Here is a 144179-nt window from a genome sequence, read left to right on the forward strand (position 1 = left end):
AATGTCCCTCTTTTATTTTTTATTTTTTATCTTTTATGGCAAAATTGCCTTACAGCGAATTAGTTATAAGGTGAAAATGCTTGCAGCAAAGTTGACTATGGCAAAGATGGTTCTAGCAAAAGTACCTAGAACCAATTTTTCATTCCCTGGGAGTATATTTTCAAAGCTTTCTCTGTCACAAAAAGCAGAATTTGAGGTACAGCAGAGTGGAAATATGGATAAAAAAGAAAATGTTAAGGCTATTTTATTTTTATTCATCAAAATTTGCCCCAATCATTATATGATAAAATCTAATTAATCCTGATGCCTAAATGAATCAAACATTCCAACCCTGGTTATTCAACTACAAATGCCGAAGTCTTTCTTTTCTCTTCCCAGAATTTTCTAGAGTCCTAAATTAAGTCTTCAGCCCTGAGTACCCCTTTTATATCCTGTATTTGTAATTCCTGAGGCCTGACCGGGAAACAGAGATCTCTTCACTATATGATAATTGGGGATGACCAGCAAGAAGCCCTCACAACTAATTCTCTAGGAAACCACTATACATGGAATGGATAGATAATACCAAACCTTTCTTCTCTTAGAAAGTGTATTCATTTGGGGATGATCATTTTTAGAGCAGAATCCATTCTCTGCCATTATTTCTTCTGAAGGAAATAAAAGTCCATTTATAAGCCAGCAGGAATTTAAATAAAGCATCCTAAATTTGACAAGTCTAACCAAAAATTGTACAAATTCAATGATTTGTTATTCTATATAACAGAAGCTGATAGCAACTGATAATTTTAAAAGATTCACAACTATAAAACTGGGCAACGGATTTTCCCATATGGAAGGTAATATAAATGGAATGAACCTATCCTTCTAGCACAAATTTGTGCCAGAGGTGGTATGGTGGCAGTAAAGATGTGTAGGATATGTAGGCAAAACTTGCAATCATCTCAAGAATATAATCCATCTAGCCACTCAATAGAAACTCCTGTTGAAACAGATATAGCAGCCATATAAACTTTCCATACCACAGGAGTTCTTGCCTATTTGTAAATTAAATACAGCTGACATCTCTAATAAATCTAGGTCTGTAACAGCAAGCTTTTTATTCCCTCTAGAGTATTTCTGGTTTAGCATAGACAGTTACTGTGGCTTCACAGGAAAAAAAAAACAAAAAACGGCAAATGCTCATAATTTGGAACTTGGAACAAAAGAAAAAATGGAAATTTTGCTATAACATAAATGAAACTCAGGGGGTGGGAAGCTAAAGAAATCTGTTCCAGGTATTTGTCTCATTCTCCTTCTAGCTCCTTTACTGACCCATGGTAGATATAAGAAATGGTTTCTATGGCACAAACAACTGACCTAAATGAACACACAAGAGTTAAGACAAATCAAAAAAACCTAATGCTACCTATAACAGATTAAAGTTGGCCCCAAATCCTTGACACATCTTCCATCAAGTGGTAAGGTATTTCCTCTCCCCTTGAATCTGGGCTGACCAGTGACTTCTTTGACCAATAGTGTATGGTGATGACTCTATGATAGCTCTGGGCCTGGCCTTGAAGAGGACTGGCATCCTCTGCCCAGCCTCTTGGAGGCCTGAGCTGCCATTTCATAACTCTGACTACTATGATGGAGAGATCAGATGGAGAGTCCCTGAGACTCCAGAGAGGGAGAGGAGGCCTGCTGGGCCTATTCTTCTAGCCCTCCCTACCAAGGTGTCAGGAATGTGAGATCATCTTGGACACTCCTGACCGGTCCAACCACCTGCTGAATACTACCAGGTGACCTGAGCTGTCACCACAGGGAGCAAGAAATTGCCTAGACAAGCCTTTCCTGAATTTCTGATTCACAACATCATGCGATATATAAAGTAGTTGCTGTTTTAAGTCACTAAGGTTTAGGATAGTTCATTACACAGCAATAGATAACTGGAATGCTATCTATCTTTTAATTTTTGCCTTGGTAGTAACTCAATCACTCATTCACAATTAGAACTACCAAATGGGTGACTCCTCTAAATTGGTGGGCAATATCCCCAGAAAAAATTCATCATTCAACATCTGCTCAGAGGTCAACGGCTTTATCTCATGAAGAAATCTTCCAATCACTTATTCCTGAATTAAAAGTTCACTAAAAGCAGTGCTGTTACTGGCTATTGTATATTCTAGTTCACTCCAACTTTATAAGTAAACAGAGTTAACACGATGTACTGGAGATAGCCTGGGCTTTGGAATCAGATAGGTAAATATTGGCTCTGCAGTTTATCCATTGTGTAATCTTGGGCTCAACAGTTTCCTCATCTATAAAATGTAGTATAATTACACCTATTAAAGGCAACATACTCTACTAAGAATGTCAAGTGTAGTGAAAGACTGCCTAGGTCAACCTCTCTGTGTCTCCATTTCTTTCTCTCTAAAGTGAGGATAATAACAGTATCTACCCTAATGGGATTGTCATAAGGATTAGATGAGTTAACGGTGAGGCACATAGAACTGTGCCTAACTCATAGTAAACACTTAAAGTCCGCTATTCTTAGTTACTACCATTACTACCTCATAGGATTATCTTGAGAATTTACTGCAATTATGTCCCTAAAGCACTTAGTATGGTTAATTCTGTCCCCTTCTTTTTGATCTTTTATCTCTGTAGTGAAAAGTGCAGGCTTTTAAAAGTATACACCAGCCTCTAACCAAGTGGGTTTAGGACTCTCAAGTATAGGAAGCCACATCTAAACTATGTCTAAGATCAATTTTGTTATACAAATTCCAAGCAGATTATCTGGTACCAAAAATTACTTAATGGAACAAAAATTTACTTAATGGAACAGATTCTCCTGTATGCTACCTACCATTTAAGATAAGTGATTTCATAGAACAGGGAACATTTTCCTATGAGATACATAGTTTGACTTCCCGCATTATGGATTGAGATTCTAAAATTCACAGTATATTAAATTGTGTTGTTGGTCATATGAGATACTGAACAAATCTCTCTCTTAACTGGGTGGTGAATTCTAGCTTCCTTAACAGGACTTACTGAGTAGACATGAAAAAAGCAAGCATTAGAAAAGTGTTTTCTTGTTTTTTTTTCCCTCAACTGCTCTGCCTTTGTAACTAAGCTTTGTTTTTAAAACTTCCACTGTTTGAGCTAATGGACCTTTCTTAATTATGTTACTATGGGAGGTATTTATTATACAGATAATGGAGAAGATGTAAGATATTTATTTATCTTATATATGCACACTGTGAATATACTGTATATTTCAGGTAATATTTGCCTTCTAAGTTATTGCTGTTCCTTACAATTGAGGGAAAAGATAGTCTGCCTACACAACAAAACTGGCTAGTCTGTACAGATATCTTGCAGGTTTTGATATCACTGTTCCTATCAACAATTACATCCTTTGGAATGTAATTAAGTCGGGTTTGAAAGTACTCAAAATATCCAACTTTGGCTTGTCCTGAGCAAGAAAACATACTTAATGCAAAGTAAAAAGACTGGCCCTGGGAAAAGCACCACTTAAGAATAAGAGTGAAAACAGACACTAAAAAGCAAAGGAGGCAAAGCAACATAAGACTGATTGATAATTATCAAAGAAGTCATAATGCTTGGCAAACGCCATTGTTTTCAACAGATTCGTATTTAAATGACATCTATTACCAAGACCTCAAATGGTGGTGGATGCAGATGATTCACTGGGCTACCTAAATACGATTTCTTTCACAAGTCCTCTACCCCAGATTCATCAGAATCCCAAATTAACCAGAAAAGCAGCACTCCAAAATCTCAAGAACTCACTATTACTATAAGTGCTCTAAGACAAAGCAGATGTCACCTAAGCAAATATTCTGGAACCTTCTAGATGAAGATTATCTATTACTTGGAGGGTGTAACATATAAAACCTACTAATATCCAACTTAGAAAAAAGGCAACTTTAAGAATAAAATGCCTACTGAAGAGGTGCCATATATGCAGCTAGGTCACTCATCCAAACTTCGTATGTCTTGGTAGAGCTCACAACAAAGTAAGAATCAAATCCACTGTATTGTATCAGCATGGCCTAGAACACTTTGCCCAGATAAATTTACCTCAGAAGTCCATGTATTGTTTCCAAATGGGGAGCAATTATATTCTCCTCTTGCAAGGAATTCTGTTTATTATCATCCTAACATTTTCCATTTTTTCCACATCTGGCATAAATAAGCTATTTGAACAGTAAGAATGAACATTCACAAATCAAATACATAATGGCCCATTACAGATTTAGAAGCATTACAAACTATAACAGAAATTGGAAGGTAGGTCTAAAAAGAACTTTAAATCTTCAGATGTTTCATTATGTTTTAAAACACTGACTTAAAAAAAAAAGGAAGATTTTGGCTTTTTACTATTCCACATGGAACAGAGTGAGTTTACTTGAGGAAATGAAGATTTATAGTAAAGGAAATGGGTAGAGGTTTCTAATCTAGAGAAACAGTACTTTAGATAAGAATCAAACCACTTATTCATAACAGAAATTAAATTTTAATACTAGTGGGAATAACTTCATTCTTGCCATCATCATCATTATGTTAACTTAGAGAAATGGCAAAACACTTATAAAAACATTACTTTTCTTACAGCACTTTAGGTAAACATGGTATTCATTTAACCCTACATTATTATGCATGGGAATTATTTTAAAAAATTACTTTCTTAAATCTGTAATTACCATCCTAAACTTTAATGCAGCTTTAAGGCAAGGACAAATCATAAGGCCTACTCTAAATGCTTTAAAGCAATGGGATTCAAGAAGGAGCACAAATGAGACAAGGATCTAGAAAAAGATGGCAACCTCTTTCAAGAAACTGATGCATATACGGCAGTATGAATTTAAAACCTCAACCAAACTATTATTATAAAGGCAAAATGGCAAGAGTGACAAATTGAGAGGCAGTGGTGTAATTGTTTCAAATCTAATTCTGGACTTGGCAAACTTTTGTTTTCAAGCTTTGCAGGCCATGTGGTCTCTGTCAAAGTACTCAACTTTGCCACTATTGCAGAAAGTAGCCATTAACAATACCAAAACGAATTGGTGTGGATTTATTCCACTATCACTTTCTTTACAGTACAGGTGACCTCAGGATTTGGCCTGGGGGCTATGGTTTGCTGAACCTTGATCTAATTACTAAATCCTAGAGATATACTTTGCTAAGGGGCATCCTCTCAAATTAAGGGATTTACCTGGTTTAATTGCTAGTTGTCCCTTCTCTAAATCTCAGCAACCAAAATACTGAATGAGTAAGTATACAGATAAGGAGAACATTTGAGGAAGAGAAAAAAAACCCACATCTGTTGCAGCTGAAAAAATAAAAACTTCTAAGATTCCAACTCCTTCCTGATTAAATGCCTTTCCACTATGACTTAGAAGACTTTTATCTTTGTTCAATTTAATTTCCTTTCCATTACCCATTGCTTTCATTTCTTTAAATTAGATCTTCCAGTCAAATAAAATATCATTTTTACCAGTTAAAACAAAATTAGTGTTAAGTAACAGCTAAAACTTTTCAAAAGTTATTTCTTGACTAAAGACTATTCAGCTATTAAGGATGATGTTCACTATTTCACTCTTCCATAAAACCACTTCCAACCAAGGCCTGATTGAACTATGAAGTTGGTAGGAAAATGGTTTATTTCTATTGTCATGCCATCTTTGGAAAACCCTGTTTCAATGATGTAGAGGGAACTGGAAACATTGAAAAAAAAAACCCAAAAAGTAACAACAAGAAAACTTCCCTTAACTACTATCTCCCTTCTTTTCCAATTTTTATCCTTCAGGAACGAATTTATTTTTACACATTCAAGATTAGATTTGACCCTCTAGTATAACGGATAGCTTGGGGGTAGTTTGCAACTCACATAAAGTAAAATTCAACTCAGTTCAGAGGTAAATATGGTTCTGAGTAAAGAGAGAACAAGTCATTAGAAAGAGCCTTCTGCCTAAGTACAGTATTACTGTTCATGCCAATGCCATATTTTAAACTGGTATCAGAGTTCTGAGAGAGAATAAAAGGTACCTCTTAGAATGAAAGCAGATTAATATATTGTCATCTCTCTTCTTTTGCTGAGAATATTGGGTAGCTCCTTTGCTATTAAGTGCTACTCAATAAATGAAAACAGTCCCAGTGTTTGCTATTTCATGGCATTAAAGTACTTAATGATGATTTAGCTCTCACTGCTAATGCTGTTCCCTTCACAAGGTGACACGTGCAAGTTAAAATTTGGTAATGAGTTTTCAGCATTAGCTAAAGTCCATTTAGTACATCCTTAAGAGAGGTATCCTCTGTGCACACACCTATATAGCTATTCATTAAGGTAGATAGAACACTACTAACTCCTATGACCCTACAGTGATGTTAGCTAAGAACTAGGACAATGTCACAGTGAACCTGGATAAGAATCTTGGATAGTTATTTAGAGTAATATCTCTTCTAACTAAAATGGGGAAACTGCTTTCAGAAACGTAAATTTGTTTAAAAGTTAGGCTGGCTTGAATTTTCATGAATTTCATGGCTCTGCCCTAGGCCAGTTAAGAGGAGAGAACCAGCAAACACGATTGTGCTGATGTGGTCCTAGATGACCGAGAAGCACTCTATTCACAGTACAGATACAGCAAAAACCTATTAGCAGTGAATAAAAAGGGAGGGGGAACCCATCAAACACTCATAGCATTTCCACATCTATCAGACAGTCCCTACTTCATTTAAAATGTTTGTTGCTAACCCTGGATGGAGTACTGACAAATGCTGCAAAGTTTCTCTTTACAGAAATTACTGCACCTCACTTTTACAATTTGGTAATAGTTTAAATAGCTCTATTTTCTCAAATAACATCTAAGAAACTAACAAAGCAATATAGAACTTTCCAGCATAATACTTCTGAAAAGTAGGATGGACTTAACAATTTTTGGTAGGCTTAAAAGCTCCATCTAAAGCAGCATATTCTGTACCTCTCACCTCCCTATTTAGTAATGGCAAAATCTGTCCACTGAAAGCATTGATTACCAGCTGAAATGTTTCCTTAAAGATTTCAGTCTAATTTCAACTCTACTTTTTCTATGCCACAGAGCATAGTTGGTCCCTAAGACGGCCCTAGGCGACAGTTTTCACCCTATCATGCTGTTGCCCATCTAAAGAGGAGAATGCCATAGTCTATGTCTTCTGAAGACAAAATACGGCTTCAAAATAATGTTTAAGGGTAGGCTCTAATCAAATGGTAGCATTATTGCATTCCTATTAAAAGATGCATTGTTTTTCCAGAAGAAAAAATAACCGTTCATTAGTGATACGGTGCAGCTGTATATGTATGTACAGGTCTCAGATTGCTTAAGAATTACCCTTTGCATTCTAACTTCCTATCATCAAAGCAACGCCATTCTTTCCTACCCACTTTTTCACATACCCAAGCAGTCTCAGGAAGGGAGCACACTACTAATGTTCTCACAAATGGCTCACCACCAGTTCAGGCATGATCAGCCCCTCTCCCAAATCTCTTTTACAATCATCTATGCCCCTGCACCAAAACAATTTCTTAAACCACTACATATTTAAATACTCTGTAAAAAATTAATGATCAATTAAGAGAAGCTACAGATTTTTCTCTTTTCTATTTGCACTGTAACTTGTAAGCATCTACTTGCCTGCATCCCTTAATAATCCTCCTTCATTCTCTGCACGCAAGACAGGGCATCTAAAGCTCTACATGTTCGGTAAATTCTTTCTGACTCTCAGTGCTGGATTAAGAATCTCAGAAATACCCAGAATTACCAAAAAGGTCCCTTGAAGTCTTAAAAATCTTAGGAATGATTAAGTAACCAAACCTGATCAAAATCAATCCCTTGATCAATTTATTGCAACATGATTGTGCATGATGTTTTCTGGTAAATGCCCTGTAGTGTATTATTAAAAAGCAAAGCTCTTGGAGTCACCAGCAATTTGCTGATGGTTGGTTTACGAATTACTAAGTTTGCAGACGCAAGACACGGATTTAGTGAGGTTCTTCTATTGGACTGAAAATATAAACTATCACATATGTAGAAGGAAATGGAACTGTAGTTGCAGTAAGAAGCATAATATTGAATTTCTACAACCACAATATTGCGAAAAAAGTGTGTTTAAAATGTCATATAAAAGTTATCAAATATGGAGACCTGTGGATTTAAAAATACAATCCAGGCTCATTTCACTGTAAAGTGACATTTTTGATGCATAATATTGCTGTTATGTGAAGCTAGGAGCCGAAGAGGCTGGATGAAACTTTGGTAGTCAGCCTTACGCGTTCACTCATCTGGACTAGAGCCATTTCCTAACACCTTAAGATATATAAGCACTATGGCTTACAAATACCAATCAGGAAGTTGCAGTACAGCTGCCTCTGTGCTGTTCGATAATTGCAGAGCAAAAACACTTCCTTCCCTGCTCCCCCCTTCCTCAACACAACACCCAGGCCCCAAATGCAGAACTACATATTGCAAACACTTTGCTGCTCATTTCACTTCCAGGTGCCTAAAGTGCTTCAGGTGATGCTGCCCATTAGAATACTGCTCCAAGATGGCTGCATACATGAAACAATCAGGCAAAGTATCAGACGCCTTGTCAGGGCAAAGATTAATCTAATCTTTCAAAACAAAAAGAACCACTGGGATTCTTTTTTTTTTTTTTTCCCCCTTCTTGAGATAAGAAACTGCATGTTCTGGCAGGGAAGGAAGAAGAGAAATTCCCCCTCATCATCACCATCATGATTACTTCCTTCTCTCTTGTGGCTGGCTGGTTCAGATGACCAAGGCTCCTGCTTCATTTTTCAGATCTGGGCAATTACAGCCACCAGGGTGATATGGACCAAAGTACAGTGTTCAAACATGACTGGTAGATAAATGATCACTTATCATTGTTTTGTTAAAAAAATTTTTTTTTTTATAAAGTTAACAAACCAAGGCTGTTGATCCCTGAATTAGAAAGTTGATTTGCTTGATTATTTTCCAAAGTGTGAGGTGGGAAGAAAGAGGGGAAGAGCCTCTAGTGCTTTTGTGTATGTTGCTGATACAACATCTTGCTAACATCTTCTGATCTGGTGTTGTGGCATTTTGTGAATCTAAGTACCAGCCCATGGCCGTGATGCTGGTTACTTACGGCCCAAAGGGGAAGAGAGTCTGCCCCACCTCCTCGCTGTTTCAATCTGGCCCAGTAGTGGACACAGAGCCCTGGGCAGTTTCCCCAGAAGCAACTGTCTCTTCTTGTGAAGGTGACTCTTCCTCGGCTTGTCCCCGAGATGTGACAGTTGTTTCAGGGGAGATGCTATGAGGCCCCTCCAGGGGTATACAGCCAGGGTGGTTTTTGCGAAAGTGCTGATTCAAGATGGCCTGGAAGGGGAAACTTTTGCCACAAACATGACAGTGAAAGGGCTTGTTGCCTGTGTGCTTGCGGATGTGATACTCCAGCTGATCTTTCCGGGTATATTTCTTGCCACACATGCGGCAGACGAATGGTGTAATCCCCATGTGCAGGCGCATGTGGCGGTCCAGGCTCCCCTTCTGGTTGAAAGATTTGGCGCAGTAGATACAGGTGAGACGGGGGTTATACCGGAACCACCGCTCAGATACTTCCTGCTCTCGGAGATACTCCACATAGCCACTTACTCCCATCATTGCTGACTCTTCTACCTGTACCAGGTGAGGACAATAAGAAAGAATATGTATTATTACGTATATAGAGTAAAAGACATCAAATCTATTTTTACCTCTGTTACTTAGCTATATGCCTATTTTTTGTAGCGATCCAAATAGGAAATTAATTACTATGAAAAAGTAAAGATGTTAAGATAGAAATTAAAAAAAAAAATCGAGGCCACTCTATTCCATTACCATAAAAGAACAGGACAGCTGAGTTACTTTCTTGCTGAAAAACTGCATGCTTATTAAACCCCTGCTGAATGTTTAATTTGTGGTGGTACGAGAATCTAAGCCCACTAATACCATCCATTTGGACTCTAATTTGCAATTATAGTCTAGACAATCAGGTAGGTACTTAGGCAATGTTGGCAACTTAGGCAACTTTCTGTGATGATGGAAATACTTGATAATCCACACCACCTAATACAGTTGCCACCAGGCACATGTGGCTATTAAGCATGTGTAATTTGCTAGTGTGACTGAGGAACTGAATTTTTCATTTTAATTGCTTTCAGTTAACTAAAATTTAAATTTAAATAGCCACATGTGACATGGCTAATGGCTACTATATCGGATAGTACAGAATACATTATGGCAAGCACATTATAAATCATATTTATGGCATTATCATTAATACTAAAATTTAACCCAACAGTAACTAGCTTTATAAAAATGTATATAATTTGTAGGTGACAGTATTCCTTTTTACCCCAAAATATTTTAGTACCACACCAACACATTTTCTTCATTCTAAAGACTAATAAAAGTTTAACTGACCTCAGAGAAAACTGGCAAAAGAGCTGGGAAAGGAAACTAGGCTGAGATATGAATTTACTAACTTGGTTATTCCCTCCTATAACCTCTTCACAATTTGATACTCAGTAAGTATTTACTGAGTGACTATTGTCCACCAAATACAATGACAGGTGCCACAGAGAAAGAAGTACAAGACTTGGTTTCTGGGACCTCCCTGCTGGTGCCGTGGATAAGACTCCGTGCTCCCAATGCAGGGGGCCCGGGTTCAATCCCTGGTCAGGGAACTAGATCCAACACACATGCTGCAACTAAGAGTTTGCATGCCACAACTAAGGAGCCAGACTGCTGCAACTAAGGAGCCGCCAAGCCACAGTTAAGGAGCTCTGGAGCCGAAACTAAGACCTGGCACAACCAAAATAAATAAATAAGTAAATAAGTTAAAAAAAAAAGTCACCAAAAAAAAAAAAAAAAGACTTGGTTTCTGATTTTGCCCTCTGAACAAAAAGATGAAACTTCTGAACAAAAAGCAGACAAAATCAAAGTAGGAGAAATACATATTCCTAATGATGTTGCTAATTCACTTTTCAAACTGATTATAGTAAAGGTAAGTGTCCTTAAAATACACTGCACAGAAGTATTATCATCTAATTTTACATACCTATTATTTGTAGTGGTTTGATTTAAACAGATTATTAAAAGTAAAGAGAGGGCTTCCCTGGTGGCACAGTGGTTAAGAATCCGCCTGCCAATGCAGGGGACACAGGTTCGAGCCTTGGTCCAGGAAGATCCCACATGCCACAGAGCAACTAAGCCTGTGCGCAACTACTGTGCTCTACTACTGTGCTCTAGAGCCCGCGAGCCACAACTACTGAGCCTGCGCTATAGAGCCCACACACCGCAACTATTGAAGCCTGCGCGCCTAGAGCCCGTGCTCACAACAAGAGAAGCCACCGCAATGAGAAGCCCGCGCACCGCAACGAAGAGTAGCCCCCACTTGACGCAATTAAAGAAAGCCCGCGTGCAGCAACGAAGACCCAATGCAGCCAAAAATAAATAAAGAGAATAATCTGTGAGTTATATTCCTCCAATTTCTCTTAGTTTATAAAGTATCTCCCCACTAAGTTAAATTTCTTGCATTGAAATAAAATTCCTCAAGACATAAAAAAAGCAATTATTATAAAAGTAGCATTAAAACTCTGCTATTGTTACTTAGATTACTAACCCTTTACATCATTGCAAAATAAATGCTTTCGTTTTCTGATTTAATTTCTTTTTTAATGAAGGGAAAATGATACAGTTTAAAACTTTTTATTACGTTTTAGACACAACAGTGTGTTGACTCCTCATCACCCAACAATTATCAACACATGAACAATTTTGTTTTTTCTTTACCCTCACCTACTTCTCTCCTTTTTCATATTATTTTTGAAGAAAATCCCAGACATAATTTCATACATATTCTAGTATGCATTTCTAAGAGACGAGGATTCTTTTTTCTTAATGTAATCGAAATACCACTATCGCACCTAAAAAAACCACAATAATTCCTTAATATCAATTAGCTAAGACCTTAATTTTGTTTTACTTAATCTGAACATGAACAATCTAAATAGTCAAAATATTTAACATATGAAATAAACATGGTTTCCTCCTATCTGAAAGCTGGGAGGGAGAGGGAACAATATATTCCTTTGAATGAATAATTTAAAAATCTTGAATTTATAAATCCTTTGCATTCAAAATTCTATATTAAAATGTCACCATTCATAAATTTCTGATTTATTTAGCCTGCTGACTTCTAAAGTTCTTGTGTGCATGGGTGTATATAGCACATATGTTTTTTATGTATAATGTTTTGAGTAAAAAGCTTATATACACATACACACACACACAAAATACATATATAGGGGCTTCCCTGGTGGTCCAGTGGTTAAGATTCTGCGCTTCCACTGCAGGAGGCATGGGTTCAAGCCCTGGTAAGGGAACTAAGATCCTACGTGATGTGCGGCATGGCCAAAAAAAGAAAAAAACAAAAACAAAAATACACACACACACACACACAAATATATATGAGCATTTTATTTATTTATTTATTTTTTGGCCGCACAGCATGTGGGATCTTAGTTCCCTGACCAGGGATGGAACCTGTGCCCCCTGCATTGGAAGCACAAAGCCTTAACCACTGGACCTCTAGGGAAGTCCCTATATAAGCATTTTAAATATATAGGAGAAAATTCCATACGTGTAGCAGAGATAAAGTACAATGCAAAGAGGAGAATATGTAAAAGTTGACTGGATTAAATGGAGAAAAATGAATCTAATTAGCAAATAATCTTATACCCTTTCTTGAATATCTAAAAATGTGTGTTGTCTCCTTTCACACGTTAGCTAACAATGCTCTTCAGTATTTCCAACAGAATAGAGGTGGTTCTCAGCAGGTTTGGGAAGCAGTATGAGGTCAAGCATTGAATGGTAAGGCTTTAGATGATTTCTGATTTATTTCATATAACATTTCTTTCTGCTCCAATTCCCTGGATAATCAAAACTGAACTCACATAAAGAATGAGGGATTGGGACCTCCCTGGTGGCGCAGTGGTTAAGAATCCACCAGCTAATACAGGGGACATGGGTTCGATTCCTGGTCCGGAAAGATCCTACATGCTGTGGAGCAACTAAGCCCTTGCACCACAACTATTGAGCCTGCGCTCTAGAGCCCGCAAACCACAACTACTGAAGCCCCCACACCACAACTACTGAAGCTCGTGCGCCTAGAGCCTGTGCTCCGCAACGAGAAGCCACCGAAATAAGACGCCTGTACACCACAAGAAGAGTAGCCCCCACTCGCCACAGCTAGAGAGAGCCTGCGCGCAGCAACGATGACCCAACACAGCCAAAAATAATAATAATAATAATGAGGGATTATCCCACTAAAAGGTCCTGGGTGACCATGGGCAGAGCATAGAATAACTTCTCTGAGGTTTAGTTTCCCCATCCATAAAATAAAAATGTTAGAATATGTTTTGCCAATTCCACTGGATTCTCATGGGAATCAAATATGATAATAATTCCTTGAGATATCCCTGAATGCCTGATGTTATACTTTACAGAAATTAAGGGTGCTGGAACCTGGGTTCAAACCTGCATCCTACTTACTGTTCGACTTTGAGCAAGTTATTTAACTACTCTGTGCATCAGTTTCTTCATCTGTAAAACAAATATAATTAGCATCTGCCTTATAGGTTGCTATGAGCGTTGAATGAAAGTGCTTAATGTAGCTCAATAAATGTTAGCTATTATTAAACATTACAAAAATTCACAATATTATTCATAATCTTGAGGATACCTATTCCCTAAAAAAAACTGCCTAACTTTAAGGAAAACAATGTCATAGCAGTATTATCCACAAACAGAAAGTGAATGTATTTTATTTATCTGTCATGAACCATAATCAGAAAACTCACACATTATGATCAATTTCACCTAAAAATTATTGCAATAAAATTGCAATAGGGCTTCCCTGGTGGCGCAGTGGTTGAGAGTCCGCCTGCCGAAGCAGGGGACACGGATTCGTGCCCCGGTCCGGGAAGATCCCACATGCTGCAGAGCGGCTGGGCCCGTGAGCCATAGCCGCTGAGCCTGCGCGTCTGGAGCCTGTGCTCCGCAACGGGAGCGGCCACAACAGTGAGAGGCGTGCATAGCACAACAAAAAATAAAATAAAATAAATTGCAATAAAAGAGCAAATAAATGAGCATAAAATGTAGATTAGGTCCTTGTCAAAGGTAACAATGTATCTTTGGCAGTTTTATTCCTTTATACTCTAAAAGAAGCAAGGACAAAAATGGCTGCCTCCTGGTTCTCTTCGTCAGGAAGAAGTGGATCATTTCACTTCTCCCAGTTGGCAATTCCCTACTAGATTGTAAACTCTGTAAGCACAGGGATAATTCTATATTGCCTAATATGCCAGGACTTGACAGTGCCTGATATGTAGCTGGTGTTCAAAAACTATTTTTTAAATGAATTATTCCATACAATGAGTAAATTCCATATAAATGAATGCTTCCCGTATTTTCTAAAACAAATACCAGTCTAGATTCTTGACATGGCCTTCACTGCTGTCCACAATCCTAATCTTCAGTTACTAATCAGAGACTAAAAGAACTGAAGGGACTTATCTGATTGGTGCATTAATTTTATTTAAATATCTCCCAAACTGAGGACTTCACAGGGAACTAAATAACTCCTTATTTAGTAGTTGTCTCTTTATTGGGCACCTATTCAGTAATCTTAGCTACTCAAAACTACTTAGAGCTAAAACAACTCCCATTTAGTGGGCACCTGATAAGACAATGTCAGATACTAAGATTAGAAAATGTGGGCTCTGCTCTCAAGGAGATTTCAATCTAGAAGGAGACAAATTAATGTAAATAAGAAAAGAATAATTTATATGAGTCAGTAGAGAATTAGGAAAAAATTATATGGTACCATGTATAAATGCTACAGTGGTTTAAGAAGGGGAGATCAAAGAGGACTAGGCTAGTTAGGACAGAAGGAACTAGGAGTTAGGCCTTGCGTGGACTCAGACACCTGGGAAGAACAGAGTATTCCAGACTCAAGGTGCAGAGACAGAAGTCTGATGGAGTTCCGAGGTACAAAGTCTGCCTGTTTGGGACAGTTAATGCTGATGAATGGTGAGAAAAGCTGGGTTAGAAAGATTATAAATTACTTGGAAAATTAGACCAAGTATTTTAACCTTCATGTGGTAGAAAAAGGAAAAAGCCAAGAATATTTCGAATAAAGGAGTGACCTTAAGTATTCTGTTCCAGTTAAATCACCCTTATAATCAAGAAGCTCTTCAAGCCTACCAAAATTTGTTTTTACTACAATGTAAGTCCATGTCCTGTTTTGGTTCTATGTGGTGGGAAAAAAATAACTGGTGAGTAGACTCGTCATAATAAACTTTCCATGTTAAGACAGCGGTCCCCAACCTTTTTGGCACCAGGGACCGTTTCATGGAAGACAATTTTTCCACTGACAATGGGGAGCCGCTACTGGTCCGAGGCCTGGGGGTTGGGGACCCCTGTGTTAAGGCATATATTAACTCATCTCTTAATAGCAATTGCAGACAATACCACTTATCTCCTATTTCTTTACAGCCTGTACCTTCTGCTTCAGTCAGGTAAACAACCTTGTAGAATTCCAATTTTTGTCCCTATCCTAACTATATGTGGAATAAGTCATCTCTTTCTAACTACTTTAAAAACCACACTTAAACTCCCCTGAGTAACACTTTCCTTAAGTGGATATTGATTCCTGTAACTGCCTTTTAAGCACTCCTACTCCCACAACACAGTTACTTAAGTCTATATAGCCTTATCTATATGTGCTTTGTGTATTTGTTAGTCTGTCTTATGCCCACATTAAGTTGTAAGGTCTGTCTCATTGCTGTATTTATTTTCACAATAGTTACCGTCACATAGGTCACAGAGTCATCACATTTTATTTGAGAGATGAAGAGAAGAAGGGCCCTAATAATATGAGTAAACTTACTTTTCCTCCAAGCTCCTAACACTTTCTCTCACACCTTATTAAAACTAAAAAATTCTCCTATAATGGTTGCAGTTCCTTTTCTGATACCAAACAGCATGATAATATACAAGTAAATACAGTTTATAACAATGTCTTAACTGCTGTTACTATACTATATACACAATAAACATCTAGTGGTTTAGATAAAAATTAAACAAGATACTATCAGTATAGTGCAGAAGATAAAAAATTAGCTACGCAATCTTAATCCACCAGTGTTTCCTTTTAAAGGGCCACAGTGTTTACAATTTATTGTGTTCTACTTGGTGAGTTCACCAACTTTTTAAAAATCAATCTTCAATGATAAACACCTGTGAGAAAAAACCAAAAATATCAACCAACTACATACTTATACTACTTGCTAAAAAGAGTTGCAAATAAAATAGAAGACATCATTCCTATCCTTTCTAGAACATTTTAGTCTAACAGGACATTTAGGAAGAAAATAAATGAAAGGATACAAGCATACTAAAAAGCAAACAGGACACAAAAATGCATAAGCAATTCATTTACAAATCTACAATACTATATAAACTAATAATTATGTAGTCTTATATCCACACATGTACAAAATCAAACTCTCTCCATCCCAGGTCCTACATTAGCTGCATGTAGTTTTCAGAGGTTATTTTTATTACTCTTAGGACTATAGACTGGCTCCTATAATCAGGAAAGAGTTTCACAATCTTATCCTTTTCTACTTCCCCAAATCTGCTGACACCAAAAGTGTATTTCCTGCATGCTCACAAGCAAGAATAAAGAGAAAAGTAATCATATACAGTATTTATTAAACAAGACCAATGTTACCTCTCCTACATCTTTCCTTTCTTATTCATTATACTATGTTCACACACAGTGGCAATTTCTTCAACCACTGCAGCAGTTCTAAATCCACAACTACATACCTGGGAGCTGGGTTGCTTAGGCTCATCCATTCTCCCAGGAGACTCACTTCTGGCTCTGTGTCTCTCCGTCAAGGGAACAACACTGCCGGAGGGGCTAAATCTGTTGGAAGAAGAGCACAAAGGGGACTAATACAAAAGTAGTGTCAAAAGTAGTGTCAAAATGGTGATGTCTGCCTCCTTTATCCCATAGTCTAGGAAGGCGGAACAAACTGAACAACAGATTTCTAAGAAGTCCTTTCATGGAGCCAATACAGAATCATACATGAAATAAGAAAAGCTTGCCCTAGTAAATTTAAGAAATACAAAATGATGCAGCCAATATGACCTGGTGAATCTAAGGCTAAATATAAACTTCTATCCTTATATAAGTACCAGAAGACCAAAAAAGAAAAAATTAAAACTGGGTCTGTAATTTTGTTTCTTCTATATAACTTTTAGGTTCTTGGTTGATCCTTTCCCCAAGCCCCATGATAATTTTTTATATATTTCAGACTGTTGACGTAGATCATGAAGATCAAAAATCTTTGCATTTAAGCTATTATTTCTGATACAGTTCTAAGATGGGGGGGACAACAGTGCTAACATAGGGTGACAATAAGTATTATGCTCAAGAATATTTTAACTATTAAGGACACAAGAAGGAAAATACCCTAATCAAGACCAACTTAAATGGATACAGTATATACTCTCTGAATTTCTGTGACACACTTGTCTCTCAAGACCAGATGCGAACCAAAATCATAGCTTATTTAGTTATCACTGTTCATACAATTTTAAATTTTTAAGAAAGGAAAAGAATATTACCCATCTTAGTTGGTAATATTTCTTTCAATTGAGACTTTCTTCCAATTTACTTAGATTAAAATTATTGTTATTTCCCCCCAAAGAAATGTTCTAACGACTGCAATGCATTAGAAAGCGAAAAATGGGGCATGGGGCATAGGGCATAGTAGCACTGGTGAAAAAAAGAAACTGTCAGGTTTGTGGTAGCAGCTGTCCTCAATGACAAAACAGAAAAAATGTCATCAAATGACAAGTGAAAAAAAAGGAATGAAAAACACCCAAAAAGCTTTTCTTTAGAATTACTGTGATTACACTAAAAAGAACAATCACTGCTGGTACCATATTTCGTCTAATTTGGTAGATGGGGGCAAAGAAAAGTAAACAGTGCTACAAAGGAATGCGAAACTTCCAGAGGCCACCTACCTGTGTGAGAACATACCAAGGAAGGGCAATGCTGTCAGATTCCCAGCTGATGACCAGCTCTCTTCCTGGAATTCCGAAGAAACCCTGGCAATTACTGATCCTAGTGTGACTGCAGATGCTATTCTGATTCATGAAGTGTCTAATTTTACCATAATTCTTACAACACTGTGAATACTTCAGGACTAGGAGCTTCCTGCTTTAAAAAAATTAGACTGCAAGTCTTTTGGCACACTTCCAGTTTCCCCAACACAAACTCTAAGAACATCAAGTAAGGAAGATACTCTTTGTATCACACAGAGGACCTGCTTTAATTATGTCTGCACAACAGCCATTAGATGGGCAAACAAAACTTACCTGTCAATTTCACTGCTTGTTGGCCTAGCCACCTTGGCTCCTGAAGATCCTAACATGTAATTTTCCTGTCCTACAGAACCATGGCCTGTGGTGTCAATCACCATGGCTGTGACTTCCTCTGCACTACTCCCATCTTCTCCGGAAGGCTGATTCTCAGGCCCAAGCCACTCTTCTAGATTTTCAGTTTTGATGTGTACTGCTCCAAGAACTCTAACTTCATCATCACTCCGGGCCCCTCGGTCTGCTACTCCTGTCTCCACGTACCACTGTCCTGCTCGGTTGATCCGAAGAATGGGCTCCCGGCTCTCTACATCAGAACTCTGTTCAATTATCTGAGGGCTGGTGGACTCCTCAGGAGGACTGAGCTCCCTGATATCCAGCACAGCACTAACCTGACCTCGCCGGTTTCCCTTTGGGGTATTATGTCGGGGGCTAAGGGAGCGGTTCAGATTTGGTGTAACTCTGTGAGACTCTGGAGGTCCCTCTGGGTGCTTTGTCCTTGTTTGACTTAATTCAGCTTCAACCTCAGCCACATTGATTTTGAAATGAATGCCCTCCAGGATCTGTGTACATTTGTCTATAATATGCTGCATCTGCAGAAAACTGGCAGCTGTCAGGTAGCTGATGATATCTGCCAGTTGCAGGCATATCCGCCCCGTATAACAGAAAGAAAGGAGCTGTTCAAAAACAGTAGGGTTCTTTATGACTGAAATGGAGACAGTACTCATCTCATTCAAGGACATGTGATCTCGGAAATAGGGGGAGCTGGCAGCCAGTACCACTTTGTGAGCCCGAAAAGCTTGTCCTTGCACGTTGACCACGATGTCACAGAGACGGCCCTGCATGCGCAGCTGGTTTAGATGGCTCAGGACAGAGTTGCTGAAGTCAGGGATCTCCAGTTGTATGTTCCCACTCTTCTCCATGGTCGTGCCTGAGGGTGTAGGCAGGCATTCAACCCTGCTGAAAGAGGAAAGGAACTGTCCTTAGTAATTATAACCAGTCCCTTCAGGCTTTCCAATTCACACCTATTTAAAAATATTATCTGGTAAAATTTCAAAATCTCCAAATAAATAGAGATACTTTCCTTATGTTTAAACATGGAAAAGAAATACCAACAGGTTTAGTAGTTTAGGTTTCACAGCAAGGCACCATTAAAACCAAAAAGTGATTGTTAGACTTCTAAAAATTCAAGGTATGCCCACATTTTCCTTATTAACAAGCTATATAACATCAAAACTGAAGTTCAACAGAATAGAGGGGGTAAAAAAAAGCAGTGTGACAATTTTTATTTACTAAGTGTTAATCATAAGGTATTTGCACACAATATAAAATGCGGTGACAAGTTTTCTTTGGAGAAGGAAAGAAACTTTTAGAATAAATGTAATTATACACATGTGGGCTGATTAGATACCCTTAATATTTTACTACTTGATGCATGAGTTATGTTCATTATTTTATAAAGTGACTAATATCCCTCCTGAATATGTCATTATTTCTAAGCTGAAGGGTCAGAGCTCCCCACAGAAAGGCTTTGGGTTTAGGACTTGGAGGTAAACTCTAGGTTATGAAAAACTCCAAGTTGTGTCAGGACTCAAATGCAGAGAACTTGAAGAAGTTCACTCGCAGGATTAGGTAAAGGTAGATAAGTCTGCCTCTATCTAAATTCAAAGTTGGAAATTTCAGGGTGGTAATGATACTTTGATTCTGAAATTTAGTTCCCCAAAGCTGGTGAAAAACAGAGCATTTACCAAGTATGGCCAGTATTTTTACATTAAAAGATTTTTGAAAAGTTGCTGAAACACTAAGCCTGTAACTGCATCCAACAGTCTTCATTGGTTGAGAGTAGTCTGTATAAATCCCATTAGAAAGACACTGACTTGAGCATACACAGTTACCTAAGACCTGAAACTTCAGGAACTTATCTGGACAAGCTCACAGTTGCCCTGCATTTACCACACACTTATCAGTAAATAGGGAAGTGTATACACTGCTTTCAAGAACCAACTTTAGCCAATCTGACCTTTTTCCAAAGCGTTTTTGTTTGTTTTGAAACTTTTAATCCAATAAGAGCCTCTGTCGATGCCATCATGAATTCAGATGTTTATTTTGGAGCCTACACCAGCGCCTTTTTTGTTTGCTCTTCCCGTCAATTCCCCAGTGAGGAGGAAGCCCCTGGAGTAAGGTCTTTCTCTACCGTCGGCACTGGAGGGGTGAGAGCTGTAAGAGGGAGAATCGGGAACTGCATGGGGTTGGCCACTCCGGTACTTGAGTGGCTTTCGTCCGCGTTAGGAAGCATGGGGAACGGGGAAAAAGCAGAGGGGCGAAATGTCACCGAGGAGCGGGGGCGGAGAGGGCAGCAAGGCGTGCGGCCGGGAAGCGAGCAATCAGGTGAGGGTAGAGGACCGGGAAGGGGGCGGCGCCCCGGGACCCTGTCCAGGCGGTAGGCGTAAGCGGGCGGGGAGCTGCCTAGAGGTGGGTGTGTGTATCTGGGTGTGTCCGGGCTGCCGTTGGGGAGGGGGCTGCCCATCCCGGGGTCCTGAGGGAGGGGCCCACGAGGGGGCGGGTCCGGCAGCTCAGCCCGGCCCGGGGCCAAGCGGGTGGAAGGTCTCCGGGTGCCTTGAGGCGGGGTGGAGGGAGATGGCTGAGCGCCCCAGGAGCAGGCTGCGGCGGAGACCGGGCGAGGCGGCCCCAGTGCAGGGCAGCGGGACTGCTGTGCGGGGCCCGAGCCCAGTCAAGGAGCAGCACCTACCTCCGGGGGTGGAAATGGGCCGGAATGGGCCGGAACACCGTCCCGGAAGTGAAACCCCCCACCCCCTCCCCCGGAGCGGGCGACGTGCCGGAAGGAAATCGCTCACCCTTACACCGCCCCCCTTCCCCCTCCCCAGCGCTTTCCGTCCCTCGCGCCCCCTCCCCTCTCTTCCCCTCCTCCTCAGTCCGTAGGAGGGTGGGGAGCCCTGCATCACGTGGGCGGTCGTGTCCCCGCCCCGGGGTGCGGCCAGGGGGCGGGGCCTAGGGGCGGGCTTAGAGGACTGGACGGAGGTGCTGCTGAAGGAGGAAGAGAATGAGAGGGGGAGGAGTTGAAGCCGACGCTGGCGGAGAGTCTGCGTCATGACGTCATGGAATAGAATCCTTATATACAGGCGCCTGGACGCCATCTCGGTCTTTAGAAGGTACGAGATGGCTTTTGGTATGTGTGTCTTTTGTGTGCTGTTAAGTAAGTTCTTAACCTGAGAGGCCTCCAGCTCTTGGCAGTTACGATCTTTTTAAGACGGCTGGCATTTCTAGGCCAGTCGCAGGCCTTCGCACGGTTCACAAGATGAAGATGGTGGAGGATTGCGAGTTGGGTGCGGGCGCGACCTAATACTCCTCGGGTTGTTGGGCCGAACTGCGGAAAAACGCGGGCTCGCGGGCTCTGCCTCTGATGAAGCCTGTGTTGGTAGGGACATCTGAGACTGTTGATGAATGCCAACGGCTCTGATGGCGGCGCGTGCCGAGTCACCGAGTGGGTCTTTGTTAAAGACTTCGGCCCGAGTCTCCTTCAGCCACTTGCTCTCAGGAAGGCCACGTGGTTCTCTAAAGGCTGCATTCCGCACTGCACCATTATTTCCGTCAGTGGTTCTTAATCTTAATTATGTGGAATGCTCTCGCGCAATTATGGGTGGTGGAAACGACTTGCTTACATGGTATGGAAACGACGTAAGGTTTAAACTTAGGTTTAAAACAAAATTAGTTTTTTAAATACCTAATCTTTCCTAGGAACGGTGCCAGGCATGAATGCAATGTGGCTTTTGATGGCTTCTGGTGGACGGGTAAGTAACGGCTAACTACAGTGGGAAGAATGAAATCTGCTTAGATGTGGTCTTTATGCTAAGCCTGTGATGTTTTAAGAGTAGTGGGCAGAAGGGATTTCTGAAAAATTCTATTCTGAGGCTTAACTGCTTAACGACATTAGCGATTAACTTAGCAGCACAGCATGTTTTATTGGATTATTCTTTGTCTATTTTCTAGTTGTGTACCAAAGGGATGAGAACCGCTGCTGGGGTGAGTTACTGAGATTCCCTGAAAAAGGGAAGTTAGATTGAAAGTCCAGTGAATGTGCCACAATGATGACAGTTTATTTGCTACTCTTGACTGTGAGGGTGACGAGAATTATTACCACCATTATGCTAACTGAGGCACACAAAATGGTGGTTTAGAGAACATAGAGATTGCACCCAAGTTTATATGAAACTGTTTTCTTCCCAGGTCTTACAGCACAAGCTTAATGCTGTATCCATGGGCAAACAGGTGAGAAACCTTTTTTATAGTCCATGTTTATCTAGTACTTTGAATTCTTTTCTTTTTATAAGGGGTTACAAATTGCCAAGTCAATGTTGGTGCTTATATTAGGGTTTTCCTCACCTTTTTTTCAAACTTAAATTGCTGCACTCTAGTTTTATATTTAGTATGAGGGGGAATCTGAAGAAACAGACACTATGATGGTTGCATAGTTCAACAGACTGAATCATGAAAAAGATAATACCATTTGTTTGTTGTATCTGAGTTAGTAAAACTTTTGCTGATAGTGTAAGTAAAATACCACTACTAACTAGTTTTTCTTTTTGTAGGCACTATGCAGGAAGTTAAGCACTATGTAGGCACTAAGCTGAAAGTTCAAGGGGTAAGTAAAATTGTAACTGAACTAAACATTGGTGACAGGGCAAGCATGACAAAGAATGCCACTAACGGCTTTTTAGGGTTGCCTTCTAATGCACAGGAAGCAGTCTTCCCATAAAGTGCTTGAACAGTGTGCTGAATACATTAAATAAAAGCCAGATCCTTGTACTGTCTTAATTTGTGAGAGCAGCCTGTGTGATGATAAGCAAATACTGACTGAACATGAAGGTCTTAATTAGCTCTATCTGATTTCAGGCACTTTTTAGATTTGTGGGGAGAAAATTGATTTGGCTGTTATAAAACCACTCTCATTTCTTAGGTGGACTTGAATCCTTGACCTGTCCGGGCCAACTTTTTGGTAAGCATTAATGTTAAAAACAATTTAGTAACCTCAACTGTTAACTGAGAATGCTGATAAAGTGGAATGCTTAACTACCAAGCTAATTTCCTGTCTGGTTTGCAAGTGCATGTTGAGCATGCTCTGAACAGGGTTTTTGTAATGATGTTGAGCAAATGTCTGACCTGAAATGAGCATGTAGACAAATCTAACACTGAAGAACCCTGTGACAAATGTGAGAAGAATTTAACAATAAGATTGACATTTTAATGAAAGGTGTATCATTTCTCTCATAGATCCTGGGTACACGTTTTTATCTATGGATGGCTTGCTTGGGGTAAGACATGAAAACAGTTCTTTGGCTCCTGGCATTTGGGTTTATATTCCGAAAATGTGCTGGTCTTAGTAGTTGTTGACCTATGTTAGTGTTTTCTGGTGTTGGACCGTTGAGAAATAAACAGGCTTTAGTGTTAAGCTGTTGTGAAGTGTGTTTAAAGAAATACTTCTTTGCAGGTGCAAATTTTGGAGATCTTCTATATAAAGGTATGTATGTTTTATTAGTCTTATCTAGTTACTGAGCAAGATGCTGTTAGTGATGATTTTTTAAAAATTCAACAGATGGGAATCTCTCTGACAAAGAATGAAGATTTTTAAATACTGAAACGGTATCTGGAAAATTTTTGAAATCTACCTATTAACTACCTATTCAGTTTGATTAAATTTCATTAAATTTTTGCAGGTGACAAGAGAGGTACTGGCTACAACGCAGGGAGCAAGACCTTTTAAGCAAAGGTATAGAAGTCTCAAGTTTGGTTTCTGTGTTTTGTGGTATAAAGCCGATACAATGATGATAACATAGTTCAGCAGACTAACAGTGATGAGCAAATACTGTCTTTCGCTCCTATCTGATGTATCTGGCTGCAACAATTCTGTTTATATACCCATGAAAGTGGAAACCAGCCACTGTCTCACAGAAATATTCAGGGATTTGGATAAGTGTAACGGCGCATGCAGATGTTCTGTACTGTTAATTTCAGGATTAGGAATTCACATTCTGGATAAGAACAGGCTAACGTGAGGAAATTTTTATGGCGTATACTATAGATTACACCAGAATGAATAATTTAGCGGATTATTTTTGATAGTCATTTCTCAGAGCAGTTTTAGATTCATAGCAAAATTGAACAGTAGGTTCCCATATAGCATCCTCCCCATCATCATCTACCACCAGAGTGGGACTTAAAATTTTGAACCTATGTTGACACATTTTTTCACCCAGAGTCCAGTAGTACGTTGGGGTTCACTCATGGTGTTGTACATTCTCTGGGTTTGGACAAATGTATTGTGACAAAGATCTACCTTGCACAGAATAGGTTCACTGCCCTAGAATTCTTTGAAAAATTTAAAAATCGGCTACAAAAAATGGGAGAAAGGGCAAATTTTAAACAAGGCTTTTATTTTTCATTTTCAAACAGGCACATGTGTTACCCTGAAGATTTCAAGGTCAGTCAGTCTATGGTATATATGGTGAGTTAGAATGTAACCAGTGATGTGATGATTCTGCCAAATGAATAGAATGATATCACTGTAAAACCGTTCCATTGTGATTCTGAGGTTACTTTATCAACAAGTATCACAAGTTTTTTCCCTTCTACTGTGATTTGACATATATGGTCTTTATTTTTCAGGGCATTTATGACAGCAGTCATGCATCTTAACGGTTGACAGGTGAGGCTTGAAAATATCAGTACTGTTTGGTTCCAGAATACATGATGATCTCACCCCAACTTGAACTCTCTCACTGATTGCTTGATGATGTTCAAAGATCTGATAATTCTGTGTATCCCAAATGCAATTAGAATTGGCATGGAAATGGGACTTAAAATGGTTTCTCTGTTCTTGCAGGCAGCTGGATGGATGCTCATGGGATAGGAGAGGAAACAACTTTCAGTTTTTTTTAAAGCCTATTGTATTTATTGGCCATGCTGTACACCATGTGGCTTGTAGGATCTTAGTTCCCCCACCAGGGATTGTACCTGTGCCCCCTGCAGTGGAAGCACAGAGCCCTAACCACTGGACCACCAGGGAATTCTCCAACTTTGAATTTTAATAAATATTTATGAACCATCTGAAGTGTGCTCATTTCAATTTAATGAGATGAACGAAGGGAAATAGGACATTTTTGTAATTGACCCAACGGCATATTTTTTGCAGAAATTTTCTGTGATTTAATGTGAAGTGCCTGGGTCAGTTAGTCACAGTTGAAAACCAACCATTGGAATTGTAGCCTGAGGCTGGAAAAGTGAAAGATGAGCTTGAACCACCTTTGTGCTGTGCAAGAAAGTTCCGTAGGAATGAAAATGTTGAAAGAACACAGGAACTTTAATGATCCTTAATTTCCAAAATGGGCAATTAAGTCATTAAAATACATTGTTGAAAATTGCAGAGGAAAGTAGAAGCTCTTTATGTTAAGTGGTAGGAGTGCAGAAACTGGGAAAAATCTCCATTTGCTGTAGTAAGCACCAGGGTGATTGGGTCTGGCAAGTGTTGATGCGGAAACTGGTGTAGGAATTGGTTTCAGTGCTATTTAGAAGATGCATATTGAAAAACCTAGAACAGTGAGATTTTTAAGAATGAGATCAGTAATACTGTGGTTATAATGTCCTTCAGAAAATGGGTACTTGTTCTGCAAATTTCTGGGAGGGGGGGAATGTTTGTTCAAGTTAACGAGAAAATTAGTGAACTAGTGAGTTGCTGGTTAGTTCCTAAATACCAAGGAAACCATTAGCTCTGGGAACACCTAAAAAGTAAATAACCTGCCAGTTAAATTTCAGCTTGCTTTCTAATTTGGCATTTGAGTGTGTAGGAACATTAAATTGGGGTTTTAAGTCTTAGTTGCATGCCAAAACGTTTACTTCAAACTCCCACTGACTGAAACACTATTCTAAAAACTAGTCAAAACACCAGTTTATATATAAAAGCAAGTTGACAAGATTTTTTTTGGCTGCGCTGTGAAACGTGGGATCTCTGTTGCCCCTGAGATTGAATCCGGGCCACAGCAGTGAATGCACCTAATCCTAACCACCAGACCACCAGGAAACTCCCTGCAAGTTGACCAAATATTAAAGTGTTAGTTACCCCTTGGTATCTGGGGGGTTGGTTCCAGGTCCCCCTGTGGATACCAAAATCCATGGATGCTCGGGTCTCTTAGAGGTATAGTACTATAGTGGGTCTACTGATCTCCCATGCCTGCTTGGATTATTTCATATTAGAAAATTTCTGTCAACATTGTATGTGCTATTACTCATCAAAATTCTGAATGAAATCTAAAAGAAGAGTAGCCATTTCTTGAATATTCTAAAACATGACAGTTTGGATTAGCCTGCAGCTTTTCAAGGCATAAAAGATATATAAAAAGTATCCAAAAATATGTTTTAAAACAAGGGTAAGGTAGTGTAACAAAAATACCTTCAACTTTAAGATACTGGGAAAAAACCCTAAGCAAACAAAGGGTATGTTGGGCCAAGTTACTTAGTAAAAATACAGCATGTTGATCAGTTTTAAACCAAATCCTTAAAAGTATTAAGTAGTGTAAGAAGATAAAACTTACAAAAAAACCCTCAAACTATTCCAACTTCTAAGCAATAAGATTTCAAATTAAATTATCTTCATTGCTTGGAAAATACGCTTTTATCTCAAGTTCACTTTAAATGCCTGACATATAATTAAATACCCAGGAAGACTCTTGCTAAATTTGATAATATATGGTGATAATTCTCTGGGATGACATTTCACACAATGGTTTTCAATTAATGCTGAAAAAAAAATCACTTGATAACTTTTATCACGACTGGCTGATTAGTGGATTTACACTTAATAGGCACACCTTAGAAATAATTGTGAGTTCAGTTCCAGACCATCACAATAAAGCAAGTCACAGAATTGCTTTCCCAGTACATGTAAAAGTTATGTGTACACTATAGTCTAAGTGTGCAATAGCATTATATCTTTAAAAAAGATGTACATTAAAAAAAGTATAGTAGATTTTAATATTGTGTTAAACATACTTTAAAAATATTTGACTGCTGGGAATTCCCTGGCAGTCCAGTGGTTAGGACTTGACACTTTCACTGCCGTGGCCCCGGTTCAATCCCTGAACTAAGATCCTGTGAGCCACGAGGCGCAGCCGAAATGAAACAAAACTTGACTGCTAAAAGATGTTAACCATCTCAGCCTTCAGTGAGTCATAGTAGTAACATCAAAGATCACTGATCACAGATACCCAATGCAAATATAATAATGAAAAAGCTTTAAATATTGCAAGAATTACCAAAATGTGACACTGAGACAAGTGAGCAAATGCTATTGGAAAAATGGAGTGGATAGACTTGCTAGACTCGGGGTTGCCATAAAACAAAAAATGCATTATCTGTAAAGCACAATAAAAAAAAAAGCTAAGTGCAATAAAAGATGTGCCTGTACTCAGTAACTTACATGGCATAAGGCCCAACAAAGGGAAGAATGTGATAATTGCTCAATGTGTAATTCTGCCTATTTGTACTACTAAGCCAAGACTTTGATAGGTAATCCACTCATTTGGATTACATGTTTCTATGTATGTGATTTGATCAACCAAAAAATTAGGTACAAAATGTCAAGCTTTTTCCTTTTTTTCTTTAAAGGGCAGCTCAATGGTTTGGGGTTGGTTAGTACAATACAGAGAATACAGAGGATACCTGTAAAATGTCTCTAACACCAATGCCAGTACTCATAAGTAAGGATATTATTAATTTTTGTGTTATTCACTTTTCTTAAGAACATAAAGTCATTAACTTGAACTTGCTGTATACACACAATACATATACAACCTTATGCAAAATACTTTTCATAAGTAACATTACATTTTAAAATATTGGAAACCGAATATCTGTGATCTGCATTTTGACTTAGTGGGAAAATAAGAGAACATTCAACTAGGGAGGATTATACTGATAATAAGACTCAAAGTTAAAAGTGTCTTCCTCTCCCCCTCTCCCTTTGTACTTAACACAGCTTATACAATGTCCTGAGAGATTCATTATGAGAAAAATGTCCATCACAGCTTTAAAACCTTGCTTTGGAAGGAACTAATGAGAAAGCAGATTGGAAGGTGAGAGTTCATCTTTGTTTTCAAAGAAGTGGTCTTAATTTTTCTTCTTATAGAAAAAGTTTAAATCGGTTCATTGTAAATATATCTAAACTATTAATTTTTGCAGTTTTCAATTATACAAAAGCTACAAGAAGAGGGCAGTAGAGATCATCTAATCTTAAATCATGATGTCATCCATTCAAGTCCTTGGCATAATCCCTGGTCAGTAAGAGCACAGAATACCTGCATATGCCACAAATGATCTTTAATATATATCAGAAATATTTTCAAAAACTGGGAGATTTCTACTATAGCCATGCATTCTTTAACATCTTGTTCATTAGCAAAAATCAGCAATACAGCTTTCCTTAGGTCTTCGTGGGCTAACATTTTATAGAGTTTCTCAGTTACAGCAATCCTTTCTCTGTCTGTACTGTCCACAACAGTTATTACAAACTCTGTTAGTGTAAGAAGTGTTCCAGGAAGAACGAAGAGACTCTTGGCCACCAGTATCCCACATTATGAAATGTGTATTATTAATCACTATTTCTTCTACATTGCTTCCTATTGTAAGGGATGCATGTACAACTTCATTCACAGAAAACTGGTAAAGGATGGTAGTTCTCTCTGCATTATGCAGTCCAACAATGATAAGTATGTGCTCCTGGTGGTTGAACAGTCTCCCTATCTTGGTGAAGAGAATACACGTTCTTAGGCAGCAGGCCCCCTCCAGCCACCAGGGCCACCTGGCCTCTCCCACTCAGGCAGAAGGGAAGGCAGAGATGCGCCAGAGTCTCAGCCTCTTCCTTGGAACTGGAGAGAGACCAAAGCCCAGGCCACAGATACTGGCAGATATTTTCTCAAAAAACAAATGAGTTTGGGAAAAAATCTGATGGTATTAGTTGTCAAAGATAAAATTCAAGCTTTCAAATGAAAATTACAATTTTGGAAAGCTTGTATCTGTCACTGTGCACTTACACCTCCATACTTAAAGACTTAGGATGAGATCAGTCATGATGTTAATCAATGTGATTTTTTAGATATTGTTTAATGAAATTTGTCAACACCTGGACGATCTGCATAATTCAGTGATCCAGTATTTTTCAAACGATCAATGTGCAGTGTTACAAAACCATGCATAACACAGTTGTATTCAAAATATAAGACCAATGGATTTTAGAAAAATTTACCAATATGATTGCAGATTACACATTGCAACTAACCTTTAAGAAACCTGTCAAGTTTTGGTGTAGTATCAAAGAAGAATATCCATAATTTTCAGAGAAGGCTATTAAAATACTCCTCGCTCTTCTAACTTCATATTTATGTGAGACCAAATTTTCTTCAGCTATTTCAACCAAAACAACATATCACAACAGATGGAATGCAGAATCAGATATGAGAATCCAGTATCTTTTGTTAAACCAGAAATCAAAAAGATCTGCAGAAACAATGTCACTCTTCTCACTAATTTTTGTTTGGGAAAATAATTTAAAAATAAAAATGTACTATTTTTGCTAGCATGTAATGGGTTAAATCTTAATCTTAAATCTTAATTCCTGCTACAATAAAAGAGCTATATAGAACTCTTTGGGATCCTCAATAATTTTTAGAGTGTAAGTAGTCCTGAGACCAAAATGTTTGAGAACTGCTATTCTAGGTAAAGATACAGGAGCCTAAAGAGGTTAAATGACTGGGCCAAGGTTGCATAACTAGAGAGTGTTAAAGCCAGGAATTAAATCCAGTTATGTCCAACTCAAGTTGTTTCTACTAAGTCCATCGTCTTAAACACAGAAGACTGACTTAGAAGTGCACTTAATGTATGCCTTACATATGCAATTATTATACAGGTATCCCATCTAATATTTTTATTGTGTACTGGTTATTTCTCATGTCATGAAATAACTCACTTTCCATGAAACAAGAAAAAAGTATCCTTAAGGCAGCATCTTTAGGATGAGTTAGGCTTAACAAAAAATCAGCAGCAAGGAATGTGATCAGTGTCACAGTTCTGGTTCTTCAGAGAGGGGAACTCTGGGAAAAGACAGTGCAGCTGTATAGATGCATTGTTTTATTCCGCCAAAGCCCATGAGCATAAAATGACATAAAAGCCAAAGCCCACGAGCATAAAACGTCACACTCATCATCTAACACATCTCTTCCCAACAAGGAGAAATTGCTCATAAGACAAAGCTCTCTTGAAGCCAGTAATAACTATCGATATTGTAGCTGGCAGTTGCTTACTTTGTTTTTAAAACTTGCAACATAGAATAAATCTAAATTCCCTAGGAGGCTGGGGAGATTGGACTTGGAACTGAAACCTGGCTTACAGTTTACAATCAGTTTGTGTGTTCCAAAACTCTGGTTGTGTTGTTTCCAACTTTATCAGTAACTAGGTTCTTTATTTTTGAGAAAATATTTAATTAATGGGAATTCCCTGGCAGTCCAGTGGTTAGGACTCCACGCTTTTACTTCTGAGGGCCTGGGTTCAATCCCTGGTCAGGGAACTAAGATCCCGCAAGCTGCGTGGTGTGGCCAAAAAAAAAAAAAAAAAAAAAAAAAAAAAGTGACATTTCCCTGGATTTCAGAAAAAGCTTTTCTTTTTCCTGACAGGCAGGACTGAAGAAAAGCTGAGTGATGCCCAAAGTGACTAGGTCTCTGTGATGCCAACACGAGATTGTATGACATCTGGGGACTTGGGGCCTTTGGTGTCTGTAGCCTAGAAAATAGTCTCTGGATTTTGGGTATCTTCTGTAACTCTCATTTCCAGGATAGAAAGACAATATTTTGGTCAGAATTAGGTTCTAAACAGTTAATAGTAAATTTATTATATTTAGAAACTAGGTAATGCAGATGTGGGGTAAATGAATGTAAAGTTGCATTTTCTTTCCTAATAAAGGGCATCTCTAGAAATTCCCTCCACTGAGAAAGGGTAGGCAGAGTTGGATGCCTTTCTCACCATAAGAACTCTGCCAGCAAGAATTTTCTGGCTCCAGAGTACATCCACAAATGGGGAGAGACTGGGTTAAAGGACAAACTTTTGGGAAAAGCTCCACTTAATGGCATCAGTGAAGGGCACACTCTTCACAGCCTATTGAGCATAACAAATTAGACCTGGAAGCAAAGCTGATTTTATTTTCAAACAGAAAGATTGTAGTATCAAACTGCTTACAGCACTGAGAAAAATAGGCTGGAATATAAGACTGATATTTGGTGTAAATTGTAAATCAAAAGAATGTCAAGGCAAAAGTGAAGATAAAGTAGAAAAGAACAATGTCATTAATCAAGGCCTTATTCCCATTTTATAACTGCTAATTAATTATAAGCCTTTATTTGTGTCAACAGAACGTGTAAGAAAATCACGATGAGTTTCAGTGTTCACTTTTCTACATTTGAGGTTGGTTTAAGGTCAATTAATATTTTCAGTTACTTATAATTGAGGGAAAGTGTTATTCAGGGATTAATGATTATTTTAAAAAATAGAAATATAAGCAGAATACTGATTAATGAAATTACTGTTTTCCTTTTACCACAGATGTCATTTTGTTTAACCTTAAACTATAAAATACATAGATATATCTGTATACTGTTTACAGATGGATAATAATATCACCATCTTACATTTAAGTAATGCTTTAAAGTTTTTCAAAGCATTTTTACTCACACTATCTTCCACATATATTATCTCCTAGGATTCTGGCAAGAAGAGGCCAGTGAGGGAGCCAGGGCAAGTACTGCTTACATTTCACACATGCAGGAAGGGACGCTAAGAGAGGTTTATACAACTTGCAAGGTAAAGCACTGATTAAGATCTTGTGACTTTTATTTCAGTGATTTTTTACGTTATATCATGTTGCTTCTCACTATATTATGTTGATAGCTGAAGTGTCATTATCCAGCTTCCTTTATAGGATTCTCTTGATGAGGCTGGTTGAACTGACCCCTCCATCAATGGACCAGTCTAAAGGGGCAAGAATCTTCCCACATTTCACATATGGTTTGATTACCTCTGTCCTAAGAGAACAATCTACTATCGGGGTATGAAAAACATGATTAGAAAACACTATGCCATTATGTTACTCTGTCAAAAAGCCATGTTTCACACCTCTCCAAGTAAAAAGAAACTTCAAAAAAGTCCCAAATAAAATAATCCTAATAATGCATGCTCTCGTTAAAATTGGATACCTTTTGTCTGTTTCTTCATTGAGGTGAAGAATGTTGCCTGGATTCCTTCCATTTAAAAACTTGAAGTCAGATCTGTGGCTGAACTCCAGATCTGATTTTAGCCTTGGGGAAGCAAAGAGGACAAAACTCAAAAGCTCAACTTTCTGGATGGCATGGATGATTCAATGAACTCTTTTTTGTTTCTGAGTCTGTTGGCCAGGAGACCTGGATATGATAGGGCTTCAGTTCCTCAGGCGGGATAGAATCTGGGGCATTGCTCATAAGGTCATGCCCCTGGAAAGATTTGGGGAAGGCTATGACATCTCTGATGCTTGGCGCTCCAGTGACAAGGCACATCAGTCTGTCTAACCCTGTAAAATACAAAGTTAATAGATGAGAATGTAACCTAAGGTTGGGGGTGACTTAATTTTTCTATAAAGGTTGTAGAAAACTTTTAAGTAAGAACCTTTAATAAGTTGCAGCTAAGCATAGTTCCCTGCCTTTTTAGAGAACTTTTGTTTGTATGAGAGGTTTCTTTTATCTCATTCCAGAAAAGTGCTCAGGACTAATATTCACATGCTACTGGGATTAATAGTCACAGCAATTAATGAGTCCTGAGCAAGGGCTTACTGAAGGTTGAACAAAATTAAGTGCTGTGCAGGGGACTCCAAAAACACAGAAGGAAGTCCCTATTGTTGAGAGCCTACAATCTAGGTAAGCTACCTAGAACTTCTCACATTCTTCCTTGTTTGATAAAACAAGCAGTGTGAGCAACCAAGGCCATCAGAAAGGCACTGGCTCTCATTAGTTATCTATTTTATACATAGTAGTGTATATATGTCAATCCCAGTCTCCCAATTCATCCCACCCTCCCCTTCCCCCTTGGTATCCATACGTTTGTTCTCTACGTCTGTGTCTGTATTTCTGCCTTGCAAATAAGTTCATCTGTATCATTTTTCTAGTTTCCACATAAGAACCTACTGTACAGCACAGGGAACTCTACTCAATGCTCTGTGGTAATCTAAATAGAAAGGAAATCTAAAAAAGAGGAGATATATGTATATACATAGCTGATTCACTTTGCTGTATAGCAGAAACAAACACAACATTGTAAAGCAACTATACTCCAATAAAAGTTAATTAAAAAAAAAAGGCACTGGCATATTCCTACTTTCGCACAAGCTGAATACTGTGGAGCAGTACTTTTCACACTCTTATGAATTTGTCTGTGAGCCTCCAGGGATTTGAGCAATGTTGACTTAAGACTGTAGTTTCATTCTATTAAAAATCTTTCAAATGCAAATTATCAGTTAAGTTTTATCTTTATTAATGGTTAAATATATTTTTAAAGTATATCATCAGGGAATTCCCTGGTGGTCCAGTGGTTAGGACTCGGTGCTTTCACTGCTGAGGGCCCGGGTTCAATCCCTGGTTGGGGAACTAAGATCCTACAAGCCACATGGTGTGGCCAAAAAAAAAAAAAAAGTCATCAAAATGAAAAACACCAAATTAAATTCTTTAGAACCCTTGGGCTCACCCCCTACCCTCTTTACTCCTCCACTCCCCCTAACCTCACCCTTTCCCCATAAGCTGAGCGTCCAAATTTGACACTTAGAGCTACAGAATTAAATACAGAATTAAATTTAGCTTGTAAAAGGACAGATTGTTTACCTATGGCAATTCCTCCATGAGGGGGCGCCCCATAATCTAAAGCCTGGAGCAGATGGGAGAGCAATTTCACGTCTTCCTGAAATTCAAAAGATAATTCAATTTAAATACACACTGAGGGTCCACTAGGTGCCACACAATACAATTAGTTGCTAAAGGGAAAATAAAAGTTGAGTTAAAAAAGTACCTTAAGAGGTTTACAGTTTAGCAAGAGAATATGACAAGTCACTGATACTACAACATGCAGGGAAATGTCTGGGGCTCAGTAAATGCAGCTATTATTATGCTGGTAATGCAGACAGGGTAAGACCAATTAAGGACATGGAGATGTGGCCTCAGAAAGGTAGGATGAAAGAAGGAACAGGATCTGTCAGAGGGACCAAGAGGAGAGAACGTTATTAGAAGGGCAACAATGCTGATGCTGCCAGAAGGTGGGATGGCGTGTGGGCCAACAACAGACCGCTGGATTTGGTGACTGTGCAAGTTACTTTTGTGAGGCAATGCCTGTAGAAATGTTGAAAATGTGTCTGAAATGGTTCCCTAACCAGTCTACAGATCACAATCAAGTGGCAAGCTTTTAAGAAACAAATGCCCAAGCTTCACATCTAGAGCTTTTTATTTAATTGGTCTGGTAAGGAGCAGTGAGTGTATTTTTTGTTTGTTTTTAATGCTTTCCAGGTGATTCTGTTCTAATGTGCAGAAGGGCTGAGAAACACTGGTGGGTAGGGAAGAAGTGGAAGCAATGTATTCTCACTGACATTTTGAGAAGCTTGAAAGGAATGAAAAAAATAGGCTGGGAAACACTAGGGGCTTTGGCTTAAGAGGAGAAAAGTCAAGGGAGTTTGCAATGTTTTTAAAGCTAAAGGGGGAATTTGGTGTAGAGTTCTCCAATCCTATTCTTAGAAATAAAGTTCCTGGGACTTACCTGGTGGCGCAGTGGTTAAGAATCCACCTGCCAATGCAGGGGACATGGGTTTGAGCCCTGGTCCGGGAAGATCCCACATGCCACGGAGCAACTAAGCCCATGTGCCACAACTACTGAGCCTGCGTCTAGAGCTCGCGAGTCACAAATACTGAGCCCATGAGCCACAACTACTGAGCCCGTAAGCCACAACTACTGAAGCCTGCGTGCCTAGAGTCGTGCTCCACAACAAGAGAAGCCATGGCAATGAGAAGCCCGTGCACAGCAACAAAGACCCAACGCAGCCAAAATAAATAAATAAAATAAATAAATTTATATAAAAAAAAAGAAATAAAGTTCCTCTATCCCACCTCACCCCTGTTAGTTAATCCCACAAAATGATCTTTTAGGATCAGACTCTTGGACATTTGCCTTCCTAAAATCTATCCTAGCCTCCTAAAGAGTCATCAACAAACTGCAGATTCTTAGGCTTGCATCTATAGAGACTCTTCTTTTGAAAATTCTGACTAACCCACTCTCTGTCATTAAAATCTACCCCCACCTCAAATACTAAGTGACATAAAATCCTTTCAAACCTTTCTCTCTTTCTCTAGCATTATCAACATTTTCAGTCATTTCAGACTGCATCCTTTTTTGAGCAGTGCAGTGGTTAGGAGTTTAGGAGCTTGGGTTCAAGAACCAACCTGCCTGGATTCGAATCCTGGCTCAGCTTCTGTGCTGTGTGACTTTGGGCAAATTAATTCATCTGCCTCAGTTTCTTACCTTTAAAATGAGTAGAATAAAGGTCTTAATTTAAAAAGTAACTGTGAGGGACTTCCCTGGTGGCGCAGTAGTTAAGAATCCACCTGCCAATGCAGGGGACATGGGTTTGAGCCCTGGTCTGGGAAGATCCCACATGCCACGGAGCAACTAAGCCCATGTGCCACAACTACTGAGCCTGCGTCTAGAGCTCGCGAACCACAACTACTGAGCCTGTGCTCTAGAGCCCACGAGCCACAACTACTGAAGCCCACGTGCCTAGAGCCCGTGCTCTGCAACAAGAGAAACCACCGCAACGAGAAAACCGTGCACCGCAGCGAAAAGTAGCCCCCGCTCACCACAACTAGAGAAAGCCCATGCGCAGCAACAAAGACCCAGTGCAGCCAAAAATAAATTAAAAAAAAAAAAAGTAACTGTGAGGATTAAATGTGTCCATGTGTATAAGGTACCTAGTGCCTGGCATATAGTAGTCACTAAAAAATACATATTATTATTTATTTTTCAAAGTCTAACACTAAAGGTAGAGAAATAAGCAGATACTATTCTATATCTAGTGAATCCTCCATTCATAACAAATTTTAACAAAACAGACAAATATTACAGTTTTTTACAAAGGCCAAGTTAGAAGATGATGTTACCTTTAGTACTGTTGCCAGGATGTAATGCTGCAGCTCTGCATCATGAATTCGGATAGAACCACCTCCTATCTCACTGCCATTTAAAACCAAGTCATAGTGTTGGCTACGGACCTAGAAGATTCAAAGAGCCTCTATGTTAGAGAAAATCTCTGGTTTTCTGTTCTGTACGTTGAAGACCCTGTAGCTACTTAGATACAATGGCTTAAACCCAGCAATTTCTACTGGGGCTTCTAGAACTGAGTCAGACTATGAAACCTGAAGTTCTTTGCCTTGTTTCCATATTTCCTTTTAACTTGGAAGTATAGATATGTTACCTTTTGGGGCTCAGTGTAAAGATGGTGGATGTCACTGGGGTGGGGAGCAGTAAACGGGTGATGGGCTGTCTCCAGCTCTTCGGGATTTTCCTCCTTGGGAAAGAAGAGGGGGAAATCCACAACCCAAAGGAAAGAGAACAGAGCTGGGTCACGAAGCGCCACTCCTCTTGCTTCTAGAAGGTCAGCACACTCCAGTCGTAATTTTCCCAACAAAGAGCACTGCAAACAGAAGATACGAACGTTGAGCTAACTGCTGTGACAGAGTAGGCAGAAAATGACACAACATGGATTCTAAAGCCAGGCCTTTCTCTGAGAAAGGATTAGCCAATTTACAGATGAGATGCTCTTAGCCTCTCAGGAGAGAAAGATCTGAGGATGATCTGACTGCGACATGGTTGAGAATCGTCAGACTCAGCCGACTTGGTGAGTATCTGCCAACACAGTGACTGAGAACACAGGTATCAGAGCTTGATTAACCTGGGTCTGTATCTCACTTTGGCGACTAACTTCTCTGCACCTTTTTCCATAGTAAAATGGAGATAGAAATATCTACTCCAAAGACTGTTGTGAAGATCAAGTCAGATAAGGTCTCTAATACGAACCAGCTATTATGATTATTATTTCCTTACTGTTCCTGAAGGGTTGTGGTGAGGAACTGATGAGAGCCTGGAACACACTTAATGTTCAATAATGTTGGCTGTTATTAGACAGACAGTATGGATTAGAGGTTACATTAAGAAGGTGACTTCTGGACCTGGACTTTGTGGGTTAGAAACCTGGCTCCTCTCCTCTACCTCCTAGCTGTGTGAGTGTGAACAAATTCTCAACCTCTGTGCCTCAGTTTTCTTATCTTTTAAAATGGTAACAGTATCAATACTTCTCTCAATAGGGTTGGCATGAGGATTAAGTTAGTTAATATACACCAAGTACTTGCAATAGTTGTGGCCAAACAGAGAGTGCTGTGATAAGTGCTAATGGTGACAGGCAGGGCATCCCTGAGAAAGGGCAATTAGTCAGAACAGGAGACATGCCTGCAGACATGCACAGGGTGTCACTCTGTAGCCTATTCTATCTGACACTTAGATATCCACAAAGGGCACCTTCACTGTGACATCTTCAGAATGCTAATGTTATTCCTCGTAAATCTGCTTTCTAGCATTCTCTCAAGGAAGTCCCAATAGAAATTAGAGTGATGCCTTTCTGGGAAGAGAACAGGAGCAGTTTTAGTTCATGCCAGGGGAAAGTTTAATAGCCAAATGAATTTGCAGCAGGATTTTTAATACAAAATCCCAAATTCTTTTTTAAGAAATGCATTGACAATAAAATTTGTAATTAACTGGTGCATCCCCCAGCAAATTTAACAGTACTGGCTTATGGCTGGTATTAAAAACTAATGTTGATAAATGAATTAATTAAAAAAAAAAAGACTGTAGGGAATTCCCTGGTAGTCCAGTGGTTAGGACTCCATGCTTCACTTCCGAGGGCCCAGGTTCAATCCCTGGTCGGGGAACTAAAATCCCACAAGCTGCGTGGTGTGGCCAAAAAAAAAAAAGAAGGGTGTAATATCAAGAAAAGTTGTAATTACATAGCTTTCCTCACTCTACTATTGCAGGGAAAGGTAAGGACAGTGGATTATATTTAGCTTTGTAGCCGAACTCTGAAACTTTTCCTTTGGAAGATATAATGATAAATAGGCACAGTGCAAATATAAATTAGAAGAATGAACTTGATAAAGTACTAATCAGACACTATAAGGATATCATATTATACTGTAGTGTAAGGATGAATATTTATTTATTTATTTATTTTTGGCTGCGCCCCATGGCTTGCAGGATCTTAGTTCCCCAACCAGGAACTGAACCTGGGCCCCGGCAGTGAAAGTGCTGAGTCCTAACCACTGGACTGCCAGGGAATTCCCAAGGATGAATTTTTATCATGTTTGATCTTTACAGTATATTTTCAATATTCATGTTTGAGTTTTATACCACACTTTGTATATTTTATAATGATCTCTAAAGTTAAATCCATTGTTCCATAAGTCTCCTGAAGAATGGTGATTTAGCCAGTGCATGGCAGCCTGCACCACCTCCCAGCTGCTGCTCCTGAGGAAAAAGGGTACTGCCTCAACCAAGTAGGGCCAGGGGTGTCTGCCAGCCCAGTAGCCCTCCAGCAGTCTGATCTGTCCCTCCACATTTTCAGGAATGCATTATGTACAAAAGTTTGGGACAACCAACTTTTCTTAATCTGTAAAACTTCAAAAATGAAAATATTTTTTCACAGTTGTACAACAAATACCAATAGCTCTTTACCTAAGTGGCTTTCCTAGAGCCAGATCTAATCGCTGTGAGCAATGCCAATGTAGGCTGTTAGCTGATGAAAAAAACTCTAGTTTTTATACAGTGCATTTTATTACAGTGCCAAAAGACATAAAAACTCACGCAGAGCAGCTCCAATTTATGAAATTAACAGTCAATTTCAAATATGTACTGTACACACAGGAGAAGAGAGGCATCATTCAGCATCAACAGCACAGATGCCAGGAGGTAATGTTGCTTACTGCTTTCTTATGCTCTCCGGCAGTTAGCAGGACCACATCCTCCTCTTGGGTCTCCAACAGTCTGATTAGTCCCAAGCCTTGCTCCTCCATTATGAACTTAGCAACTGGAGAATTCCAGTTGTTATTGGTTTTCAAGAATATAGGTAAGACTTCCTGTGACAAAGAAAAAGACTTATACATTTTTCAAAAAGCAGGGTTGATTTATTTTTCCTGGAGTACAAAGATTTCTGGTTTCCAAAAGAAAATGAACGTACATGAGATTATCTCTATTCCCTCCCTAAAGCCCTTCAAAACGATACTAAAGGAATCTAAAAATTAATCTCACCAAAATGAAAAAAAAAAAAAAGGAATGAAGGGTGAGAAGGGATATCAGAGCGAAGAGATTTCTGAAAATTTTTGGCAGGTTGCAGGCGAGTGGAATAGGAATGACCAAAGCAGCAAGATGCAGGAAGCTCTGGCCTAGAGAACAATGGAGCAGCTTCAGCACAGGAAGGAAATGAAAATATGACTATTTTTAAAGTTAGTGACTCCAAAATGGCTGAGGTAATTTATACTTCCAGTGACAGTGTAAGAATGCCCATTCCCTGCTCCTCCTCCATATTTTGGTGCTACTGTTCACCAAGCCAAGAACACAAAGTGTATCTGTCAAAGGAAAGGTATACTCATAATTCTAAAAAGGGTATGGGAAGAACAATGAATACTGTCTTTCTTTCATACCTGCCATGCTTTCATTTAAACCTTGGGCACATGGGGCTCTATTTAATTTTCCCAACTGCATTAAAGTACCAGTGTTTATTTTAAAAGGCTATGGTTGGACTTTCACATTCTGATTAATGGTGAATTCAACTAAGTTTAAGTTTTGGAGTTATACCCAGGGGAAAGATTAACTTTAAAAATAAAAAGAAGAAAAGTAGAATGATCTGAAATAACAAGCCCATCAAAACTAATGATAGCATAAGAGCTCAAGCAATTAACAGTTAAAAATATAGAATCCCTAAAAGAAAGGAAAAAACCTGCTCCTTACCTGATTAAAATGGTCAGCTGCAAATTTTCTAATGGACTCAATGTCTTTCCTTTTTAAGTATTTCTGATGAAAGAAAAAGTAAACTCATCAGTATGACACTTAGCTTCACAAACATGTTTATGAAATGAAATGGGAAACAAGTATTTTGTGTTTTTCCATCACAATAATAAGATTCAATAAAGATTTAATTTCTGTTGTCAAATGACAAATTTTTTTTTTTTTTTTTTTTGCGGTACGCGGGCCTTTCACTGTTGTGACCTCTCCCATTGCAGAGCACAGGCTCCAGCCCATGCAGGCTCAGCGGCCATGGCTCACGGGTCTGGCCGCTCCGCGGCATGTGGGATCTTCCCGGACCGGGGCACGAACCCGTGTCCCCTGCATCGGCAGGCAGACTCTCAACCACTGCGCCACCAGGGAAGCCCTCAAATGACAAAATTTTAAGGCTTGTTACAGGGTGTATTTTTTTTTTTCTAATTATGCAGGTCTTATTGGAAATAGCTGTGAATGTATTCCACAGAAGACTGTGTATCTATAATATGTTCAAAATGAATCTTTGCAACTGAATTGTGAAGGATCAGTAAAATCAATAAGAGGATTCAGAATTTGATTATTTCAAGTCTCTTAAAATTCTTTATATCTTACTTTTCTAAATTATCTCAATGTGTTTCTAAGTGAGACATTATGGCTATCATCATCACTAATATTCATGGAGCACTTAATTAGCTATGGGAGATATAAAAAAGGTGAAAACATGGTTCATGACCCTGCAGTCCTTATAATCTACTTGGGAAAGAACTGGACATACTCCAATTGGGGTAAATAATAATAACAAGCAATATATGTTATACCGAGCTTACCCAAACACATTCAATATTTCTGGACTAGAATACAGACACCAAATTACTTTCCACTGAACATATGAAGTGAAAAAAAAAGTAATGAGACTGAATTCTTCTCCCCATTTTAAATATACTAATATGCTATGTATCCAACTGAATCGCCTTTCAAAACAGTAATCTTATTCAAAATACTTTTAGAACTCTTCTTAAATTATTTTCAAAGCAGGTTTACTAACTACAGAAAATAGACATGCCCCATTACTTAAGAGTCCATGCTTACCCAACCCAACCCAACCATTCTTTCTGTCTCCTACCCTCATTTCCCTTCCTTTTGATTTTCATAGCTCCACCTCCTTTCTCTTCCCATTATTAATGCAATAGACCCCAGAGCGTCAGAAGACCAAGAACCAACACGCAAGGGCTATGCTGGAGCTGATATGGGGCTGGGAGCTGTTGGACAAACTGAGGCTGGAGACAGAATAGGAATACTATTTTATACTCATCACTGGTGGAAATAAACCCAAATGAAGTACAGGAGAACTTTACAGCATTATTTAAAAGGAAAAATAGAAGCTCTAGATCTCGAAAGTGTAAACTCATATTCATAAAGTTTTATCATTTTCTACTTATAGTTTTAGAGACACTATTAGACTTTATATGAAAAATACATTTTTATTTAAAGAGAATTTTTCTTTCTAAAGTTTAAATGTACCAATTTTGAACATATTTACTTCCCAAATATACATTTTAAAGAAAATATAGAATTGTGCTCCACTTACTTCTCCTTCAGGGATACATATGGCTTTGATGGTTCCTTGGGGTTTACTAAGCGCATCTTGAAGAAATCCAACCTCTGTGTTTCTGAACATATCACTGATATCTACAATCTGGAAAGTGGATAACAGAAAAAGGTAATTAAACGTGAAGTAATGTTTATCTCAAAACCTTTTTTATTTTTATTTTTTTTTCAAAACCTTTTTTAAAAAACTAAATTTATTTATTTATTTTTAGCCGCATTTGGCTCTTCGTCGCTGCACGCGGGCTTTCTCTAGTTGCGGCGAGCAGGGGCTACTCTTCATTGTGGTGCATGGGCTTCTCATTGCGGTGGCTTCTCTTGTGGCTCGCGGGCTCTAGAGCGCTGGTTCAGTAGTTGTGGCTTGCGGGCTCTTGAGTGCAGGCTCAGCTGTGGTGCACAGGCTTAGTTGCTCCGCGTCATGTGGGATCTTCCCAGACCAGGGATCGAACCCGTGTCCCCTGCATTGGCAGGTGGATTCCCAACCACCGCGCCACCAGGGAAGTCCCTCAAAACCTTTTACAAACAATATTTTAAAGAGGAAAGTAGATCTTGTTAATGTTTATAGAGCGCATTCATAGAGTGTTTACCATGGGCTGGGCACCATGACAAGTGTTAATGTACTAATTATTCATTAGTAATAATTCATTTCATCTGCACAACAAGAGTATGAGGCAGGCCCTCTTATTATCCCCATTTAATAGATGAGAAAACCAAGGCACAGAGAAAGAAATGACTTGCCCAAGATAACACAGCTAGTAAGTGGCAGAGCCAGAATTTAACTTAAGTAGTCTGACTTAAGAACCACCATTTCATATTACAAGAGAAGAAACATGGAGTAGTCAAGCTGGCTGCTGTAAATAGGCTTTTTTGTGTGCTATGTTTTTTTCATTCTGAGAATTGAGCACTGCCTATTCGTGGACCAAGCAGAACTCGGTTTCTAAGGAATCTGCACTGAGAACTGAGATATAGAAATGTCACCAGCTTACAGTGATGAAGGGCTGTTGCTGTCTAAGAGCAAATAATAAGAGGCCTGCTAAGGAAAGCTGCTCTGTGTAAGTTCTACTGTACCCTTAGTTAAATATGTGTAGATCTTAACAATGTGAATAAACGTTTCCATATGTTTGAGCTCTTTATAGACCAGGGAAAAAGGATAAATGACTCTTAATCATTTGCCTTCCAAGTGCCATTTTAGCTTAAGAAAAATTCAAGAGGAAAGAACAGGTTTTTTGTTTTTTTCCTTTCAAGTTACCATTCATATCCATGTAACTAATAACTTGTCAGTAATAAAAACGTTATAGCAAGAACGTTGCTCTTGGAAATGAATCTTGGAACACAGTAGATAGAGAAAAGGTACTGTAATGCTAACATGCTATTATTCTCTCCTGCTATAGCTGGGTAACAACAAAAGTAACAAGCTAAGGTAACAACAAAAAATATGATATAACAGTGTGTGTGACTGGTTGTAAACATCAAAATAGTTCAAAAGACTATAGGACTATTCGAGGGCAGAGTCTTGGAAAAGTGAAGAAAAGTACCTTCATCCCAAAGCGAGTGTCAGGTTTATCAGTTCCATAGGTGGCCAACGCCTCAGCAAAAGTCATAGAAGGAAAAGGAACCACCACAGGATCTCTGTCACTGGGCCATGAATACTGGAGCAAACCCTCAATTAGACTCTGGATGCCAGTCTGTTCTACAAAGGACATCTCTATGTCAATCTGAAACCAAAACAACATATGGAAACTAATTTGAAGAGCCACAATATTAGTATATACATACATATTTATATATTTCTCTTGTTTCAAATTACCATTGGATTCTGTTCTTAATACATGGGGAAGCAGGTTAAATATTACTGTACATCTAATGCTTTACATACATCAAACTGTTAGTTCCCACAACTATCTCATGGCTTAAGGCTCAGAGAGGCTAAGTGACTTGCCTGATGATGTACAGTTACATTACATTTGATCTTAGGTTTGTCCAACTCCAAATCTTATGGTTTTTGTGCTGATTACTGATTTCTGTACCATACTAATTAATATGATATCATACAGAAACTAAATCATAATAGTTTTGATGACGCTGACCAGATAAATAGATTAAATATCAACATACAGAATTGTCTGTTTTAGTGCACAAGAGATTTTTTTTTTTTTTGCGGTACGCGGGCCTCTCACTGCTGTGGCCTCTCCCGTTGCGGAGCACAGGCTCCGGACGCACAGGTTCAGCGGCCATGGCTCACGGGCCCAGCCGCTCCGCGGCATGTGGGATCTTCCCGGACCGGGGCACAAACCCGTGTCCCCTGCATCAGCAGGCGGACTCTCAACCACTGCGCCACCAGGGAAGCCCACAAGAGATTTTTTTAAAGAACTTTGTCATATCATGACCATTAAAACACTGTAGGAATCTGTCATTCCTTAGTTTATGACCATATTCTTTATAAATGGATCAAAAATTAAATAACTAATGCCTCAACTGTAGGTTAGTTTAATTAAATATCTGATAGATAAAATGTAATGAGAAATATATATAATTTCTATCCTGGTTTTGACATTCTTGGCTGTAGCAAGGCTGAATCAGTAAGACATGAGTGAATATAACTTAGTACCTGAGTAAATTCGGGCTGTCTGTCTGGTCTTGATCCTTCATCTCGATAACATCGGGCAACCTGAAAATATCTACAAATGGAAAATAGTGTTAATTGAGTCAGGATTCTAGAAACACACACACACTTTCCCCCAAAAGTTCCTGGCAATGCAGGGTACAAAATAATAATGATACTAAAAGGGCATAAGAGATTTTAAAATTCTTTATGATGCTCTAATCTAGTCAGATACATAGTTGACCCATGAGAAGTTAACTGCTCAATATATTGTCTTACAAATATACAATGGCACCTTTGGATATTCATATATTAGACTGACATGCAAGGCAGTCCATGCTTCTTTATACACACTTTTTTGCTTCAGCCAAACTGAAATACTCACTGCTCCATGAATACACTTGAGCTTTCCTGTGCTATGCCATTCCAACTCTCATCTTCATCTGCTGAAATGCAGCTCTGTCCCAGAAGGCCTAGTTCCCAAAGTTTTTAATGATATTTCCCAAAACAATATAATTTCAAACTTCTTAATACAACTAATTTGCAACGCTCAACATACTTATTTTTGGTTTACATCACAGTTGATTTTAATATCCTATTTTGTCTTACTAGATTCATTAGCTCCTTGAGAGCAAAACCTATTCTTTTTTGTTTTTAACCCCCTACCCCATCTACTAGCATAGAGCTTTGTACACGATGGTCACCCAATAAATCTTTACATAATGACTACACATTTTTAGGGTATTTTACAAGTATTTTCCAAACTCTCATACATTTTCAAACCTTCTTTTAAGAGATTAGACAATTTTGTGTTTCCTTTTCCCCTTTCTTCCCCCTCTTTTCCTTTTCTGACCAGTACTATCATAAAGAAAGCTCACCTGTCTAAACCACCAACCATCAGAAGCTGCTTAAACTGCTGAGGACTCTGAGGGAGAGAATAAAACTTTCCAGGTTCCCTGGATGGTATTACAAACTCTTTTGCACCCTTTGAATGAGAGAGAGGGAGAGCAGAGATATTATTAAAAAGCAAATTCAAGAACTGGCAGAAGTCAATACTTCAGTTCATCAATGAAATCAACTAAAGAGCAAGGTTCCCACAATGACAGATCATTTCTTGCTCATCCTTTAGTCCCCAAAAGGCTTGCACATAGTAGGCTTTAAATATTTGTATACAGCAAGTATTAAATGTATGCTTGTTGAAATGAATGCCCAATCCTGTTACTAGCTAAAAAGGATTTTGTGCGTCAATTCCTATTCAAGTAATTCCTAACTGCTTTTCTAAATTTAAACTATAATTTTATAAGTCCAGAGACTGTATAAATATCAGTGTTTGAAAATGTCAGTTCTTAATGAACAACGGATTTATTTTTATTTATTTATTTTTCAATGGATTTATTTTTAATGAACCAATTCATTATTGATTTGTAGCTATAAACCTCAATAGAAAGAAAATGATGTAGGATTAAAGGATTCTGACTAAAAGTACTGACCCATATAATTTGCTCAACTCTTAAAATACCTAGTTAGTGTGAACATCCTAAGGCAGTAAAATAAATAAAAGAAATAGAACTAAGGGAATATAAAAGCAAGTGGTCCAGTTTCATAACTAACAGGACATTATTAGTAGGCTGATTTAAGGAATATACATACCCCTGGAGTCCTTTTAAATAATGTTGGTGTTTCTATATCCACAAACCCTAAAAAGAGAGAAATATCGGAATTTAATAGATGGGAATTTACCAAATATGATGTCTACAATACAGTCCAACAAATCTGAGGCTACCCTTTAATTAGGAATTTTGACTGAAATAAGCTATGAAGCATATTGATTCTGGTTTCTACAAACTCAAGAGGGAAGCTGAAGATTTTCATAAAATCCTATTCTGTTCATAAAGCTGGTAATTTTGTAATGAAATAATTCTGTTTGATAGATTCTGTGTACTGAACTGTTATGGTTTTCCTTGTGTTCTGCTAGTGTAGCAAAAATAACACAAATATAGTAGAAAAAAACCCAGGACTGACTGAAGAGTCTAGTTTCATTCACATGACATTTTTGAGCTCCCAACAAATGATGTACAAGCATGATAAAGAATTAAGAAAACTTACAGATAACAACCAAAGGGCTGGTCCACCTTCAACAGTGATGGTAAATACTTAGACAACATTAACAGGCACTATCACCTTTAAAAGGCTGTATTTATGACCCAGTAGGGAACTAAATTATGTTTTATGTTACTAAATTATGTTCTAGGATAAAACACATGGAAATTACTGTTTCTTCCCTTACCATGTAGATTACAGAGATATTCCCGCATTTTCATGACCATCTGGGACCTCAGTCGCAGGTTATACTGCATTTGGACACCACGCAAATCTAAGTAGCGATACCGCAAACGAAGAGCCTCTGTTTTCTAAACAAATTTAAAGCTTTTTATGTTTAAATATTTTTCAAATATTAAAAAGATATTAACTTTAGATACAGATTGTGAATTTTTAAGAACTTTAGCTCTATCTTTAGCTTCCACCATTTGTGCACACACACCACCATCCTTAATTCCTATGACTTCTAGGCTTGTTACTAGCATAGATTTTACATTTTTCAGTGAACCACACTTCATTGACTGAAATTTGCCTACCTTACTAAACATTTATTCATTCTTTTTTTTCCACCTTTTTTCTTTTTGACCACGTGGCTTGCGGGGTCTCAGTTCCCCGGCCAGGGATTGAACCCGGGCCATGGCCATGAAAGCCTGGAATCCTAACCACTAGGCCACTAGGCCACCAGGGAACTCCCTACCCATTCATTTTTAAGCCTGGAGTTTAATCCTGAAAAAAAAAATGTAAAGATTTCAAAGATCATTAGAAAATATATACCAGGGCCAAAAACAGCCACGACTTTATGACCTGGATGGGACGACAAGTTTAAGAAATGCAAGCGAACAGCAGACGAATCTCTACAGCTGTACTAGTAGGAACACAGTGATAAGGTCTGCTTATTTTCAAGGCTGGAATTCTCTGCATCCCTCCTGTGCTGACAACCTTTTCCCCTGGAATAGTTTATTTCTTTGATACTAGAAATAGAAATAGAAGAACTACCTGTCATTTCTCTTTCTAAAAGCTTAGAGCTGGTGGAAAACTGCATATTTCCTTTTTTTCCCCACAACAAGGTCAACTCTGTAATTATACTGCTTTTTCTAATTAAAATATTAAGTACTGGGAACTCAATTGTAAGACTAAGTGGCCATGCAATTAAAAAAATCCTTTATAGATTAGTTTATAAATTAGGTATATATAAGTCTACAACTGTAGACAGTTGTGACAAAGCTGAAAATTAGCTGGGCTTACATATCCAGTGTTGTCTAGCTTCCTCAAAGAACATCCTAAATTACAGTAATCATTTATATGCCTTATAAACATTTTATCACTGTTAGAGGCTTAAACTTAATATATGCAGGATCTCCTATGCCATGTGGCCATTTCTAAGGTAAACATAAATTTCCTCTCAAAATGTAAAACCATAGCAACAAAATGGAACAAATAACACCTAAGTCTCAAAGACAACCTTGTTTCCAGCTGTCTGAAAAAACATTCTAGGTGTTCAGGAGCTGCAACAGCTTAAAGAACTGTTGATATTTAAGAACAGTTCACCAGGAAATTGTAAAACTAACAGAATAATTCATGATATAGCTATAACACGCTTAATTTTGTAGAAGTTAAACTTTTTCTTTAAAAAACTCTGAAAACACTTTACTGGTTATCAACATTTTCTAGATACTCTATTTTATTAGTAACAGAGGACGGCACCTTCACGAAGTCCTTAATTTCAAAGGGCAGCTTCTTGCAGGAATTCAGAAGTTTAGCTGTTTTAACTTTGATTTCAATCTCACCTGTTGGCATTTTCTTAAAGAGAGAAAGAGAGAAAAGACCTATTTTAAAAATCACTCATCAGGACATGTACACAGTGAATATTTATAAAACACAAGCATTTATTTACATATGTAAAACACGGGGTGCTTATAGTGTATAGTCTAAAACATAAATGTCTGTGTACGACTTTGACATTCTTATGTATATCTGTGGTTGATGAGCTCATTACCAAATGTCTTAACATGCATATTTACATAGGTGTTTACGTTTGCAGTGAAGATTTTAAAATCTGTAGGTTCATTTGTAGAACCTGCAGAGCTTTAGTGCTGGATATCTAATAGATACTCAGTCGCTGTTGCCTGAATGTGTTGACAGACAGTGCCCATGTACACAGGTAAAATTTAAATAGACAGTTTCTAAATTACTAACTGGATTCTCTTGTCCTGGAGGTCGAGAAATTACTGTGCCAGACACTTGCACCACAGATTCCATGGGGGCTTCACATAAAATCTTCTTCACAGAAGCAGCCGACTACAGAATAAGAGGGGAAAATAGTTCCAACAAATAAATGAACTTAAAGGACTCTGCAGCAACTGTAGATTATGGCTTAGAAAAATGTTAATACTCATAGCTTAATTGCAATAAATACTGGGGCTTCTCTTAATGACTTTATTAAAGAATTTGGTAAACTGCATCCCCATTTTGACTCCGTATAATACAGCAAGTAAAACTATTAGTTAAGAATTAAAATTTTTTTTCCTTAAAGGAAAATAAGGAGAAGAATGATTAATGCAAACAATTCCCACATACTTTAAAGGCAACTGTCTCCAGGATTAGCCTTAGGGGCAGTTAAATCCAAGAGCAATAATGGAGTCCAAAGTGAAGGAGTTCTCCTGGGTTAGCTATGCTCATCTCTGCATCCTGATCCCTGAAAGATAACCCATGGCTCTTTACTTACTTCAAACATTAAAAGCAGAGTAAATCTTATTTTTCTCAGGTGTACAAACATTTGTAAATATTACCAAAATAGAAACCAGTGACGTTCAGCAACATGATGAGAGTACTTTATTTTATCTGAATTTAATGGTAATTATTTTTTGAGCAGGTAGTACCTTCACATGGCTCAAATTCAAAGAGTATAAACAGATCTACAGTGAAAAGTCTCTCTCCAGCTCCTTAATTCCCCTCCCCAGAGATACCCAATGTTATGTGTCCTTCCAGGGACAGTTCATAACATACACACACATATACATGCCCTTTTTAGTACAGATAATATCACTCTACATGCTCTTCTGTATCCTGTTTTTATATCTAACAATATACCTTGGATTTTTTCCCATATTAGTACATAATAAGCTTCTTCAGTCTTTTCCATAGCTGTAAGGATGTACATTATTTTTTACACCAGTCTCTTATTGGGGAACATCTAGATTGTTCTTTATTTTTCAAAAAAATTATTTATTTATTTATTTATTTATTTTTGGCTGTGTTGGGTCTTTGTTGCTGCACGCGGGCTTTCTCTAGTTGCGGCGAGTGGGGGCTACTCTTCGTTGCAATGCACGGGCTTCTCATTGCAGTGGCTTCTCTCATTGTGGAGTACGGGCTCCAGATGCGCGGGCTTCAGTACTTGCGGCACACGGGCTCTCAGTAGTTGTGGCTCATGGGCTCTAGAGCACAGGCTCAGTAGTTGTGGCACACGAGCTTAGTTGCTCCGCAGCATGTGGGATTTTCCCGGACCAGGGATCGAACCCGTGTCCCTTGCATTGGCAGGCAGATTCTCAACTACTGCGCCACTGGAGAAGCCCTAGATTGTTCTTTCGATTAAAAATATTTCAGCAGTGAATAACCTTGTATTTGTGTCATTTTGCATCTATGTAAGTCTACGTGTAAGATAGCTTTAAGATCATTGACTACAAGTGGAATGAATGGTTCAAAGGATATATGCATTTATAATTTTGATATTGCCATCCATAGAGCTAGTGCCAAGTTATACTCCCTCCAGGAATGTATGAGCACTTGTTTCCCCAAACACAGTGTGTTCTCAATCCAGTGCATAAAAAATAACAATTCTGTGTAGCTTTAATTCATATTTCTCTGCCTATGAGTGAAGTTGGGCATATTTTCATGTCTACAGACATATAGAAAAATAGCCATTTATATTTTTTTTCTATAAATTTTATGTTCATATTCAGCACTGGTATTTTTTTAAAAAATTTTAATTGATTTGTAGTAGCCTTTTAGATATTAGAGAAATTAGCCCTTTGTCTGTGACATGAATTGCACATAGTTTTTCGCAGTTTGTCATCTGTTTTAATGTGGCTTATGGTAGTTTTAATTTTCATTAACAATAAACTTTTTTTTTTTTTTTTTTCGCGATACTAGGGCCTCTCACTGTTGTGGCCTCTCCCGTTGCGGAGCACAGGCTTCGGACGCGCAGGCTCAGCAGCCATGGCTCACAGGCCCAGCCTCTCCACGGCATGTGGGATCTTCCCGGATCGGGGCACAAACCCGTGTCCCCTGCATCGGCAGGCGGACTCTCAACCACTGCGCCACCAGGGAAGCCCATAACAATAAACTTCTTAATTTGAAACCTCAAACATACTTATCCAACATGCTTCATTTATTCTAACCACAGCATCAAAGAGGCTTGGAGATAACAGGAGGAAACTTCTATTACCTCATCCTGAGGAATGATAACTTGAACAAGCCCATGGAAATCTCTTAGGACCAGGAAGATGTTTTGCCTGATTAATGAAGAAAGTGAACATATTAGGATAAAATCTTTGAGACCAAAATTTAAGCAGGCAAAACAAATAAAAAACCCATGCAATTTCACATGTTGCTTTTTTATAATAATATGCATTCATAGTTATATTTGTGTAATTATCTTGTAGCTTATTAATGAAAAACTTTTTCGTTTACAATTTCAACTTTTAGTAGCTATATGTACAGCTTACTAATGCTATCCAGATGGCTTATTAATGAAAAGGCAGATTTTAAAACTTAGAAAATTTTATTGGCTTAAGTCTTTATAAGAAATTTGAATTAAAATTGGAAACTTTCCATATATTAAAATCCAAAGGTAAGATTTTAGCATATTAGAGACATCTGATTGGTCATTTTTTAAAATACGGCAATAAAAAATCTCTTATTTTCCTAAAAATAAGATGTAATCTAAAATTTTCTAGAAGAGGTCCAGTACTAACTTAATACCTCTATAAGCCATCAAAAGGTCCCCCAAATCCCAATATTTTAGCATTCAACCAACATTTCTCATACAGTTCTTAGTACCAAGAAGAGGTACAGAAAGCCTCCTCAAATTTTCCTTCAGGAGATAAAATTCACCAAATGTATGGGTCAAATATCCACCCATTTGGGACATATTCTTTAGGAAAATCACTCAATCTATGTATTTTGGATCTCTTCATTGTGAATTAATGTTCCATTCAGGTATGTTCTGGAATATAGAGATGAACAACAACAATAATATGTCCTCTAACATTAAGGAATCATTGTTCATGTTTTTAGACTTTTTCTCTACCTAAATTTAGCAAAAACTATGCTTTTTTATGCTATGGAAGCTTACCAGCTTACCCAATTACTGGTCCTAGGCACTCTTCAATCTTAGTAAACCTAGGGACATTTCTGTCCCTTGGTGGATCATACTTATTATACCGTTCAACAGATGTTACTAGTACTTACTGGGAGTGACACTATTTGAGTCTTTCAAAACAAAAACAAAACTGAAAATTCAATGACTTCTGAGACTCCTACAGGAGTTGCAAAGCTTTTATGCTTCTGACTGGTTAAAAATTAATAGCAGTTTAAAATTGCCTTAGGAAAACCACCATCATGCATACGTAAAACACCTGCCTCTATCTACCTTCGGTACTGAATCCATCCACACAAGGTGACTTCTTGGCCTAAGTGAGAAGAACGCAACTCTCCACACGTGTTGGTCCGGGCAACAAAACTACTGAGTTCTTAAAGAAACGAAAAAAAGTAAGATTAAAAATATATCATTTGCACATTGTTTGAGGATAGACTCTCAAATCATACCATCTTTTTTCATATCAATGGATGAAATTTATAAAGTTGAAGACTGTAATCAATCACTATTAAATTTACCTGCAAATGTGTCAAAAGCCATGTGAATAACTATCTTAATGTAAATTTTTGCCTTGTGTTAAGAATATAAATATTTTTGATCACCCAGCATCTGCATTAACCTAAAACGCACTGTTCTTAATAGTGCACATTTCTTCCCCAAATGAAATAGGATCTTGGGAATTTCATAAATCTGACGGTGCAGTAACTGGTTGTAGTATGAATCTAGAGTGAAATAGTCACTTGTACATTTGAAAACTCTATTTAAAGTATTCTCAAGTATGAAAGAATTTTTTAGGCTTCTTATTCACAGCATGAGCTTAATGAATAGCCTATTCATGTGGTTACTTTTCTGCTCTTTTTAAATTCCAGGGAGAAAACTACATTATAAGAAATGAAAAGGGTGAATGATGTGCTTCTACACATAAAGCTATGCAGTCGAGACTAGGGGAAAAATGGAATAAGCACTCTTGCTGCAGAGAAAAGGAGGAAGGGCTGGGCTGTTCAGAGGACAAACCTCTTCACTACATTCACCTGGAATTCTCCTCTGTGAACTCAGTACCAGACTTCGGGAGAAAGAACCCCAGATCAGCTGTGTGGTCCTTCTAGTGGGTCTGGATAAACCCCTGTACAGCCGACTTAACCAACAGAACATGTTAGAGCCGCAGGATGGCGAGACGCTCAGGAATCTCACGCAGCAGGTGTTGGATGGCGGTCAAAAGTCAGTTTTGGAAATACACACAAATCCCTTAAAATGTTAGGAGTTCCCACTCTCTTATATTTAAGCCCTTGTCCGCTGAACATTCAAGAGCTCGTGTCGGCAAACTAGATAAATCTGCAGTCTTTGGGGCCTTTGGGGAAGTTGGGTAGGGGAAGGGCCTTTTAAAATCTTTGTCCCCTCTCAACGCATCCGTTTCACTTCTATTAACAAACAAAGCTTCGGCCTGAAGTGACAAGCGTACGATTCCATAGAGCAGCCAAGGCGGGACACCGCGGCCACGCAGAGGCAACACGGGGCCGGTCAGCAGGCGCACGCCCTTCCCATCCTTCCACGCTTCCTCGAAGGTTCCCGCGGGCAGAACCGGAAAACAGGGAGGAAAATCAGCCCCGCGTTTCAAATCTCCCAAACCTGGTGGCCGACCTTGGGTCTTCAGAAGGAGGAATGAAAGCAAATCCAAAATGTTTCTAGGGCCCGAAACCACACACAGATCGCCGCTGGGAGCCAAGCTGTCCTTTACCCACCCCACGAACAACCAAGATTACGGTGGAGGGAGTCAACCAATCAGAACAGAGGGAGTGCCGCCATCTTTACTACGGGCGGAAGTTTGAAGGACCGCTGAGCACCGGTAGAAAAGCGCGGAAGATGAACACCCCGCGATTAGGAAAGTAGACTTTAATGGTTAGAGCGCTCCCGTGCCCTCAGTTAAAATGGCAACCTTAGTTGCTTCACTGACTTGGAATCGGCGCCATGGAGGCGTCCAGCGTCCTGCCGCAGAGCGAGTCGGGAAACGATTTTAAACTGAGGAGGCGGCTGAACGCAAAGTTGCTGCTTCTCAACGGCGGGATTTTTGGAGCCGGCGTTGGCCCCTGAGGCCTCAGGTGGAGAGGGGCGCGTTGGGACACACTGTCCCTTGCCCTTTCCCTCCGTGGGCTGAAGCAGACTCCGCAGGAGCGAGGGTCGCGGAGCTGGGTGGCTGAGTCAGCGGAAATGTCCTTCCCGGCGTGAAGTGTCGGGCTCGGCTGGCGCCTGCGGGAGCGGAGGTCTCCTTACTGGGCCCGTTTGCGTCCGTCGTGAACCCAGCTGTGGTGGAGCGAGAGGGAATTTGGGAGCGCCAGGGTTTCCTCCGGACTTAACCCTTCGCTGTCATTTTGGCGGCTGTTTTACTTCAGGGGATTTCAGTTTCGACGTAGTTTTGGATCCAGACTTGAAGAATGATTCGTGAAGGGAATGGTTGACAGCGTCATCACGGCATTTTATTGGTAAGATTCTTTGTTATTGGTCCAGGCGTGGCAGTAAACTTTGTGTTTTGTCCTGTTGTGTGGTCGTTATCTTTACAATACTTGGGGGTTCAGATGTGTTTCACACGACCTGCTTAGCATTGGCGTTAGGTGACGATGTACAAAAGTGATTTAAGTCAGGGTCCCTTCCTTCACGGACTTAGCACAAGAAAAACAACTGAGTTGTAATTGTGTGTTCTGAACTGCAAGTGCAAGAGGAATTGGCCGGAGAGCTAGCTCTGTGGATACTTGGAAGCTTCTCCTGAGGAGATGAAACTTGAAGGGTAGATTGGATTTGGCCAGACAAATGGGTGTAGAGAAGTAGTCTTAATTGGCAATAGGTTGAATAAAGAAGTCCGGGAGCAGAGGCAAACATGACAGGCATGAAGAGCAGGAGGGTGATGAGCAGCCTAGGGCAAGGGGGCATGTTTGGGTGTAGGGCAGTGGCTCTTAACCGTTTAAAGAATCATCTCCTGGACCTTTCTTCACCCCCTTCTCCCACCAAATACACACGCATACACCATTTTGCATCCAACCTTAGAGGGCTTTTAGATTTAGGAAAGACCCTTTGTCCATGGATCTTGGGGTAAGAACTGAAGTAGTAGAAAATGAACCTGGATAGGATCAGATAATATGATCTCGTGCCTTGAAACCCAGGCAGAGAAGTTTTGGCTTCATTTATTTAGAAGATGTGTGGGAATTGTTATGGGATCTCAAGCAAGATAATGACAAGATAAAAGTGGTGTCTGTGGAGAAACTAGTCATGGATTTGGGGAAAGGGGTTAAGACTGGAATAAGAGAAGTGGCTCTAATTAAGAATGCAAGTGAAGGCCAAATCTGAGAGGGCTAGTATGTATGCTTTTAAGAAATATGTCAGAATTTGATGCTAATTCGGATGTAAACGTGAAGTTGAGGGAAGAGTAAAAGATGACTAAGGAGTATTTTAAGGGGCAGGAAGGAAAATGAGAAGGAAGAGTGGAATTATTATTGAGAAACAGGGTAGTTGGAAAGGAAAGATTGATTGTAAAATAATGTTTAGCTTTGAACTTAATGAGTTTGAGTACAAAAAAGTTTAATGTTTTACAGGAAATTGGAAATGCAGGTGCAAAGGTCTGAAAATAGAGATTTAGGAGTCATATGTAGAATGAATGTTATATGGAGAATGAGTGATTTCAGAGTCTGGGGAGACACGCACTGTTGGAACTGGGGGAAGGATAGGAATCAGCAAATGAATCAGCAGGAACCATAAGAAACAAGGAGGAGAAATAATTGAGTGTCTGAAAAAAAGCAAGGTAACAAAGTTTAGAGGACTAAGGATGAGCAAACTTGATGAATCAAGTATTTGGCCATGGTTTTCACAAAAATATTATTGGTAATCTTCAAAAGTGCCATGTCTTTATAGTGATGGATTCATAAGAGAGGTTGCTGAAGATTTCCAAAAAAATATTTATTAGTAAGTGAAGGCAATAGTTGTATACCATATTTCCAGGAAATTGGTCTCAAAACGAATGAGACGAGTAGGATTTAAACAAAACGTTTTTAGTGTTAGGAATACAAGAATATGCATGGCAGTGGAAGAAAAGTATCCTGTGAAGTAGAGATTAGAGATGATAGAGGTTTGAAATAAACATGGGAGATGGTGCCCAAGGGAAATGTAAAGGGACATGGAGATCAAGAATATTGGTTGATGGATTGGTTTTAGAAAGCAAGTAAGAGGACCTTTTTCCTTACAGTTGGAAGGAAGAATATTGGGGCAGTAAAATATTAAGTCAAGCTATATTTTTAACCTCTTAATTATCTGGCAGGGCAAAATTGCACATTATTGAGTATGGAGTGAGAAAGTAAAATAGGTATAAACCATTTTCTAATCTTTAATGCATGGATTGGGCTATTTCACATTACTGCAGTATTAAATTACTCAAGGGAAATGTTTTCTCAATACCAGTCCTTTCAGAGCTAGTAGTCTTTCTCTCACCTAGATAGACTTTAAAATCCTTTTGGAATTCATAGAATTTCTCTTTTAAGTAGTCAAACTTAGTAGGGCTTATTTTGCCTTGAAATTGATCCCTATTGAAAGGCAGTGTGCAAGAAGGAGGTAAGAGCACCCACTTTGGTGTTAGACTGTCTCGGTTCAAATTCTGGCTCTGGCATTTTTAGCTGTATGACTTTGGCAAGTTATTTAATTTCTTTATCTTCCTATCTGTCAACTGGGAATATAATAACCGACCTCATACAGTTGTTTGAGGATTAAATGAGACAATATTTGTTAAAGGGCTTAGAAAGTTACCTGGCACATGATGAATACTCAATAAATGTTAGCAATTATTCCAAATAACAGATTTGAAAGAAACATTCAGTGTAGATGGGACTGATTAAAATTCCATTTTGAATACACAATTCTGTATGCATTTAAAGGCAGACTGCTTTAGAGTAGCTGCTATTTAAGTTGTATGGTATATGATCTTTCTCTGGGCATTATCTGAGTTTTGAGAACTATATATTTAATTTATGGAGTTTTGTGCAAGGTATAGAGTGTGTCATACTTTGACATGATGAAATTTAAATATAGGGCTTCCCTGGTGGCGCAGTGGTTGAGAATCTGCCTGCCAATGCACGGGACACGGGTTCGAGCCCTGGTCTGGGAAGATCCCACATGCCGCGGAGCAACTGGGCCCGTGAGCCACAACTACTGAGCCTGCGCGTCTGGAGCCCGTGCTGAGCAACAAGAGAGGGCGCGATAGTGAGAGGCCTCTCACTAAATAAATAAATAAATAAATATATATATATATATAAATTTAAATATAATGATAAATAAAGCTCTTCACTTGTGAAAAAAAATTTTTTTAATTAATTTATTATGGCTGTGTTGGGTCTCCGTTTCTGTGCGAGGGCTTTCTCCAGTTGTGGCAAGCGGGGGCCACTCTTCATCGCGGTGCGCGGGCCTCTCACTATCGCGGCCTCTCTTGTTGCTCAGCACGGGCTCCAGACGCGCAGGCTCAGTAGTTGTGGCTCACGGGCCCAGTTGCTCCGTGGCATGTGGGATCTTCCCAGACCAGGGTTAGAACCCGTGTCCCGTGCATTGGCAGGCAGATTCTCAACCACTGCGCCACCAGGGAAGCCCTGAAAAAAATTTTTGAAAGGGTAACTGTGCCACTTCTTGGGAGTAATTTTTATAACTTTTAAATCATAATTCCTTTCAATTTTGGAGTTCCATGAAATACTTCTGTTCAATTAAACCAATACTTGCTTAACAATTAAACAGCATTCAGTATTATACTAGGGTAATTATACAAGAGAAATACAAAGAGCATGATTTCAGTCAAAGTAGTTTCTCTGGGAAGAGAAGAAATGCACACCAAAAAAATAGTACAAGTAGATGAATTCGGGCCAAAATGAGTGGTAGAGACTAGGTGATTGAAGAGAGCTGTGTGGGCTGGTGTATTATTAATCTCCAAAGATTTTGTAGAATATTCTCGAGGGATTTTGTTAGACTCATTTAGAGGGCTTTTGGGCTTTTTCAGAATATTTACCCCTGTACACACACACACACACACACACACACACACACACACACACACACACACACACACACACACACACACACACACACACACACACACACACACACACACACACACACACCTTCCCAGAATGAGCCACTGATACAGACACAGACAGAAGTGTGTAACATGGGTATTCTGGGGGGGAAAAGGTTAACAAAACCCCACTATTTGAAAAGGGATCAAATTCACACATAGTTTTAATGGCGGTGGAATGGAAAAAGAACACTTGAGGTAGGGAATATGATAAGCAAACACATGAAGACAGGGATGTGTTTATGTCTAGGATAAGTAGGATAAGGACAAGCTGAATTATGAGTTGTGAATGCCCAGTAGAAGAGTAGAATTTATCTCATCACTGAAAAGTTTTTTGCACAGGTGACTAATAATAAAGTACCATTTCTGAAAAATGGATTACCCTCAGATACGGAACGTTTAGTTGTGGTAATAAGACCTGGCTAAGGAAGTAGCTTTGGGAATGGATGGAGAGACTGAGGAAGGAAAAATTCAAAAGAATGTGCTTAATGATTGTATGTTAAAAAATGAAAGTGGGAGACTACTTAAATACGTTTAAATTAACTTAGAAAATTGACAGGAATTTGAAAATGGACCAGCTAGCTTTTGGAAGGAGGACAGAAGGAGTTGAATTTAGTTTTGAACATAACTGTGTTTGAGCTATCTGTAAGATGTTCATAAAAATAGCCTATAGCCAATGAGAAATATAGGATTTGATTAAAAAGTCAAAATGGGGCAGGGAGTAGGAGGGAGAGAGAAAGAATTCCTTTATAGTAGATAGAGGAATCAGTGAAACTATGAGCATGAATTAACGTTTTACTATTTAGAATTCTGGTTTTATTTCTTTTCATGTAGACCATGGATTCTTATGATGCACCAGAATCGACTCCTAGACAGTGTGCATCCTCAAGGCTTAAAGATTACTTTATAGGTGCCACCCCTCTGCAAAAACGATTAGAATCAGTCAGGAAGCAGACTTCATTTATCCCGACTCCACCTCGAAGGAAAATTCCCCAGTGTTCACAACTTCAGGTATGCTCTTTGTGTTCCTTTGTGTTACTAATAATTGAGAATGCCTGTGAATGAAACATTTCAATTGTTGTTACTATTTATAGTATTTTTAGTATATTCTTACTCCCTGTGGTAATAAAATAAATGAGAAACAGCTATAACAATTATTCACACTATCAGTACCATATGTTTTTTAACCTCTTTTTTTTTTTAATTCTTTCTCTTTATTTCCTAGTTTTCAAAATAATGCTAGGGGTTGCTTTCTTAGCATTCTCCAATGGTGACAAAGTTTTTGTTTTTTTGGTTGATTTTTTTTTAACTTTTTATTTTATATTGGAGTATAGCCGATTAACAATGTTGTGATTGTTTCAGGCTGCCACATAACATTGAGCAGAGTTCCCTGTGCTATACAGTAGGTCCTTGTTGGTTATCCATTTTAAATATAGCAGTGTGTACATGTCGATCCCAAACTCCCTAACTATCCCTTCCTCCCTGGTAACCATAAGTTCCTTCTCTTAAGTCTGTGAGTCTGTTTCTGTTTTGTAAATAAGTTCATTTGTATCATTTCTTTTTAGATTCCGCATATAAGGGATATCGTATTTCTCTTTCTCTGACTTCATTTAGTATGACATCCTCTAGTTCCGTCCTTAACCTCCTTTAATTTGGGACGTTTCCACAATATTTCTTTGTCTTTTATAACACTGACATTTTTGAAGAATATGTTTCCTCCTCTTCCCTTTTTAAATAGAATATTCCTCATTTTGTATTTGTCTGATGTTTTCTCAAGATTAGATTGAAATTATGTATTGCTGGCTGGAATACTGTATAGGTCGTGTTGTATCCTTTTGGGACATAACATCTGGTAGCACATAGGTGATGTTAATTTTGATCATCTTGTCAACGTGTTGCCCAATAATTACTGCTTTATTCCCCCCTGCAACTAATAAGCGGTCTGTGGGGAGACACTTTAAGATAATGCAAATGTCCTGTGCCTCATCAAAATTTTGCCTCACACTTAACATCCTTCATCCATTGATACTTTTTGCCTAATCCCATCTTTATGGTGATGGTTGAAAAATAATAATTTTCCATCTCTATTTGCTCCATATTTACCAACCAGCCTTTGGCATTCTATTTGAGGCCCTTCTCATTTCTATTCCATTTATTTATCTATTTATCAGTACAGATTCATGAATTCCTGTTTTAAAAATTTTTCTAATTACTTACTAAATTATTTTCATGTTTATATTGTTCTGGATTTGTCTGGTGGCAACATGCTCTGTTTTGATCATTCATAAAAAAACCCTGTGTATTAACATTAGTAATTTGTAATTTTACTGAACTATGAAATAAAGCCCCAGTTAATACAAGTTTTTTTGTTGTTTTATAAATTTATTTAATTATTTATTTATGGCAGCGTTGGGTCTTTGTTGTTGTGCGAGGGCTTTCTCTAGTTGCAGAGAGCGGGGACTACTCTTCCTTTTGCGGAGCACGGGCTCTAGGCGCATGGGCTTCAGTAGTTGTGGCTCCAGGGCTCTAGGCACTCGGGCTTCAGTAGTTGTGGCTCGAGGGCTCTAGAGCACAGGCTCAGTAGTTGTGGTGCACGGGATTAGTTGCTTCACGGCAAGTGGGATCTTCCCAGACCAGGGCTTGAACCTGTGTCCCCTGCATTGGCAGGTGGATTCTTAACCATTGCACCACTAGGGAAGTGCCGTCAATACAAGTTTGATGGATGCTTTTGAGTCACTTAGCAAGGAACCTGGCTGATCAGTCACCTACACCTTCCTTTTAACTTTTTCTTGTCTGTGTTGTGGGTCTAGTATCTTTTGGCCTATGAGAAAAGTTTTGCTTTTTTGTGAAAACTTCTTTAAAGAAAAATTACTAGGGCTTCCCTGGTGGTGCAGTGGTTAAGAATCCGCCTGCCAATGCAGGGGACACGGGTTCAAGCCCTGGTCCGGGAAGATCCCACATGCCACGGAGCAACTAAGCCCGTGCGCCACAACTATGGAGCCTGAGCTCTAGAGCCTGCGAGCCACAACTACTGAAGCCCATACGCCTAGAGCCTGCGCTCAGCAACAAGAGAAGCCACCGCAATGGGAAGCCCGCACACCACAACGAAGAGTAGCCCCCACTCACCCCAACTAGAGAAAGCCCGCGTGCAGCAACAAAGACCCAACACAGCTGAAAATAAAATGTAAATAAAATAAATAATTTTAAAAAAAAAAAAGAAAAATTACTAGTCCTGGTAATGAAAGTTATGGTTCTTAACCAGAAAACAGAGATTGTATATAAATTAAAGACTGGAAAAATAAAAAAACAAACATTGCAACAGTAAAAAAAAAAAAAAAAAAAAGACTGAAATGTCCAGTTCAGTGTTTCCTTTTCTCTATGATACAAATAATTTTGCCAGATCTTTTTTTTCTTGGCCGTACCACACGTCCTAAGGGATCTTAGTTCCCAACCAGGGACTGAACCTGGGCACTGGCAGTGAAAGCACCAAGTCCTAACCATTGGCCCCCCCTTTTTTTTCCCCCAAATCTTTTGATAGTAATAAAAAAAGTTTACAGCTTTTCCATGAGTACTCTAGTCAGAACAAATATTTTTGTCAAGTGGACAACTGTGGTGAAAGTTCCAAAAGATATTTGGGACTGTGGAAGTATGGATTCTGTAGAAAAGTTCAATTCAGGATAAAACTAGGAGCTTACGTGGGGGTGTATGTGAAGACCCTCAGTACTGCCATAGTGCCAATACAAATGAAGTGTTTTGTTTTTAGTGGTCCCTGTGATTCCAATAGAGTCTAGCCACAATACTCCCATGTATCTTTTTATTTAATCTACTGAATTAGAGTGATGGAGTGAATTTACTGCCAAACAATTTTAGAAATTAGTTAATTAAAACCAATGAAATTAGATGCTCCAGTGGTGACTATTTTTAAACTCTATAATTTGAAGTTTCTAAAAGTATGTAACTGTTCATCCAATAAATATTTATTAAACAGCTGTTCTAGATGACATTGTTCTAGGTGCTAGAGATACAGTAGTGAATAAAATAGGCAAAATTCCTGTTCTCATCAAACTCATACTCTAGTAGTGAAGACAGTAAAAATCAGGCAAGTACCTAATGTCAGGTAGTAATAAGTGCTGTGAAAAAAATAAAGCATGTTAAGGAGATATAGAGTGACAAAGCTGGAATGGGTGCAGGTGCTACTTTAGATAGGGTGGCCTCTTGAGTGACATTTGGGCAGAGACCTGAATGAAGGAAAGGAACATGCCATGTGAACACCCTGGGAAGAACATTCCAAAGGGAAATTACAGCAGATGCAAAGATCAGGTACCCAGTAATGGCTTTGTTTTAAATATTTAAGATACTGTGATTAAGTTCTTAGTTACTCATGTTTCCTAATTCTTAAACTTTCTTTGTCTTGATTTTTTTTAGGAAGATGTTGATCCTCAAAAGTTTGCATTCCTTCTGCATAAACAATGGACTTTATATAGTTTAACTCCCTTATATAAATTCTCCTATACTAATTTCAAAGAGTATTCTAAACTTCTGAATGCATTTATTGCTGCTGAAAAGCAAAAAGGACTTGCTGTGGAAGTGGGAGACGACTTCAACATCAAAGTGATTTTCTCTACTCTCCTGGGAATGAAAGGAACACAGAGAGACCCTGAAGCATTTCTTGTCCAGGTATATCATATAAGCAGTACTTGCTTCCTAGGAGAAAAGAATGTGCGTTGTCTTGGTTTAGAAATTGTGATGTTTTCTTACTGTTTTTAAAATTCTTAAGCTTGTGATTTATAACCTATTTTATGTCTTGTTTGACCAAATTATAGTAATTAGATATGACCAACTTAAAAAAAAGTTTTTTTCCTTTTACAATATAATTATGTTTATTTTAGAAAACTTAGAAAATACATAAAAGTACAAAGAAAGGGAGAAGTTTGAGCTGCAAAGAAGTTGGGATTCTTCTCCTGGAGCTGAGTAAAACCTACCCCTATCTAGGGCTCCTTCCTTCTTTCCTTCCTTCCTTCTTTCCTTCCTTCCTTCTTTCCTCCCTTCCTTCCTTTCTTCCTTCCTTCTTTCCTTTTGAGGTTCTTGGCAGGCGAACCTCTGCTCTTTGTGGGCCCACAGATCTTCTACTTACACAACCCCAAAGACTTGTAGGCTTGAGGAAGTGAGGCTCCATCTGTTTGTGGAAATTTCTCTCAGTAAACTAGTGCATGGTGATGACTCCAGAGTTTCATCCATAGTCAATATAATGGAAAATTCTAAGACTTATGACTCTTTTCAACATGAACTTCAGGATTATATTAGAAAGCAAAGAGCCAGAGGATTACAACCAGAGGTTTGCTTTAGAAAGGGGACAGAAGACTCTGTGTACAGAGAAAAGGACCACACTGCACCCAGACCTCCAATGCTGGAGCAGAGATTCCCCTTCAGGAGGCCCCACAAGTCCCCCAGTTCCTACGAAAGGCCGAAAACAGTGGAAAGCCACTTAACCCACACTGTCCAATATTCATCACTTCCGACAAAGACTGGAACCTGTAAATCACTGTCAGAAAAAAACATGACCATTTCTTCAATAACCGGTGGTTTCCAAGCCCACCTGTGCAAGGAATGGCCACTGGCCCCCACACAGCACAACACAGAGAAGAGGCCAGCTGCTTCTCAGAGGACCACACCAGTGTCCATCAGGCAGGAGATCAAGACGGAGGCTGGACAGGAAGGTCCAGGGAGGAGGAGGACATGGCGATGAGAAGCAGGTATCGTGGAAGAGGACGCACCACAGGGATGAAGAGGATGAAGATTCCCACAAAGAGAACAGGAGGAAGGCCAAAGTGGCGCCAGGAAGCACAGAGAAGTCCAAGTACAGAAAGAGCACCCATGACTGGGACACCATGAAGGAGGGAAGAAGGTCCAGTAGAGAGGAGAAGCATCCTGGCAAGCATAGCACCCAGGAGTGGGACTTGTGGGATGAAACTATCCTTGGTGGTTGTTACTGATGCTGGAGATTTGGGACCTGGATATTAAATGATATGGATCCATTGGAAAGGCTGGATTAAATGGTATTGAAGCAATTCATTAGCCATACTTCAAAGAAAATAAAATTCGATCCCCACCTATATCAGACTCTGTTCAAATATAAAAACCCAGTTGGTTTAAAGATGTCAATTTAAAACCCAAATAGAAAAGTATTAGAAGTAAATATAGGAAAATTGTTTTCAATCTTGGAATATGAACGGCTTTCCTGAACAAGACGTTTTAGCCAGGGGCCATAAAAGAAGAAAAAATAATACATGTATTTGCAAAAACACTTAAACTCTGCATGTAACAGAAGATTTTGTTGTACATTTTCTTAAAAACAGAAATAAAAAGCTATGCATTGTGCATATGCATTGAGCAGCTCCAGAAAGATACACGAAACAATGGTAACTGGGCTCTGGGGGCAAGAACTGAGTTGGGGGAGGCGGGTAGACAGAGGTAGCTGATAGACTAACTTTTCAGAGTGTACATTTCTATTTGAATTTTGTACTATATGAGACTACTACCTTTCCAATAAATAAATATTTTAAAGGTTAAAAAAAACAAACAAAAAAACAAAGAAAGTTAAAAACCACAGTTTAACATTTTGGTATACATCTATTTGTCAGTAGACAATCTGAATAGGCCTAGTCCTATTAGAGAAATTGAATCAATAATTAATAACCTTCCAAAACAGAAAGCAACAGATCCAGATGGGTTCACTAGTGAATTCCACCAAACGTTTAGGGAGGAAATTACACCAATTCTCTACAATTTCTTTCAGAGATAGAAGCAGAGGGAATACTTCCTAATTCATCCTATGAGCCCAGTATTACCCTAATACCAAAACTAGACAAAGACATTATAAGAAAATTACAGACTCCATCATGAATCTAGATATATCTATTTGGCTGTCTGTATCTGTTAAAATTGTGATCATATTGCCCATACTTGTGCATTATGGCTTTTTTTTTTTTTTACTAATAATCAGTGCTGTAGATAGTTACTCATGTCATTTTGAGTAACTAAATGTAAATGTAAATTTTACGTTTTTGTAAACTTATCTGTATAATTCTATGGTTTTTAGTGGGATTAAAATCCTAGAAGTAGAATTTTAGCAAAGAAGTAACATTGTTACATATTGTGATATATCATACCAAGTTACTCTCAGAAATGTAACATTTTACATTCCTTACTATATGTAGTATATAAAAGTAATATGACTGTCCTTTTATTAAGAAACCAGATTTATTTTATTATTTATGCCTGTTCCTTCTGTTTCTGCTAAATTAACTCATTTTAGTCATTGATAAGTTAAATGCTGAAACAGTTGAAATTTTGTTTAGTTGTATAGATCAAGGGTTAGCAAACTATGGCCTGCTGCTTGGCTTTGTAAACAACGTTTTTTTGGAATAGAGCCCCTTTCATTTGTTTACATATCGTCTATGGCTGTTTTTGTATTACAACAGCAGAGTTGTAGTTGCTACAGAGACTACATGGCTTGCAAAGCCTAAAATATTTACTATCTGGCCTTCTGCAGAAAAGGTTTGCTGACCCCTGGTATAGATCATAGTATTGGCAAGGATCTCAGGATTACTGGGATTAGGTTCAGCTGCATATAACAGAAAGTCTAAATAACAGTGACAATAGAGGTTTACTTGTCTTCCAAAAAAGTGTCCAGAGGTAAGCTTTTCCAGGCTGGTAAATGCTTCATGAAATTATTAATAATCTAAGCTCCTTCTGTCCTCTCTATCATCCTTGGTGCATGGCTTCCCTCCTATGGTCACACTATAATCTAAATTGGCTCCTGGAGCTCTAAATACTATATGTAAGTTCAAGGCAAGTAGTAGGAGGAAGATGGGAAAGTCAGACAGGATGCCTGCCGCTGAGTAAACCTTTAACGAGACTTGCTGACACCCAACAGATACTTCTCTTTATATCCCAGATGGAAGGAAGACTAGAAAAAAGTTTTAGTGGGTACTTTGCCACCTCAAGTGAAAGCAGTTTTACTGTGGAAGGAAAAATAGATACTGGGTAGATAATTAGCAGTCTCTGTCAAGTTGAAGCAGTTGATGCCCAAAGAAGGTACATGGTTTGCATGTCATCAGGCAAGCAAATATTCTTGTGAGGAATAGAAATAACCTCTTGAATTCCTAGTATAGTGTCCTAATAGTTTTCTAATTAAATCTCATTTCTTGCCAGGGTTACAGGACTTATAGGTTATAAATACGTGATAGACATAATACATCTGGCTTTAAGGTATTTGAAAGTCTCATAACTTCTTGAACAAGGAGAAAAATGGCAAAAATAATTGTTCAAATGATCATCTCTAAAGGGATATAATATAGGGCTGTGATCTTCACCTTGTCCTGGTCAAACTTTAATTAAAACTTCTATTAATATCTGGAAGGTATGTTTGTTATATAATTTACAAATTTAAAGTTTGAGGGGTTAGTCAATCTGCTAGAAAATATAATCAAGATTCTAAAAGATCTGAATGGATTGACACAGTGGGCCAAATTGAAAGAGATTAATATTTTAATAGGAATAAGTTTACTGCCTCATTGTAAGTTGGGGGGGGATTTACCTATTAATAGCAAAAATGAGTATGTAGGGTTAATTTATGTAAAGCTGTCAACTAAACCAGAAAACTACTGTTAAGATTATATTAGTAGGAGTATAATCTAGGTTAAAGGTGGTGACAGTCCTGTAATCAGACCTTTTTGAAGTAATTATGTTCACTTATGAATGACTCCTTTGCCAAAGAATTTCAGAGAAGAGTGTCCAGATAGTGTGAGCACTTGAATGTATGTCATAGAAGGAATGGTTGAAGAAACTGGAGATGTTGACCGTAGCAGTATATATGATAAGGATAATCAAATATTTGAAGGGCTTTTTATGTAGAAGAGAGATTAGATTAGATTTCATCTACATACACGTAAGGAAGAAAGTAGGACCAGTGGTTGGAAACTGTAGGGCCTAACATATGAAAGAACATTTTAAGTGGATAGACAGAGCTCCCTTAGGAAATAGTGACGTCTTCCTCAGTGGAATAATTCAAGCACATTGGATTCGGTGACCTTTTACAGTCCCTTCTAAAGTTTTTTTTAAAAAATTATTTATTTATTTTTGGCTGTGTTGGGTCTTTGTTGCTGCACGTGGGCTTTCTCTAGTTTTGGTGAGCGGGGGCTACCCTTCGTTGCGGTGCACAGGCTTCGCATTGCAGTGGCTTCTCTTGTTGCAGAGCTCTGGCTCTAGGCGCACGGGCTTCAGTAGTTGTGGCTTGTGGGCTCTAGAGTGCAGGCTCAGTAGTTTTGGTGCATGGGCTTAGTTGTTCCATAGCATGTGGGATCTTCCCGGATCAGCACTCGAACCCATGTTCCCTGTATTGGCAGGCAGATTCTTAACCACTGCGCCACCAGGGAAGTCCCCTTCTAAAGTTGAGATTTTTGTTTTCCAGTTTTTTAAAGTCTTTGTTGAATTTGTTTTATGTTTTGGGTTTTTTGGCCAGGAGGCATGTGGGATCTTAGCTCCCTGACCAGGGATCAAACCTGCACCCCCTGCATTGGAAGACGAAGTTAAAGTTGAGATTTTGAGACTTTTTTTTTTCAGGGTACTGTACCTGGTTATACCATATTGGCACCCCTTTTTGCATTTTGGTTGCACCAAGGTCTTGCCATGTACCATGTCTGTCCTAATAAAGAGTATTAGGAGAAAGGTCAGTTAACTTGATACACCCTAATAATGATCAGGGAGACTATTACCTCTGTGGTTTTTGGCAGGTAATACTACATATCTTCTTATTTTTAAATGTACTAATTAATGCTGAGAAGATGCACTTTAGGAGTAGATGTACTTTCGAATTTAATGAACCCGTTTGATTTTTCTTCATAGATTCTGTCAAAATCTCAATTGCCATCTGAGCACAGAGAAGGTAAAGTGTTGTGGACTGGTTGGTTCTGCTGTATATTTGGAGACAGTCTTCTGGAGACTGTTTCAGAAGATTTCACCTGTCTACCCTTATTCCTTGCAAATGGTGCAGAGACTAATACAGCCATAATTGGAACCTGGTTTCAGAAAACTTTTGACTGTTATTTCCGTCCCTTAGCAATCAATGCGTTTAATCTTTCTTGGATGGCTGCTATGTGGACTGCATGCAAAATGGACCATTATATGGCTACTACTGAATTTCTTTGGTCTGTACCCTGTAGCCCTCAAAGTCTGGATATTTCTTATGCCATACATCCAGAAGATGCAAAAGCTTTGTGGGACAGTGTTCACAAAACACCTGGGGAAGTTACCCAGGAGGAAGTTGACTTATTCATGGACTGCCTGTATTCACATTTCCATAGACATTTCAAAATTCATTTATCAGCCACAAGATTGGTTCGTGTTTCAACATCTGTAGCTTCAGCACATACTGATGGAAAAATAAAGGTTAGTTGGAGCAAATCTAGTTAAGTAATTTTTCCTTATTGTTGCATAGTTTTCAAAATGTATGGCAATTGTATTTTCCACATTGACGAAACACTTTGGGATGTCTGCCAATTGATGACAGTAGAGAGATTTTATTTTATGCTTTATAAATGGTTTACTAAAAAGTCTTAAGCCTTCTATATGCAGCTTTATAGTGGAAGGATACTTACTATACTCTGTGTGCCCATAGACTTTGGTAATAATATGACTTATTCTGTAGTAACTTTGAAATTTTCAGAATTTTCTTGTCAATTTTGAAATAATTATCAGAGTAACAGGATTTTGTGTGTTAGATAAGAAACTTATAGTAGAAACACAGAACTAAAATATCATCTTTATATTTTAGGCTTTTCTATCCCTACTGGGAAAGAAATAATAGAGACATTGTTTTAGTGTATATGAAGGCCTTATTAGAGAACGTATCAGAAATAAACTGAGAAAAAAAAAAAGAAAAAAACTGAGAGTAGGCACCTAAATATATTTAAGTGTATTATATTAATATATTTAAAATATATTAAAATACAGCCACAATAAACACTCGTGAATATTGGTCTTGTCACTGTGCTAGGAGTTTAACATACTTTAACTCTAATCTTTAGAGCAACCCTATAGTTAGGTGTTTCTATCTACATTTATTTTATTTTTAAAACAAGGAAGCTGAAGCCAAGATAGGTTTAAGTGACACATGCAAGATAGCTTAGTAAGAGGAAGAGTCAAGATTTAAACACTTAATCTCTTAGGTTCCAAGAAGTTCATACTCTATCTTATAAGCACTACTTTGATGCTTTTCAGACTGGAGGTCACAATGCAGCAGTAGGTTAGGAAGTAATTTGATGAGAAGAAACCAGCTTTAAAAAACAAAAGAAAAATAGAGTGGAAAATATAAAAATGAGAATATATAACATATACTAAGGATATACATTTGCTTGTACTGGGTCATGATGTTAAATTTATTTCTTACTATGGTTCACAGTAATAAATTTGAAATATTATATACTATTCCATCTTACTTTGACATTATAAAGAAATAAATTTACATTTTAGCACCTCAATTCAATTTCATGAAGTCCTTATATTTTAAAATTTTATTTCCATATTCTCACATTCTATTAATAAACTACATTTTAAAACTATTTTATATAATTGTTCTTATCCATCTATGAATGTAAGGGTGGCCCTGTTTTATCTGGCCTATTCTAAGGGCCTCTCGTAAGGATCTAAGACAGTAACTGTGGCTCCTAGGTTCAAATAATGCCATGATGAAGCTAACATTTATCAAGCACTAACTGTGCCAAGCATTATTAACCATTTACACATATTGTCCCATTTAGTTTTCACAACAACCTATTTGCATAGGTTGTAAAGAGGAAATTGTGGCACAGAGGATAAGTAGGCTCCTTCAAGATCACACAGCTAATAAGTGGAGTTGGAATTTAAACCCAGTCATCTGACTCAAAAGCTTATGCTTTTAACTGCAACACTGTACTGCCTCTCAAAAGTTTGAAATTAATGTATTAACCAGGTTTCTGCCTCTGCTTAGTTTCTACAAGACACTTTGGCATCATATATCCCTTTGAGAAGAAGGAAGGTATGGAACTCTTTCTAGAAAATGTAGATACTCAATTTGCATATAAGTCTAAGGGGTTCGTAGATACTCCTTCCTCCTTCTCTTTAGGCAGATATCTTACCCATGGAAGCCAGGATAAATAAGAACCCTAGTCTAATTCCATCTAAGCACCATTGACTAATAGTTGTAAATTTATTAAAGTCAGTCATCTTTATTAAGTAAAGTCTATTTGACTTAGAACAGCAATGGTTTGGGTTTATATTCATAGCTTAGCTTGTAGATATGGAATTTAAAATAAGCCTGGAATATTTATCAAATATCAAACTGCTTTGCTATAAGTAATTGTATTTTAATTTTAAATGTCTTTTTTTTTTTTTCAGATTTTGTGTCATAAATACCTTATTGGAGTGTTGGCATATTTGACAGAACTGGCAATTTTTCAAATTGAGTGAGGCCTTGTGGGGACTATAAGTTATGGATTATATACCTTTTTCTCATTGACTATCTGCCTAATTGCTATGCTGAGGGGGACTGCAGGAGAAATGGGCATCTGTACATCTGTTTTCCTCACAGTGCCTTGGAGTTACCCAGATGAAAGCCAAGAAGGATCTAGAAGAACAAAGAAGGTGGTAGTGGATGAACCACAGCCAGGTGCTTGTGTAATATAGTCCTGGTCATCTGGGATGCCAGTCTGTAGAATATGCCGAGTTATTAATTTGTTGGCCATCTTTCTAAAAAATATATAATGTTTTATTATGTGAAAATTTTTAGGATTCAAATGAGATACCTCTAATATTGAATATTTCTGATTTGCATCTTTAAAACCTTTAATCCCTAATTTTAAGCATTTTAGACTTGTAGTCAGAGAGAATTTCTATGTTCTATAGACATTTTCCTAGCATCATTTTGCTGTAGAGCGCCAGCAATCAAAATCCTCCCCAAAGGAAACTAAAGTTACTATACATTTTTTAAGCCACTAATATGCTTCTGTTTTTAATGCTGTTTAATTCTTATTGCAGTATTGAATTAAATATTCACTTTTAAAAGGAAGCCTTGTGTTTATCAGTGTTTTGGTGACAGATCTTTAATAAATATCTCAGGAATGGGAAGTCATAGGCTTTTTCTCTAGCACAAAGGTTACTCAACAACTGTATGGAATCATACAAATCGTAGAGTTGAAAGGCAGCTGTGAATCTTTTTTGAGGGCAGGAATTATATTATGTAATTTTCATGTCCCTAATTTTGTTTTAGCACAGTGCTTGCTAAATATCTGTAGATTAAGTGAATTAATTTTAACCAACTCTTACATTTTGCAGGTGAAAACTACAAAATTGCACAACTTAGATGTGCACAAGATGTTATATCTAAAACTCTTCTTTTTACTCACCGAGCAGAGGAAGATTTTGTTTTGCTTTAGAAACAATGTTTTTTAAAATCTTCTTTGAAAGAAAATAACTATAATAGGCTGTGATTCAAAAACAAGGACTAACTTCTGGAATGGGGTATTATTTCACATATACTAGGCACAGCAGAAGTAGTGAAAAAAGCATGGGCTTTGGAATCAGCCATTGGAATGGACATTCATTGTCCTTTGGAATCAGACATTCATTCATTCAACTAAAATTAAGCTCCCACTGTCTACTCAGAATTGTATTGGGTAAAAAGAGATATAGTAGTGAAGATAAAAAAGATCCTTGTCTTGTGGAAATTATATTCTAGTAGAGGAAGGCAAAAGATAAATAATTTCAGATGGAGATAAATGCTATAAATAAGGCAGTGCAGTATGAAAAAGGGTGACTGGGATAGTGCCTACTTTATATACAGTTGTCAAAGAAGGTCTCTTTGAGGAAGTGACATTTGAGCTGAGTCCTGAATGATGAGAGGGAACCAGCTGTTTGAAGATCTGAGGAAGCATGTGCTAGGCAGGTGAAACTGCAAGAGCAAAGGCCTTGAGATAGGCAAGAGCAAGCTCTTATTTGAAGAGTAAAGGAAGTCTGTGTGGCTGGAGCATGGTAAGGGTGGAGTAGTATGAGATGAAACTAAAGAGATTGTGCAGGGACTGCCCTCGTGGTCCAGTGGCTGAGACTCTGTGCTTCCATTGCAGGGTCGTGGGTTCGATCCCTGGTGAGGGAACGAAGATCCCACATGCCCTGTGGCCAAAATAATAGTAAGTAAATAAATAAAATTAAATTTAAAAAAAAGACTGTGCAGCAGAGACTTCTTCCATCATGATAAGTCTCCCAATTTCTGGCTGGGCGTGTGGTTGCCCAGAATAAAGATGACATTTTCTAGCATTTCTCATAGGTAGGTACAGTCATATGACTAAGTTCTGACCCAATGGCATAAAAATGCCAGTGTCATGTAGAGCTTCTAGAAATCTTGTTAATAAACAGAGTAGGCCTTTACCCCTTGCCCTTATTCTTCTTCCAATTTTGCTGTTTGGAACACATAAAATGACTGGTACTCTAGTTGCTCTTTTAGGTCACTGGGATAAGGGTCAGGTCCTAGGGACAGCAGAGCATGGCCTGGAAGGAGTTTGTGCCCTGAGGACTTCTTGAAGCTGAACTCCAGTGCCAACCGGGATGTTCTTCCTCCAGACTTACGTATCAGAGATGTAAACTTCTATCTTGTTTAAGCTATTGTTACTTTGGTTCTCTTGCTCATAGTCAAACCTAATGCTAACTGATACAGAGAGGAAGAATCCACATCATCTAAGTTTTTACAGGTACTATGAAGAGACTGGATTTTATTCTAAATGCAATGGGGAACCACTGAAGTTTTATGCAGAAGAGTTATATGATCCAATTTGTATCTTACAAGATTTTATAAGATATGATGGAGAATGAGTTATAGGTGGACAAGAGTGGAAAAGGGAAAACAGGTAAAATATTGTTAGAAATGGTACAACCTCATGGAGAAGTTAGCAATATCTAACAAAATTATGTGTGATTTACCCTTTGACTAGTAATCCCACTTCTGGGATTCTATCCCCAAAATTCACTAGCAAAAATATAAAGTGAAGCAGAAACGAGGCTATTTATTCCAACAGTATTTGTAATAGCAAGACTAAAAACAATCCAAATGCTCATCAGAGAGGGATTGGTTGAATAAATTATGGTATAGCTGCACAGTGAACTACTACTGTGTAATTATAAAAGGGTTTGAGGAAGATATATAATATTGCCATGGAGTTCTCTCTAGGATATATTGTTATGTGAAAGAGCAAGATGAGGATAGAGTGTATAGTATGCTATCTTTTATGGAAGGAATGGGGGTGGAATATGAGTATGTGTGTATATTTCCCTACAAAAACAATGGAAGGATAAACCAAAAACTAGTAAAAGTGATTGCTAATGGAATGATGGGAACCAACTGTGTAGAGGGGACAGGAATGAAAGTCAGGACTCATCTGAATGTTCCTTGTTTATAGTTTGGAACCATATAAGTGTTTTATGTAATTATGAAACAAAATTAGATCAAAAAGAAAAAGCAATCCTTAAAAACTGAAAACAAATGAACCTAACTATATTACGTTCAGACCATAATCACACAAAGAATCGTTTTTAGTATCTCTAAATCCTTGTATTTTGACTGTATATCATCAGTGGGCTATATCCTAGGAAAAGAAGAGCAACAAAGGAATCTTAAATTGCATTAAGTTATCTTATTTTTAATAATATTGGTATTGTTATTTTACCACTTTTCATAACAGGATAAAATATATGTGACTATAACAATGTTAGAAACCAAGATTTCTAACGTTGTAAGAGAAAAAAATATACAATTATAAAATCAAGTAAGTTAAGTAGAAACTCTGTAATATTAACTTTGAATTGGAAATATCGGAATGAACTCATTTATTTTTGAAATGCAAATTTTAATTTTGATGAAGCCCAATCTGTCAAATTTTTCCTTTTGTTTCTTGTACTTTGGGTGTTGTATCTAAGAAATCATTGCTTAGTTCAAGGTCCCGAAGATTTACTCCTGTGTTTTCTCCTAAGCATTTTATAATTTTAGCTCTTAAATTTAGATCTGTAATCCATTTTGAGTTAATTTTTATGTATGGTGTGAGGTAAGCATTCAGATTCATCATTTTGCATACAGATATTTATTTGTTCCAGCATCATTTGCTGAAAAGGCTGTCTTTTTCCCATTGAATTGTCTGTTACCTTTCTTAAAAATCAGTGGCCATAGATGTTTGGGTTTATTTCTGGACTCAATTCTATTTCATTGATCTAAATGTCAGTCCTTACACCAGTACCACACTGTCTTGATTACTGTAGCTTTGTACTGTGTTTTGAAATCAGGAAGGTGAGTCTTTCAGCTTTGTCCTTTTTTCAAGATTGTTTTGACTCTTCTTGATTTTTTGCATTTTCATAAGAATTTTAGGATCAGTTGGTCAATCTTTGTAAAAAAGCTGGGATTTTGATAGTGATTGCCTTGAATCTGTAGATCAATTTAGAGAGTATTGCCCTCATAATGATACTAAGTCTTCCAGTCTATGAATGTGTGATATCTTTCCATTTATTTAAATCTTTCAAAATTTTCTTCAACAATGTTTTATTGTTTTCAGTGTCCAAGTTTTGTACTTTCTTTTGTTAAGTTTATTTCTAAATTGTTTTTTATGCTATTGAGAATGGAATTGTTTCCTTAATTTCATTTTTGGATTGTTTGTTGCTAGTGTATAGAAATATAATTGATTTTGTATATTGCTCTTGTATCCTATGATCTTGCTGAACTTGTTTATTCTAGTAGCTTTTTCAGTGAATGCTGTCAGATATTCTATATATAAGATTCATGCCATTGAAAAAAGACAGTTTTACTTCTTAATTTCAATCTGGATGCCTTTTAGTTCTTTTTCTTGCCAAATTGCCATGGCTAGAATTGCCAGTTCAATGGCTGGTAGAGGTAGTGAGAATGTACAGTCTTATCTTGCACTTGATCTTAGTGGGAAAGTATATTTCACCATTAAATATGCTGTTAGCTGTAGGATTTTCATAGATGTCCTTTATAAGGTTAAAGATGTTCTTTTCTATTCCTAATTTGTTGAAGGTTTTTGTTTTTTTTTTGCAGTATGCGGGCTTCTCACTGTTGTGGCCTCTCCCATTGCGGAGCACAGGCTCCGGATGCGCAGGCTCAGTGGCCATGGCTCATGGGCCCAGCCGCTCCGCGGCATGTGGGATCCTCCCGGACCAGGGCACGGATCCACATCCCCTGCACTGGCAGGTGGACTCTCAACCACTGCGCCACCAGGGAAGCCCAGTTGAAGGTTTTTTTTGGTTTTGTTTTTCTTTTCTTTTTTCGCCGCACAGCTTGTGGATTCTTAGTTCCCTGAGCAGGGGTTGAACCCAGGCCCTGGCAGTGAAAGTGTTGAGTCCTAACCACTGGACCGCCAGGGAACTCTCCTGAAGGTTTTTATTATGAATAGATGTTGGATCTTGTTAAATTATTTTTCTGCATCTATTGGGATGATTCATGATTTTTTTTTTTTTTTTTTACTTAAAGCCACACCTTTCACTTCTGGCTTCTGCACGTAAGGAGCTTGGAAGTCGCCACTCTGTCCTAACAGGTAAAGAGATCAACAGATGGAAAAATCAACTATTCTTGGGTCTGTAAGAAAGGGGAGGACACAGAACAAACTGCTGCCTCCATGATTGGAGAGACAAACAGGCCAATATGGGGAATCATGGCTTACAGGAGCAGTGGCTCATGAGCAGAAACCACTGCAGGAACCAGTGCCAGGGTTGGAAAACATGAATTACAATTGATGAATTGCTGGAGGCTCAGTGTGGATAAACCTGAGAATTAAGAACTCCAGGGGAACCTGGTCATAGGGGAGCCCTCACATTATTGTGAGATTTACCTCCAGGAGCTCAACCAGGTTCCTACAGCAAATATCAGAGAAAAATTCTCATGCTTCTGGTAGAGGGGAGGGAAAAAGAACAATTTTGAAATATACCAGAGCAGTTGGTTTTTCTTAACAAAGTCTGCCCTTAGGGGAGATTAGTTATGCAGAGCCTAACTAACCTGGGGAAAGGGAAATATCTAACACTAGCCTGCTCTAGCCATTCTGTCCACCTAAGTGGGGAGAAAAAACTGAGAAACTCTTGTGAAGTTCACAGTCCATAGGCATAGGCTCACTAAAAGCCTGAGACCTAATCACAGGACTACAGAGCCCTTCTCTTCTCCCCATACCTCACTACCCCCTTACTAAAAGCCTATTTACAGCAGTTTTTTTTTACCTGGTTCATCATGTCTGGCTATCAAGAAAAAAATTACAAGGCATATCAGAAGGCAAAAAAAACCCCCCAAAAAACCAATTTGAAGGAACACATCAAGCAAGCATCAGAGCAAGACATGGCAGATGTTAGGATTATCAAACTGGGAATTTAAAACAACTATGATTAATATGTTAAGGGATCCAATGGATAAAGTATTTCCATGCAAGAACAGATGGGCAGTGTAAGCAGAGAAATGGAAATCCTAAGAAAGAACCAAAAAGAAATGCTAAAGATAATAAATACTGTAACAGTAATGAAAAATGCCTCTGGGGACATCCTGGTGGCTCAGTGGTTAAGAATCCGCCTCCCAATGCAGGGGACACAGGTTTGATCCCTGGTCCAGGAAGATCCTACATGCTGCAGAGCAACTAAGCCCGTGCGCCACAACTATTGAGCCTGCGCGCCCTAGAGCCCGTGCTCTGCAATAAGAGAAGCCACCGCAATGAGAAGCCCACGCACGGCAAAGAAGAGTAGCCCCTGCTCGCTGCAACTAGAGAAAACCTGTGCGCAGCAACAAAGACCCAACATAGCCAAAAAGAAAAAAAAAAAAAGAATGCCTTTGGTGGGCTTATTAGTAGATGACACAGCTGAGGAAAGAATCTCTGAGCTAGAAAATAATAGAATCCTTGAAAAGCAAAGAGAGCAAAGATTGAAGAAAGAAGCCCAAACAAACCAATAGCCAAGGTCTGTGGGACAACTGCAAAAGGTATAACGTACAGTTGACTCTGAACAACATGGGTTTGAACTATGCTGGTTCACTTATACACAGATTTCTTTCAATAGTAAATACTATAGTACTATGTGATCCAAGTTTGGTTGAATCTGTAGATGTGGAACTGCAGATGCAGAGGAACCATGGATATGGAGGAATTGTGTGTATGGAGGGCCAACTATAATTATATATGGATTTTTGACTGTGTGGAGGGTTGGTGCCCCTAACCTGTGTTCAAGATTCAACTGTTAACACACAATGAGAATACCAGGAGAGAGAAAGTAACAGAAGAAGTATTGGAAACAATAATGACTGAGAATTTCTTCAAATTAATGCCAGACACCAAACCACAGATCAAGGGAGCTTAGAGAACTCCAAGCAGGATAAAAAAAAACAAAAAACAAAAAACTGTATTGAGGCATATAATATTCAATCTACAGAAAGTCAAAGATAAGGAAAAAATCCTGAAAGAAGCTAGAGGGAAGAAAACACCTTACCTATAGAGTAACAAAGATAAGAATTACATCTGACTTCTCCTCAGAAACTGTGCAAGCGAGAAGACTGTGGAGTGTTAAAAAAAAAAACCAGCAACCTAGAATTCTGTGAAATTATCTTTCAAAAGTGAAGGAAACACAAATATTTTCCTGGACAAGTGAAAGTTGGAATTTGTCATCAGTAGAACTTCCTTGCAAGAAATGTTAAAAGAGGTTCTTCAGAGAGAAGGAAAATAATATATGTCAGAAACTTGGATCTGTATGAAGTAATGAAGAACATCAAAGAAGGAATAAGTGAAGGTAAAGTAAAAAGTTTTATTTTTCTTATTCTTAATTGATATAACATGACAGTTCAAAATAATACAATATTTGATTATGTATGCTTATATATAATATACATAAGTATGTGTTTATATATAAATATATTACATAATATATACATATAAACATGTATTTATATATGTCTATATATAAGTGAAATGTATGACAACAATGATACAAGGGACATAATGGGCTGTCCAGGTATTACATATGTCCTTAAGAAGTATTTCTAAATATTATTTAATTTGAATATCTTTATAGAGAAATGTAAGTTTGACTGCTTCTTTTACAATGGGGTGATATACACATATACATAGAATAGAGACTAGAGAAGAATTTCCAAAAATGATTGAGCAAAGGAACAAAAAAAAGCAATTTAACCAAATGAGTAAATGGAAGGACAGGAAAAAAGCAAACTCCAAGGTATAATTGTAAACATAAAAAAAATGATAATTAGGGAAATTTTAATATGGACTGGGTATTAGATGATGTTAAGGAATTGTTAATTTTATCAGATGTGATAGTGTTATTATAAGTAGACCTTATATGTAAAAATTAAATATTCAAGTGTGAGTGAAATAACATGGTGCCTGGGATTTGCTTTAAAATACTCCAGTGATGGTGGGAGAAGTGAGAGTGGGAAGGAATAGATAAAACAAGATTAGCAAAGTATTAACAAAAATTGAAGCTGGATGGCGGGTACATGGGCATTTGTGGATTTGTTATATTCTTTTTTTTCATGTATTTGCTTCTCCCAGAGTGAGAGATGAGAGGGAGAGAAAGACACCCAATATGAAAGCAGGGTCTCATAACCTAATCTGGAAGTGACATACCATCACTTTTGTAGCATACAATTAGACTCACAGACCAGACCAACCTTAGCGCAGTGCAAGAGGGGATTACACAGAGATTAGAAGGCAGGGATCACTAGGGGCATCTTGGAACCTAGCCACCACACCCACACAGAAAAAAAGACTTGGGGAATAAACATCAGAAAAGAAAGCTAAGAGAGGAAACTATTGGCAATGAGGTCCTTTATGATGGTACCTGCCGGCTGCCTGCTTCTCCTGTCTAATTTCTGGACACTTGCCTTTTTTCATTTTATTCTCCTGATAAACCAAACTGCTTTGATTTCCCCAAACAGTCCATTTTGTCTCACTGACTTTATTCTGTATATCTTGCACATGCTACTCTGTCTGGAATGTCCTTTCCACTCTTGCTACTTAGCAAAACTACTCTGTCTTTCAAACCTTTTTCAGCCATAACTTCCTTTCTGATCACTCTTCCAGTCTATACCCCGCCAGACTATTTATTTATTTATTTGGCTGCGCCAGGTCTTACTTGCAGCATGCGGATTCTTAATTGTGGCATGCGGGATCTAGTTCCCTGTCTAGGGATCTATATCTATCATCTATCTATCTATCTATCTATCATCATCTATCATCAAGCTAGATAGCTAGCTAGCTAATTTTTAAAATATTTATTCATTTATTTATTTGGCTGTGCTGGGTCTCAGTTGCCACGTGTAGGATCTTTAGTTGCAGCATGTGGGACCTAGTTCCCTGACCAGGGATCGAACCTGGGCCCCCTGCATTGGGAGCACAGAGTCTTAACACTGGATCACCAGGGAAGTCCCTATCTATCTATTTATTATAGGAACTGTTGCATGCAGTTCTGGAAGCTGAGCAGTCCCACAGTCTGCCTCTGCAAGCTGGAGAACGAGGAAAGACAGCAGTATAATGCAGTCCAAGTCTGAAGGCCTGAGAACTAGGAGCTCTGATGGTCGAGGGCAGGAAAAGATGGACATCCCAGCTCAAGAAGAGAGAGAGAATTCTGCCATCTTTTCCTCTTTTGTTCCATATGGCCCCAAACAGATTGGATGATGTCTGCCCATATTGGTGAGTGTGGAAATCTACTCAGTCTACTGAATCAAATGCTAAGATCTTCTAGAAACGTCTTCACAGACACACCAAGAAAAAATGTTTTACCAGCTATTTGGGCATCCTTTAGGCAAGTCAACTTGACACATAAAATTAACTACCACAGTGTTCCATACAACTTTCACAAAATTCTCATTTTCTGTTGAAAGCTAGAATTTTATCGTTGATGATAAAATGCAGTCAGTTGTTTTCCTTGAAGTGACAGCCTCACTGTGTTCATTTTCCACAAAATGTTCACCACCACCTGAGTCTGAATAACTTTGTCTCTCAGTCATTCTTTCAAAAAGAAGTGGCTTGTTCAGCTTGCAACTCAAAACAATCACACAAAGATTTTTCTTGTGACAATCACTCTTTTGGTATGCAGCAGCAATATTTCATATATCTAAGGGTTGAGATATCTTAGGTGAAATTGACTTTTTTTTTTGAACTGTAAGTGGATGGTGGTGAATATTATAACTAGTAGTACAGTTTGGTTCCACTGCCTTGAACTGTGCGAACACCTCAGCAACTTTATCTACCATTGTTTTTGCATCAAAAGTGCAAATGTCATCACAGTAAAAAAAAAAAAAAGGCAAAAAACTTCCTAGGATTACTAAGGAAAAAGCTTTGACTCATGGATACTATGAAAGAATCTTGAGTACTTCAGGGTTCACTTTGAGAGCCATTAATCAAACTCAAAGTTTGAAACTAAGCTTTTTTTCTTTTTTAATGTCTTTATTGGAGTATAATTGCTTTACAATGGTGTATTAGTTTCTGCTTTATAACAAAGTGAATCAGCTATATGTTTACATATATCCCCATATCTCCTCCTTCTTGCATCTCCCTCCCTCCACCCTCCCTATCCCACCCCTCTAGGTGGTCACAAAGCATCGAGCTGATCTCCCTGTGCTATGCAACTGCTTCCCACTAGCTATTTTACATTTGGTATTATATATATGTCCATGCCACTCTCTCACTTCGTCCCAGCTAACTCTTCCCCCTCCCCATGTCCTCGAGTCTATTCCCTACGTCTGCATCTTTATTCCTGTCCTGTCCCTACGTTCTTCAGAACCTTTTCTTTCTTTTTTTTTTCAGATTCCATATATATGTGTTAGCATACGGTATTTTTCTCTTTCTGACTTACTTTACTCTGTATGACAGTCTTTAGGTCCATCCACTGCACTACCAATAACTCAATTTCATTCTTTTTATGGCTGAGTAATAATCCATTGTATATATGTGCCACATCTTCTTTCTCCATTCATCTGTTGATGGACACTTAGGTTGCTTCCATGTCCTGGCTATTGTAAATAGAACTGCAATGAACATTGTGGTACATGACTCTTTTTGAATTATGCTTTTCTCAGGGTATATGACCAGTAGTGGGATTGCTGGGTCGTATGGTAGTTCTATTTTTAGTTTTTTAAGGAACCTCCATACTGTTCTCCATAGTGGCTGTATCAATTTACATTCCCACTAACAGTGCAAGAGGGTTCCCTTTGCTCCACACCCTCTCCAGGATTCATTGTTTGTAGATTTTGTGGTGATGTCCATTCTGACTGGTGAGAGGTGATACCTCATTGCAGTTTTGATTTGCATTTCTCTAATGATTAGTGATGTTGAGCATCCTTTCATGTGTTTGTTGGCAATCTGTATATCTTCTTTGGAGAAATGTCTATTTAGGTCTTCTGCCCATTTTTGGATTGGGTTGTTTGTTTTTTTGATATTCAGCTGCAAGAGCTGCTTGTAAATTTTGGAGATTAATCCTTTGTCAGTTGCTTCATTTGCAAATATTTTCTCCCATTCTGAGGGTTGTCTTTTCGTCATGTTTATGGTTTCCTTTGCTGTGCAAAAGGTTTTAAGTTTCATTAGGTCCCTTTTGTTTATTTTTGTTTTTATTTCCATTTCTCTAGGAGGTGGGTCAACAAGGATCTTGCTGTGATTTATGTCATAGAGTGTTCTGCCTATGTTTTCCTCTAAGAATTTGTTAGTGTCTGGCCTTACATTTAGGTCTTTAATCCATTTGGAGTTTATTTTTGTGTATGGTGTTAGGGAGTGATCTAATCTCATACTTTTACATGTACCTGTCCAGTTTTCCCAGCACCACTTATTGAAGACGCTGTCTTTTCTCCATTGTATATTCTTGACTCCTTTATCAAAAACAAGATGACCATATGTGAGTGGGTTTATTTCTGGGCTTTCTATCCTGTTCCATTGATCTATATTTCTGTTTTTGTGCTAGTACCATACTATCTTGATTACTGTAACTTTGTAGTATAGTCTGAAGTCCAGAAACCTGATTCCTCCGGCTCCATTTTTCTGTCTCAAGATTGCTTTGGCTATTCATATCTTTTGTGTTTCCTTACAAATTTTGAATTTTTTTGTTCTAGTTCTGAGAAAAATGCCATTGGTAGTTTGATAGGTATTGCACTGAATATGTAGATTGCTTTGGGTAGTATAGTCATTTTCACAATGTTGATTCTTCCCATCCAAGAACATGGTATATCTCTCCATCTGTTTGTGTCATCTTTAATTTCTTTCATCAGTGGCTTATAGTTTTCTGCATTATAGGTCTTTTATCTCCTTAGGTAGGTTTTTTCCTTGGTATTTTTTTTAACATCTTTATTAGAGTATAATTGCTTTACAATGGTGCATCAGTTTCTGCTTTATAACAAAGTGAATCAGTTATACATATACATATGTCCCCATATCTCTTCCCTCTTGCATCTCCATCCCTCCCACCCTCCCTATCCCATCCCTCTAGGTGGTTACAAAGCACCGAGCTGATCTCCCTGTGCTATGCGGCTGCTTCCCATTAGCTATCTATTTTATGTTTGGTAGTGTATATACGTCCATGCCACTCTCTCACTTTGTCCTAGCTTACCCTTTCCCCTCCCCCTATCCTCAAGTTCATTCTGTAGTAGGTCTGCATCTTTTTTTTTTTTTTAATATCTTTATCGGAGTATAATTGCTTTACAATGGTGTGTTAGTTTCTGCTTTATAACAAAGTGAATCAGTTATACATATACATATGTTCCCATATCTCTTCCCTCTTGCATCTCCCTCCCTCCCACACTCCCTATCCCACCCCTCTAGGTGGTCACAAAGCACTGAGCTGATCTCCCTGTGCTATGCTGCTGCTTCCCACTAGCTATCTGTTTTACGTTTGGTAGTGTATATATGTCCATGCCACTCTCTCACTTTGTCACGGCTTACACTTTGCCCTCCCCATATCCTCAAGTCCATTCTCTAGTAGGTCTGTGTCTTTATTCCTGTCTTACCCCTAGGTTCTTCATGACATTTTTTTTTCTTAGATTCCATATATATGTGATAGCATACGGTATTCGTCTTTCTCTTTCTGACTTACTTCACTCTGTATGACAGACTCTAGGTCCATCCACCTCACCACAAATAACTCAATTTCGTTTCTTTTTATGGCTGAGTAATATTCCATTGTATATATGTGCCACATCTTCTTTATCCATTCATCCGATGATGGACACTTAGGTTGCTTCCATCTCCTCGCTATTGTAAATAGAGCTGCAATGAACATTTTGGTACATGACTCTTTTTGAATTATGGTTTTCTCAGGGTATATGCCCAGTAGTGGGATTGCTGGGTCATATGGTAGTTCTATTTGTAGTTTTTTAAGGAACCTCCATACTGTTCTCCATAGTGGCTGTACCAATTCACATTCCCACCAGTAGTGCAAGAGTGTTCCCTTTTCTCCACACCCTCTCCAGCAGGTCTGCATCTTTATTCCCGTCTTGCCCCTATATTCCTTGGAATTTTATCCTTTTTGTTGCAATGATAAATGGGAGTGTTTCTTTAATTTCTCTTTCAGATTTTTCATCATTAGTGTATAGGAATGGAAGAGGTTTCTATGCATTAATTTTGTATCCTGCTACTTTACCAAATTCATTGATTAGCTCTAGTAGATTTCTAGTAGCATCTTTAGGATTCTCTATGTATAGTATCATGTTATCTGCAAACAGTGACAGCTTTACTTCTTCTTTCCCAATTTGGCTTCCTTTTATTTCTTTTTCTTCTCTGATTGCTGTGGCTAAAACTTCCAAAACTATGTTGAATAATAATGGTGAGAGTGGACATCCTTGTCTTGTTCCTGATCTTGGAGGAAATGGTTTCAGTTTTTCACTATTGAGAATGATGTTGGCCGTGGGTTTGTCACATATGGCCTTTATTATGTTGAGGTAAGTTCCCTCTATGCCTACTTTCTGGAGGGTTTTTTTTGTGTGTGTGTGGTACGCGGGCCTCACTGTTGTGGCCTCTATTGTTGCGGAGCACAGGCTCCAGACGCGCAGGCCCAGCGGCCATGGCTCACGGGCCCAGCCGCTCTGCGGCATGTGGGATCTTCCCGGTCCGGGGCACGAACCTGTGTCCCCTGCATCGGCAGGCAGAGTCTCAACCACTGCGCCACCAGGGAAGCCCTCTGGAGGGTTTTTATCATAAATGGGTGTTGAATTTTGTTGAAAACTTTTTCTGCATTTGTTGAAATAATCATATGGTTTTTCTCCTTCAAGTTGTTAATATGTTTTATCACATTGATTGATTTGCATATATTGAAGAATCCTTGCATCCCTGGGGTAAACCCCACTTGATCATGGTGTATGATCCTTTTAAGGTGCTGTTGGACTCTGTTTGCTAGTATTTTGTTTAGGATTTTTGCATCTATGTTTATCAGTGATATTGGCCTGTAGTTTTCTTTCTTTGTAACATCTTTGTCTAGTTTCGGTATCAGGGTGATGGTGGCCTTGTAGAATGAGTTTGGGAGTGTTCCTCCCTCTGCTATATTTTGGAAGAGTTTGAGAAGGTTAGGTGTTAGCTCTTCTCTAAATGTTTGATAGAATTCACCTGTGAAGCCATCTGGGCCTGGGCTTTTGTTTGTTGGAAGATTTTTTTAAAAAATTTTTATTTTATTTATTTTTCTGGCTGCGTTGGGTCTTCGTTGCCGAGCACTGGTTCTTCTCTAGTTGTGGAGAGTGGGGGCTACTGTTCGTTGGGTTGTGCGGGTTTCTTATTGCGTTGGCTTCTCTTGTTGCGGAGCACGGGCTCTAGGCTCACAGGCTTCAGTAGTTGTGGTACGTGGGCTCAGTAGTTGTGGCTTCCGGGCTCTAGAGCACAGGCTCAGTAGTTGTGGTGCACGGGCTTAGTTGCTCCACGGCATGTGGAATCTTCCCAGACCAGGACTCAAACCCGTGTCCCCTGCATTGGCAGGCAAATTCTTAACCACTGTGCCACCAGGGAAGCCCTCCTTTTTCATTTCTAATTCTATTGATTTGAGTCTTCTCCCTTTTTTTGTTGATGAGTCTGGCTAATGGTTTATCAATTTTGTGTATCTTCTTAAAGAAACAGCTTTTAGTTTTATTGATCTTTGCTATTGTTTTCTTCATTTCTTTTTCATTTATTTCTGATCTCATCTTTATGATTTCTTTCCTGCTGCTAAATTCGGGCTTTTTTGTTCTTCTTTCTCTTGCTTTAGGTGTAAGTTTAGGTTGTTTATTTGAGTTGTTTGTTGTTTCTTGACATAGCGTTGTATTGCTATCAACTTCCCTCTTAGAACTGCTTTTGCTGCATCCCGTAGGTTTTGGGTTGTCGTGTTTTCATTGTCATTTCTTTCTAGGTATTTTTTAATTTCCTCTTTGATTTCTTCAGTGATCTCTTGGTTATTTAGTAGTGTATTCTTTAGCCTCCATGCATTTGTATTTTTTACAGACTTTTTCCTGTAATTCATGTCTAGTCTCATAGCGTTGTTGTCGGAAAAGATACTTGATACGATTTCAATTTTCCTGAATATTCCAAGGCTTGATTTGTGACCAAAGATATGATCTATCTTGGAGAATGTTCCATGAGCACTTGAGAAGAAAGTGTATTCTGTTATTTTTGGATGGAATGTCCTATAAATATCAATTAAGGACATCTTGTTTAATGTCTCATTTGAAGCTTGTGTTTCCTTATTTATTTTCATTTTGGATGATCTGTCCATTGGTGAAAGTGGGGTGTTAAAGTCCCCTACTATGATTGTGTTACCGTCGATTTCCCCTTTTATTGCTGTTAGCATTTGCCTTATGTATTGAGGTGCTCCTGTGTTGGGTGTGTAAAGATTTACGCTTGTTATATCTTCTTCTTGGATTGATCCCTTGATCATTATGTAGTGTCCTTCTTTGTCTCTTGTAATAATATTTATTTTAAAGTCTATTTTATCTGATATGAGAATTGCTACTCCAGCTTTCTTTTGATTTCCATTTGCATGGAATATCTTTTTCCATACCCTCACTTTCAGTCTGTATGTGTCCCTAGGTCTGAAGTGGGTCTCTTGTAGGCAGCATATGTATGGGTCTTGTTTTTGCATCCATTCAGCCATTCTATGTCTTTTGGTTGGAGCATTTAATCCATTTACATTTAAGGTAGCTATCGATATGTATGTTCCTCGTAACATTTTCTTAATTGTTTTGGGTTTGTTATTGTAGGTCTTTTCCTTTTCTTGTGTTCCCTGCCTAGAGAAGTTCCTTTAGCATTTGTGGTAAAGCTGTTTTGGTGGTGCTGAATTCTCTTAGCTTTTGCTTGTCTGTAAAGGTTTTAATTTCTCCATCGAATCTGAATGAGATCCTTGCTGGATAGAGTGTCTTGGTTGTAAGTTTTTCCCTTTCATCACTTTAAATACGTCCTGCCACTCCCTTCTGCCTTGCAGAGTTTCTGCGGAAAGATCAGCTGTTAACTTCATGGGGATTCCCTTGTATGTTATTTGTTGTTTTTCCTTTGCTGCTTTTAATATTTTTTCTTTGTATTTAATTTTTGATAGTTTGATTAATATGTGTCTTGGGATGTTTCTCCTTGGATTTATCCTGTATAGGACTCTCTGCGCTTCCTGGACTTGACTATTTCCTTTCCCATATTAGGGAATTTTTCAACTATAATCTCTTCAAATATTTTCTCAGTCCCTTTCTTTTTGTCTTCTTCTTCTGGGACACATATAATTCGAATGTTGGTGCATTTAATGTTGTCCCAGAGGTCTCTGTCATTCTTTGTTCTTTATTCTGCTCTGTGGTAGTTATTTTCACTATTTTATCTTCCAGGTCACTATCCGTTCTTCTGCCTCAGTTTTTCTGCTATTGATTCCTTCTAGAGAATTTTTAATTTCATTTATTGTGTTGTTCATCATTGTTTGTTTGCTCTTTAGTTTTCCTAGATCCTTGTTAAATGTTTCTTGTATTTTCTCCATTCTATTTCCACGATTTTGGATCATCTTTACTATTGTTACTCTGAATTCTTTTTTCAGGTAGACTGCCTATTTCCTCTTCATTTGTTTGGTTGGGTGGGTTTCTATCTTGCTCCTTCTGTTGTGTGTTTCTCTGTCTTCTCATTTTACTTAACTTACTGTGTTTGCGGTCTCCTTTTCACAGGCTGCAGGATCATAGTTCCCGTTTTTTTTGGTGTCTGTCCCCAGTGGGTAAGGTTAGTTCAGTGGGTTATGTAGGCTTCCTGGTAGAGGGGACTGGTGCCTGTGTTCTGGTGGATGAGGCTGGAGCTTGTCTTTCTGGTGGGCAGGACTGCATCCGGTGGTGTGTTTTGGGGTGTCATTGACCTTATTATGATTTTAAGCAGCCTCTCTGCTGATGGGTGGGGTTGTGTTCCTTTCTTGCTAGTTGTTTGGCATTGGGTGTCCAGCACTGTAGCTTGCAGGTCATTGAGTGGAGCTGGGTCTTAGCGTTGAGATGGAGATCTCTGGGAGAGCTTATGCTGTTTGATATTACATGGAGCCAGGTGGACTCTGGTAGACCAGTGTCCTGAATTGGGCTCCCCCACTCAGAGGCTCAGGCGTGACACCCTGCCAGAGCATGAAGACCCTGTCACACGGCTCAGAAGAAAAGGGGGGAAAAATAAAATAAAATAAAATATAGTTATTAAAATAAAAAGTAAGAAAAATTATTAAAAATAAAAATAATTCAAAAGTAATTAAAAAACAAGGAAAGAAGAGAGGAGCTTAACCAAAAATGAAATCCACCATGATAACAAGCACTAAAACCTATATTAAAAAACAAACAAACAAAAAAAATGGACAGACAGAACCCCAGGACAAATGGTAAAAGCAAAGCTATACAGACAGAATCACACAAAGAAGCATACACATATACACTCACAAAAAGAGGAGGAAAAAAATATATACCTATGTATAAAAAAAAAGGAAGAGAGCAACCAAATCAATAAACAAATCTACCACTGATAATAAACTCTAAATACTAAACTAAGATAAACATAAAACCAGAAACAAATTAGATGTGGAAAGCAAACCCCAAGTCTACATTCGCTTCTAAGGTCCACCGCCTCAATTTTGGGATGATTGGTTGTCTATTCAGGTATTCCAGAGATGCAGGGTACATCAAGTAGATTGTGGAGATTTAATCCGCTGCTCCTGAGGCTGCTCGGAGGAATTTCCCTTTCTCTTCTTTGCACAGCTCCTGGGGTTCAGCTTTGGGTTTGGCCCCGCCTCTGCATGTATGTCGCCTGAGGGCGTCTGTTCTTCACTCAGACAGGATGGGGTTAAAGTAGCAGCTGATTAGGGGGCTCTGGCTCACTCAGGCCAGGGGGAGGGAGGGGTACGGAATGCAGAGAGCCTGTGGCGGCAGAGGCCGGCGTGACATTGCACCAGCCTGAGGCGCACTGTGTGTTCTCCTGGGGAAGTTGTCCCTGGATCGCGGGACTCTGGCAGTGGTGGGCTGCACAGGCTTCTGGGAGGGGCGGTGTGGATAGTGACCTGTGCTTGCACACAGGCTTCTTGGTGGCTGCAGCAGTAGCCTTAGCATTTCATGCCCATCTCTGGTGTCTGTTCTGATAGCCGTGGCTTGCGCTCATCTCTGGAGCTTGTTCAGGTAGTGCTCTGAATCCCCTCTCCTCGTGCACCCCAAAACAATGGTCTCTTGCCTCTTAAGCAGTTCCAGACTTTTTCCCGGACTCCCTCCTGGCTAGCTGTGGCGCACTAGCTCCCTTCAGGCTGTCTTCATGCCGCCAACCCCAGTCCTCTCCCTGGGATCTGACCTCTGAAGCCCGAGCCTCAGCTCCCAGCCCCCGCCTGCCCCGGCCGGTGAGCAGACAAGCCTCTCAGGCTGGTGAGTGCTGGTCAGCACTGATCCTCTGTGTGGGAATCTCTCCGCTTTGCCCTCTGCACCTCTGTTGTTGCGCTCTCCTCTGTGGCTCCGAAGCTTCCCCCCTCCGCCACCCACAGTCTCCACCCGTGAAGGGGCTTCCTAGTGTGTGGAAACCTTTCCTCCTTCACGGCTCCCTCCCACTGGTGCAGGTCCCGTCCCTATTTTGTCTCTGTTTATTCTTTTTTCTTTTGCCCTACCCAGGTACGTGGGGAGTTTCTTGCCTTTTGGGAAGCCTGAGGTCTTCTGCTAGCAGGAGTTGTTCTACATGTAGATGTTATTTCTGAGGTATTTGTGGGGAGGAAGGTGATCTCCATGTCTTACTCCTCTGCCATTTTGAAGGTCTACTTGAAACTGTAAGCTTTTTGAAGCCAGGGACTGTTTCTGTTTAGTAGGAGTCCAAATATATATTGATCTAAATTCACACTGAAGATACACGTCCTCTTTTCCTAGGAATTCAGAATCCCTTTAGTAAATATTCTAACTTTCTAGGATAGGGATATTAATAGGTTACTGACAGTTATTGGAACACCCTGAATATTTAATGTTAGTATAATACCATCCGTCTTCTACATTTAAAAGTTCCTAACCATGACTAAATAACTTAAAGGTTACTATTGTTAAGGACACTTAAGACAACTCTAGTTGAAGAGTTTTGTCATTTCTAGGAGCTATTCTTATCAGTCACTTCCAGTACAGAGACCTCAAAGCAATTTAAAGAGCCAGTGTCACAAAGTACTTAGACAACTAGCCAGTGATATTTGGGTTTACTGGTCTGTTTTTGCCTCTTCCTTCTTCTCTCCTCTATTTCTTTCCTTATCCCATTTTTTTTCTTTTCCCATCTGTTTCCTAAGTTAATATAAAGTTTGAAATGCTTTTTCCCTACTTTCACTCAAATATTGTTCAGGAGGGACCTTTTCTACTTTACAGTTGTCAAGAACTAGTCTCTGGAGTGTAGATTATTTGCAGGTAAAATATTGGAGAACAAAACTGGGGAACAGTGACATTAGAAATGGGAATGTGGAGAGCACTATAGAGAAGAATGGGTTTGGAATCAGGGGATGTGCATTTGAGGTTCAGCATCTACCATGTCATTTTAACTTTTCTAAGCTTCAATTTACTTATTTATAAAATGAAGATAACCACCAACCCAACCCAAGTTTACTTCATAGTGTTGTGGAAATCACTGTGCAAATAAGTTAATAAATATTCTATTTTACACCAATGTCTTTTATAGAATAAGTACACTTCACTCAATAAAACTGGAGCACCTTCAGTGTAAGGAAAAAAAAGACCCTTTAGACTCCGATGGTCACTTTGGCCAGTGCTATAGTTCCTGGGTCTCTACTCTTGAATCACTGCCATGTGAATTGCTCTCACTGGGGACTTCCCTGCTTATGGAAAGTCTAACCCCTAGAATTTTGTTGCTGTTACTATTCCCCTCCTTTTCTTCAAATATATGAAATAGTAGAGTCTTTGGAAATATGTGATTTTGTCTTGAAGACTGACTGTTAGTGATGCAGTACCGTAATGATCTCATAAAAATTTTTATACTTTTTCAATGTTGCATACCAGACCTTAAAATTAAGGTCTATTAGTATATTTAGTTCCAGGCCATGTTTCAGGTAGGTCTGCAGTGGCTGTATGGCATAGAAAGAGAAATGAAGTAGGAGTTAGGGGAACTGATTTCAAATGTTGGTTCTATCATTGACTATTTACACTTAGGCAGGACTTCCTTGGTTTTCAGTCTTAAAGCAGAGCGATAAATGGGTTTAAACCAGATGATGATGATGATTTTATTTAGCCATTAAAAAAAATATTTATTTTTCGCTGCGTTGGGTCTTTGTTGCTGTGCGCGGGCTTTCTCTAGTTGCGGTGAGTGGGAGTTACTCTTCATTGTGGTGCACGGGCTTCTTATTGCATTGGCTTCTCTTGTTGTGGAGCACAGGCTCTAGGCACAGTGGGCTTCAGTAGTTGTGGCATGTGAACTCAGTAGTTGTGGCTTGAGGGCTGTAAAGCACAGGCTCAGTAGTTGTGGCACATGGGCTTAATTGCTGTGTGGCATTTGGGATCTTCTCAGACCAGGGCTTGAACCCGTGTACCCTGCATTGGCAGGATTCTTAACCACTGCGCCACCAGGGAAGCCTGATGATGATGATGATTTTTTAATTAATTTATTTTTGTCTGTGTTGGGTCTTCATTGCTGCACGTGGGCTTTCTCTAGTTGCGGCGTGCAGGCTTCTCATTGCAATGGCTTCTCTTGTTGTGGAGCATGGGCTCTAGGCGTGCGGGCTTCAGTAGTTGAGGCACATGGGCTCAGTAGTTGTGGCTCACAGGCTCTGGAGCGCAGGCTCAATAGTTGTGGCGCACAGGCTTAGTTGCTCCGCGGCATGCAGGATCTTCCCAGACCAGGGCTTGAACCCGTGTCCCTTGTGTTGGCAGGTGGAGTCTTAACCACTGTGCCACCAGGGAAGTCCCTGGACCAGATGATTTTTAAAAGTCCTTCTAGCTCAAAATTGTTTGATTCCAAGTCCCACACAAGAAAATAAGTTTACAGGTTAGGTAATATATTATTATATAAAATAGATAATAAAAATTCATTCATAATTCTAGCTGGTAATCCCTTTATTCCTTCAGGTTGTAAGTACTTTTAACTTTATAATAGGAAGTGTAAATGATATAGAAACAGAAAATCTAAATTAAGTAGCAGAGATACAAGCATTAAAAAGCATTAACCAAAATTTTTTTATGGTAAGTACTACCTTTATTTTAAAAAGTTATACATGCTAGAAAAAAGCATAAATGATGCATGTAAACAATTGTTTACCAAATACTTATTTTTTTTCCTTATAAAGGTGCAAATGATCTTTAAATGTAAACACAAATGTTGCCAAACATTTTTGTAGTGAGGGGAGGGAGAAGAAGGTTATTCCTTATGGTTGTGGTTAAAGTCTTTTTCAAAGCTTTTACTGCAAGATACATTGAAAAAATTGGTGTATGATCACAATAACAAAAACACTTTAACCACTGAAATCTGTATTCTTCTTTTTCCTTAAAAATGTTAACTTTTTACCAGAAAGTGCAATTTGAGAGTGGTGGTAATAGTGGCTTTATAGAATGAGGATAATGATATATAGTTTTTATAAAAGAACCAAGATTTTATCAATTAAATGCCTCAATTGATTTTATACTCGTTAGCATACTATTTCATGAACTGAAGAATTCATTCCCTTGGAGGCTGTGATTACAGGTAAGCCTCAGCTTCAGCAGGCCTGAGCATCAAGTGTAAATTGCATAACAGTATTCACTGCTGGGGAGAGGCCATTTCTCCCTGCTGGTCCTTAGTAGCAACAGGAAATAGAAAGGAAAGTTGCTTCAGTCAGTAACGTTTTTGAGCAAAAACTTGCAGAGTTACACGTGATTCTACTGGGGGATTCTCAAGACAGTATATGAGAATCATATACTGTTTTTGTAGAGGCACTGAGCAGAGCTCTAGATCTAGCAGGAACTCTAGAAAAAAAGACTTTATAGTGGCAAGCAAGTCCATAAGGAAGGAAACAAGATGTGAGCTTCCACTGATGAAAACTTCGGCATCTGAGTCCTGGTCTTATTGATTTAATATTCCTTTTGAATTGTTCTAGTTAAATGAGATGTTTGTTTTGTTTTTTAGATTTTTAAGTCTTCTGGTGCTTACTGCAAGAGTGATGCCTAACTAATACACCTTGCATACCTATCTTTGTCACTGATAAGTCCCTGTAAGTAGTGGAGTCTTGTGGATGGAGTGCTTAGAACTGACAACTAGATCCCATATAGACCTCTTCCCTTATTAGTAGTTTCAAACTTAATCAGTATCTTAAAAATAAGGTTTTACTGCTTGAAATGTTTTTTTTTTTTTTGTCTTTCCTTTTTTTCTCTTTTGGTGGGAGGAAGGCTAAATCCCAAAACAAAAAACCAAAAACCCAGCAACAAAAATCCCATGATAAATTAAAACCAAAAATAAATATTCTTCTGCACAGAACTGAAAATTATTGTGCAAAGGTGGCGTCTTGCAGGTGAAGTACTTTCAATGTATCTGTATTTCCACATGTTGAGGCACCGGCAAATAATAAAATTTGTTTAGTGTATTCTAGAGCTGTACAAAGCTCCAAAGTCAAAGCTCTCCACAATACAGAGGAGCAAATGCATGACTGTCTTCTATATGGTCACCATATATGGGATTCACAATGTGTCATTTTTATAACTCCTACTCCACCTCCAAGCCGACGGTAATTCATCCCGCCATATAACCTACAAAGAAAGAAACACAATCAGATTTCTAAATAGAAAAAGCACTATTTCTTCCATAATGCAGATGTTAATAAAACACAATTCTTTGTTTTATATCACAACTAATATTTTTAGCTTCATACATCTCTTCCAAAGAGTAGGAGCTGGAATTGAGCACTAGCAAGTAGCAGAATTATTTCAGACATTGACTGAAATTCTCTGACTTTTAGGACACTGTTTTAAGAGAGCACCATATATCCATTTTGCCTTGTAACTTTATAACTCTACATGTAGACTGACTTATAACAATTACACAGAATCACATATTCTACATTTTTGTGTCTAATTTTGACCCTGGCTATAATATTTTCCCACCCACATTTTGCTTTTGCCTAAACTTCAGTGATTTATTTCTATCCTTTTGTTTTGTATGTACTCTTAGAAGTCTTCTCAAACCCTTTATGGAACAAAGCTGGATATGATTAAATAAAGTCTGCATCTAGTTTTTGATATGTGAAAAAGATCATCTTCAAAATTAAGGATTTCCATGGGAAAGAATATTAGATCCTCTGTCAACTGTAAGTATTGATTTTAAATTGGCTTTAAATTTGGGATATGTAACTACAAAAATTTATATAGTAATCCCTCAACAGATGGTCCTTAAGAATTTCATGAATATTACTTGGTCAAATATTACTAACATATATTAGTAATAGTTACTGAGAAACAAGTCCTTACATAGGATGATAGTCATTAAGTGGCAGAAATAAACTTGGCTGTCTTCCCAAATTATGCTTACCCAGATTCCCACTAAAAATAGAAAGCTGTATATGGAAGAAAATACACCATAAGTGAGAGGCTCCTATTCATGAAAACCTGCCATTCTCTTTCCCTTAACCGCTATTAGGTTTTGCTGAAATGTTACCTTTTCAGTGGGGCCTCCCTGGGCTACCTTTTAAAGTGGGTAATCCTCCCTGGACTCCCTGCCTCTCTGCTATTTGCCATAGCACTTCCACCCCTGGTATGGCACTATCTCCCTCGTAATGTCAGTTCCAGGCGGGCAGGGAATTTTGTTGTGTTCACTTTTGTATCCCCAGGGTCTAGAGCACTCAGTAAATCTTTACTTCATGAAAAAGGTTGTGAAAATGTGATGTATAAGCAAAAAGTGCTACAGTGTTATTAGTCTGACTTTTAGTATTGTGACCACTGAGCCATGCAGAGCATGAGAGAGATGCAGAATCCAAAGAATGTCATTCAGATATCTGTCAAAGTGTGGCTTTCCCTGTTTCCCAGAGATGAAGACTATAAAAAGAACCCAGTAAATTCATTAGTTGAATCTTATATACTAATGAAAAAAATCTGGGTGATAGTTACAGGCTCAAAATTAGAAAATGTATACTCAGAATGCAGCAGGAATGGACTACAAGACTGCCCCTTCTGGAATATAAAAGTGACTATAAAAGATGTCAACTTATCTTTCATAGTCATGAGAAAAATCTTTCAGAATGTCTTCTGCCTCAGATATCATATCTAGACTGCTATCTGTGGTTTATGTGCAACTTCAACCACTGAGATGGTTACCCCAGACGTGTTTAGGCAAATAAGCCCAATTCTCTGAGAAAGAACTGCTTAGAAGGTAAAACTTTTTTTTTCAAAGCTAGTATTTAAAATAGATATTAGTATAGATATAAAGTACCTCAAACCCATACTATTAATATTTTATATTAAAAATGAGAATTAACTATATATTTGACCTTCTAAACTTATAGTGTTTAAGAGACTTTGGCATATTAGAGCATCTATCAGATTAGTTTTGTCAATCAAGCTTAAAATGTGTGATTGAGCAAAGATCAAGTTTAAAATGTATGACTGAGCAAAGATTTAGACTTAGGATTTTAAGTTGAAAGGTTTAAGAGAATTTTGCTACATTTGTAAAAGTTTTTGAATATTTAAAATAAATGCAAGAGTCACCCAATTTATGTGAATTTATAAGAACTACTTAAGTATTTAGGAAGGATTTGTTAGACAATTAAGGATTTAAAAGCAAAGTAAAATTAAGCCTACGAATACAGCTTAACTTAAACTCTCCTAAGTAAGATGTAGCCTCCTTGCTAAAAGTGACTGTTACAATTTACCAGACATTAAAATAGAGTAATAACATATTTAAATATTTTTAAAACTCAAGAGAAAAAATAGTTTTAAAATGAAATAAAGTATTATTTTTAAAACGGTAACTGCAATTTGTTTTTCCTGGGCATAAAAATTGCAATGACAGATTGACAGCCAAAGGTCTAGGTTCTAATTCTAACTCTGTCACTAACTTGCTTAGGCAGGTCTCTTTATTTCTCAGTGCTTTAGTTTCCTCAGCTGAATGTGACGGAGCTAGAGGGGAGATTGTTTTTTCTGTTTTTGCTACCTCCAATTATAAAAATGGACAGTTACCAAAGAGAGGAATTTTGTAAGATGTCAGCCACTTTAGAGCAATGAAGTCAAAATAAGCCATCGAATATGGGTAACTTTGAGCCCTTTTCAAAGTACTGCAAGAGGTAATTCAGTATACTGACCATCTTGATTTTCATGGTCATGTTTTATCTCAAGCCCATGATTTTCAAGTCAGCAGTGAGGTGATTTGCAACATAGCTTAAAGGTTACCTCCATGTATTGGCATCAGGATCAAAAACTTCAATGGTCTTCAAGTACGTTGTGCCATCAAAACCTCCTACAGCCATGAGCTGTCCATTCACTACTGCCAGGCCAACCTATGGGACCAAAACACAGTGGCTGCTGAAGAAGCTGCTCTCTATTAGGTATGGATGAATCTATATATCCAATCCAATCCAATATCAATGAATTCGAGTGAAGTTAGATAAGGTAGTAGATAAGACAGGGCGATGCCTTTCAAAGAAGCAACTGATTACAAGATAAATCATAAGATGCAAACTATTGTATATAGAATGGATAAACTAGAAGGTCCTACTGTATAGCAGAGGGAACTATATTCAGTATCCTGTGATAAACCATAATGGAAAAGAATATTAAAAGAGAATGTATATATGTATAACTGAATCATTTGCTGTACTGCAGAAATTAACATAATATTATACATCAACTATACTTCAATAAAAGTAAATAAATCATAAAAATAATTCTCTAATTAAAGATATGATTGGATATAAGATATTTAACTTCTTGAGATAATAGTAATCAAAAGAAATTAACTTTTTTTTCCAGTACAAAAGTGACAGGGGTTGTTTTGCCTATACAGTGCATCTCCTCACTGTCCCATTGTATTATACTTTACAGATCAGACTTCTCCTTCTGCACAGCCCTCTCTTGGTGCTTTTGCTTTTCAAAGTTTTCAGTAGCCGGGCACTTACTCCACTACGGCGGGATGTCATAGCCACCACTGGAGACCACTGGTTGGTTCTGGGGTTGTATCTCTCAGCACTGCTAAGCTCTGTAGTGTCATCTCTACCTCCTACGGCATAGATCATATCCTGATACACTGCACAGCCTAGGTGTTTCCTCCGGGTCCCCATAGGGGCTATGGTGTGCCATCTGTTTTCCTGAGGATTATAACGCTCCACTGCAGGGAAAAGAAAAACCAGTAAGTGACCATGCAATCATTTCCTTTCACCTCTAGTTTTCTTCATAGCTACTTCACTTTGTGATAACATATATTTTCAATAAGCAATCTGATTTTTGCTTCTGAGAAGGAATCATCTACCTTTGGATAATACTACTATATTCTCATCAGGGACTGATTTCTTTTAGGTATGGTTGATGGAAAGGGCATGTGTTGGAGTCAAGGTACCTAGTTCTAGTTCTGGCTATATGACTCATTAGCTACGTGACTCGTGGCATCTCTCCTTATCTTTAAATGACAGGATTAGACTATAAACCAGTTTATAAGTTTTTATTTATTTTTAGATTATAATACAGAGGATTTTATTTGTTTTTTAAGGAAAGATGGTTGGGGGGAGGGAAATAATATTAAGAAAATAGTTGTTTTATTCATTATAAATTCCTAGCAACTTGTGAAATGAAGGGAGAAAGAAATACTTTGGGAATATACTAGTAGACTATGACTGCAGAAGGAGCTGAGGAAGAGCTAACAGTTGAACTCTCCTAGAGGGAAAATAATTTTCTTAATAAATGATAGGATAACATGAACTTTTTATACTTTTTGTAAGGGGACTCTCCTAAGAAAAAATGTATTGGTTTGGGGAAACCAGACTGACTTTGGAAGGAACTAACCTGTGTTAAGTGGAGATGTCCCATCAGAGCCACCTACAGCGTATAAGAACCCTCCTAACACAGCCACAGCCACGCCTAGTCTCCTAGTACTCATAGAAGCCACCCGAGTCCACTTGTTCTCCTTCGGATCATACCTGCGGTAAGAGAAACCAAAGACTGCACGCATGTTTTTATTAAGTGAAGCCTTTTCCATAAGGTATGAAATTATGCTGAAGATATGTTAGATACATAGATTTGCTAAGGTCAAATGTACAGAGAGAATCTAACATTTTTACATAGTTATCAGTACTCTGACTTATGAACTGGGGCTAGAACTCTGAAAACTACATTTCTCCTTTGCCAAGCTGGCTCTCTACTAGATTCTGCCAAAAGGAAGGACTAGACACTTTCTGTTTGCTTGCCAACCCTGTCAATATTGTCTCAACATTGGCCTTTCACTCTGACAGTAGCAGTTAATTTCAGTTTCTAGACTTTTTCTGGCACTTCCAAAGCTAGCCTTGTTGGGGGTTTCAGTCACAGCTCTGTGAGGCAGCTCCTCTGAGCTCCTGAGATAACAGTACCAGTGTTCCGGTTATCTGTGCTGTGTAACAAACCACCCCAAAACTCAGTGACTTTCCACAATAATTATTTTACTAATTCTTATGTTTCCAGGCATCAGAAATTTAGGAAGAGCTTCACAGGGAAGTTCTGGCTCAGGTGTCTCATGTCGTTGCTGTCAAATTGTGGCTAGAGCTGGAATACCCAGGTGCTGAAGCAGCTGGGCGCTGGCTGGGCATGTCTCCATGTAGCCTCAGGGTCTCTCCATGTAGGCTAGTTGGGCTTCCTCTCAGCATGGCGACCTCAGACAGCTGAAGGCTTCAAAGGTGAGTGCCCCAAGAGTTACAAGTGAAAGATGTATCATCTTTTATGACCTAGCCTCACAAGTCACATAGAGCTACTACCATATACTGATAAGCCAGCCCAAATTCAAGGGGAGCAAACACAGACCTCATCTCTCAGTGCAGAGTTTCAAAGTCAGATTGTATGAAGAGCATGTGAGATGTCAGGTATTGTAACCATCTTTGGAAAATACAGCCTTCCAGAACCAGCCAGGCAAATAACCCTCCATGGAGATGTGAGTCACAGCTGTTCAGGGCACCCTCTCCTCAGGTGCTGATGGTCCTAGTTCTATGGGACCTCTCCTCCAAGCTTCTAGGCTCTAATAACTCTAATCTCTTTCCTTGTCTTCCTAGACCTAGGGTTCCTACAGTTACTTCAGTGTCCTTTTTTCTTTTTTTTTTTCCAGCCCTTCAATATGTGCTAGCCAATTTTTTTTTTTTTTTTGCAGTACACGGGCCACTCACTGTTGTGGCCTCTCCTGTTGCGGAGCACAGGCTCCGGATGTGCAGGCTCAGCAGCCATGGCTCACGGGCCCAGCCTCTCCACGGCATTTGGGATCTTCCTGGACCGGGGCACGAACCCGTGTCCCCTGCATCGGCAGGTTGACTCTCAACCACTGCGCCACCAGGGAAGCCCTAGCCAATTTTTTAATGTCAAATTCTCTTTACTAAAATAGCTGATATGGTTTCCATTTTTTTTAACTGAGCCCTGATTGATAAATTATTGGTGTTCAGAAATAAATATGACAAAAATCACTTGGAATTGTGCTGGGCATTTTATTACATAGGTGAAAAATTCTGTTAGTATATTAAGTATTGTATAGCAAACTATATCAATATTACAGGATATAAAATAAATAATACTAAAAATAGCCCTTGTTCTTAAGAGGCAAGCTGGGGAGACACAGCACATTCTTAAGGAAAAACCTCCAAACAAATTCTGAGAATGTAGTAACTCACAGAGATGAAAGAAGCAGAGATATAAGTGCTGCAGAATGGAGGCCCTGGAGAAAGGTTATGGTTAGTCAGTAAAGGTATCTTGAGGTTCATGCACTTTGAATAAAGTTTATTTTTCATCACTTTTAGAAAATTCTCAGCCAAATATTCTGTCTTCAAATATTGCTTCTGCTCTTATTGCTATTTTCCTTCTGGGCCTCCAATTACATATGTGTTAGTCTGTTTGTGTTCCCTGAGTTCCTTATGGTCTGTTCTTTACATTCTGTTCTTCTTTTTGGATATTTTCTATTAATCTGACTTTGAGTTTACTAACTCTGTCTTCTGCTGTGTCCAGTCTACTTCTACCCTATTTAATCTCATTCAATGAGTTCTTCATTTTAGATACTATATTTTCCAATTGTAGAAATGTACATCTTATTTTTAGATTCCAATCCCATATTAAAATTCTCCAACTTTTTAACCCATTGATCTTTTCCTCTATTTTATTCAATGTATTTATTATACTTATTTTAAAGTCTTTTTCTGTCATCTCCAAATATGGATTATCTATAAGTCGGCTTCTGTTGTCTACTTTTTCTCTCAATTATTGGCCACATTTTTCTGTTTCTTTATATGTCTCATATATTTTTTTATTGTATGCTTGGCATTATCATAAAATAATGGAATCCTAGAAACAGAAATTGATATTATACCCCTGTTGACAACACCTATGCCCCAAACAATGGATTCACTCTTTCTTATGTTAGGCAGACATGGTGAAATGTTGAACACCTCAATCCAATCAGGAATTAAGCTTTACAATCCACAGATTTAATGCAATCCCTGTCAAATTACCAATCGCATTTTTCACAGAAATAGAACAAAAAATTTTACAATTTGTGTGGAAACACAAAAGACCCTGAATAGCCAAAGCAATATTGAGAACAAAAAACGGAGCCAGAGGAATCAGACTCCCTGACTTCAAACTATACTACAAAGCTACAGTAATCAAAACAGTATGGTACTGGCACAAAAACAGAAATATAGATCAATGGTTCAGGATAGAAAGTCCAGAGATAAACCCATGCATCTGTGGTCACCTAATCTATGACAAAGGAGGCAAGAATATATAATGGAGAAAAGGCAGTCTCTTCAATAAGTGGTGATGGGAAAACTGGACAGCTACATGTAAAAGAATGAAATCAGAACACACACTAACACCATACACAAAAATAAACTCAAAATGGATTAAAGACCTAAATGTAAGGCCAGATACTATAAACTTCTTAGAGGAAAACCTAGGCAGAACACTCTCTGACATAAATCGCAGCAAGATCTTTTTGGATCCACCTCCTAGAGTAATGAAAATAAAAACAAAAATAAACAAATGGGACCTAATTAAACTTCAAAGCTTTTGCACAGGAAACTATAAACAAAACGAAAAGACAACCCTCAGAATGGGAGAAAATATCCAAAATACACAAACAGCTCATGCAGCTCAATATCAAATAAACGAACAACCCAACCAAAAAATGGACGAAAGATCTAAATAGACATTTCTTCAAAGAAGACATACAGATGGCCAAGAGGCACATGAAAAGGTGCTCAACATCACTAATTATTAGAGAAATGCAAATCAAAACTACAATAAGGTATCACCTCACACCATCAGAATAGCCATCATCAAAAAATTACAACAATAAATGCTGGAGAGGGTGTGGAGAAAAGAGAACCCTCCTACACTGTTGGTGGGAATGTAAACTGGTACAGCCACTATGGAGAAAGTATAGAGGTTCCTTAAAAAACTAAAAATAGAGCTACCATATGATCCAGCAATCCCAGTCCTGGGCATATATCTGGAGAAAACCATAATTCAAAATGGTTCATGCACCCCAATGTTCATTGCAGCACTATTTACAATAGCCAGGACATGGAAACAATCTAAATGTCCAACGATAGATGAATGGATAAAGCAGATGTGGTACATATATACAATGGAATATTAGCCATAAAAAAGAACAAAATAATGTCATTTGTAGCAACATGGATGGACCTGGAGACTGTCATACTGATGGAAGTAAGTCAGACAGAGAAAGACAAATATCATGATATCGCCTATATGTGGAATCCAAAAAAAGGCTACATATGGACTTATCTACAAAACAGAAATAGAGTTACAGATGTAGAAAATAAACTTACGGGGCAGAGTCAAGATGGCGGCAGGGGAGGACACTGAGTTCGTGCCTCCCCACAACTAGGGCGCTGGCCAGACACTGGTAGGGGACCTCGATGCCCAAGGAGATGGGAGGAACCCCTGAGAGGCCGGGTAGGACGTGGGGGGAGTAAGGGGGGATGAGAAGTGGAGGTCAGACAGGACCGGTGCCCCTGAGGGGTGGCTGGGAGGGGGAAGGGGTTCTCATAACTGGAGGAACGCTTGGGGGGCTTGGAGATCAGGGGGAGCAAGTCTAGCGTTTCCCCTGCCCAATCGGGCCCCGGGAAGCCTGCAGGGTTCCCGGGCCAGGTCCTCTGCCCTCTGAGGCCCCCTCTGGGCCATGTTGGTCCTAGGGGCGTAGGAGGGAGGCAGGGGGAGAAGAGGAGAGGAGGACAGGGTGGAGCCTTCTTTTTTTTTTTTAATTAATTAATTAATTAACTTATTTTTGGCTGTGTTGGGTCTTCATTGCTGCACGCAGGCTTTCTCTAGTTGTGGCGAGCTGCGGCTATTCTTCGTTGCAGTGTGTGGGCTTCTTATTGCAGTGGCTTCTCTTGTTGCGGAGCATGGGCTCTAGGCTCACGGGCTTCAGTAGTTGTGGCACACGAGCTCAGTAGTTGTGGCTCGCAGGCACTAGAGTGCAGACTCAGTAGTTGTGCCGCATGGGCTTAGCTGCTCCATGGCATGTGGGATCTTCCTGGACCAGGGCTTGAACCCACGTCCCCTGCATTGGCAGGTGGATTCTTAACCACTGCACCACCAGGGAAGCCCCAAAGCCCTCTTTGATTGGAGAATCGGGGAGGCACAGAGGGCGTTTCCCCTGCCCACTTGCCCCCGAAAAGCCTGTTGGGCTTCCTGGTCTGGTCCCCTGCCTTCTGGGGCCCCCTCTGGATCTGTGGGTCCTAGGGGCATAGGAGGGAGGAGGGGGGGAAGAAGAAGAGAGGCCAATGGGGCAGGGCCCTCCAGGGATTGGAGGATCGGGGGGAACTCACCTAGCGTTTCCCCTGCCCTCTCGGGTCCTGGACCTGGTCCTCCACCCTCCAAAGCCAGAGGCACTCCTGGGCCACTGCTGCTGCACTGAGCCTAAGCCCTCACCCTCCCAGGGCCTTATCCGGCCCTGTGGGACCTAAGCATAGGCCCCACCCACCACCTAAACCCCGCCCCCCAGAGCCAAGGCCTTTTCCGCTTTTTTTTCCCTCCTTTTTACTATTGTGGTTCTGTTTTACCTTCTGGTTGTTGTTTCATCTATATTTTTATTTTTTTATTCTTTCTAACAGAAATAAACGAAATAGAAACAAGTAAAATAGCAAAGATCAATAAAACTAAAAGTTTGTTCTTTGAGAAGATAAACAAAATCGATAAACCTTTAGCCAGACTCATCAAGAAAAAAACAGGGAGAGGACTCAAATAAATAAAATTAGAAATGAAAAAGGAGAAATCACAACTGACACCACAGAAATACAAAGGATTATAAGATACTACTACAAATGACTATATGCCAATAAAATGGATAACCACGAAGAAATGGACAAATTCTTGGAAAAGTACAATTTTCTAAGACTGAACCAGGAAGAACTAGAAAATATAAACAGACGTATCGCAAGTAATGAAATTGAAACTGTAATTAAAAAGTTTCCAACAAACAAGTCCAGGACCATATGGCTTCACAGGCGCATTCTATCCAACATTTAGAGAACAGATAACACCGATCCTTCTCAAACTCTTCCGAAAAATTGCAAAGGGGGGAGTACTCCCAAATTCGTTCTATGAAGCCACCATCACCCTGATACCAAAACCAGACAAAGATACTACAAAAAAAGAAAATAACAGACCAATATCACTGATGAACATAGATGCAAAAATCCTGAACAAAATACTAGCAAACAGAATCCAACAACACATTAAAAGGATCATATACCATGGTCAAGTGGGATTTATCCCAGGAATGCAAGGATTCTTCAATATACGCAAATCAATCAATGTGATACACCATATTAACAAATTAAGGAATAAAAACCATATGATCACCTCAATAGATGCAGAAAAAGCTTTTGACAAAATTCAACACCCATTTATGATAAAAACTCTCCAGAAAATGGGAATAGAGGGAACCTACCTCAACATGATAAAGGCTGTGTATGACAAACCCACAGAAAACATCATACTCAATGGTGAAAAACTGAAAGCATTTCCACTAAGATCAGGAACAAGACAAAGATGTCTATTCTTATTCAACATAGTTTTAGAAGTCCTAGCTATGGCAATCAGAGAAGAAAAAGAAATAAAAGGAATATAAATTGCAAAAAAAGAAGTAAAACTGTCACTGTTTGCAGATAACATGGTACTATACATAGAAAATCCTAAAGAAGCCACCAGAAAACTACTGGAGTTCAATGAATTTGGTAAGGTTGCAGGATACAAAATTAATGCACAGAAATCTCTACCATTCCTATACACTAACAATGAAAAATCAGAAAGAGAAATTAAGGAAACACTCCCATTTACCATTGCAAAAAAAAGAATAAAATACCTAGTAATAAACCTGCCTAAGGAGGCAAAAGACTTGTACTCAGAAAACTATAAAACCCTGATGAAAGAAATCAAAGATGACGTAAACAGATGGAGAAATATACCATATTCTTGGATGGAAGAACCAATATTGTGAAAATGACTATACTACCCAAAGCAATCTCCAGATTCAGTGCAATCCCTATCAAACTACCAATGGCATTCTTCACAGAACTAGAACAAAAAATTTTATAATGTGTACAGAAACACAAAAGATCCTGAATAGCCAAAGCAATCTTGATAAAGAAAAATGGAGCTGGAGGAATCTGGCTCCCCAACTTCAAACTATACTACAAAGCTACAGTAATCAAGATAGTATAGTACTGGCACAAAAACAGAAATATAGATCAATGGTTCAGGATAGAAAGCCCAGAGATAAACCCATGCACATATGGTCACCTAATTTATGACAAAGGAGGCAAGAACGTACAATGGAGAAAAGACAGCCTCTTTAATAAGTGGTGCTGGGAAAACTGGACAGCTACATGTAAAAGAATGAACTTAGAACACTCCCTAACACCAAACACAAAAATAAACTCAAAATGGATTAGAGATCTAAATGTAAGACCAGACACTATAAAACTCTTAGAGGAAAACATAGGAAGAACACTCTTTGACATAAATCACAGCAAGATCTTTTTTGATCCACCTCCTAGAGTAATGGAAATAAAAAGAAAAATAAACAAATGGGACCTAATGAAAACTAAAAGCTTTTGCAAAGCAAAGGAAACTACAAACAAGATGAAAAGACAACCCTCTGAATGGGAGAAAATACTTGCAAATGAATCAATGGACAAAGGATTAATCTCCAAAATGTATAAACAGCTCATGCAGCTCACTATTAAAAAAACAAACAACCCAATCAAAAAATGGGCAGAAGGGGCTTCCCTGGTGGCGCAGTGGTTGAGAGTCTGCCTGCCGATGCAGGGGACATGGGTTCGTGCCCTGGTCTGGGAAGATCCCACATGCCGCGGAGCGGCTAGGCCCATGAGCCATGGCCGCTGAGCCTGCACGTCTGGAGCCTGTGCTCCGCAGTGGGAGAGGCCACAATGGTAAGAGGCCCGCGTACTGCAAAGAAAAAAAAAAAAATGGGCAGAAGACCTAAATAGACATTTCTCCAAAGAAGACATACAGATGGCCAAGAGGCACATGAAAAGATGCTCAACATCACTAATTATTAGAGAAATGCAAATCAAAACTACAATGAAGTATCACCTCACACCGTCAGAATGGCCACCATCAAAAAATCTACACACAATAAATGCTGGAGAGGATGTAGAGAAAAGGGAAATCTTTTGCACTGTTGGTGGGAATGTAAATTGATACAGCCACTATGGAGAACACAGTATGGAGGTTCCTTAAAAAAACTAAAAATAGAACTACTATATGACCCAGCAATCCTGCTACTGGGCATATACCCTGAGAAAACCATAAGTCAAAAGGACACATGTACCCCAGTATTCACTGCAGCAGTATTTACAGTAGCCAGGACACAGAAACAACCTAAATGTCCAACGATAGAAGAATGGATAAAGATATGGTACATATGTACAATGGAATATTACTCAGCCACAAAAAGGAATGAAACTGGGTCATTTGTAGAGATGTGGATGGACCTAGAGTCTGTCATACAGAGTGAAGTAAGTCAGAAAGAGAAAAACAAGTATCGTATGTAAATGCATATATGTGGAATCTAGTAAAATGGTACAGATGAACCTATTTGTAGGGCAGGAATAGAGATGTAGACATAGAGAACGGACATGTGGACACAGCACGGGAAGGGGAGGGTGGGATGAATTGGGAGATTAGGTTTCATATAAATACATTACCATGTGTAAAATAGATAGCTAGTGGGAACCTGCTGTATAGCACAGGGAGCTCAGCTCGGTGCTCTGTGACGACCTAGATGGGTGGGATGGGGGGAGAGGGTGGGAGGGAGATCCAAGAGGGAGGGAATATAGGTATACACATAGCTGATTCACTTCATTGTACAGCAGAGACTAACACAACATTGTAAAGCAATTTTACACCAATAAGAAAAAAATAAACCTATGGTTACCAGGGGGAAGTTGGGGGGAGGGATAAATTGGGAGATTGGGATTGACATATACACACTACTATATATAAAACAGGTAACTAATAAGGACCTACTGTATAGCACAGTGAACTCTATTCAATACTGTGTAATGGCCTATGGAAAAGAATCTAAAAAAGAGTGGATAGATGTATATGTATAAAGATTCACTTTGCTGTACATCTGAAACTAACAGAACATTGTAAATCAACTCTACTCCAATAAAAATATTTTTTTAAAAAAGGAACTGAGCTTTAGTTAGACTCAGTCCACCTTTGTTTTTAAATGTCTCAAGGATGAGATGTCTTGTATTTGTTGCAGGCCCCTCCCTATAGTAGGACTTTATCTTCTAAGCACTGTAAGATTGCATGAGATTTCACTTAACCTGGTCCACTGCTCTCCTGTGCTATCCCAGCACTCAGCAAACGTCCCACTGGGAAAAACAAAAGTATGTTCCAGAATCCAATCTGTCATGCCAGCCTACATGATTTTCAAAAGTTCCCCTGATTTATGCTCCTCCAGGAGAACCCCTCTGCCTAGACCAAGTCCAGTATTCAACCCATGTTAAAACTTGGCAAATGTTTTGGGGAAGAAAATAGCTGATGATCTCATCTCACATAAGATGGGCTCTTTCTTCAGTGGACTCTTAGCTCATCTAGTCCTTGTTACTTCTACATGTCTCTGATGATTTTAAAAATATGATATTTGTACTTTGTCATTTTTTCCTAGTTGTTGCAGTGGGAATGATGGCTGTCACTACTTATTGCATTCTACTTAGAAGCAAAAGCCTTTGCATAACTTTTTAAACCCTTTTATTGTAAAATAAAATATTGATACAGAAAGCCACACAAGAACAAATGTATAGTTTAATAAGTTATTATAAGGAAAGTCTACTTATAACCACCATCCAGGCCAAGAAAAATAACTTTGCCTGCCACACTGGAAGCCCTTCCACGTGTCCCTTTCCAATCTCAAAACCTTCCCCCAGGCAGGGTAACCATTATCCTGACTTTTACAGTAATCATTTCCTTGCATTTCTTTATAGTTTTATCAGCCACGTATGCATCCCTAGACACTTACTCTTACTTATTAATTTCTTTTTGTATTTTTATTTACTTAGTTTGTATTTTTTTATTTTTTGGTCGTGCCATGCAGCACGCAGGATCTCAGTTCCCCGACCAGGGATCTAACCCGTGCCCCCTGCCATGGAAGCGCGGGGTCTTAACAACTGGACCACTTTTTCATATTTTTAAAAAGTCTCCTTTTTTCTACAGGTTTTTCCTCTATTCTCCTTCTCCCTCCCCCACTCCCAGAATTCATGTTTTAGAACCTGGGCATTTGACCTGCAACTTCTCCCACAATATGGATTTGATCGACTGTACACTTATAGTGCAGCTCTACACATTGGCCTGTCCTCTGTATGTTCTGCAAACTGGCAGCTGGATTCAGAGGTTAGATCAAACCACGTTTGGTCCCTTTGGCAACACTACAGAAGGTGGTGTGTTAGGAGCTGTTATTAATTACTAGGTGCATTAATTTACTGAGTGTTGCAATATGGTGATATTCTATCCTTTATTTTCTTTTGCTGGAATACTTTATAAAAAGAAACAATCCTCTTATCTACGGATCCTCTCTCTCTCTCTCCCCGCTTCCTTGCCTCTCCTTCTCTCTCACTTTCTCTCTGCTTCTGTTTCTTTCTCTCTCTCTCTCTGCCTCTGTTTCCTACTATTTTATTACCCAATTCATATGCGATACAGTTGGTAAAAGAAAGCCTGGATATATGCTTACTAGTTTTCAAGATAATAAAATCTTCCAAAGGTAACTAATTAGGTTTTTTTAAAATATCAACAGGAACCCATAGATTTAAATATATTTATTGGATTTTAATCAATTACAATTATCTCTTTTAAGGTTAAAATTGTATCATCTTTGGTCAGTGGAACATCTTCAAATTGACTCTTGAATCTTTTTGATATCTAGTAGTCTTTGATAGCTTGCTTGCTATCTGGTATGAAAAGATGGTTCAGGCTCATCTATACATTCCCTGTCCTAAATCTGGAATCAGACATTTCTCTAAGAAGCCCTGGTTTCTTTTAGTGGGAAAAGGAATTTCAAGACAGTCAGGGAGTGGAGATGTTCACTGACTTGGCTGGTCATTATTTCTACGCCTCTTCAGTTGATAGAGCTAGAATATAATTTTTTTTAAGAAAAATTTAACTCAAATTTTTCAATTTTTAAAAAATTACAACAGGAAAATAATTTTGAATCACAGTTTTTAGCATCTGCTCTGTTCCCTTGTTTTCATTTTCTTCTTCATGGACTCCTATTATCTGTATAGTGGATTTTTACCTGTCTTCAATATTTGTTGCTGTCTCTCAAATCCTTTTTACCTCTTTATTTCTTTTTGACTTTAAAACTTTCCTCTTTTTCACCTTCTATTTGTCTTTTGGCATTATCTGTTTTGCTCATTTGTTCTAATTTAACCCTTCATTCTACAGTGATTTTTTCTTACATTTCTAGTATTTTTCTGAGTTTTGTCATCTCATTTCTGAGCTTTTCAGATTCTGACTTGTGTGTTTTCATATCTCGCACTGTTTTCCTAATGCCTTTTAGCATATTTTTGAAATAGTTGATTATAGTTTTGATCTGTTCTGTAGTTGTATCTTTCTGGTATGCTTTCATTCTCTATAGAGACGTAATTGCTGCTTATTCTCTCTTCATATATTAACTTTAATGGGATCTAGCCTCAACACCTTTCTGTTGCTCATTTTTACATGAAATGAGTTTTCCTGAACTCTTAGAAGAAAGAGTGGTTTGTGCTAATATTTCCAGTTTCATGGAGTTCCCTCTTTTTTTTTTTTCATGTAGCATTAAAAAATATAGTGGTTTGCCTCCTGAGGTGTATTGGCTTTATTCAATACTCCTACTTTTAACCTGGCCTTCTTTTCACTGTATCTGTTGTCCTTGTTCTGCTCAATTTTGACTCTGCTCCCAGAAGTGTGGGCCCTGTCCTGGAAAGCCATCTTGGCTGGTCAATTTTGAGGGTTCCTAGTGACTAGATGGCTCTAGCACAACTGGTTCTCAACTGGGGTGATTGTGCCTCCAACCCCACCCCCCAGGACATGTGGCAACGTCTGGGGACATTTTTGGTTATTACAACCAGGCATGTACTAGTGGCACTTAATCAGTAGAGGCCAAGGATGCTGTTAAACACCCTATAGTGCACAGGACAGCCCCTCCCCCACCCAACAAAGAATTCTTTGTTGCATCTCCCTCCCTCTTGCATCTCCCTTCCACCCTCCCTATCTAAAATATGTTACTCCATTTTCTTCTGGCATAAAGTATTGCTTCAAAAAATCTGATAATAGGGGCTTCCCTGGTGGCCCAGTGGTTGAGAATCCGCCTGCCGATGCAGGGGACACGGGTTCGAGCCCTGGTCTGGGAAGATCCCACGTGCCGTGGAGCAGCTAAGCCCATGCGCCACTACTGACCCGTGCTCTAGAGCCTGCAAGCCACAACTACCAAAGCCTGTGCACCTAGAGCCCGTGCTCTGCAACAAGAGCAGCCACTGCAATGAGAAGCCTGCACACGGCAAGGAAGAGTACCTCCCACTGTCCGCAACTAGAGAAAAGCCCATGTGTAGCAACGAAGACTGAACGCAGACAAAAAGAAAAAAAAAAAGTATACAGTAAATTATAGCAACCCACCAAGATTTCCCCAAGTATACTTCAGGAATTAATGAGAGGAGCCAGGGACTTCCCTGGTGGTCCAGTGGGTAAGACTCCATGCTCCCAATGCAGGGGGCCTGGGTTTGATCCCTCGTTGGGGAACTAAGATCCCACATACCGCAACTAGAGAGCCGGCATGCCTCAACTACTGAGCCTGCACGCCACAACTAGAGAAGCCCTGCTACAAAGACCCTGCGTGCCACAACAAAGTCCCAGTGCAGCCAAAATAAACAAACAAATAAATAAAAACTTAAAAAAAGAATTAATGAGAATCCACATACAAAATACCTTGGAGTTTTTATAAGGTATGCTACACAAAGAATTATTGCTTTAATCATTTTTTCTGGAGGAAGCCTGAGCAAAGTCATTCCAATTACTGGGGGAAAAAAATCAGAACAGATTTCAGAAGTGGTATCCTTGATATCATATATAAAATGAAATTTAAAGTATGATTCCAACACTTCAATGTTAGGCTCAGTCAGTGTAACACATAATTTAAAAAAATTGGGTTATATCTTTCATCTTCCTAGACTTTAAAGTTAACTGAAAACTTTTTCCTTAAAGCCCATGGGAAATCTACAGAATAGTGAATCCCTAGTGTCCTAAATTGTTTCTTTTAAAAAACTGAAAATGACTTTAAAAAAATCACCTCTCAACGATGTTGAGGCAAGACACTCCATCCTGGCCACCCACAGCATAGAGAAAGCCTCCAAGCACAGCCACACCAACACTTGTCCTGCAGGTGCTTGTAGGAGCAACATCACTGCTCCATTGGTTTGTTTTGGGGTCATACCTGCAGAGAACACGTCAAGAACACAGTTCGTATTACACAAAGAGGGCTATGTTTATACATGCAATGATATATAATATGATATATATATTCTTTCCCCAAATATAGGCTGATAAGTAACTAAATATGTGATAGTCTAATTTATATATAGTTTTTGAAATTCAGTTTTACTTAAAAAGTTACATATAAATATATTTTCTTTAAAAATTTTTTTCAGAATGTTATAGATAAAGCTAAAATTCTTTTTGAGTTCCACCCAACTTCTGTTCTTTTCCCATTTTGATTTGGTGTACATCCTTCAAGATTTTTCGGTAAAATTCTTTTAAATAGGTATATATCTATCCATATATATATATTTCTTTATATGCAAGCATGTTTTCTGTACATAAGTAATGCCACATATTATGCATTACTTTTTCACTCAATATATTTCTGAGATCTATTCATAATAGATATAGCTCTAGATTTCTCTTTTGAACTATCTAATTATATTGTGTGTGCCATATATTATTTAAATCATATTTCTATTGATGTATCCTTACATTGTGACATTTTGTTATTAAAAACAGTGACCACCCTTGTATATTTCTCCTTGTGCAATGGATGATGAGAAGCAGAATCATGGAGCAAAGAGTATATTCATTTTTTTTTAACATCTTTATTGGAGTATAGTTGCTTTACAATGTTCGGTTAGTTTCTGCTGTATAACAAAGTGAATCAGCTACACATACACATATATCCCATATCCCTTCTCTCTTGCATCTCCCTTCCACCCTCCCTATCTAACCCCTCTAGGTAGTCACAAAGCACCGAGCTGATCTCCCTGTGCTATGCAGCTGCTTCCCACTAGCTATCTATTTTACATTGGGTAATGTACATATGTCCATGCCACTCTCTCACTTCGTCCCAGCTTACCCTTTCCCCTCCCCGTGTCCTCAAGTGCATTCTCTATGTCTGTCTTTATTCCTATCCTGCCCCTAGGTTCATCAGAACCTTTTTTTTTTTAGATTCCATATATATGTGTTAGCATACAGTATTTATTTTTCTCTTTCTGACTTACTTCACTCTGTATGACAGAATCTAGGTCCATCCACCTCACTACAAATAACTCAATTTTGTTTCTTTTTATGGCTGAGTAATAATCCATGTATATATGTGCCACATCTTCTTTATTCAATCATCTGTCGATGGACATTTAGGTTGGTTCCATGTCCTGGCTATTGTAAATAGAGCTGCAATGAACATTGTGGTACATGACTCATTTTGAATTATGGTTTTCTCAGGGTATATGCCTAGTAGTGGAATTGCTAGGTCATATGGTAGTTCTATTTTTAGTTTTTTAAGGAACCTCCATACCATTCTCCATAGTGACTGTATCAATTTACATTCCCACCAACAGTGCAAGAAGGTTCCTGTTTCTCTACACCCTCTCTAGCATTTATTACTTGTGGATTTTTTGATGATGGCCATTCTGACCAGTGTGAGGTGATACCTCATTGTAGTTTTTTTTTTTTTTTTGCAGTACACGGGCCTCTCACTGTTGTGGCCTCTCTCGTTGCGGAGCACAGGCTCCGCACGTGCAGGCTGAGCAGCCATGGCTCACAGGCCCAGCCGCTTCGTAGCATGTGGGATCTTCCCAGACTGGGGCACAAACCCGTGTCCCCTGCATCGGCAGGCGGACTCTCAACCACTGCGCCACCAGGGAAGCTCCCTCATTGTAGTTTTGACTTGTATTTTTCTAATGATTTGCGATGTTGAGCATCCTTTCATGTGTTTGTTGGCAATCTGTATATCTTCTTTGGAGAAACGTCTATTTAGGTCTTCTGCCCATTTTGGGGTTGGGTTGTTTGTTTTTTTGATATTGAGCTGCATGAGCTGCTTGTATATTTTGGAGATTAATCCTTTGTCAGTTGCTTCGTTTGCAAATATTTTCTCCCATTGTGAGGGTTGTCTTTTCGTCTTGCTTATGATTTCCTTTGTTGTGCAAAAGCTTTTAGGTTTCCTTAGGTCCCATTTGTTTTTATTTCTATTTCTCTAGGAGGTAGATCAAAAAGGATCTTGCTGTGATTTATGTCATGGAGTGTTCTGCCTATGTTTTCCTCTAAGAATTTGTTAGTGTCTGGCCTTACATTTAGGTCTTTAATCCATTTTGAGTTTACTTTTGTGTATGGTGTAAGGGAGGGGTCTAATTTCATTCTTTTATATGTAGCTGTCCAGTTTTCCCAGCACCACTTATTGAAGAGGTGTCTTTTTTCCACTGTATATTCCTGCCTCCTTTATCAAAGATAAGGTGACCATATGTGCGTGGGTTTATCTCTGGGCTTTCTACCATACTGTCTTGATTACTGTAGCTTCTTGGTATAGTCTGAAGTCAGGGAGTCTGATTCTTCCAGCTCCATTTTTCTTTCTCAAGATTGCTTTGGCTATTCAGGTCTTTTGTGTTTCAATAGAAATTGTGAAACTTTTAGTTCTAGTTCTGTGAAAAATGCCATTGGTAGTATGATAGCGATTGCACTGAATCTGTAGATTGCTTTGGGTAGTACAGTCATTTCCACAATGTTGATTCTTCCAATCCAAGAACATGGTACATCTCTCCATCTCTTTGTATCATCTTTCATTTCTTTCATCAGTGTCTTATAGTTTTCTGCATACAGGTCTTTTGTCTCCTTAGATAGGTTTATTCCTAGGTATTTTATTCTTTTTGTTGCAATGGTAAATGGGAGTGTTTTCTTTATTTCACTTTCAGATTTTTCATCATTAGTGTATAGGAATGCAAGAGATTTCTGTGCATTAATTTTGTATCCTGCTGCTTTACCAAATTCATTGATTAGCTCTAGTAGTTTTCTGGTAGCATCTTTAGGATTCTCTACGTATAGTATCATGTTATCTGCACACAGTGACAGTTTTATTTCTTCTTTTCCGATTTGGCTTCCTTTTATTTCTTTTTCTTCTCTGATTGCTGTGGCTAAAACTTCCAAAACTAAGTTGAATAATAGTGGTGAGAGTGGACAACCTTGTCTTGTTCCTGATCTTAGAGGAAATGGTTTCAGTTTTTCACCATTGAGAACGATGTTGGCTGTGGGTTTGTCATATATGGACTTTATTATGTTGAGGTAGGTTCCCTCTATGCCTACTTTCTGGAGAGTTTTTATCATAAATGGGTGTTAAATTTTGTCAAAAGCTTTTTCTGCATCTATTGAGATTATCCCATGGTTTTTATATTTCAATTTAATATGGTGTATCACATTGATTGATTTGCATATATTGAAGAATCCTTGCATCCCTGGGATAAACCCCACTTGATCATCGTGTGTGATCCTTTTAAGGTGCTGTTGGATTCTGTTTGCTGGTATTTTGTTGAGGATCTTTGCATGTATCTTCATCAGTGATATTGGCCTGTAGTTTTCTTTTTTTGTGATATCTTTGTCTGGTTTTGGCATCAGGATGATGGTGGCCTCGTAGAATGAGTTTGGGAGTGTTCCTCCCTCTGCTATATTTTGGAAGAGTTTGAGAAGGATAGGTGTTAGCTCTTTTCTAAATGTTTGATACAATTCGCCTGTGAAGCCATCTGGTCCTGGGCTTTTGTTTGTTGGAAGATTTTTAATCACAGTTTCAATTTCAGTGCTTGTGATTGTTCTGTTTATATTTTCTATTTCTTCCTGTTTCAGTCTCAGAAGGTTGTGCTTTTCTAAGAATTTGTCTATTTCTTTCAGGTTGTCCAATTTATTGGCATATAGTTGCTTGTAGTAATCTCTCATGATCCTTTGTATTTCTTCAGTGTCAGTTGTTACTTCTCCTTTTTCATTTCTAATTCTATTGATTTGAGTGTTCTCCATTGTTTTCTTGATGAGTTTGGCTAATGGTTTATCAATTTTGTTTTATTTCTGATCTGATCTTTATGATTTCTTTCCTTCTGCTAACTTTGGGTTTTTTTTGTTCTTCCTTCTCTAATTGCTTTAGGTGTAAGGTTAGGTTGTTTATTTGAGATTTTTCTTGTTTCTTGAGGTGGGATTGTATTGCTATAGACTTCCCTCTTAGAACTGCTTTTGCTGCCTCCCATAGGTTTTGGGTTGTCATGCTTTCATTGTCGTTTGTTTCTAGGTATTTTTTGATTTCCTCTCTGATTTCTTCAGTGATCTCTTGGTTATTTAGTAGCATACTGTTTAGCCTCCATGTGTTTGGATTTTTTAGTTTTTTCCCTGTAATTTATATCTAGTCTCATAGCATTGTGGTCGGAAAAGATAGTTGATATGATTTCAATTTTCTTAAATTTACCAAGGCTTGATTTGTGCCCCAAGATATGATCTATCCTAGAGAATGTTACATGAGCACATAAGAAAGTGTATTCTGTTGTTTTTGGATGGAATGTCCTATACATAAAAATTAATGTCCATCTTGTCTAGTGTGTCATTTAAAGCTTGTGTTTCATTATTTATTTTCATTTTGGATGATCTGTCCATTGGTTAAAGTGGGATATTAAAGTCCCCTACTATTATTGTGTTGCTGTTGATTTCCCCTTTTATTGCTGTTAGCATTTGCCTTATGTATTGAGGTGCTCCTATTTTGGGTGCATAAATGTTTATAATTGTGATATCTTCTTCTTGGATTGATCCCTTGATCATTATGGTAGTGTCCTTCTTTGTCTCTTGTAACAGTCTTTATTTTAAACTCTATTTTTTCTGATATGTGAATTGCTACTCCAGCTTTCTTTCAATTTCCATTTGCATGGAATATCTTTTTCCATCCCCTCACTTTCAATCTGTATGTGTCCCTAGGTCTGAGGTGGGTCTCTTGTAGACAGCATATATATGGGTCTTGTTTTTGTATCCATTCAGCCAGTCCATGTCTTTTGGTTGGAGCATTTAATCCATTTACATTTAAGGTAATTATCGATATGTATGTTCCTCTTACCATTTTCTTAATTGTTTTGGGTTTGTTTTTGTAGGTCTATTCCTTCTCTTGTGTTTCCTGCCTAGAGAAGTTCCTTTAGCATTTGTTGTAAAGCTGGTTTGGTGATGCTGAATTCTCAGTTTTTGCTTGTCTGTAAAGGTTTTAATTTCTCTGTTGACTCTGAAAGAGATCCTTGCTGGGTAGAGTAATCTTGGTTGTAGGATTCTCCCTTTCATCACTTTAAATATGTCCTGCGACTCCCTTCTGGTTTGCAGAATTTCTGCTGAAAGATCAGTTGTTAACCTTATGGGGGATTTCCTTGAATGTTATTTGTTGCTTTTCCCTTGCTGCTTTTAATATTTTTTCTTTGAATTTAATTTTCGATAGTTTGATTAATATGTGTCTTGGCATGTTTCTCCTTGAATTTATCCTGTATGGGACTTGCGGTGCTTCCTGGACTTGATTGACTTTCCTTTCCCATGTGAGGAAAGTTTTCAACTATAATCTCTTCAAATATTTTCTCAGACCCTTTCTTTTTCTCTCCTTCTTCTGGGACCCCTATAATTCGAATGTTGGTGCGTTTAATGTTGTCCCAGAGGTCTCTGAGACTGTCCTCAATTCTTTTCATTCTTTTTTCTTTATTCTGCTCTGCAGTAGTTATTTCCACTATTTTCTCTTCCAAGTCAGTTATCTGTTCTTCTGCCTCAGTTATTCTATTGATTCCTTCCAGAGAATTTTTAATTTCATTTATTGTGGTGTTCAGCATTGTTTTTTTGCTCCTTAGTTCTTCTAGGTCCTTGTTAAACGTTTCTTGTATTTTCTGCATTCCATTTCCAAGATTTTGGATCATCTTTACTATCATTACTCTGAATTCTTTTTCATGTAGACTTCCTATTCCCTGTTCATTTGTTTGGTCTGGTGGGTTTTTACCTTGCTGCTTCATCAGCTGCATAGTTCTCTGTTAGTGGAGCTGGGTCTTAGTATTGATTGATATTACGTGGGGCCAGGAGGTCTCTGGTGGTCCAGTGTCTTGAACTTGGCTCTCCTACCTCAGAGGCTCAGGCCTGACACCAGGCCGGAGCACCAACACCCTGTCAGTCACATGGCTCAGAAGAAAAGGGAGGAAAAAAGAAAGAAAAAAATAAAGTAAAATAAAATAAAGTACATAAAAAAAATTATTAACATAAAAAATAATAATTTTAAAAAATGAGAACCAAACCAATAAACAAATCCACCAATGATAAGTGTTAAAAACTAAACTAAGATAAACATAAATATCAAAAACAAATCAGCTGCAGACAGCAAACCCTAAGTCTACAGTTGCTCCTAAAGTCCACCACCTCAATTTTGAGACGATTTGTTATCTATTCAGGTATTCCACAGATGCAGGGTACATCAAGTTGATTGTCGGGATTTAATCCACTGCTCCTGAGGCTGCATGGAGAAATTTCCCTTTCTCTTCTTTCTTTGCACAGCTTCTGGGGTTCAGCTTTGGTTTTGGTCCCACCTCTGTGTGTAGGTCACCCTTAGGCATCTGTTCCCCACCAAGACCTGAGACACCATTTCCCCATCCAGACAGGAGGGGGGTTAAAGCAGCGCCTGATTAAGGGGCTCTGGCTCACTCAGGCTGGGTGGAGGGAGGGGTACGGTAGTCATAATGGGAATGCGGGGCGAGCCTGTGGCAGCCGAGGCCAGTGTGACATTGCAACAGCCTAAGGCATGCCGTGTGTTCTCCTGGGGAAGTTGTCCCTGGATCACGGGACCCTGGCAGTGGCAGGCTGCACAGGCTCCCACGGCAGGTGGTGGATAGTGTCCTGTGCTTGCACACTGGATTGTTAGTGGACGGCGGCGGCAGCCTTAGCATTTCATGCCCATATCTGGGATCCAAGCTGATAGCTGCAGCTTGCGTCCATCTCTGGAGCTTGCTTAGGCAGTGCTCTGCCTTCTGTGGGCACAGAGGGAAGGAATTGCCTCTCTTTGTGCACCCAGAACAATGGTCTCTTGCCTCTTTGGCACGTCCAGACTTTTTCCCGGACTCCCTCCTGGCTAGCTGTGATGCACTAGCCCCCTTCAGGCTGTGTTCATGCAGCCAACCCCAGTCCTCTCCCTGGGATCTGACCTCCAAAGCCCGAGCCTCAGCTCCCAGCCCCCACCCTCCCCAGTGGGTGAGCGGACAAGCCTCTCAGGCTGGTGAGTGCTGGTCCGCACCGATCCTCTGTGCAGGAATCTCTCCACTTTGACCTCTGCACCCCTGTTGCTGTGCTCTCCTCCGTGGCTCTGAAGCTTCCCCTCCACCCCCCATCTCCACCAGTGAAGGGGCTTCCTAGTGTATGGAAACTTTTCCTCCTTCACAGCTCCCTCCCAGAGGTGCAGGTCCCATCCCTATTCTTTTGTCTGTGTTTTTCCTCTTTTCTTTTGCCCTACCCAGGTACGTGGGGAATTTTCTTCCCTTTTTGGAAGTCTGAGGTCTTCTGCCAGCATTCAGTAGATGTTCTGTAGGAGTTGTTCCACTTGTAGATATATCTTTGATGTATTTGTGGGTAGCGAGGTGATTTCCATGTCTTACTCCTCCACCATCTTGAAGGTCCCCCTCTTCATTTTTAATTTAAAAAAATACTATCAAATTGCTCTTTTTGTAGCTATATATTTGTTTTTAATTTCATTAACTTTTCTTTCCAGTTAATTTCTTCTTTCTATTTTCTTGGGTTTTGTTGCTCTTTTTATAACTTTTTTATTTAAAAGCATGATTTATTTTCCCATCTTTCTTATTTTCAAATGAATGCACATAAGTTATAATGTATATAAATCTGCCTCTGAATATTACTTTAGTTGCAGACCACACATTTTGATATTCATGGGCTTCACTGTTATTAAGTTGTAAATATGTAATCATTTCCACCCTTATTTAGTTAACTCAATTTGTTTTTAAGTGTGCTTTTTTTTAAAAAACTTCTATGGAGCTGATCCCTCTGTTGTTGTTTTTTCTTTCCAACTATACAATCTGTATCTCTAGATCTTGATATGCTGCAGGGTTTCATACATATGTTTGGTAAGTATCAAGAACACAGCTGAATGAAAAAGGGTTGGATGAGAACAAGAAGCTAGAAGTTATTAAAAAATAAATTATTGTAGGTTTCTGATGTGCCAGGCATTGTCACAGATGTGGGAAAAGACATTTCAATAAACAATTACAGCCAATGTGATATGTACAAGTATGTTCAAAATACTTGTGAAAGATCAGAGGACTGAGTAACTAACCTGTCTCTATGGTGCCAGAGAAGGCTTTATATAAGAAGTAACATTTGAATCTTGAAAAGATATTCCAGGGAAGAACGAACAGCATGCATATATATAGGCAAAGAGGCACGAAAGAGGACAGCATGTCTAAGGAACTGCAAACAATTTGGTGGGTCTGCACTAGCGTGTTTAGGGAATAGTGGTGTGCCAGGGGAGACAGACTGGAGAAACAGGTGGAGGTCAGATCATAAAGGACTTGTATGTCACAGTAAGTGGTCTAGGCTGCCAGCTAGTGCCACAGACACAAAACTAAAGCAACACGTTACATCTGTTTCTAATTAACATCTCAACCAAAACAATATGAATAGGAGAGAAAAAAATTTCAAATTGACCCTACTTACCTTTCAACACTATTGAGATAAGAGGACCCATCATGGCCTCCTACTGCATATAACAGGTCATCAAGAACACTGACCCCAACTCCACATCGCCTTTTGCTCATTGAAGCTACCATTCGCCATTCATTGGTCTGTGGATCATATCGTTCAACACTGGAAATGGCATCTCCACTGCACCAACCACCAACTGGGGAAGTGACAGAAATGGTCAGGAGAATACCTGTCCTAAAGCATAGAATGTATCACTCACTGCTAACTTTTATTTGGTTAAGTCCTAATGCTTGGACTTACCAAATGCCTCTAGAAGCAGGTTAAAACATAAGTTATGATTTTTACTTATTCCACTGGGATTGCTATAATCTTTAGAATTTTCTAAATAAGTTAGTATTAGGTCCATTTTACAGAGGAGGGCAAGGACACCAATTCAAATTATATTGGGAAGTAATGTGGCATTTAATGGCCAAAACATTGAATTTAGTTAGAAAACTAGGGCTTGACTGTTGTGTCTACATAAATGTAATGTATTATCAAAAACCAAAAGAAGAACCATACCTCAGAAGCCTGTTTAAAAAAAAAATTTCTTTTATTCTGTTAGGGGAGAGGGATTTCGGCTCATCTGCTCATGACCTCATCTTGTGACTAAAAATAATACAAAAATTCTTACGACTTATAAAATGTTTTGCCTTCTGTTTAATCTGCAGTCTGTACTGAATTCTACAATATCCAACATGACATTCAGGATCAGAAAACATTTTGAAGAAATTACATTTTTCATAAGTAAGTAATACTCAGAATAACAGGTTCAAACTGAGTTCAATAAAGCTTCTCTGAGTGTTCCCTGAAAAAAAGTGTAATTATAGCAGATAAATTTAATTTGTTATTCTTTAAAATCATCTCTATGTCAATCTAAAACAAGAGCTAGATTCTGGAGCTTAAAAAGTGAAGTCTAAGGATAACTTAACCTCAAAACATTTGAAAACTAATGGTTTCTTGGAGGTCTCAATAACTTCCTGAGCCAGAATAAAATGCGAATGTTTCTAACCTTCTGGTGGATTTGAAAACTCATTCCTTATTTCAAATCTCAGTATGCTGTATACATTTTATTTTATTATGATTTCATTTAAATTAGGATATTCAACTAATACTAAATCACAGTAAGTTTTGTCTATATTAATTTGCTTAAATTTGAATTCTGTTCTGGGATATATGCCTGGAGTTTCAATATCAGAGAAAACATCTTAACTTCCAACATAAAATTTGGCTGCAAATGTGAGGGTTATAAGCACTTGAGACAAATCAAACAGCCTAATTATTAAACCTCAGGCACAATTTATAATGAAAGCTATTAAAACCAGCTGTTTATTGGATTACACGGCTCCAAATCAAGTTAATATCACTTCATAATCTGTGTTCTTTGATACTAAAGAAAAAAAAAATAGGCCGTTAGGAAATCAAATTTAAACCTTTCCTGTGACCTGGGGAAAAAAGCAAAGGAAAAAGTTGTTCAATTCCACTGCCTCATGGCAATTTTATGTGCATTATGATTTCCAAGGCAGCAGGTGATGGCATAACGGGGACAGAACTAGCTAAGTTATTATTACAAGCCAGTACACTGTACTTAGCAAGATAAAGTGTATGCATAGTTTCTGCTGTGAGAACACTCAATTTGTGTTAAGTGATGTACTTTAGACAAAATATTGCTGGAAAGGTGACATAATAGTTTTATATGCGTGAGATGTTGACTGTGAAAAGAATTACTTCACAGACAGATTTGATCAAAAAGTGTTACCTTAAAGTAGGCAACTTTCACAAAGTGTCTGGAATAAGGATCAGTGAACTGAATACTAAAAAAAAAAAAAATCCCCAACAAAAAAGAAGCACAGAATTGAGAAGCATCAAGAAACCTAATGGAAAACAAGAGGACAAACCAGAAGACATCAGTAGGAGTAAAATGCTGAGTAATAAACCTACTGAGATTATAGATTTGATCTTAGGCTTCCAGGATGAAGAAATGAAGACTCAATTTTCCAAAGTTAAGTGAGAACTGGTAATTTGGCATTCCAAAGATAATGAAAAAATTGCAATAAAAACCAAAGCAAATTAAGGATTAAGTTTTAAGTAGAGACAGGTGGGTCAAGATCTAAAATAATGTCAGTGGAACAGTATCACTCAAGAATAGAGGTCAGATCTGGATAGCATAAAAAGACTGAGAAAGCAGGGAAAACCAATACAGTTGTAAGAAAAAGACCTAATGGTTTTTCTCTACAAATGAAAAAGGAAACTTTTAGTTTAATAGTGTAAAAGAGGTGACAGACGATTTAACTTTTCTTCTTTATGTTTTCCTGTGTTAACAAATATTTCTATATTTCATGTGTATTCACTTCTATAATCAAAAAAATTTAAAAAGTGTTATTTACAAATAGGTTATTGTGGGACTTCCCTGGTGGTCCAGTGGTAAAGAATCCACCTTCTAGTGCAGGGGAAACGGGTTCAATCCCTGGTCGGGGAACTAAGATCCCACATGCTGTGGGGCAACTAAGCCCGCACCACAACTACTGAGCCCATGTGCCTCAACCAGAGAGCACATGTGCTGCAAACTACAGAGCCCATATGCTCTGGAGCCTGTGCACCACAACTACAGAGCCCAAGTGCTCTGGAGCCCACGCCACAACCAGAGAGAAAACCCACACCCCACAACTAGAGAGAGGGCTGTGCACTGCAACAAAGAGCCCATGCTGGGGCTTCCCTGGTGGCACAGTGGTTGAGAGTCTGCCTGCCGATGCAGGGGACACGGGTTCATGCTCCGGTCCGGGAAGATCCCACATGTCGCTGAGCAGCTAGGCCCGTGAGCCATGGCCGCTGATCCTGCATATCTGGAGCCTGTGCTCCGCAACGGGAGAGCCACAACAGTGAGAGGCCCGCGTACCGCAAAAAAAAAAAAAAAGAGCCCATGCTGCAATGAAAGATCCCACATACCGCAACAAAGATCCTGCATGCCGCAACTAAGACCCTGCATGCCGCAACTAAGACCCGACGCAGCCAAAAATAATAAATAAATATTAAAAAAATATAAAAATAGGTTATCTTTCATGCACAAACTGACATTAGCAATCCATTATTGTTTTCCAATTTTCCTTTTCCATTAATCATGATGGGTCGATGCTAATTTCTCACTAGTGTTCCTCAGGATCAACAGCATGCAACTAATCTTTATTGATGCCTGCTCTGACAAGATTGCTATACAATCTGGAAACTACAAAAATAAATCAGAAATGGTCCTTGCTCTGAAGTAGTTAAAAATATAGTAGAGGAATCAGATACCCAATCAGCAATATGAAATTATGAGATTACTAGCAAGAGTTTGAGATCATGGGGCTTCCCTGGTGGCGCAGTGGTTGAGAGCCCGCCGGCCGATGCAGGGATACGGGTTTGTGCCCCGGTCCGGGAAGATCCCACATGCCGCGGAGCGGCTGGTCCCGTGAGCCATGGCCGCTGAGCCTGCACGTCCGGAGCCTGTGCTCCGCAACGGGAGAGGCCACAACAGTGAGAGGCCCGTGTACCGCAAAAAAAAAAAAAAAAAAAAGTTTGAGATCATGAAACTGATCCAATTTAACTGGCTTCTAAAGAAGGCAAAGTGTGATTTCATTAATACCATGATTTAATCAACAGAGGCAAATGAGATTTTAGTGAAGATGGTTACACATTGAAAACATGGCACCTGACAATTTATAATCATGTTATATTGGAAGAATATGGTAGGAACCAGTAGGATAAAGATGGCAGCTGTTGAGTAATTCAAGTCAAGTTTAAATTTCTATTTAATGGAGTTACATTATTGTCTCTCAGCATCCCCAAAGGTGTACCTTGTCTAGTTCCACTGGATTGGTAACCCGCACTGAATCCATAAAGACCCTGAAATGTATTGTACTTTCCATAAACCTATTTGGCTTAGTTTCTAGCTTTTGATCATAGGAAGGTTCTCTTCCGTTCCATTTTCTCCTGAGTTCCCATTATCCTCCCCTCTTCCTTAATCTAGTTCTTAATTCACTGCCAGAATGTTCTGAGGCTGATGAAACAGTAGTATACTGTCATCCCTTCTCCAGGTACCATAACAGCCAAATAAAATAGTTAATAGATCTTGATAACAATGGATATACCTCCACAAAGATGGCCCTACTAGTACTAGAATTCCTGAAACCAACATGACATCATGAAAATAAACCTTAGGTACCAAATAATTAGATCTTACATCCTTCTAATTAAAAAAAAAAAAGATAACTGACTTTCATAATTGGGGAAACAGAAACTCTGATGTAATTTATAGCATTCTTGTATGTATAGGGAGCTGGCACATAAACTACTTTTATAAATAAAAGACATTTAACAATATAATTTATCTAGTTTAACCAACAAAGCTAAACAAATGTTATAAAGACCTCCCTGGGAACTTAACCAGATCTGGCAATGAATTTATTCACCGATTTATGGCAACTATAGATGGTATGTGGAAGTGAGGAGGCAGATGTACATAGGTGTGAGCATGCAAGCAAGTAAACTCACATGAGTATGTGAATATGTACCTGTGCATGCATATATAGGAATGAAAGTCATAGGAATAAATAAGAATGATAATAGAAATAAATCTATTAATAACAATAAACAAGAGACATAGGATACTGAGAGTACGGGAGAATTCAGTACATGATGAATTAATAATCAAGTTTGAAATCTAAAACAGGAATGAAGGAATCTTTCAAAAGAGAAGGAAAAAGCCCGATGAGGATTAGACAGAAAAAGAAAATGTGGCATCAATTTTCTTCTTGAAGAAATGCTACAGTCCTCTATGTGAAGAAATGTAGATGAAAAAATTTAAAAAGGAGATCTCAAACATAAATTATCAAATTTTTCTTCTAAAAATGTAAGGGAAAATACATTCCCACATGCCAAGAGAAAATAAAATTGAAGGGAAAAAGATAGGCAAGTGGTTAGGCTGAAGGGAAAGGATACTATGCCCCAGTGATTACATAGAATTCCCTGATGAAAAGGAATAGAACACTTAACATATCAAACAGAATCCGAGGAAGCCTACACTTAATAGCCATGGAATTACTGAAATGTGGGAGCATAAATACAAAGAATACAATAGGTTCCAGCTAGTTCCATGAATCAGGATTTGAAAAAAATTTTGAAGAGAAAGAACTTGCTATAGACTGAATGTGTCCCTCTGAAATTCATATATTGAAATCTATTCCTCAATGTAATGGTATCAGGAGGTGAGGCCTTGGGAGGTGCTCTGCCCTCATGAATGGAATTAGTTCTCTTATAAAAGAGACTTCAGAGAGATCCCATGCCCCTTCCTCCACATGAGGACATAGCAAAAGATGAAAAGACGGAGTCTATGAAGAAGGACAAAGTGGGCCCTCACCAGACACCAAAATCTGCCGGCACCTTGATCTTGTACTCGCCAGCGTCCAGAACTATAAGAAATAAATTTCTGTTGTTTATAAGCCACCCAGTATATGGTTTTCTGTTATAGCAGTCTGAACGGACTAAGACAGAACTAGTGAGAAGTTTTACCAAACAGTGAGAAAGTTGTTATTCAAGTGACTAAGAGAGCTGAATTTATGTGCACAGAAGTGAAATATCTAAGATTGAAAGTTCTCAGATATTTAGGGGCAGACAGTGGGAGCAGAATGATACAGCAGGATATCTTGGGCTCAGTCTAGCTCAGGAGAGCTAGGAAACAGTGTAACTGTTTAAAGTAAGGTAATGTTTCTTGACAGTTCCATGTAATTATGAGGTGACTGGCACACTGGAATATAAAATTCATGCATATGATTTATTATAACAAAACATCCACTGCATGACATTTTTAGATTTATATAAAAATGCAGCACTCTTTTGGAGAGCACCAGTGTTGGATCATGAGTTAAGAGTCAAGATACATCATAAGTTATTTTTTGTTTGTTTTTAAAAGGTGTGAACATTTTTTTTTTACAATTAAAAAAATATATTTTATTTTTTTGGCTATGTGCTGCACAGCATGCTGGTTCTTAATTCCCCAACGAGGGACTGAACCTGTGCCCCAGGCAGTGGAAGCACAGAGTCTTGACCACTGGACCACCAGGGAAGTCCACATCATAAATTATTATGCATTTCTTACAGATATCACAACCGACCAAAGGATACTCAAATGACAGTCTCTCAAGTGGGAAAATATTCGGTTTAGTCACAGTGTATTAAGATCCAAACCTGCAAAGAGTACTTCTCCACATCGAATAGGTTTCCGTGGTCTTGTCCTTGGTCCTTGCATTAGTGGTCGTTCTTGAGGCAATAGAAGATAGTTTTTAGCCTCATCTACCAAGTCTCTGTGGAAAAATTCTGCCGTTATTCCAAATGTCTAAATAATATTGTTAGTCAAATCCCAATATGGTTAAGGAATATGTAAGATGGCAAAGGGGAGCAAGCATAAATCAAACCAAATCATGAATGCCAGCCAACATTAAAAAGGTAACAAACATGAGAGCAATGATGCCAGTCACACTGTGAGCTGTGAATTGATTGGTATTTCCATCATGACTTCATATCTTACCACAAATTTAGCCTAAAACTCAACATGCTTGATGCTAACAGTAACTTATGGGAAACTAAAAATTACAAGTTAATTATCAGCCTGCATAGTTACTGCTTTCTAATGAATTTTACTAGATTTTGCAGGATACTGGCAAAGTAGCACATCAGCCATGACACTAGATATTTGCTAGATTAAAGTAACAAAACTAGGTCAAAAATTGGATTGCTAAAAAGAAACACTATTGTCATTTAATATTAATTTTCTATCTGGTACTGTATGAATAGTTTATTCTCAACAAGTCTACTGAGGATGAACACAGTTTTTTTTTTTCTATTGAGGTACTTTATAAGAACCTAGTAATTACACTTGTTAAATATAATATCCTAACTCAAACTATTTATGTACTTATTTCACTTGAGTCCTTTGAGTGATTCAATGTGTGACTAGTGCAAATTCAATCTGTCACTGTTCTTTCTCAACTCTGAAAGTGTTTCCTAAATTACACTATATTTTCATTTCTTTATTTACTTTATATTACATTGAGTAATTTATTCCTGCTGGACCAGTCCCAGGCATGACCCAGTAATGTACTTCCAGTATATGGCTTTGCTAAGGCCTCATCTGAGTTTATTTATGCTAAAAACAAAAACAAACAAAACTCCCCCCAAATCCCAAGCTGATGGCCAAGAACTTTTTCTAGCTTCCTCAGCTAAAAACAAAGACTGTGATCTCCTAATTACTGGTTTTTAATTAAGTTGTTCAAGGGTTCCTAGAAAGAGTACTATAGAGCTAATACTTAGTGGCTAACACAAAATTAATAGTAACAATAATAAGGGCTTAATACATATTAACTCATTTAATCTCCACCACAGCCCTGTGGAATAGGTACTGTTATTATCCCTATTTTATAGGTAAAGGAACTGTACCAGAAAGAGGTTTAAGTAACTTGAATAAGGTCACACAGCTAGTAAATAATAAGGTCAGGATATCAGGAACAGGCTTCTTTTAAAAGTGACTTTAGAAGTATCTTTAATTTCTGCATTGGAATCAGTACAATCCAATTTCTATTTTATGGGAGAGGGGCACCTTTGTATTGTTTCTTCAGATTTCAGCAGCCATAGTTCATGTGGTTTTCCTTCTGCTGTTATAAATATTTTGGGGGAATTAATTGCCTCTTGTCTTTAAGTTTAAAAGGTAAACACCTAAAACCCCCTCTAACATCTCCGGTTAAAGGAACACACTTCAGATTATAGAAGAAATGCAAATGAATCTATATGTCCTATCTTTGTTCTAGAGATTCCTGATTCTAGAACAAGTTTCTTTAGTCACAAAGGAAGATCCAAAGGTTGATATAGTTTAAAGAGAGTTCTGACTCACTCTTTCATTTTTATATATGGAACATGCTGGGAAACAACTGTTAAAAACACCATATGGTTTAAGATTTGAAACTGAACCTTAAAATCTGTCAAGTGGAAAAGTAGTTTATTAAATTCTGTATATAGTACAGAGATAGCCCAATAAAGTAGGTGTTCTGTTTGTTTGTCATGTAAAAGCATTTAGAGTTTCTTTCAGTCAAAATAACATTATGAAACTGCTTCATCAAGCTCTAGTGGAAATCTTTCCATAGCTACTTTAGGGGTGTCGTAGACCTTTAACTCTGTCCACGATCTCAGAAAGCAAGGCTGATCCTATTCCCTAACTAGGCATACGTGATGGAATGAAAAAGTGCTCCTCATACACTTTTTTGATGGAGTCAAGAGCATTATTTATCTCAAGAAAAGATGTATTAGCAGAGAACTGCCTCTTCAAACTCAAGCTTGCATTAAATCTTAGAAATCTACCTCTTTATTGCCACTTCTACACCAATAAATACCACATATAAAAAAACTAATGGAATGGAATACTGTAAGTTCAGTCATCTCTTTTTCCATCTCCTTTTGACCCTAGCCCAGAAGAAAAACCACTTAACTACTGCCTTGATTTCAGCACTAAAAAACACAATATTTAGGAAGCAATATAAATAGGGAAATTAGGAGAGGACAGGAATGTTTCGTTGTTGATTTTTCCCATCCAGGGTCATTCATACCTGCATTCTTCATCACTTTTGATGAGGGGATCAGAGCCTACAGTACCCACCAGAAACTTGGGACTAAGCAAAGGCAAACGAACATGCTGCAGCACCTATGAGATAATAAACACTATTAAAGGCACAAACTCCCATCTGCAAGATATTTAAGAGAATACATAACCCGTGCTCCCTACTGTGTTTCCAACTATTTTGAGATCTAATTGGATTAATTAATTGATCTAACTAATAAACAATGAAGATGGAGGGAAGGCATAAATACTAAATTTATTCTAACCAATTCAGTAATTAGAACAATCAGAAAATTGAAAGCACACTAATATCACTTTAGAATGCTACTTTATGCTTTCAGAAGTATGTTGTTATAAGCTCTTCTATAATTAGCTCACATGGCTGTAATTAACAATCTAGAAGAATATTCCATTAAATTGCTAAGGACTATCATCATAATAACAAGAACATTAAATATTTCATTTAGTGACCACTTATGACCCATTTAATTCTTTACTCTTCAAACTGTGGTGGGATTTCCAAGCCATAGGGAAGGGAAGCATGATAATTGCTATCCTTGCTCTCTTTTGTTCATTTTGTATCATTTAAGTTCTGATTTGTGCTATGGCCCAAACCTAGAGTTGATGCAAAACAGAAGAAGGAGCAAAAAGTTCATAATGATAAACGCTTAAAATGCTTCTTAACACTTATCTCCTTGATTATTTGGAAAGAGATGGTCTTTTTTACAGTCTAATATGAAGGCTAGTGAAGATTGTTTCTTTTCTGCAAGTCAAATACATATTATTTCATCCAGTACAAAACAGTTACTTAAAGAAGCATTTCCATCATACCTGGGGTAACTGAGGACGTCTTTCTTGAATACTGTATTTAACCCAGGCCATCACTGCATTGAACACCTGTTCTTCACTGCGAACATTTAGTTCATCACTAGATATTATATCAATGAGTTGATTGGCTGGAAGCAACATGAACTCTTCACTTTCCATCACCTGTTTGAAGTTCAGTAAGAAAAAAAAAAAGAACTGTGTGATCAGATCTGATTGTTTTAATATTTTTCTTCAGGGTTGTAGGGCAAAACTCTATTCCACAGTGGAGCTGAAGTTCAAAATAGTACCAGAGAACAAGAAAAGTTTAAAAAGAAAACAGAGATAGGTGGAGCACAGAGGATTTTTAGGACAATGAAACTATCCTGTATGATACTACAATGGTGGATACATATCATTATACATGCGTCAAAACTCATAGAATGTACACCAAGAGTGAACCCTAATGTAAATTATGGACTTTGGGTGATAATAATATGTCAAGGTAGGTTCATTAGTTGTAACAAATGTACTTCTCTGGTGCAAGATGTTGATATTGGGAGAGGTTATGTGTGTGTGGACACAGGGTACATGGGAACCGTACTTTCTGCTCAGTTTTGCTGGGAACCTAAAACTGCTCTAAAAACATAAAGTTTATTAATTTTTAAAAAGGGAACATAGAATACAGAGGGCACAATTAAAACTTAGGAAAAATAATAATTTGTGATTTAAGCAATTTAAGAAAAATGATACTTTTTTTCCAAAATGAAGTATGAAGATAAAAATTTATATTCAAAATAAACTAAACTAACTACCAAATTAGAACTCCCAGAAATATAAGAGGCATATAAAAAAAATCAGGAAAAGCTTTCAGAGGAAGGTTAGTTGCTGAAAGGGCAATGTCTGGGACAGAAACACCCAAGGGGCCAGTTTGAAAAAAGAATGAGCATGTCAGCATTTCTACAAGCAAGAATGAACATAACGATGAGAGCATTAGACCCAGGAAAACCCCTCTGAGGACCAAACCACTCTGATATGTTCATATTCTCATATATATATATATATATATGAAACTACAAACACACCAATTATTTATCTGTACCCAAGGCTTTAGGGCATTGTCAGAATGCAGATGAAATGGCAACATTGCTGTGCAGTCCAGCCACAAATCCCAAAATCTTGTAAAGCTTGTCATCGGTATGTAGAGTAAAAGGGACAAGGTGCAATGCAGAGAAGGGAAATGGTCACTGCTATACTCCATGTGGTTTGTTCTCCCCTTCAGAAGAGTATGCTACATGTGATGTCTGTTAGTGTAGGAAGGATATGGTTTAAGAGCTCAAATTCCCACCATGCAACCTCTGATGCAGATGATGTATTCTCTCGGGACAGGGTTATTTTCATGCTTATCAAAAAGTCAGAATATTTAGCAGGAAACAAGATAAGCCATAACAATTTGAATATGTGATTAAGAATTTTCCCCCAAGTACATTAGAAAAAATGCAAATCTCAAAATAAAAGTTAAGGGCTATAAAGTCATCTGTACTTATAGTAGAAAACACTAATGAGTACTTTGAGTTTTATGGCACAAGTCTTCGTATCATCTGAGTGAGAGACTTTCTGGGGTTCAGGAATGAAATAGGAAACCTTTAAATTATAGGTGAGGTTGCTTAGCCAGGTCACTTAGTTAGAATGCCTGCATTGTACTCTCTGTGGCAGGGTTGTTGGATTTAGCAAATAAGAGTACAGAGCATATTTATACTAAAAACTATTTGTTGTTCATCTGAAACAAATTCAAATGGCCATCCTGTATTTTATGTGACAGCCTTATGTTGGGGGCTATAAAGTCAAGAGCCAGATTTGGGGCCTAGCTCCAAATGAAGTATGCTGGCCTTCACGGCATACAAAATTTTAGCCATAGTTGTATCTTTCTTTCCTCTTATTTTCTTTTTACTCTGATTTCTTTACTTAAGACAAGTGGTATTGTATATCTTTGTGAAGTACGTTAACATTCTTTTAGGATCTTGTCAGAGTATAAATTTTTTCCCCGATTTAGTGATTATAAAACAAATATATAAATATCAAGGAACACCAAGATGGCAAGAAGACACAAACATCTGTCTGAGAAAATGTTTTTTGGCACTAACAGCAAAGAGTAAAAATAATATTTTTGATGAACAAAGTCTGATTAAAATGTCACTTTTCTTTTTTCCATCAACAAGAAAAAGATATTAATGATCTACCATTAGGGCAAATCTAGCACTGAAGTCTATCCTTGAACCAAACAACCAGGTTAAGAAAATAATGCTTTAAAATACCTGCTTTTAAAATAAGGGTTTGCAGGAGATCTAATTTTAAGTCCCACACTATTATGGTAATGCGCTTACTTTTAGTTTCTTCAGATAAATGTAGATACAATCTGAAGAATGAATAAAGCTGAAAACAATAAGAATGAATAAGGAAAGTATTCTAGAGTTGTAACAGAAATGAATGGTGAATTCAGTGATGTTGAGTTGAAAGAAAAAATTTTAATTTATGTTTATGAGCAAGCGTAACACTGTATGAATTAAGTTATGCCTAATAAAATAGAAGGAAATTAAATATAGATTTAAGTTCGAAAACAACTTAAATGAATCACAAGTTTTCAGCCCCAAATGGTAACTTTCTTTGCATCTACACAGAACCATTCTAGTCCATGATCAAGGGTAAGGTTTCCTCACTGGGATTTCAATATATCAGTTGACTTTGGAGGCAGGGTTAGAACTGCAGGGATTTCTTAATCTGGGGTCCAATGACTTTGGCAAATTATTTTGGAAATCCTAAATGATGGCAAATCTTTATTTTTTGGAGAATGGATTTGATATTTAAAAATAGTGGAATGAAGTTAAGAGTCAAATCTGTTAAAGAAGTTGTGTGAAGGAGTTACTCTGAATGAGAAATTAAGTGTGACTATAAAATACTGACTCAATTTTAATGAAGTATAAACTCTATTTAGTTATGGTATATTCCTCTTTTTATATTTTGTTGGAATCAATTTAATAATATTGTATTAAGGACTTTCTCATGTAAATTCATGAGAGATATTGATCTGTAGTTTTATTTTAGTGTCTGTGTTTCTGACATCAGGGTGATTTTGACCTTGTTTGGCAACCTCCACCACTTTTTTTCTGAAAGATTTGGTATAGGATTAGTATTATTTCTTTCTTAAATGTTTGACAGAATTCACCTTCTGGGACTGGTGTCTTTTTTCGTGGGAAGGTTTTTAAATCATTGGTTTAAAATTTCTTTCACAGATATAGGGTTATTCTGGTTTTCTGTTTCTTAAGTTTTTGTAATTTGTGTTTTTCAAACAATTTGTCAATTTCATGTTGTTGAATTTATTGGCAAAACATTGCTCATGATATTCCCTTATTGTCCTTTTTAATGTCTGAGGGATTTGAAGTGATGTCCTCTCTTTTATTTCTGATACTGGTAATTTGTATCTTCTCTCCGTTTTTTCTTTATCAGTACAGCTAGAGGTTCATCAATTTTTTTCAAAGTACCAATGATTTTTGCTTCATCCTTTATACTTTGTTCCTTCTACTTTGGGTTTAATTTGCTCTTCTTTTTTTCTAGTTTACAAAAGTAACCACTGGAACAAAAATACAAACCTTCCTATATACTAAAAGATATTAAAATGAAAAGCAAAGAAGACACTATACAGAGAAATAGAGTAAAAACAACTAAATCAGATACTATTTACAAAAATATAATATAACAGAGTTGAGAACAAACATATCAGTCATAGCAATAGATACAAGTAGGTTTTAACTGCCTATTTAAAAGAAAAAGATTTTCAAACTGGCTCATAAAGCAAAACCCAATTCAAGAAAAATACCTAAAACATCATGATGCAAAAAGACGAAAAGTAAAGGGATGGGCAAAGATACATCAAGCAACTGAAAACAATAAGAAAACAGGAACAGAAAGCCAGATATCAGACAAAATAGAATTCAGAGAACAAAATAATTGAATCTGACAAAGGAGGACACTTTACAAAGCTAAAAGTTACAATTTATAAGTAAGATACAAAAGGATTATATATTCATCAAGCAACATAGTGACAACAAATATAACTACAGATAATGCAAGGGGTAATAGATAGAAACACATTAATAATAAGAGACTAACATATGTGGACAAAAAATAAAAATATAAAAGAGCTAAGAGGGGAGAGTAGCCAAGATGGCAAAGCAGAAAGACCCCAAGCTCACCTCCTCTCATGAGCACACCAAAATCACAACTATCTGCAGAAGAACCATTGATGAAAAAGACTGGAACCTACTAGAAAAGATCTTCTACAACTAAAGATATAAAGAAGGAACCACAACAAGACTGACAGGAGGGGCAGACTCGTGATATAATCAAATCCCATAGCCCAGGGAATTCCCTGGTGGTCCAGTGGTTAGGACTCTGCACTTTCACTGCCGAGGGCCCGGGTCCAATCCCTTGTTGGGGAACTAAGATCCCACAAGGCGTGCAGTGCAGAAAAAAAAAAAGAAAAAAAAATCCCATAGCTCTAAGAGGGCAACCAACAAACTGGAGAATAATCATATTGCAGAGGTTCTCCCAAAGGAGTGAGAGTTCTGAGCTCCATGTCAGACTCCCTAGGCCAGGAATAAGGCACTGGGAAGAAGAACCCCCAGAGCATTTGGTTTTGAAGGCCAGCGGGGCTTAATTGCAGGAGCTCCACAGGACTGGGGGAAATAGAGACTTCACTCTTAAAGTGTGCACACAAAAATCTCACGTGCACTGGGACCCAGGGAAAAAGCAGTCATTTGATAGGAGCCTCTGCCAGACCTACCTGCTGGTCTTGGAGAGTCTCCTAGAGAGGTGGGGGGGTGACAGTGGCTCACCCTGGGGACATAGACACTGGTGGCAGACCTACTGGGGAACATTCAAATGTGTGAACAATGCTACTGGCAGTTGCTATCTTGGCTCATTAGCAACAAGACCTGGCCCCACCCAATAGCCTGTAGGTGCCAGTGCTGGGATGCCTTGGGCCAAACAACTAAGTGGGCAGGGACACAGCCCTATCCATCAGCTGCCTAAAGACTTCCTGAGCCCATGGCTCTCTCTAAACACGCCCCTAGACACAGCTCTGCCCACCAGAGGGCCAAGGCCCAGCTCCACCCACCACTGGGCAGGCACCAGCCCTTCCCACCAACAAGGCTGCACTAGCCTCCAGACCAGCCTCACCCATCAGGAGGCAGACACCAGAAGCAAGAAAACTATGATCCTGTAGCCTGTAGATCAAGTACACCAACAGCAGGCCAGACCATACCCTGGAATCAGCTGCGACCTGGCCCTGCCCACTAGCAGGCCAATGCAAGGTTTGGGACACTGTGGACCCCATACCCAACTGTGTCAGGAAATGCCCCCATATTCCCCAATAATCTGAAATGAGCTCGGGGATCCCTGGGCCCTGCAGCAGACTCCAGGAGCCAGCTCTGTCTTCTGGTAGTCTGGCACTAGCCCCAGAATCTGGCTTTACCCACCACTGGGTGGGCAATGGCCCCAGGGTCTTTGGGACCCTGACTCCACCCACCAGTGAACCATAACCCTGGGGCCCCCTAGGTTCTGCAATCATCTGCCTTGTGACCATGCCCTACTAAACAGCAGCCAGCAGCATCAACACAAGGCAGAGCTTGGCAACCAACTGGACTAGGGGCCAACCAAGCCTAACAGTCCACACACATAGTCAGCCCTCCAAAACAGAAGGACCCACACAGCCCTCTTACAGGGAACCCCTAGAGCATACAGCTTGGGTGACAAGAGGGGAGTGTACTGCTGGGATGCAAAGGACGTCTCCTAGAGTAGGGCACTTCTTCAAGGTTGAGAAATGTAACTAACACACCACATACATAAAAATAAAATACCAACTTAGACAAAATGAGGTGGCAGAAGAATATATTGCAGATGGAAGAACAAGATAAAACCCCAGAAGAACTAAGTGAAGTGGGGAAAAGCAATCTACCTGAGAAAGAGTTCAGAGTAATGATCATAAAGATCAAAGAACACAGGAGAAGAATGGATGCACAGAATGAGAAGTCAGAAGTTTTTTTAAAAAAAACAAAAGACAACTTTACTTATGAGACTTCCCTGGTGCTCCAGTGGTTAAGACTGAAAATATAAAGAAAAATATAAAGAAGAACAAAACAGAGATGAAGAATACAATAAATGAAATGAAAAACACTCTAAAAGGAATCAGTAGCAGACTAAATGATACAAAGGAATGGATCAGTGAGCTGGAAGATAGAGTAGTGGAAATCACTGCTGTTGAACAGAAAAAAGAACAAAGAATGAAAAGAAATGAGGACAATTTAAGAGATCTCTGGAACAACATCAAGTGCAATAATATTTGCATTATAGAGGTCCCTGAAGAAGGAGAGAGAAAGAAAGGGCCTGAGAATATATTTGAAGACATGCTAGCTGAAAACTTCCCTAACCTGGGAAAGGAAACCATCACCCAAATTCAGTAAGCTCAGAGAGTCCCACACAGGATAAACCCAAAGAGGAACACACCAAGATACACTGTAATCAAAGTGACGAAAATTAAAGATAAAGAGAGAATATTAAAAGCAACAAGGGAAAAGCAACAAATAACATACAAGGGAACTCCCATAAGGCTATCAGCTGATTTTTCGGCAGAAACTCTGCTGGCCAGAAGGGAGTGGCACAATATATTTAAAGTGATGAAAAGGAAAAACCTACAACCAAGAATACTCCACCAGCAAGGCTTTCATTCAGATTTGATGGAGAAATCAAAAGCTTTAAAGACAAGCAAAATCTAAGAGTTCAGCACCACCAAATTAGCTTTGTAACAAATGTTGACACATTATTGACCAGGGGATTTTTGCAGAAACTAACACCTGTGGCCAGTGATTTGCTATATAAGTGAATATTGAAACACCTGCATTTGAGTAAATATCAACTTTTTTTGCACTTAATGTACTTATTTGAAACTTTGTACATATCTTACTAAAGCATTCTAATATTTCATTAGAGTGTGATGGGCAATATAGCAGGAACCTCTGTGCAGGGGAAAAGAACATCTATTACAAATATACTGTGTTTCACTGTGCTTTCCCCTGGAAGAGCAGACTTACACTTTCTGGTGGCATTTTTATTTATTTTTTAGTCCTGTTGGTATTATTATCTCTAGAATATGTTCTTTTATTTTACCTGATAGTCGACAAGGTGGATCTTTGCAGGCGGCTCTTTTAGAAATGCCACAAGAAGGACCAGGTGTGGGACTACCACTACATTCATCAGAATGCTCAGTTACCCATTCTCTAGCTACTGCTGACAAAAATTGCTTGTAAGTCATTTTATTCTGTGCATTAAGGCTACAATAAACTTTAAACGCATTGAATAAACTGTAATTACTCAAATAGAAACCCACTTTCTTATACCGTTTTCTAGTTTTCCAGAGGATACTGAAGTTTGCCAGATATAGATCAGATCAATCAACTCCTTTCATATATTTATTATACTCTAGTATACAAGTGGGCTTAGTTATCTGATGGCCAGTCCTCCTGTCTTCCTTTCCTGTAGATGCTGTGGAGTCTTCATGAATAGCTGTCACCATGTGGACTAGCCTCTTGTCTTTCCATGTAAGAAGAATCACTTCTCCCTTCCATAAGAATGTCATTTCTCCCCTCTGTAGACTTTTTAAAATTTCTCCTTTAATTGGTTTGGTAGACCATGATTCTCTCTTATAGTCCCACAAACTCTGGTTTTATTTTTCAACAATATTTCAGATGTAGACACACTGTTGTAATAATTGTTTTGGTAAATATGGTGCCATGAACCAAGATAAAGTTGTATGACTGATAATTTTGTTTCTTGCAGTTTCTTTCCTTCACCTGTTTAAATTTCAAGTTTGCATGTATACCCAGTTTCACTTTAGCTAACCATCCTGAGCAAAACTCCATATTTTGTACGTTTTCTGGAATTATACGTTTTGAATCTGAGTCGTCCTCTCCACTTTATCATTGCCTCATCAAGTGACAGCTCTTGTTTGGGTATAAAGATCGACTGAAATTTTGGTAGAAAATAATCCAAGAGAGGTTTAACTTTTGAAATTCTGTCTGCAGGAAGTGGAGTTTCTGATTTATCATTAAAGTGAAGAAATGTCATCATTTGTTCGAACCTTCTTCTCATGATAATCTTTGGAAAGATATGTACTTCACATAAGGGATCAGTCGATCAATATTCTTTCCAGTGTGACTTTCTTATTTGTCCCATCAAAATTATTAATCCAAGAATCTTCTTCATGTCACTATTGATTACATCAGTCCATTTTAAAGCCTTCTCATACTTTTTATATGATTTTTCATTCTGTTGGTGATACAAGTTTGAGAAGTGACCAACTCGAAAAAGTCGTTACCAAAAATTAGTTCTGTTATTTCACTAACACTTTGCGGGATATTACATTCAACAGTTACACCTGACACACCTGTAAAGTCTTCTAATTTTCATGAAATGTTGTCTTCAGTACACTCTTCTGTAGAAGCAAAGGAGCATTTTCCAGAACCATGAGTTTCATTTTCACTTTCTGTATCAGAATCAATCACTAAGGTTTTTTTTGTCTTTTTGTTGGTCTAATATTCACATCGTCTGAATCAGAACTATATTCTGAGGAACTATCATCTTCTAACACACTACCATATATGTCATTTGGACAGTCGGAGAAAGTATCTGCATAAAATTCACTGAAAAATTCTTCATTCAAATTTTGTGATGAGTCATTTAAACATTTTTTATGGTAATGAACTTGCGTTTATAACATACACAAGGTTGGAACAAAAACCTAACAAAGGAAAATGTGAATAAAAACAATCATAAGTTGTAAAATGAACCCTTGATCAATTTTAAGCTCTAACAACTTCGCATGGTGATGTTAATTATATCACTCTCTAAAAACATATTGATACGCCTCTGGTCAATAACGTTCAGGTAATAAAAGATGCATTAATAGGTCTCCAGTCAATAAGTTGTTAAAGGAACTTCATTAGGTGAAAAAGAAAAAGCCACAAATAGAAACAAGAAAATTATGAAATGAAAAAGCTCACCGGTAAAGGCAAACATACAGTAAAGGTAGGAAATCATCCACACACAAAGCAAGTAGGGAGGTTAAAAGACAAAAGCAGGGACTTCCCTGATGGCTCAGTGGTTAAGAATCCACCTGCCAACGCAGCAGACACAGGTTCAACCCCTGCTCTGGGAAGATCCCATGTGCCATGGATCAACTAAGCCTGTGTACCACAACTACTGAGCCTGCACTCTAGAGCCCATGAACCGATGTGCCACAACTATTGAAGCCCACGCACCCTAGAGCCCGTGCACTCCAACAAGAGAAGCCATCACAATGAGAAGCCTGCACACCTCAACAAAGAGTAGTCCCTGCTGGCTGCAACTAGAGAAAGCCTGCACGCAGCAACAAAGACCCAATGCAGCCAAAAATAAATAAATAAATTTATTTAAAAAAAAAGACCAAAGCAGTAAAATCATCTGTATCCACAATAAGCAGTTAAGGGATACACAAAACAATTAGATGTAAAATATGACATCAAAAATAGTAACTGTGAGGGGAGGATAGTACAAATTCAGGGTATTTAGAATACATATGAAATTAAGAGATCAGCAAGTTAAAACAACCGTGTTTATATATAGACTGCTATACAAAATCCTCATGGTAACTGCAAACCAAAATTCTATAATAGATATACACACAAAAAAGAAAAAGGAATCCACAATAGAAGAGAACAAAAGAATAAGAAAGGGGAAAAAAAGACCTACAAAAACAAATCCAAAACAATTAACAAAATGGCAATTGCAACATACACACTGATAATAATCTTAAGTGTAAATGTGCTAAAGGCTCAACCAAAAGACATAGACTGGCTGAATGGATACAAAAACAAGACCTGTGTATGTGCTGCCTACAAGAGACTCACTTCAGATCAAGAGACACATATAGAATCAAAGTGAGGGGATGGAAAAAAATATTCCATGCAAATGGAAATAAAAGAAAGATGGAATAGCAATACTTATATCAGACAAAACAGACTTTAAAATAAAGACTGTTACAAGAGACAAAGACAGACACTATATAATGATCAAAGGATCAATCCAAGAAGATATAACAATTGTAAATATATATACACCCCAATATATACGTGGAATATTAACAGACATAAAAGGAGAAATCGACAGTAACACAATAATAGTAGGGGACTTTAACACCCCACTTAAAACAATGGGCAGATGATCCAGATAGAAAATCAACAAAGAAACATAGGCCTTAAATAACACATTAGACCAAATGTATTTCACTGATATATAAAGAGCATTCTATCTGAAAGCAGCAAAAAACACATTCTTTTCAAGTGCACATGGAACATTTTCCAGGGTAGATCACATGCTAGGCCACAAAACAAGCTTCAGTAAATTTAAGAAAAGTGAAATCATGTCATGCATCTTTTGTGACCACAACACTATGAGACTAGAAATCAATTACAAGAAAAAAAACTGCAAAAAACACAAACACATGGAGGCTAAACAATATGCTACTAAACAACCAATGGATCACTGAAGAAATAAATCATAGAGGAAATTAAAATATACCTAGAGAGAAATGAAAACAGAAAGATCCAAAACCTATGGGACACAGCATAAACAGTTCTAAGAGGGAAATTTACAGCAATACAAGCTTACCTCAGGAAACAAGAAAAATCTCAAATAAACAACCTAACCTCACACCTAAAGGAACTAGAGAAAGAAGAACAAACAAAACCCAAAGTTAGTAGAAGGAAAGAGATCATAAATCAGAGCACAAATAAATGAATTAGAGAGTAAAAAAAAAATAGAAAAGAACAATGAAACTAAAATCTGGTTCTTTGAAAAGATAAACAAAACTGATAAACCTTTAGCCAGACTCATCAAGAAAAAAAGGGAAGGGAGATCAAATGGTGGAATAGAAGGACATGCAGCTCATCTCTTCCCACAAATTAATCAAAATACATTACATGTGGAACAGTTATTACAGAATACCTACTGAACACTAGCAGACGATCTCGCACAACCAAAGCTGCAAGAAAAGATCAACATGTAACCAGGTAGGAGGAAAGGAAAATAAATAAAAGGAATTGAGATGGGACCTGTGCCCCTGGGAGGGAGCTGTGAAAGGGGAAAGGTTTGCTCACCCTGGAACCTCCTTTACCTACTGGGAGATCAGCTGGGACAGAAAGGAAGCTTCAGAGGCTCAGAGGAGAGTGCAGCGGCTGGCTTGTGGCAGGTAGGCTAGAGAAAGACCAGCACAGAGAGTCCTGGACACCCTGGTGTACTTCTCAGCCCAAGACACACTCCTGCTGGTGTGTACAGTGGCTGGGTGCTGCAACTTTGGCTTCAACAGAAAGATCTGAGAAAAGGACTTGGTTTGGCTGTGTGGAGACAGCCTGAAGGTCATGTAGTGTGGTGTGGGCCACAACTTGGGGTGTGGGCAGGACAGAGCCCGGGTCTGTCACAGGAGCTCCATTATCAACTTGCACACAAAGGCAGGAGCATGGCCTCATCATAGCATCCTCACTCTCAGCGTGCTCATGACGGACACAACTCTGCTGCTATCAGAGACACAACTCTGCTGCTAACCCACTGTTGGTGGGTTGCCCACACACAGGTGGGGCTCAAATCTGATCCAATTGCCGGCAGGGGCATGACTCTGGTGAATTTATGCAGCTGGCAGTTTTGTGAGCAAAGTGCCTGTGGGACATGCAAGTGGATTACTGTTGCTCCCTTGTCTGGGGCAGGTCAGGCATTAGAAGCAGTGGACTTTGTGGGTGTGCACATGCGGAGGCAGGGCTGGGATATGGGCTGATTCCCAGCACTCCCAGATGGGTCAAGGTGTGCAACTACAGCAGGTCTGGGTGTTGCAATTTCAGCGGATTTGCACTGGCAGCTTTGTGAACACAGCGCCTGAGGGACTTGATTGCCCATGTTCCCACAGCTAAGGTGGGGCTGAGGGCAGTGCCAACAACACTGTACTTTGTGAATGTGCACAAGGGGTGACAGGCAATGTCAAAGAGTAAATGTCTTGGTGAACAGCTCCTGCACAGGAATACTCAGTAGCTCCTTTCCCAGCGACAGTGCTCCAGTCCAGCTTATCTCACACCACAGCTTAGAACCGATTCTAGGGGCTTCTACTCCAACAATTGGGGAGCTGACCCTGCCGCCAACAGGGATGTGACATCCAGCGCAGGCTCTGGTCACCACAACACCAGTCACACCCCCAATCAAGGGCATAACAACGAGCACTCCCTGAGGAAAGACATGGTAGGCATCCATATCAAAAACAGCCCTCACATCAAAAATACTAGATTCATGCAGGCTACACAGGGATGTTCCCTGTGTACAAAAATAGCTTTTCAAGACCACAGTAGATAACTGTTTCTCCTAAATTCATAGTCAGAGAAATATAAGTAAAATGAAGAGGTAGGAACTACTCCCAATTAAAAGAACAAGAGAAAATGCCCGAAAGAACAATGAAACAGATCTCTCCAGTCTACTAGACTCTGAGTTCAAAAAGGAGGTAATAAAAATGCAGAAGGAATTAAGAAAGGCTGTTGATAGAAATGAAGATCACTGTAACAAGAAACTTTGAAGAGGAACCAATCAAAATTAGCTTAAATACTGAGATGAAAATTGAGCTAAAAGCAATAAGAAATAGCAAACTAAATAATACAGAAGAAAGAATGAATGATCTGGAAGACAGAATAATGGAAATCACTGAATAAGAATAGCAGACAGAAAGACAAATGAAAAAAAAAATGAAAACAACATACGAGACCTATGGGATAATATAAAGTATGCCAACTAGGCATAACAGGGATCCCAGAAGGAGAAGAAAGAGAAAAGGGGATAAAAAAATCTCTCTGGAGAAATTATGGCTGAAAGCTTCCCAAACCTAAAGAAAGAAATAGATATCCAGGTACAGGAAGCACAGAGGGTCCCAAACAAGAGGAACCCAAACAGACCTACACTAAGACATATTATAACTAAAATGGCAAAAGTTACGGATATAGAAAAACAAAAAGTCAGTTACAAGGGAATCCCCATAAGGCTATCAGCTGAATTCTCTACAGAAATGCTGCATGGTGGAAGGGAGCGGCAAGATATATTCTAAGTCATGAAAGGGAAAAACCTTCAACCTAGGAAAATCTACCCAGAAAGATTATCATTTAGAATAGAAGGAGAGATAAAGAATTTCTCAGACAAGCAAAAACTAAAAGGATACAGCAATACTAAACCTTTCCTAAAAGACATATTGAAAGGTCTTCTCCAAATAGAAAAGAAATAAGAATCTATAGGAAAGAAAAAATCACAATAGGAAAAGCAAATATATAAAAGGATTGTAGATCACTTACCAGTACAGAGGTTATTTTAAAAAAATCAAAATATTTTGTGAAAGCAATTACAATTACAATAAACAGCAAAAGGATAAACATGAAGATGTAAAATAGGACATCAAAATGATAAAATGTAGGGGAGGGAAGTAAGAAAATGTAGAGTTTTTTTTAGACTGTGTTTGAGATTATGTGATTACCAGTCTAAAGCAAGTAGATCTAGTAATGGGTTAGCATACTTGAAAACCAGGGTACCCACAAATCAAAAACATACAATAGATTCCAAAAAAGGAAAAAGAAGAGAACTCAAGCATAATAGAAAAGAAAACCATCACACATGAAAGGAAAAGAAAAAGAAAGGAATAGAGAAGAAATATAAAATCAACTGGAAAATAAGCTTTAAAAGGGCAATAAATACATATATATCAGTAATTACCCCAAATGTCATGGACTAAATGCTCCAATCAAAAGACAAGGAGTGGCAGATTGGATAATAACATGAGAGCCTACAATATGCTGCCTATAAGAGACTCACTTTAGGGTGAAGGACACACACATGGAAAAAGATACTTCAGGCAAATGGAAATGACAAGAAAGCAGGGGTAGCAATACTCATATCAGACAAAATAGACTTTAAAACAAAGGCCATAAAGAAAGATAAAGAAGAACATCATATAATGATAAAAGGATCAATACAAGAAGAGGATGTTATACTCGTTAATATATATGTCCCCAATATATGAGCACCTAAATACATAAAACAAATACAGACATAAAGGGAGAAAATGATGGGAATACAAAAGTAGGAGACTTTAACATCTCACTGACATCAATGGACAGATCTTCCAGACAGAAAATCAATAAGGCAGTGGAGACCCTACATGACACAATAGAACAGTTAGATTTAATTAATATCTTCAAGATATTACATCCAAAAAAAACCCAGAATACACATTGTTTTCAAGCACACATGGGACATTCTCTAGGAAAGACCACATACTAGGAAACAAAACAACTCTTTTTTTTTTTCTTTTTTTTTTTTGATACGGGGGCCTCTCACTGTTGTGGCCTCACCTGTTGTGGAGCACAGGCTCCGGATGCACAGGTTCAGTGGCCATGGCTCACGGGCCCAGGCGCTCCACGGCATGTGGGATCTTCCCAGACCGGGGCACGAACCCGTGTCCCCTGCATTGGCAGGCGGACTCTCAACCACTGCGCCACCAGGGAAGCCCCAAAACAACTCTTAACAAATTTAAGAGTATAGAAATTATTTCAAGGCTCTTTTCTGACCACACAGTATGAAGCTAGAAATCAACCACAGAATGAGAACTGAAAAAAAAAAAAAGATTATATGGAGACAAAAAAACATGCTACTAAAAAACCAATGAGTCAACAATGAAATAAAAAAGGAAATTAAAAAATATCTTGACACAAATGACAATGAAAACACAACCATACAAAATCTATGGAGGCAGCAAAAGCAGTCCTAAGAGGGAAGTTCATAGCAATACAGGCCTTCCTCAAAAATAAGAAAAATCTCAAATAAAAAACCTAACCTACCACCTAAAAGAATTAGAAAAGAAGAACAAGCAAAACCTAAAGTC

At 38.5% G+C, this 144179-nt stretch overlaps 4 protein-coding genes, 1 long non-coding RNA gene, 10 other non-coding genes and 1 pseudogene across 39 annotated transcripts in view; 12 read left to right on the top strand and 4 right to left on the bottom strand.

Annotated features, from left to right (window-relative positions):
* Positions 1 to 9206: 9206 nt before the first annotated feature.
* Positions 9207 to 21274, bottom strand: ZBTB37 (zinc finger and BTB domain containing 37). Its single transcript, XM_060296157.1, has 4 exons — positions 21262 to 21274; positions 18513 to 19469; positions 16953 to 17052; positions 9207 to 9695 (listed from the first exon to the last, which is right to left on the bottom strand). Exons 2-4 carry the CDS (start codon positions 19433 to 19435, stop codon positions 9207 to 9209), a joined length of 1512 nt encoding a protein of 503 aa, XP_060152140.1. The 5' UTR covers positions 19436 to 19469; positions 21262 to 21274.
* CENPL (centromere protein L) lies at positions 20683 to 71518 on the top strand. Of its 15 annotated transcripts, none has more exons than XM_060296214.2 (21): positions 20683 to 20722; positions 20802 to 21682; positions 22269 to 22321; positions 22521 to 22553; positions 22758 to 22799; positions 23120 to 23172; positions 23488 to 23526; positions 23802 to 23842; positions 24019 to 24048; positions 24245 to 24297; positions 24981 to 25008; positions 25194 to 25233; positions 28558 to 28654; positions 32326 to 33511; positions 42309 to 42429; positions 51166 to 52785; positions 53263 to 54870; positions 59319 to 59495; positions 62910 to 63161; positions 68391 to 68933; positions 70920 to 71518. In XM_060296214.2, exons 18-21 carry the CDS (start codon positions 59322 to 59324, stop codon positions 70989 to 70991), a joined length of 1041 nt encoding a protein of 346 aa, XP_060152197.1. In that variant the 5' UTR covers positions 20683 to 20722; positions 20802 to 21682; positions 22269 to 22321; positions 22521 to 22553; positions 22758 to 22799; positions 23120 to 23172; positions 23488 to 23526; positions 23802 to 23842; positions 24019 to 24048; positions 24245 to 24297; positions 24981 to 25008; positions 25194 to 25233; positions 28558 to 28654; positions 32326 to 33511; positions 42309 to 42429; positions 51166 to 52785; positions 53263 to 54870; positions 59319 to 59321; the 3' UTR covers positions 70992 to 71518. The 15 variants fall into 15 exon arrangements, with proteins under 15 accessions (XP_060152197.1, XP_060152187.1, XP_060152201.1 ...); XM_060296218.2 differs by having other exon boundaries at positions 20701 to 20900; positions 21398 to 21682; XM_060296204.2 differs by having other exon boundaries at positions 20700 to 21682.
* On the top strand, positions 21920 to 21999 carry LOC115863151 (small nucleolar RNA SNORD74). The gene has a single exon (XR_004043406.1). It is a non-coding gene; the product is annotated as a small nucleolar RNA SNORD74 (small nucleolar RNA).
* On the top strand, positions 22383 to 22444 carry LOC115863160 (small nucleolar RNA SNORD75). Its single transcript, XR_004043414.1, has one exon. It is a non-coding gene; the product is annotated as a small nucleolar RNA SNORD75 (small nucleolar RNA).
* On the top strand, positions 22609 to 22690 carry LOC115863147 (small nucleolar RNA SNORD24). The gene has a single exon (XR_004043402.1). It is a non-coding gene; the product is annotated as a small nucleolar RNA SNORD24 (small nucleolar RNA).
* LOC115863158 (small nucleolar RNA SNORD77) lies at positions 22983 to 23052 on the top strand. The gene has a single exon (XR_004043412.1). It is a non-coding gene; the product is annotated as a small nucleolar RNA SNORD77 (small nucleolar RNA).
* Positions 23359 to 23419, top strand: LOC115863152 (small nucleolar RNA SNORD44). The gene has a single exon (XR_004043407.1). It is a non-coding gene; the product is annotated as a small nucleolar RNA SNORD44 (small nucleolar RNA).
* On the top strand, positions 23663 to 23727 carry LOC115863159 (small nucleolar RNA SNORD78). The gene has a single exon (XR_004043413.1). It is a non-coding gene; the product is annotated as a small nucleolar RNA SNORD78 (small nucleolar RNA).
* Positions 24090 to 24173, top strand: LOC115863149 (small nucleolar RNA SNORD79). The gene has a single exon (XR_004043404.1). It is a non-coding gene; the product is annotated as a small nucleolar RNA SNORD79 (small nucleolar RNA).
* Positions 24342 to 24422, top strand: LOC115863153 (small nucleolar RNA snR60/Z15/Z230/Z193/J17). Its single transcript, XR_004043408.1, has one exon. It is a non-coding gene; the product is annotated as a small nucleolar RNA snR60/Z15/Z230/Z193/J17 (small nucleolar RNA).
* Positions 24836 to 29773, bottom strand: LOC115863118 (ADP-ribosylation factor-like protein 5A pseudogene; annotated as a pseudogene).
* LOC115863150 (small nucleolar RNA SNORD47) lies at positions 25047 to 25122 on the top strand. The gene has a single exon (XR_004043405.1). It is a non-coding gene; the product is annotated as a small nucleolar RNA SNORD47 (small nucleolar RNA).
* Positions 25267 to 25344, top strand: LOC115863148 (small nucleolar RNA SNORD81). The gene has a single exon (XR_004043403.1). It is a non-coding gene; the product is annotated as a small nucleolar RNA SNORD81 (small nucleolar RNA).
* Positions 31206 to 54132, bottom strand: DARS2 (aspartyl-tRNA synthetase 2, mitochondrial). Its single transcript, XM_030875445.2, has 17 exons — positions 53425 to 54132; positions 52667 to 52766; positions 51461 to 51527; positions 49213 to 49314; positions 48721 to 48816; positions 47204 to 47327; positions 46567 to 46613; positions 45795 to 45901; positions 44923 to 44992; positions 43850 to 44029; positions 42298 to 42405; positions 40680 to 40742; positions 39656 to 39808; positions 37099 to 37317; positions 36785 to 36895; positions 34469 to 34544; positions 31206 to 33168 (listed from the first exon to the last, which is right to left on the bottom strand). Exons 1-17 carry the CDS (start codon positions 53543 to 53545, stop codon positions 32954 to 32956), a joined length of 1959 nt encoding a protein of 652 aa, XP_030731305.1. The 5' UTR covers positions 53546 to 54132; the 3' UTR covers positions 31206 to 32953.
* Positions 71519 to 80114: 8596 nt separating the features above from the next.
* LOC115863032 (uncharacterized) lies at positions 80115 to 98326 on the top strand. Its single transcript, XR_009563468.1, has 4 exons — positions 80115 to 80245; positions 94136 to 94271; positions 96997 to 97300; positions 97887 to 98326. It is a non-coding gene; the product is annotated as an uncharacterized lncRNA (long non-coding RNA).
* The window catches only part of KLHL20 (kelch like family member 20), a 99263-nt gene continuing 47118 nt past the window's right edge, over positions 92035 to 144179 (bottom strand). For 10 of the 11 annotated variants that reach the window (XM_060296238.2, XM_060296245.2, XM_060296264.2 and 7 more), the window contains 9 exons: positions 129161 to 129319; positions 128319 to 128413; positions 125911 to 126026; positions 119662 to 119845; positions 110993 to 111136; positions 97951 to 98084; positions 97071 to 97279; positions 96346 to 96452; positions 92036 to 93714 (listed from right to left, as the gene is read on the bottom strand). In XM_060296238.2, the coding sequence (XP_060152221.1) occupies positions 93630 to 93714; positions 96346 to 96452; positions 97071 to 97279; positions 97951 to 98084; positions 110993 to 111136; positions 119662 to 119845; positions 125911 to 126026; positions 128319 to 128413; positions 129161 to 129319 (1233 nt within the window). In that variant the 3' untranslated portion in view covers positions 92036 to 93629. Of the gene's footprint in view, positions 93715 to 96345; positions 96453 to 97070; positions 97280 to 97950; positions 98085 to 110992; positions 111137 to 119661; positions 119846 to 125910; positions 126027 to 128318; positions 128414 to 129160; positions 129320 to 144179 lie in introns of all 11 variants that reach the window. The other variant, XM_030875448.3, reaches the window with a different exon arrangement.

This window comes from Globicephala melas, chromosome 1, assembly GCF_963455315.2.
Source record: "Globicephala melas chromosome 1, mGloMel1.2, whole genome shotgun sequence".
Classification (NCBI taxonomy): Eukaryota; Metazoa; Chordata; class Mammalia; order Artiodactyla; family Delphinidae; genus Globicephala; species Globicephala melas.

Bases quoted from the DNA above. Each gene is read 5' to 3' on its own strand.
- ZBTB37 (XM_060296157.1), bottom strand. From the start codon at position 19,435: ATGGAGAAGAGTGGGAACATACAACTGGAGATCCCTGACTTCAGCAAC. The intron at 17,053-18,512 runs GTAAGTTTTGTT...TTCTTCCAACAG, and splicing joins ACAAGCAGTGAAATTGACAG to ATTTAGCCCCTCCGGCAGTG. The intron at 9,696-16,952 runs GTATGTAGTTGT...CACCTGGTACAG, and splicing joins CTAAGCAACCCAGCTCCCAG to GTAGAAGAGTCAGCAATGAT.
- DARS2 (XM_030875445.2), bottom strand. From the start codon at position 53,545: ATGTTCTGTTGGTTAAGTCGGCTGTACAGGGGTTTATCCAGACCCACT. The intron at 42,406-43,849 runs GTACTTTTCTTC...TCCACTTTCCAG, and splicing joins ACACTCGCTTTGGGATGAAG to ATTGTAGATATCAGTGATAT. The intron at 37,318-39,655 runs GTAAGCAACATT...TTCTGTTTGCAG, and splicing joins CCGGAGAGCATAAGAAAGCA to TGCTCTTTGTTGGGAAAATT.
- CENPL (XM_060296214.2), top strand. From the start codon at position 59,322: ATGGATTCTTATGATGCACCAGAATCGACTCCTAGACAGTGTGCATCC. The intron at 63,162-68,390 runs GTATATCATATA...TTTTCTTCATAG, and splicing joins CTGAAGCATTTCTTGTCCAG to ATTCTGTCAAAATCTCAATT. The intron at 68,934-70,919 runs GTTAGTTGGAGC...TTTTTTTTTCAG, and splicing joins ATACTGATGGAAAAATAAAG to ATTTTGTGTCATAAATACCT.